Genomic DNA, 113,172 nt, shown 5'->3' on the forward strand with positions numbered 1-113,172 from the left:
TAAAATATTAGAAAATCCGTTTTTCTTTTCGGATCAATATTACTAAAACAACATCGTATTTATGTTTACCGCAAAATATCATGAATGAGAAAAAAAATGATACAAAAGGAATTAAAAAGAAAACCGGATGGGATATATGTAAAACAAAGTTTTCCAAAAAGCCGAGGATAGTTAATTTATTTTATCAAAGTGTAAAAAAACCAAACACATCATTAAAAAAAATAAAATCCGGAAAAACCAATTAACCCATCGGAAATTATATTCAAAAATATGAAAAGATTCTAAAAAATATATGAGATAAAGTTTTGAAATAACAAAAATGATATAATATTTCAAAAAAAACAAGGAAGTTATAAATTATGTTAAAAAAAACAAAATGTAATACAAAGAAAAAAAAAAGAAAACATAGATTACAAAGTTAAAAATCTAAAACTTTAATATATAAAAAAAACAAAATGTTAAATATTGAACATATATAACAAATGCTACAAAAATTATAAAAAACCAAAAAGTTACATAAGACACAAAACAAAACAAAAAACTTAAAAGAAACAAAAGATTACAAAAAGATAAATTATTTATAAAAGTCCAAGAATAACTTTTTTTTTTAAGACAAACAAAAAAATTTTAAAAACTATTTAAACACATACAATTAAATCCAAGTAATCATTTAAAATGAAACTATATCTAATTATAACTAAATACAAAATTTCAGGGTTATAAATGTAAAATTTGAAAGGGGCAAAGTGAATTTTGAAAATAAAGAACAAAACAAAATAAATTGGCTTAAGGGTTCAAGTGAGATTAAAACCTGGTACCTCATTTATAATAAACTAGGAATTTCATGCCGCCCAATGGGCGGCGTAAGTTTTTGAAAATGTTTGCATTTATGGGTGGGGTTACAAAAATCACAAATTTATGGGAGACAAAAAAATATTGAAACGCAATTTTAAAAAATTACAAAAGGAATATACTAAACCAAAATATAAAATAGAGAACAAAAAAAACCCAAAAGAAATATGAAAACTAAATGAATAAGTTATATAAAAAAAACAAATGTTACATGTGAAAAATGTATAAAAACGAAATGTTTAAAAGAGTATAAAAGAAATACAACGCAACAAAATTTTTTAAAAAAAAGAACAAAAAAACATAGTAAATAACAAAATATATAGCATTTTAAAAAGATAAAAAAAATGTTAAATGTGATAAAGGTATACAAAAAACAAAATGTTACAAAAGATTAAAAAAACACAAATTATATAAAGTTAGGTGGTTAAAGTAATAAAAGAGAAATAGGAAGGACTGAAAAGTAAAAAGCAAAAAAAAGAGGGGCTAAAATGTAAATAATTTACTTTAAAAAAAAAAATATATGGGGGGAAGGCTTGAACCCGTGACCTCCACCCCCTAAGCCATAAAGACCAACTACTCTACCAAATCCACTTTTGTTATTATAATTGCTAATTCTATCATTTATATTAAAACTGCATGTAAAGACAAAAAGAACATTGTTCACGTCGTACTAAAAAAAACACTGTTCACGTCGTACTCCTTTATTATAGTAGGTAATAAGGATTCTTCCACTCCAACAACTTTATAGTTTTGTTTATTTTTGTCAAAATCTTTTATTTATATTAGAAATGCATGTAAAAACAAAATAGGTACTTTTCACATATTATTGTCTTATTAAAGAAAGTAATAGGAAGATGATAAATCTTTTTAATAACATTTTAAAAAATTTTCTAATAAATTAAATTAAGAGAAAATAAATGGATTGTGGTTGTTATGTCTTTAAGATTTTATAAAAGATTATTAAACTATTTATTAAAAAGTTATAGATTATTTTCTTTAGTAATAACTTCGTTTTCTATACTATATAAAAAAGCAGTCATCAATATATAATACATTTTTATCATACACAAAAATATATGTATCATAAAACTATATAATATATTGAAATAATGCCTATATTGTGTGTATAACACGATTACCTCTTTATAAAAAACATTATTTTTGTCGAATTTAATTAATGTCCTGTCAATGTTTATTAGCTTTTGATTTTAAACTTTCTTGCTCTACTTTTAAAATCATAGATTCATAAGTTAAAGACATATATATCTATGTGGTTTTTGTCGTTAAAAGTCACAACAGTATATTTAATGTCTCATAAAAAAGTTAATATTAAATTCTTTAAAGGAAACATATACAAGTTGAGAACTTTATTTTTGATCCAAGTTTGGTTATAGTTAAAATTTATATATAAAAGAAAACACGTCACAATGATATAATTTAAGTTTTATATATTAATTATTATTATACTTAATAAATTATTAACTAAGAAAATGTTGTAACGACGTACATGTCGTTTCAATGGGTAAAGGTACCCACATATTGGCTCAATCCAGACGTACGAAGTCCCTAACACATGTTGGCAAAACTTGTACTATGATCATTTGTACCAAAAGCGTAACACCAACACCTTAATCATATAAAAGTAAGTAAGTAATTAACTAACTGTTCAGTGCTGTTTTTTGTGGGTTTTTGAGCCCCAATACCTTGACGGTGTATGGGGAGGTTAAGATGTAGGCAGACCTTACCTCTACCTAAGTAGAGAGACTGTTTTCAGTTTCTACCTAAATGGTAGTAAAGGCCTTCCAACCTTTGCATGGGATGGGGGATCGAACCCATGACCCTTGTCTCCAGATGATCGAACACCTTAATCATATCTCAACTAAATATATTGCTCTTGACTTAAAAAAAAAATTAAAAAATAAAAAATAATAGTATAAGAAAAAAAAATATTTAATAATACGAGTAACTCATGTCCTAAAATAATAAATTTAAGATTGATATTCCACCATAAATGAGTAGTGATTCCCTTCCTATAAATTGCCACTGCCTCTCCTTCTTTATTTGCATATATCTGAGACATACCTTTCTGTATCTATCTGAATTAATTTCTCTTACAAAAATGGGCATTAACACATTTTTAGTGAAGGTGATTGAAAATGCAGTGGTGCATGCAGAAGAACCATGGCATGACCATTGGGTACCATTTACAAACTTTGACCTAATTGTGCCACCTTGTGATACAGGTTCAATCTTCTTCTACAAGAAACCCTCTGACTACATGAATTTCACGACGATAATAGACTCCCTCAAAGCCTCACTATCTCGGGTTCTTTCGATCTTCCCGCCCCTTGCTGGCAGGATAGAATGGAATGCAGATGCAGGAGAGAATCAGTTTCACTGCAACAATCAAGGTGTCGATTTTGTTGTAGCTGTTGCTGACGTGCAACTCAAGGAACTCAACTTTTACAATCTAGATGAATGTGTTGAGGGAAAACTAATGCCCAGGAACAAACGTCATATAATTTCCATCCAGGTAATTAATTACTGTTTGTGATGTTGACACCCAATCTAATTTATTTTTTTTAAAGGCAGCAACGGATAAATGGCTAACATCCCCACACGGATGCGCCCACACCGGCTCAACTCGATCATGCATATATGGTCGCGTGAAACAAAGTACTGTTTGGGTGTTAGAGCTTAGTGAGCTCAATTAACGAAGATTAAAATAATATATATTGATTAATTTTAATCTAATACAGTAATGTCGGAAGTTCTTTTCTATCTTTAGATAGAACCTGGAAGCAGCTGCTCTACACCTACCGGTAAGGGTAAGGCTGTCTACATCTTAACCTCCCACATACCCGTCGAGGTATTAGGACCCAAAACCCGTGGAAGACGTCATTGGACGTTACTTACTTACAGTATTATTTGCATACATACATATAGAGAAGTTGGTTATCGTAAAACAAATATTACGAGTAATAAAGTAAAAAAATAGGATAACATCTGGAAACTGGATCATGACAAAACTCATGCACGAAATATATACATTGATTGTAAGAATTTTTTCATGATACACAATAATAGAGCCCCTGGATGAATACGTCACAGGTTCGAATTAATCTTGCAACTAGGGGGTTTTTCCCAATTTTTTGGGTTTCCTCCTGAAAGTTAGTAATTTGTCTTTCTTGTAATGTTGATTATAAGATGATTTCACATTATTACATATATCAATGTAAATTAAATGCAGGTTACAAGGCTAAGCTGTGGTGGAATAGTAATAAGTTTTTTAAACAATCATCGGTTAGTTGACGGGTACTCTGCAAACATGTTCATGTCAGCATGGGCGGACATAACTCGATACAATTTTACATTTATACGTCCTTCGTTTGAGAGGTCTTACCTAAAACCAAGGTCCCCAACCAATTATTCGCCTTTAATTAAGGATATGTTTACCGTGTTACAACCACCATCTAACCCGACTGAGGACATAAGTCATGATGATGACTATTTACTCGTTAATCGCATGTACTACATTAAAGGTGAACAACTTGCAAAGCTACAAATGTTGGCAAGTGAAAATGGGTGCAAGAGGTCAAAGGTAGTTTCATTTACTTCTTTCTTGTGGAAGCAAGTTGCATTGAGCATGGAAGATTCTGGAAAAGGTAGTGATGAAGTGTGTAACGTGGAAGTTCCTGTTGATGGAAGGAGAAGGTTAAGCAACAAAGGTGATGTTCAGAAAGGAAAACTAATGGATTCGCACTTTGGCAATTTAATATCGTTGCCGTTTGGGTCAAAAAAACCACAGGTAATTAATATGAGTGGTGATATTAGTATCAGTAGCATTTATAAAATTATCATAAAGTACCAGTTATATAGCACACCATACAAATGTGTGGTATATTTATCGGTTTTTGTGGTATGAATATTATCACGACCTAATTAATTAATATATATAATGTAAACCTTGATTGAACTTATTTATAAAGGATTATACTTCATTTATTATAAAGAATCCCATAATAAACAAAACTCTGTTTTTCTTTTCCATTTTCAAAATACAAAACCACAAAACTTAAATCTAAGGGAAATATTATAAGGATGATCATTGTGGATCTGAAAAACTCTATTTGATACATTAGGAGTTAAAGGGGATGTCATTGAGCAATGTAGCAACAGAGGTTCACAAGTTCTTGCAGATTGCTACTACAAAAGAGCATTTCTTGGATATAATAGATTTTGTGGAAGAACAACGGCCACAACCACTAATATCAAAAGCATTTGTCGGCCAAGGGATGGCATTCTCAGTGTCAGCAGGACAAAGGTTTGAGGCCATGAACGGGATAGATTTTGGGTGGGGTAAGGTGAAACTCGGGACATGCCATCTTCCGTCTAATAGGAGTGATAGTTTTGTGATGATAATGTGCAGTCCAATAAAGAACGAGGATTGGGTTGTCTTCATGCGTATGCCAAAGAAGCACTTGAACTACATTGAGACACAAGCTAGTCATATGCTTAAGCCCTTGAATGCCGAGTACCTCAATATCTAAATGTTTCATGGTTAGCATAAAGTTGTGAAAAACAACAATGTTTTTCTTAATTTCTTATATTGTACTTTTGTTTGAGTGGTTGTTCATCAATAAACATTTAGATATAGGATTTGAAAACTTTTTTTTTTTTTTCCTTTCTAGAAAGACCATAAGAACTTTTAATATCCAAGTGTTTCTAGAAAGACCATAAGAACTTTTAATATCCAAGTGTTTCATTGTTAGCAAGAAGTTGTGCAACTTTGTTTGGGTGGTTTTCCATTAATAAACTTTTATATTATATGGTTATCCTCTTTATACTGTAGTATTTTTGTAAGAATTGCGAAAATGTTTAAATCATGTATAAAATCACATGTGAATGCTTTCAGTCTCATCTAAAACATAATGACATTCATATGAGAACAACAAAATGTTAAAAAAACAAGTAATTTATATATATATAACTTGATATGTACATATATAGTGTGAATGATACATATAGTTTCTCTAAATATTCTCTAAAACAGTCAACCTTCCATAAGTTTTTTTTTTTTTCGAACGGCGGGTGGGAAGGTTGTTCCATCGAGCTGGGCAGTGACATTCAAACGGGCAGTATGCTCAGGATTCGAGGCGCCTTCCACCGCTAGTACACCCAAAGGGAGCCCATTTTATACTAAAGAGGTAAATGTCCGAGGTCAATGGGAAATACAAGATTTGATCTCATGACCTCCAAGCCAACATCCCCTCTCGCCAAGATACTCAAAAGGTACCCCAGTTGGCCAATGTGTCAGAAGCTAGGTGGTTAATTAGTCAACCTTCCATATAATTCTTATTTACCATTATTTACATTGATTTACGGACATTTATACTATTATATATATTTATATTTTGAGAACCCATTTTTTTAACAATTGTGAGAACTCCTAAATTTTATATTGGATCACATGTTTTTTTTGTTCATTCACATGTGAAACGTTATAAAAATATATGTTGCAGAAGAAAAAAAATTTCAAAACCTTATTTATAGCCATTTGTACGTCACATGTGAACGGAAAACGTGAACAAATTCATTCACAAGTTCACAAAAGGCTACTTTAAAGGTTTCTTCAAAAATTTTCTTCTACAACATACATTTTTTTATCATTTCACATGTGAATGAACAAAAGAAACATGTGAACAAACATATAAGTTAAGAGTTCTCATAGTTCTTACAAAAAATTTGGTTTTCAAAATAAGAAACTATATATATATATATATATATATATATATATATATATTGCCGGTAGAACTGGGATTAAAAAAAATAAAACGAACTTCTAATGCTGACCATCTAAAATAAAATGAATTTTTGATCTAAACCATCTAAAATAATAAAAGTCAAACCTTTCTAATTAATAGCACCATGGACTTTACATATATAAATAGTAACACTTCCTATAAATAAACAAAAGAAACGGCATTACAAACATGCTAACACTTTTATTAAAAACAAAGCACGACATCACCTAATTAAGTACATATATGTTAACACCTTTTAGTTTTTAAGCAAGAAAATAAAACAAGCACAAGAAAAAATCACGACACTACCCATTAACATGCATATATGCTAAAATGTTTTTATATAAAACTACACTTATGTCCGCGTAATGCGGCGGTGGTGGGGTAGTGATGACGGAGGTGATGTTGGTGACGGTGGTGGCGGTGGCAGTGGGGATGACAATGAGAGCGACGATGGTGGTGAATGTAAAGTAATTATATATATATATATATGGCTACCATAGAAATAAAGCTAACTTTTAATCCTAACCATTAAAATTCACAATCCTTTAAATCTTGGCCTTTAAAATTCAAAGTCAAATTTCTAAAATTATAAAAGTCAAAAGATATAAACAAGGTAACTTTTCAATTGTATTAAACATACTAACTAATTGCTTTAAAAAATTTAAGTACATAGTACACTAAAAAAAAAAATCATACGACAATGATAAGAGTGTTTATGTATAACAACATACTTTAATTAGTTATTCTTAAATTACAGTAGATAAATATTATTTTTTTTTTTGAAAGGTGAATTTCTCTTGAATATTTCGTGTCATGATTCGACAGCGAGAGGTCTAGCATACGTTGTCTTAACCATGTCCGCGCTAGAGAGCTCACTCGAAGTAGAAATGCCTATTTCAAATACCCAATGGGGGGAAAATTTAATTAGTTTTGAATTATATATGATGAATTATGTTTGATATTTTCACATTTTTGATCGATTAGTTTCAAATTAATGGAAGTTTTCTATTTTAGTTAATTTGGTAAATGGTAAACTTATAAACTCTCACACCAAATTTATAATTTCTAAGAAAAAAAAATACTATAAGAAAGAATATGATAGATTTTTTTTTGAACGGCGGATGGGAAGGTCATTTCATCAAGTTGAGCAGTGACATCCAAACGGACAGTATGTTTAGGGTTCGAAACGCCTTACACCGCTGGTACCCCTAAAGGGAGCCCATTACATGCAAAATTTTGTAATCATAGATTCAAAAATAATTAGATGTTAGAGTTTTTACATAGATTAGAAGTGTGTTCGTGTAATACATGGCATCCAAATATTTTTTAAATGTTATCGTAAGGACATGAAGTTAAAAAGTAAGTGACGGTTTCTGGCTGCTGGCATCCGTGAGGGTTGTGTAACATAGAGAGTTTAAGGTGTATCATACTACAAAGTTGAAAACCTTTGGGTAATATCCAGTAGCCACTAGCCACCACTTTACAGGGAGGTCAAATTTGAGATAATCAAGGATTATTAAGTGACTGAGAATCATCTGGACACTATCCTGACTGGAGGATTAGTGGATACCAAATGGTACATTAGATGATTTCCATCCAATTACCTTTTTTTACTACAAAGTTGAATTTTTATTTGTATTGTTTTTACATTACCATTTGTTGTTATATTGACTTTTTAATTACGATAATATATAATATATAAGCACAACCCAGTTATGTTGACATGTTGCACTCTCTGATCTAACTCTAAACATTAAAAGTTTCATGTTCAAAAGTTCAACTCGTGATTGACCCGGGTTTACAGAGTTGGCCAAGTTATAGGTTAGTCGGTTGATAAGTAAAATAAGTTAATTAAATTATAGGTTAGCGGGTTGATAAGTAAGATAAGTTGGTTAGTCAAGTATGCTTTTAAGTGGATTGGTTTTGATTAAGTATGTCAAATCAGTTGTTTTTAGGTCAATTTCATAACCCGGTCAACGATCGGGTATTGGTCTAGTTGATGTTAAAGGTGATATTATAATTATTTTAAGTGTTGGAGGATCTATACTGTAAATTATTTCATTTAGGATATTATATGTATATTAGATGGAGATATTTAAATTAATAAATAAAAGAGAAGATTTTTAGTTTTTCAAAGACAAAAAGTTTAAGGAAAAAAAATAGATGATTTGTTTTATTAGATAATATAGATTACAAACATTAAATGCAGATCTTAATCTTTATCTTTATATATTTATAAATGATTTAGCAAAAGTCATTATATCAACAAGTTTTCTTCGTTAATACACTTCTCATTTTACGCTCTCACCAATTACAAACAAATCAACTAAGATGGAAAGAGTATTATATTTTTACTTTCAATACAAAGACACTTACGAAATTATCAGTATTACATATTAATTTATTATGATTTAAAATTTAGTTTGTTATTTTTATTAATAAAAAATTGATTCATTAAAACTTTTAAATGGGTTAGCTCGTTGATTTCACGTTATACTAGATTTCAAGCCCGTGTTCAATACACTACAGCTTACGACATTATCAATATTAATTGTTACGAGTAATTTATTATAATTTAAAATTTAGTTTACTATTTTTATTAATAAAAAATTGATCCATATATTAACACTTTTTGATTTATCTTGAGATATCTTTTATAAAATACACTTATCGAAGCTGTTTATTATGACATAATTAGCCATATTTTAATATTACAAAATTATAATATGCATATCAAAGTTGTAAACTTGACGATATTTATGGTTTAAAATTTAGTACACTATATTTATTAATAAAAATTGATGCGTATATTAAAACTTTTAATTTTATATTGAATTATTTTTTTTAAATATGCACATCGAAATTGTTTACTATGACATGATTACCGATGTTTGAATACTACGAAATTATAATATGCTCATCGAAATTGTAGTATGTTTTATTATTACATATGATATATTACATTCTTATTTACATTATTCGAAATAATATCTTATTTTTAGACAAAACATATCCTAAATAATAATTCAAATATTTGTATTTTAATTTATATCTTTATAAATGGTTAAAAGATTCTTCTATATTATTACAGAAAAATACAATCGTTTTCTTCTCATTTCACGGCATCATAATTTTCAAGCAATAACATGACCAATGTAATATTCTAACATTCATTCTTCTCTATATGATATTATTGCTTTAAATAATTATTAATATATTGTTATTTATGTTTCTTTCAATTTTTTACATGAATATTTAACCTTATATAAAGCAATTAATAACTAATACAAATATAAATATAATTATATTAGGTGAATGGGTTGGTTGGTTGAAAATAACCAATTAAACCCAGCCTAATATCAACATCTAAATCAAAACTTTCAAATCCGTAACCCAAACTCAAACCCAAATTTTTATTGGTTGGCAGGTTAAATGAATTGGTGGATTGATTGCAACTTTTCAGGTTATATGACTTACGGGTTGGTGGATTGATTTCAACTAAAATGGGTTATGGGTTGGTGGATTGATTTCAAATAAAATGGGTTATGGGTTGTCGGATCAAATGAGTTAATGGGTTAACCTATTTTTAAAAAATACTATATCATTTTCGTCTTTGGTAAATTTACCAACGGCTATAGTCATCGTAATCCCCCTATTCAACTACTTCGCCCATTCCGAACACCTCATATTATTTTCAGGGCGTCCAAAGAGTCGATAAATTTAAAATATTTTGGGGTGATAGGTTGACCTGTTAATCCAAAAGGTTAAACAACCCCGACCCCACAAAAACAAGTTAGCGGGTTACCGGGTCGAGATTTCACAACCCTAACCCACATTTCCTGGGTCGGTTTTGAAGTCGAATTTTGGGTAAGATCCAAAATATACAATACTCATTATCTTAACATTATGCTTGATTTTATAATAAAATTCATTTTGATATTTTTTGCTATGCATGATACATGTACTATATAAGTTTACTTGGTTACCCGGTCACCGGGTATTAATCTAGTTACATTTGCTATTACAGAAAAACCACAACTATTGATAGATCCTAATGTAATATAATCGAGTAATTGATAATTTTTGAGCTTAATTTCGAGCGATTTGGTTCGGTTTTGGGATTCTTGTCTTTACTGAGAACTCTGAGTAGACCTTTTAATTAATTCTTAAGGAGAATTGTGAATATGAGGCCTTTCCCAACAGTGAACACTTCCTCATCGCCATATCACTTATTTCTTACATCTCAATTTCGTGACACACTCTTGCCAACAATACCTCTTCTTCACTTCTTCCTTACTTCTTCCTCATTATTTAATTATTTTCAATTAAATAAAACATACAAATACAAATTACACAATTTTTATAAAAAAAAAAAACCATTAACAAATAAACAACATTATATTTATTTAAAAAAATATTACATAAAAAACATTAACTAAAAAAATTTACACCAAAATAAACACTACATATAATTATAAAAAAAAACATATAATTAAAAAAATAACATTACTTTATTAAAAGAAATTACATTAACGTTGACGGTAGTTTGCCGGGAGGTTCCAAATGTGTTCGACTAGAGCCTTGCGAAGTCGATGGTGCATCTTTTATCGCGTAATTCTTTGTCCATACGTTGTTGTGTTGCAACTCTTTCATTCCATGAACGGTACGGGAGATTACTTGAATCAGCTAGATAATCTTCTTCAAGTTCACATAGTGCGTGATATATTTGTTGGAGACAAAATTGTTGAAACTGGGCATACTGTTCTGCAGTATATATTTGTGGCTGGATAGGCTGATATCCTGATGGATTATAAAAGGATTGTGATAGTGGATTACCGCCTGAGAAAGTCGCAAAACCGCTTGGCGAGGGGTTACTTGTTTGCGGTGCAGATGAAGAATTAGCAGGTGATGGAAACGAAGTTTCGAGTAGGTTTACCCACGTATCGTTAGCGGGTGATCGAATTTCTTTGCTTTTTTTATGGATTGTAGTAAATTTAGTATTGAAAATAAAATAAACGTACTATGGAAATATAGAGCTTGTTAAAAAAAAAACAAAGTGTGAATCTATATGGAAATATATGTATGAGAATCTATATATATATGCATATGAATAAAACATGGTGTACACGTATGAGAAATTTATGCTAAAAATACAAACTTCTAAAATTTTATCTTGAAATGTACTAAACTAAAACATTATCACACCAAATAAATAAATATGTAACAAAAATATGAATTATATTTACTGAAATATAAATAAAATATTACTAAAACATATAGTTAACTTTCATATATAATATAATGTTTAAAGACTTTGTGGACCGTTCCTCTCGTCCTCTCTTATTCTTCTAGGTGACGAAAAATAATGACACGCCATGAAGACAAGGCCCTGCCAATGGGTTCCCCGTGACAAGTTGGAGATGAGGTGGTGACACCACCTTTGGGAACGGTCTGAATGACTTTAAGGAGTATTGGTTTTGGTATCTTGTCACACTTGTGTTTTTCAATTTACCCACTTGCCAAAAAGCTCTCACCAAACATACTTCTCTGTTTGCTCATATTAGGTTCTTTTATCGAGAATTAATTTTCGGTAAATAGTCTTAACATCAAAATTCTTCCAACCTCACTTGTACAGGCCAAAACTCAAAATTTTAGCGTATTTTCGGTAAAGTTTATCCAACAAGTCAGCGTTAACCGAAAATTTTCCACTTTCCATTTCTTCCTTTTAGCGAGAAATAGTTCTTGGTAAATTGATTTCAATTGCATAATCATAGTTAATTAGTACTTTCATCCTTATGCCAAACACTGAGAAATGTTTCTCAATGTTTTGATATGTCTTGAAAAACTCAAACTTTGATCTCAAGTCAATTTCTATGCAAAAACATCTCGTTTGATGAGAATTATCTCTCAAGGAAACGACATATCTAAATAAGATGGCTTGGGTTAAATGGGAATTAGTCATGGCGCCTAAAGAAAAGAGAGGTCTCGGGGTGGGTACCCTTGATCAAGGAGGTATTACTCGTAAATCTTTCTTTGCTTTATAAATGAAGATGGAGCGCGCTTGTGAGTCCTTCGTCATTGTGAGTACAAGTACAAGTTATTACTTCAATTCATGGGTCAGTTTGCTTTCATTCGTTTAAAGCTAAAGGAAATGGGGTCTGGTCGACTATTTGTAAAGCGTTTGAGGTGGTTCATAGTCCGAAAAACCTTTTTAAGTAAGCAATAATTTGTAACATTGGTAAATACCTCCAACATGAGCTTCTGGAAAGAAATCTGGCCGGGTCGGGACTCAAAACCTGGCATCTAGTCTTCCTCGTGCCTTTGTTCTTAAAAACGACCCAGATTGTAAACTAGCAGAACCGTGGTTTAATGATATATGGAAATGGGATTGGAGATGCGTGTCTACCTAGAAACGGGCCTGAGCAATATTTCAAAATAACCATCAAATCATTACTAGTGTAATTTCTACAGAAAGATTACCATCAAATCATCAATCATCAATGTATATGTTTGTGATGAGAATACGTTCGATTTTATTTTTATTTTCTTTACTTTTGAACTACTCTGACCGCCTATATTGACTTTATTTTATGAGTATTACCATTTCACCTACAAGGTTTACTATAAGTCATTAAACTTTCATGAACATAAATAAGGTGTAGGCTTTTTCCTGAGAGTAAATTATCACACAGTCAATACTTAAACCATACTATACAAATCATATATTATACTAGCATTTTTTTCCCTAATTTTAACTAAATGCAAACTATTTTGTCCAATTTTAAGTACAGTACAAGACATATAACCAAAAGAAAAACTTCTTTTGCATCAAACGTATATGACATTGTAGACATTTGTAGCACCACTGATCCAAAAATGGACCCTGTTTCTAAAAGGTTAAACTGATACAAGTACCAAACAATATTTCTACACAAGACAAAAGTAACAAAAAATGAATAATTTCAGAAACAGAGTATAGAGTAGCATTGTACTAATTTTAACAAAATACAATGAACTAAAGTTTGAACCAAAATGACCAAAATTTTATTTCAAAACACAATCTAAACTCAATGAAGTACATACACTAATCAGTCAAGAATCTTCATACAGAATTACAACTTTTTTAACACCTTATTCCTGATATATCTTCTACAATATCTAAAAATGTGATTGAATAACATCATATACAACTACTACTGATATCAATAGACCTTACCAAAAATAGCAAGTCAATCTGATGAACTAATCTTCTATAGCAGTAGTTGCAATAACATCATGGCTAGTTGCATTGCAAAAAACACAATAATCTGACAAAATCTTCCTCACAATACTCCCCTCTTCAATATGAAACCATCTACTCTGCTTATTCCAAAGATGAACCGAATAACTTTGGTTCCGCATCTGCTCATACTTGGTCTTCAACAGTTTCGATTCTGTCTCGTTTTTAGCCCCACGAAACAGAACCCGAACCTTGTCCCAATTCACAGGATAAAACGCGGTAGGGGGTAAAACAGTAAAATTGAATCCTGGCCTTCCTTGTAACCTTGAAACCACCCTTGAAATCAAATAAGGACCATTGTGACCCCATTTGTTACCGTTAAAAGTTAATGCAAATTCTTCAATGAATTTATATACCAATGGATGCATCTTATCAAAAACCAGAACTGCATTGTTCAATCTACTCCAATTTTTCGTATTCGGATCAATTGTTATCGCTCCAATTGAGTTCTTTAACTTTGCAAAACTTTTCAAGATCATTATATCAAAATCTATATAAACTCCACCATATTTATACAACAAACTAAACCTCAATAAATTTGACAAGTTTTGGCCTATTGGAGTCACACCAGGATGAATATGACCTCTAACTAACTTCGAAAACCAACTTTCGGCCATTGTGTTCTTAAACAAGAACTCGAAATCTGGCGATATTGCTATCACTTTAAACCCTTTTTCTGTAAAGGGTTTCAAGATTTGTCTTCCTTTAATCGAATCAAGCGAATTCGATACGATTAAAACACACGCATTCGGATGTGTTTTGAATATCGATTCGATACAATGAAATGCTCGTTCATTAAAAGAATTCAATGAAGATATCCATGTCATAAAGAACTTCACCTTACATGAAGAAGTTACCGATGTTTCATTGCTTTTCTTGCTACTGTAAAATTCTTTCACCCTCGCCGGAAACTCTTCACCCCTGCGACGGCGCGTGGACCCAAACGCGGTCAACATTTTCAAGATTTGCTTGTTACGGCTTTCGGATAAATTCTCGGATACGATCTCAAAGCTGTGGGATTTACGTAAATGGGGCAAAAGGGTATTCGGATCAAGACCCGGATTTACATCCGGGTAAGTATTTCGTATGTTATGGGTTTCGCCGGAGATGAAGTTTCTTGGATTTCCGGCACCGGAAAGTGGTGATTCCGGCGAAAGGGTTTGAGATATGAAATGGGTGTTCAAGATTTGAGATGGGGTTTCATGATTTGGTAATGAGATCAAGTTTCTTGAAGGTCTGGCGGTGGAGGATGATGATGATGAGAATGAAGGAATCTTGACGGAAAAAATGGAAACGCCGTTAGAAGATAACAAGAAAAGGAAAATAAGTGAGATTAATGCGAATACAGATCGCTTGTTGTTGATGAATTCCATTGTTGATGATGATGATGAAGATGGTGTCATTTTGTGTGTGTGTTAATGGAGGTAATAAAATGGGTGAATTTTGAAGAATGGTTTATTTCAGTGGGATTTAGAGAGAGTTAAAAGGGGGTTTGAATGTTGAATAAGACTTGATGATGACTCGCAAGAATGGAGATTTGTATGTATAGTAAGGTGATCACAGTACGTTGCGAGTGATGGAGAAGGTGTAATAGATTGAAGTTAATTGGTCAATGCATGCATGCGTGGGATTATAATGGAGGACGTTTTTTCACTTTGTTACTGATGGTTTTATGACTTTCTCGGTTAATGGCAACTAGTATGTAGTTTGTATTGTTTACTTATTACTCCATTAATTATGATAAAACACATAGATTAAAGTTAGGTCCGTCTATTCAAACATTCACAAATTCGACAAAAACATCCCTTTTTTAGTAAGTATTTTATACTACGCTCGTATTAGACCTTTGACTGAAAAGTCAAAATACCAAAACGAAAGTATCAATGTATAGTAAAACACCTACAATACATGTCGAATTGGGGTATTCCTATAGCGAGACCCGGTAAAGATAAAAGATAAAGTGCAAGAAAGAAAAATAACCATTTTAATTTGGTGTATACTCGGGTTTTTCAAACTAAGTCTATTGGAAACGCAGTGACAAACACCTTCTTAATATCCATAAGAAACACGTAGCTTTGACTTCGTTCTAAGCGTAGTGGATGGATGACCTTTTTGTTTGAGGAAATAGAATCGTTGAATTTTCCATATGGTCTAAGGGGGTGTTTGGTATGAGTGAATTAAAGAGAATGGAAATGTAATAGAAAATGGATATAGTGGGAAAGGGAATGAATATTTGGAAAGAGAATCGATTCCGTCGTTTGGTACAAGCTGGGAATGAATATATAAAAAATACTAGATATTAAATAATAATCAAATTTAATACATATAACATCACTAAAACAAAAAAAAATTAAAAAATTTCTATTCCCATCAATTCTCTACATTTGTTAGAGAATTGAGGGAATGGAATCGATTCCCTATTCTCGATTCTCTTTCCCATTCTCTATTACAACCAAACATGAGAAGTGTTTCTCATTCCATTTCTACCATTTATATTCCATTGTACCAAACACCCCCAGTTGTGTTTTCGAAGATTAATTATCTTGTTAACATTTAAAATTCAAATTCTTTTTGGATAATAATGTTTAAAATTACATTTCTTTTACATGACGATTGATCACCACCGATTGATAGAGACGGACACCGTCACTTTTAGTTTTGTTGTGCAATAAAAATGTACAATTTTAATTGTGTGTCGAGTATATGTATAGACTAGGGGTGTAAACGAGCTGAGCTAAGTCCGGGCTTATTAGTACTTGAGCTTGAGCTCGTTCGAATATTAATATTTATACTCGTGCTCACGCGTTATGCATTAAAAGAGCTCGAGCTCAACTCAATATCGACTTTTTGTAAAAAAAAGGAAAAAGAATTAAACAAGTTTGGGCTTGCCTCAAGCTCAAGCTTGGTAAGTTATTAAAAGTAAGCTCGATTATCAAAACCTAATAAAAAAAACTTGCAAATCTATAATATATTAATTAATATGTATATGTATATATACTATTACATATAAAAACTTGTATAGGCTTGTGAGCTTAATTAGTGGCGGAACTAGGATTAGAAGTAACTCGTAAAACAAAATTCTTTATCACTAGACTTATATCTGGCAAAAAATAGCGATAATGAATATATTGTTATGATTTTTACCGATTTTTAAGTATCTTTAAACATTTTTGCACTTTGCTAGTTTACATTTATAATTTAGTTGCACAAGTACGTCTCTATGAGTTTTGTTGTTAAAATTAGTTACATTGACCGGTATCTCATATTTGTTTGATCCGTAACATTAATAAAGAATATATATTTTTAAAAAAAATTTGCATCACATAAATCTAGCAAACATGTAGCCCTGACTATGTGGTTCCACCCATGAGCTTAATAGAATTATATAGTGAATTTTGAGTTCAGCCTCGAGTAAACGAGTCAATAGTTAAGCTCGAATTCGACTCAAGTTCATTTAAGCTTGGCTTGAACTTTTTACGAGTTCAATTCCAATAGTTCGTTGCGCTCCTTGATAGTGGTCAAGGGTTTTCCACAATGTGATTTCCTCCTCGGATTCGAGGTTTAAATCATGTCACATACAAATGTGATGTTAGCCATTTATCTATTTTTTGCTTTAAAAAAATATTGTATTTTTATACTATAATTAAAGAATTAATAAGGAGTTAGCCTAGTGATAAGAAAAACACTTGGTAACCTTAAAATCTCAGGTTCGACCCCCACTAAGTACACATATAAATTTTAAATACGTGGATTCAATCGTTTTCATTTCCAAATGACGTGAGAATTAGAATGGAAGTATCTAATTGGTTTCCTCCGTTGCTTTTTTTTGTTTTTACTATATAAAATAATAAAAAGGTAAAAACCCAATAACTTTGTTTGTAAAAAACGCGATCTTGCTTGGATTCAAAATCTACATGATTACTACGCTTCTCATATTTTCCAGTTTGAATTTAATTATCATCAATTAAATCGTAATTTTCTTTCTCTCTCTCATCAAAATTCATCTATTTATATTTATATGACGATGATGATGCAATTGAACATATATATTGAAATTTTGCAGATTTGAAATGGCGGCAGCAGCAATATCAGTACATCAGTTTGCAGATTGCGTTACTTGTCACGCTTGGAGTCCTGATCATACTAGTACGATACATATATATATCTATTAAATCTCATTATTATTATTTTTTTATTATCATATATTTATATTTTTAGTATATATATATATTGTGTAAAATTAGGTATAGGTTGAAATTATACATCAAATGCTATGTTTTTGTTCCTTGATAATATCTAAAATTTGGAGGTGTTTTTTGTTTATAATACTTAATTGATGCGATAAATGTATACCGTAAATGTACGAAAAAATGGAAAATATGTTTATAGCTTGCAAATTTTTTGCAATTCTATGTATGTGACCTTTTACAATTTGTAAACCGCGGACATGACACCGGTTTTGATGATGTGTTGCTACGGCGTCAGTAAAGAAATTTGTTACGGTTTTGTGATAGCCAGGTACATACAATGACAATAAATTAAATGCATGATACATACGATAGAGGACTAGTTAGTATGTTCATCATACAATATAGCTTGTGCATTGGCAAAGTGGTGATTTTATGGTGGTTTTTGGCAATTTTTGGGGTTTCCAGAAGTGGATGACACCGGTATCAAGAGAGTGTGTTTAGTAACATGGATATGAAGAAGGATGGGGTTGAGGGTGTTTAGTAATGTAGATATAAGAAATGATGAGGTGGAACTACTTGATTGGCACTTTTCAATTATAAGTTGGGCTGAATGAATGCTTTCTATATTTTTTTTAGAAGAATAGATAGATAAATTCTAGCATGGTACCTGGCTAACTGCTTAACGAGGCAGGCTGCAGATAGTTTTCGGTGTTTTATCATTTACTTTTTGCGATTTCTGAGGCCTGCCACTGTAATTATTTAAGAGAGTGGGAGAGAGATGGTGATATTGAGTGGAGAAAGAGGATGATATTGCACTATATGATTGGCTGTTTCCAATCCTAAATTTGGGGTAGAAGAAAACGATACATAAATAGATACATATCATTTATAATAGTATTAATATAGATATTAACGACGTAAAATTAATGTGAACCGGTGTGTTGGTAGCTTCAGGACCAGAATAAAATTGATGGAAATGGTCGATGAAATTTTATATGAATTAAAAAGGAACTATATGGAATAGTGTTCAGCAATTTGTATGAAAATAGTCATCCGCGTATATACTTGTTTGAGGCCTGGTCTGGTGTATATTCCCTCATTTTTCTGTTTTAAATCCTTTTACTGAGTTTAAAGGCCTTCTATTTTCTGACAACCTGTTGTACTTCCATGCATATTATAGTTGGACTGGAAATGATAATGTAGCATGTGTGCAGTATGTCATTGTTGATTTGTTTCTCGCTTTACCTGTCGACACATTGTGATAATAGTCCGATTCATGCAGTGATTGCTCTTTGCCCAAATAATCATGAGGTTCACATATACAAATTAGTGGAGGAAAATTGGGAAAGAATTCATGTTCTCCAAAAGGTACTTGACATTAAGTTTACTATTTCACCATATCCTATCTCAATGCGTATGTTTATGCTCTACGACGAATTTCCTTAATACACGGCCTTTTGTTCTTTTTGTATGCTTTTTTATTCTGTTTTTCAAACTTTAGCTCCATTTACTGATCTTTTATAGATGATATGCCTTCATGTTTTTTCATTTCAGATCTTGTGCTTGTTTATGAACATTATTATTTTAAAATCTAAAAAACTCTTGTGATATCTGGCCTTACATTTACGTGGAAGTTATTGTATTAATTTTAAATTTAATGTGAAATTATCATAATGTCATTCACTCGGGAAAACAATGTATTGATGTAAGATAATGCTGGTGATTGGTAACAAGTACATGTAGCATTAATGTGTGGCACACTAGTTTAGCCTCTACTGTTTCGTTTGTTTACAGTCAATTTTCCTTTAATGTTTTTTAACAAGTATATCCTTTGCCTCATTACGCATCTAAAAACTGTTTTAACATCCTGAATGTTCTATGCTGGTTTAGCATGACCAAGTTATCGCAGGAATCGATTGGAGTAAATCATCAAACAGGATAGTGACCGTGTCTCATGACCGAAATTCGTAAGTGAATGTTTTAGGTTTGAAGTATGTATTCTTTTTAATTTAGGAAGTATATTTGCCTTGCTATCTCTCTCTCTCTTTTTCTCTGACACCCATCCACTCACACATGATGCTTTTTTACTGCTTCTGCCAATTTGTGGAAGTATGCATTTTAATTTTACATTAGCTTTTTGTTATTACTTTTTGTATCTTCATGAAAATCACTTATTAAGTTCTTATTTTGCAGGTATGTTTGGAACCAAGAAGGATCTCAATGGGTACCAACTCTTGTTATCCTTAGGCTCAACCGTGCTGCACTCTGTGTGCAGTGGAGTCCTAAAGGTATTGTAAGATGTAGCCCGTCACTTCTTCCTACTTTCTTTCTCACCTCCAGCTTTCTACTACCCAAATGACTTTTGATCCCCTTGGTCACTACTGTTACATAATGAATCTAATATAAAAGTTAAGGAACCCCTAACTTGCAGCTTACTGATTTAATCTATCAACATAATGTCATGATGTTGTTAGGAAGTCGACTCTTCTACTAGAATCAGTAAGTGTGTTTTAGGTCTTTTGATGCAGAATAAAGGAGTAGAAATGTAGAATATATTGATGCAAACATAAGGATGATGCACCTGTAGAATCTTTTAGGCTTTAAACTAATGAGTACCAAAGGCTTTATTGATATGTTTGTTATGTTTTGTTGACAATTAATCAATTATGGCATCCATCAATGGCAGTAGAAAAAATATACAATAGCTATGGTTAAGGCTATGCTGATCCAAATGAACATGCCTACACATGACTGTTCCATATTCTCAGTTTTCTTAACGCTTCTGCATGAGCTCTGGATTTTTTCTTTAGGGATTACAGGACATGTATCACCTCTTACTGTCTGAGCATATGTTTATGTAAATTTTCTTTACATCACCATATATGGTAATCATGATTTGCAGGGAACAAGTTTGCTGTGGGAAGTGGAGCTAAAACTGTTTGTATATGTTACTATGAGCAGGAGAACAACTGGTAACAACTTGCTCTTTAGTTTCCAGTTTCATTTGAGGGCTATATGTCCATCATTTTTCATGCTTCACTTGATAGCGGATAATGATCAAACTTATCTCATCTTGTCTTAAATCTACATCTATTTTTATAATATTCTTTGTTTTCTTGACATGTACTGTATGCTAGAAAACTGCCTCTCTTATACTCCGTAATATACAGACTAGGGCTTTGTCTAATATTATAAGCCAGTGAAGTTTGTTTCTTCTTACAAGTATCAGTTCTTACAAGTATCACTTCTTCAGGTGGGTTAGTAAGCTTATCAGGAAAAGACATGATTCGTCTGTGACCAGTGTTGCTTGGCATCCTAATAATGTTCGTATTTTTTTCCATTTAACTTTGCAATGTCATCCTTCCTTACAGTTTGTTTTGAACTGTCTTATTATGGATCCACAGAGCGAGTTCATTTTTCTACTTGCCAACATTTGCTTCTCATAAACTTATGTGACACGTTGCCTTATCACATATTCTCTTTTTACTAGAATAATTGTATATTTAAACAAGGAGTTTGAGATTTTTCTGAACATATCGCATGTCTTCAAAAAAAAAAAAAATAAAGTAATTTGGGATGGATGATATAAATCTGTTAATACAAGGTAACTATGTATTTATGTATGTGTGTATATATTAGATCATAGAGTGATATGCATGTTAGTTAGTTTTTTTTTTGTTATTATTACATGCACACACACACATGTGTGTGTGTGTGTTTAGCAATACACTATTATTTGGATTAAATTTATTTATTCTTGACAGGTTCTTATTGCTACAACATCTACTGATGGAAAATGTAGAGTATTCTCAACATTTATCAAAGGAGTTGATGCAGGGTATGTGTAAAAAGTTGAGAGACTTCATCCTCTTCCGCTGAAGCATTTTTAATAACATGTGTAATAATTGTTGGCAGGAAACCAAAGAAAGCAGGAAGTGGCTCCTCGTCAGATGCAAAATTTGGAGAGGTATGGTATTTGCATAAATTTCCAAATCAAACTTAGAATTGTGCTATAAAAGTGTGGACTTTGATGTGAAATAAGTCAAATAACTTTTTTCTTATTATATTGTACCAGCAAATTGTTCAGCTTGATCTCTCATTTTGTTGGGCGTTCGGTGTCAAATGGTCTCCAAGTGGCAATAGCTTGGCCTATGTAGGTGAGAGAATTTGTCAATCAATGTACAATTATTAAGATGTTCAAAACTGGAAAGACATCTATAATGGGATTCTAAAAGTTTCATATTTTTAGGACATAATTCAATGATCTACTTTGCTGATCAAATTGGACCTTCGCCTTCTGCTCAAAGTGTTGTACTACGTGATTTGCCTCTTCGTGATGTGGGTCAGCATCCTCTCTAGCATTTTGTCTTATTCACACGTCATTTTATTTAAGCGTCCATAAACAATATATTTTTCAGGTTATGTTTGTCTCGGAGAAACTCTTAATTGGTGTGGGCTTTGACTGCAATCCTATGGTTTTCGCAGCAGATGGGACAGGTTTATGGTATAGCTCTGAGTTTAATCTTTCCATACTGGTTATTGCTAGGGGTGCTAATTTCAACACAGTTACATATGATTGGATCGATTTGGGTATCATCTAATCTGAAATGTTGAAAATTTTCAACTAGAAAATATACTTATGAGGGGGATAACATAAGGTAGGCCGCTACCAGATGGAAGCCACACAAAGTGTATCTTTAATATACACAATCTCTTAATCATTTACTTTAAAATTGTAATAAAATATACTATTAAAAAAAGTTTAAAATTGACTAAAATTTGTTCTATAGATAACATAACCTGCCCCACTATAAAAACTTGACCACCTCTAGTTATTGTTTTCTGATGTCAACTCGTATCGACAAAATCAATTACAACTGATTAACCAATTGTCAAGAATGTTCATGGAAACATTTGGGCAAAAGGATCTGAATCGTGGAGCTGATATCATGTTAGGAGTTTAACTTTTGCCATGTATTGATGTGTTTACGAATATTAATTAATCGCTTTCTTATATTGTGTCAGTGAATCCAGTATAAATCTCAATGTTTGTACGAAAATCATTGAGCAAATATATTGTGATTGGAAATAAAAGACTGTTATGACTTATGAGTGTGATAGAAGTTTGTTATGTTACATACTTAATTGATTGCTTTCTTTGATCTATGTTTTAGGAGCTTCGTTAGGTTTCTTGATGAAAAGAAGGCAACATCTTCTAGTGCAAGATATGGTTCGCAGGTTTTTACACTCAACTTGACCTCTTCATTTTGATGTCTATATGATAATTTTCAATTACTTACTCACTTAGGCCAAAAAAGTATTTGCTATAGCTTTTTATAACATTAACCTTCAACCTATGAAGTGCAAGTGCTTGACTATTAGTCTATTATAATGTCCAAGTCCCCTTTGGTTAAAGATGGTGACTGTAAGCTTAAAAGTAAAATTCTCATAAACTAAAGTTATTACCCCCAATCCATCCTTTCTCTGTGGGCTCCATGATAAAGGCAAACTTTCTTTCTTGAGAATGCAAAGTGTTCATCCAGAATGACCTCTTTGGCCATAGAGATATCATCAAATTTAGTTTAGAAGTACTTCTTTTTTAATCAAAAACGGGGAGTTCAAATATTTGACCAATAGTTACCCAACCCGCTCTAAATTTAAACTATGCATCTAGTTGAGCATTTATCAAGAACATTATTAGAATTGGATTCTTATTAATAGAATTTTAGGGGCCTATGAGTCAAAGACTCACATCAAATGTAGAATTGTATATACAACAACCCAGAAGTATAAAGATGATTACTAACAGGAAGGAAAAGGTTCCCTGTCTGTTGAAGCATAACACTTTTAGGGGTTTTTCTACTTTCTAGTCGAGTACAAATATCAAAAATATGTATGTATTACTTCTTCATTAGCATAATTAATAGCTGTCTTCCATCCTTTCACATTTCCAGATCACAGAAGCATTTGGAAAGTTCTATGGAAGCTCAAAACAGGGAGCTAGCAATGATAAAGGCCGTGGTGGCCTTCATGACAATTGCATCAAGTACGTGCATTCCTTAGTAATGCAGGAATTTGACATTTTACTATTATGAAGGCATGTCATATGTCACGATATTATAGGTGGCAAAAATTCTAAAATGGACTGGTTGGGTAATGGGTCAAAAGTTGTACTGATCAAAACGTCCAGCAAACAAATAGTATTTTCCTAAGTTTACAAAAACAAATACTGTTTTAGATATGATCATAACCGTCTTTTGTACTATGATTTATGGTAATCTTGTTTATAAAGTACATGATTAGGAAGTTTTATAAATCGCTAAACCACTGCCTCATGTTCAATTGACTTGCCTGGGGTCAGCCCTTCCCCATCTTAGCTGTTACTTCAGATTTTACCATTTGACTTGTTATCGGTAAAGTCTAACCTAAATCAACCCACATGACCTATAAATGGATCGGTTGTGCCAGCTCTACTCAGTTCTTATAATCTTATGTTATTAACTTGCCCAATTTTGTGTCTAGTTGCATTGTGCCATTGCAGAATACAGAGAGTGCAAAACTAACCAGCTTTAGCACTTCAGGTATGTTGATTTTGAATTTTGGTTTGTATTTGCAGTTTTCTTACAACACAAGGAATTTTCCATTTTTGGAATGGAAGATTTTTAGAAAATTATAAGAGTTAATCAGTGTGTATAAGTTGGAAAATAGAGTTATCTGTTTTTTCAGTGAAAAATATTTTGGAAACATCTGAACATGTTTTTTGTTTCAATATTTTCTAAGGAAATTTTTTTAGAAAACATGTCAAGTTTTTTACTACTGAACACACCCCTCCATTTCATTTCTCATTTCCATTTTGTATATCTTATTTTCATTGTGTGAACTTGCATGGGCCTCAAAATGGTATCATAAGTACCATAGGTGTAATTCATCTAGTGGTGCCCCTATTATTAAAAAATTCTCATTTAGACGACAAAGTGGATAGTGATGTGAATTTGTAGAATAGGCTGTTGTCGGAGGAAATATCATCTCTTCGTAGAAAGTAAAATTTTTAATCTACTTCTGTTGTTTTTATGTTTTTCCTCTAAATTTATGGATAGTAGTTCAATTGTGTAACTCTAATCACACAATCTTTAAAGATGGACATACTGCATTACTAATAGCATTTCTGCCGTTGTCTAAAACAATGATGGTTTTCTATAATTATTAAATATACCTTTTCGGGAATAATCTCTAAAAACCATGTAAATTTAAGCAAATAACAAGTATGATGTAAGTTGCAAATATGCAATAGTTTTTTTCCTGGGATATATATCTATGCTAAATATCAATTTACCTAATATCAGATTAGAAATAACTATTACTATATTGTCTGGTCCACGTGAATCCTTCTTGGGTATTGTTTATTTTTTTTTGTTGGAGTCATTTGAATGCGTTTTTGTTTTGGGCTGAAAGTCATATTGCGGCTATTATTTGATCTGTTTCTGTTTCATGATATATTTTCATTTTTATGGACATTACAGGACTAGATGGTAAAATTGTTGTATGGGATTTGAGTAACCAGGAAGACTTGCTTGAATACATGTAAATCTGTGAGGGCTACCGTAATCATGTTACACTCCTTTCCTGGAAAATACCTTTTCCCTGTGCATGGCTGATTGTAGTTTAAAGCTTCACCCAACTTTTTACTACACCCCGATATTATTGTTTCTCATGGTGTTTATATACAAGAAACGTATATCAACAGTGCTATGACATAGTCTATATGTAGTATCGATCGAATATAAATCTGTATACCATCGCTATTATTTCTGTTGTTGGCAATAGGTTATTTACATGCATCCGTTGTTTTTTTGTGTATTCTGTGGTATCTGACTATTTGGCACAACTTGGGGGTGAAAATACAGCCGAGTCACTATTGTATGACACCACGCCTAGATACATTTAAATTGTTCAACGCGGCAGTTATGATTCTCTATCCCCTGGTCATGGTGTCGGTCTGACTGCCTTAAAGTGGGCAAAATGGTTGCATGTAAAGGTTTGAATAATGGGTAAATAAGGTGTATTTTGTTTCTTTTGTGCCAGGTGAAAAGAGTTGGGTTCTCCCAAACATATGGTTTACATGCATTATGCCATTAGGAACTCTAGACCCATACCAATCCAATTGACATGTTTCCATTTTGTGGTAAATGAGTTATATTATACCTTATACGTGTGACTCTTTAGAGACGTCACTCAACAGATATTGTTTAATACATATGGGTCAAAAATGCCGCCTGTAGTTGCATTTAAAATCTAGCTCAACAATTCTACATTTTCGTTATGCCATGTATAAATGTTCTTTGCAAAGTTGCACCCCGATGATATTAAGTCATAGTTGTAGTCATAGGCATGAACGGCACATAGGCAACTGGCTCTCGAAAGAAGATCGGCTAGGGTGTTAGGGAGTTGTAATGAAAATGCATTGTTTCCTTAAGTAGGGATAGAAATTATCGTGTGGGTTTCTTTCAAGGAACCTGGAGATCCTAATAAGTTTAGAAATTACCGATGAGATTCTTGTTACTTGAAACGTGGCCGCAAACCGAACCAAATAATCAACTTGAAATAGTTGAAGTCAAAAAGTTATCAACTCCTTCAAATTCAAAGTTTTAACAATTTATAGCTCAAAACAACCCCATGTCTCTAACTTTATCAAGCTAACATAAAGTTAGTAGAATATTCTCACCAAAATCCAAAATCCCTAACATAAGAGACAATATAAATTGTTCAGTTTTAAGAAGGCCAACATTTATAATCTAAAGAATATCTTCAGTCTTCCCGGGTGCTATTGATCATACGTTGCAAAAATGTGTACATGATGTTTGTAGTCAAACAATGTATAAAAGTACCTGATAATCTGATATGGACTAGGGGCCGTACGGCTTCATGTACACCATTGACCGACGATCATATGGGGTCATCCGGCGTACCTCCAGAAGAATGGAGATGTTTGGCCTTATTAGTTGTTATGTCGACCAGATTCGAGCGTTTTATCTTTTCCTCCTTACACACACATATATATTGTTAAGGGACTAAGGGTTGTCTTTAGTTGCGCTGCAACAATAACATGGAAAAAGAAGTAAAAGTGGTCAAGTTGGAAAAATGATGTGGCTTGTTCGAGGTTGTTATTTTTAACCCATGATTAACCAGGCTTTTTCTCTATATTTGCCAATTGTTTAGATAGACGATTATTCACAAATTTAAACAAAATTTCCATATACTACTAGACCTTGCCTTTGAATATTTAAGGTGAATTAATTTAGGGAGGTAATCTGTATTTTATATTTTTTAGACGTACACAAAATGTGTTTTAAAGTATGTTATAATATCTTAAAATATTATCATTATCTATAAGACCGTTTGTTTCATTAAATTGCATTGTCTCAAAAACACTTTCGAGATAATGGGACTACTAATTTCATCTAGCAACGTAGTCCTTGTATTCTTATAATCATAAGGTAGGGATTAACATTTTGCTTAAACCACTACACAATGATCTATCTAAACAATAACTAGCTACGATAAATGTCATAGTTTATTCTTTATTTAGTGTGACAGAGACAGATCGAGATTACCAACAACAGAATGCCATCAACAGCAATATGACAACAGAAATCTTACATATGAGACTACAATACATACATAATTTATAATAGAATCTTACAAGTGTAATTTTATTCTTTCGAAATTAAGTAAGTGAATTATATATAAAAAATAAAAAAATTCATGATTTTACAATTAATAACACTGAACGAATCAAAAAAGAATAAAGAGTGTTGAATTACTGTACTTTTATATCTGGCCGGCATCATTAATTTTATAAAAACTACAGTAAATAATATATTATTTTCTGAAAGAGATTGCACAACCACGAATCTACGACATCGATTTAAGTACAAAAATGTCTTTGTATGAGGGAGGGATATTACCAACAAAAAATTTATCGAGAGTAATATGGAAAAGGATCAATCTTTGGAGCATCGACTATTATTAATGCTATATGATATATTTGTCTTTTGAAAATGGATAACCGAACCGACCCATTATTGCTTTCTCACCCAATCGGTCGTATGACCAACAGGAAAATTACAACCTATAAACTCCAATTTTATGTTACATGTCCTCCACATTTTGAATACTACAGAGGAGACCCTCCTTTAACAATAAGGTTATACGAGTAGTTATATGGTACTAGCAATGTTTTCACTTTGTACGTAATGCGTACATATAAGTTGAGCTAAACGCGAATAATTATATATTCCATTTCATTTCAGCTTACATACATATTATAATAACCGAATTTTCTTTATTTTACGGTATCTGTTTAAACATAAGCAACAAATTTCGATTATCATCATTAACACAAAGATTCCCTAATTGATCACCTAAACATTCTGAAATTTATCACAATTTGCTAATACGTTGATAAAGAAACAATAAATTGTTTAAAACAGAAACTAAAAACAAACATATAAGTTGGTCGATATTTTATGCAACTAATATTTATTCAAGACATGGGAGTATTTCGCGTGCCTTATATAAACACGCACCATCTCAAGTTTAAGCTACCACAACATATCCAACATTCAATTCCCTCTATATCAAACAAATACAAAATAATGGATACAATAGTGCACAAGTACGTAGAAGTAAACGGGCTCAAGCTTCACGTGGCCGAGGTCGGAAACGAGTCATCACCGGCTGTTGTTTTCTTGCACGGCTTCCCCGAGATATGGTACACTTGGCGCCACCAGATGATTGGCGTAGCCAATGCCGGTTATAGGGCCATTGCACCCGACTTCAGAGGTTATGGGCTATCTGATCATGGCAGTGAACCCGAGAATACTTCCTTCGCTGACATGCTTAATGACACAATTGCAATTCTTGATTCTCTCAATATTTACAAGGTGAATAATAGAATTAGACAATTAGTAGTTTTGTCACATAGTATGCAAACTTACTAAATAAAAGAACATGACACAAAGTATATATTTCTTGTTTTCTTTAAAGGTAAACTATTATAGTTTTAGTCCTAAATTACACGAATCCCTTAAAACGAACACAGGACTTCAAAAAACACACAAATGCTTACATTTATCCTCACCCTCACAGACGTAAGAAGTGGGACTCGAATTTAGAAACCCCAAGATATAAAGACTTTACCAATTAACCATCAGGTCCTTAATCCCATGACCAAACTATATATTTCTTGTTACTTGTATTTTTGATCAGTCAACATTTTTCTATCCAAGGTGTTTGTAATTGGCAAAGATTTTGGGGCATTTGTAGCTTATGCATTTGCGCTTCTCCATAGCGAAAGGGTCTTAGGAGTCGTAACACTTGGGGTGCCATTTATTCCTCCTGGTCCGCTCGTAAGCCATGAAAGCCTTCCAGAGGGCTTCTACATCTCAAGATGGCGGGTACGTCGACCTCTAGCTAATAGATACACATGTATACACATTTTGTAATATAAATTCACAAACTAAGTTTGTGTGTTAGTTTTTGTATTTCTTAGTAGATCAAATGATCAATTGATTCAATTTGCTTCATTACTGACTTTTTTTCAAATTTTTGATGGTAATCAAAGGATATTGGAAGAGCTGAAGCTGATTTCAGCCGTTTTGATGCAAAAACAGTTGTGAAAAACGTCTACATTTTATTTTCCAAAAGTGAAATCCCGATTGCTGATGAAAACCAAGAGATAATGGATCTTGTGGAGTCAGATACGCCTCTGCCCCCGTGGTTCACTGAGGATGATCTAGTCGCATATGGTGATTCGTTTGAAAAATCTGGATTTCGCACTGCCCTTAAGGTTCCCTATAGGTAACTTACTTCATTTGGTTCAAAATAAAACAATATATATATATATACTTCCTTAAATAATTCTGTTTATATTTTCTTTAGGTCGTTACTAGACGACAGGTTTGAGTTTAACATAGAGGACCCGAAAGTTGAAACTCAAGCACTACTGATTATGGGTGAAAAGGACTATCTTTATAAATTTCCGGGGGTTGAAGATGTGATTAATGGAGATGAAATGAAGAAGTATGTACCTAATTTAGAGGTGACATATGTGCCTGAAGGATCACATTTTGTTCAAGAGCAATTCCCTGATAAAGTGAACAAGATAATCCTCACTTTCATTGACAGATAGTGAATTCCTACTACGCCAACTACACTATTGCTTGTCGGTTTTGCAACTCGTTTGTTATCTTTATGTTTTCCAATTGTATGATTACATTGTCTTCTATAGTAGCCTCTTTATTATTATTGGGTAAAAGTATGACTGTCTATATCATATCTCACCTTGTCTTTGACGGGGTTGGGTATTGTAGTAGTTGTTGTTTGCACTTTGCATTGTTTTCCATTGATATGAGTAACCATTCTCATCAATTTGTACTTCTTGTTAAAGTTATAGATACATTGTTTTCGTTGCGGATCTAAGAGGGTTATGAGAAAAGCTAGATCGACTAACGACTTCACATAGGATTAATATAGTTAATTAGTAGTTGGAACGTAGATACTTTGAATAGAAAATTTTTAGGATTATTAATTTGGTTGATTTTGCATATAACCAAAGACAGGGAAACGCGGGGCAGTTACAACTTACAAGCTATTGTAATCGGAGATAGAAATGACGGAGAACATGGTAGGTGGTCGAGATTATGAATACAAAAATGTAGGGCTGAGCATGGGTCGGTTTGGATCGGTTTTGACCCAAAACCGAAACCCAAACCGATTAATTCGGTTTTTCATTTTGTGAAACCAATGGTTCGATTTTTTATCGGTTTGGTTTTTCGGTTTTTATCTCGGTTTTGGGTCAGTTTCGGTTTTGATTCGGCTTTTTGTGAGTAAAACTACAGCTACGAAAAAGAGACATTAAAAATGGAAGCTCATATATGAAGAAATATTCAGTTACAGAGGAAGCAACAACGAAGAAGACGGCAAATATGGTCCAGATCTAAAGTTTTTCCATTTATACAACTTTAACCCTTAAATTTAATATTGTTATACATAATCAACCCTTTTTTTACACAAGTTTCATTTTAACCTTAACATATAAACAAGTTTCAATTTTGACCCTAATGTATAATGTATTATTCCTGGGAAAATAAGGATTCACTTATATTTTGGTTTTCAAAATAATCTAATATTTGTTTTATTTAATTTACCAACTATAAGCGTAAAAATATATATTAATATATGTAGTTTCGATTCGGTTCGGTTTTAACAATCGGTTTTTGTATATGAAACCGAAACCCGAACCGATTCGTTCGGTTTTTGGAAAACCAAAACCAAACCAATCGGTTTGATTCGGTTTTTGGTTTTTTCGGTTCGGTTTTCTCGGTTTTTTTCGGTTTTCGGTTTTACGGTTCGGTTTTTGCTCACCCCTACAAAAATGAAGAAAAAGGGAGGTGAGCCACTCAAACAACATTTTTTTACTATCATTTATTATATTAAAATACAGTTGCTCTAATAACTTATTGACTAATCACGACTCTCGATTTCTTAATGTTGACTTTTGTTTTCAATTTTGACTTTAATTTACACTTTTTTGTTTTCCATCACAAATTTATACTTTTTACCCCCTAATTTTAATATAATAAATAAATAATAATAGCTAATATATATCCGATAGAATAATAGTTAATATTTATCCAATGAAATAAATATATATCCGATAAAATAATAACTAATATTTATCCAATGAAATAATAACTAATATATATCCGATAATATGTTCTATCATATATAAATAAATAATTAATTATAAATAAATTAAATTTAATGTTAATATATAAAGATTTTAATAATAATTGTACTATTTCATTTTACTTTAATTTTAATATATAATAAAAGACAGTTGAACTAATAAATTATTAACTAATCATAACGCTCGATTTTATCAACTTGACTCTCGCTGATGTCATTATTTAGTTTTTATATAATTTTGTTTAATTAATAAAAAACAAATAACTAAAATAATTATTTTTACAATGTTAATAAAATTGGTTTCTATCTACAAAGCCCATTTTTCACACACGAACAATTGTACATTGCTGTTTCTCGAGTTAAGTCGAGAAAAGGGCTTTAAGGTGTTAATATAGGACACCTTAAACAAGTTTCGTCTATAAAGAAGTATTTCAAATGATGAAGGATGGTATATACTTCCAATGTTCTTTTATTACATTAGTTTTCTTTTTATTAGCTTAACATTCATGACATTTGAATTGAACACTTATTATCTACTTATATCTTCAACTTTGAACTTATAAACTTTTATGAGTTACATGTAATAATATCTAACATTAATAATGTTAATAATGTCGTAAGAGTTAAAATCTAGTATCTATATAATGCATATTGTTTTATATGGCTAAAAGAGTTAATTAATAATTTTGATACAGTATATATAAGTGTATAAACTTTTATTCAAACAACAGATCGAAGAGCTACCTTTATACATTAACAACTAAATATCTGTATAGTTAATGTGTATACTTAATACAGGCTTAAAAACCTAATTTTGTACTAAAAAAAGCAAAATTTGAAATATAAATATGCAGTAAAATGAATCAATATAAAACCCATCTGCCACGAAAAGAAGTCATATGCATGAAGCAAAAGGATTGACATGTCTTTATTCACAAGAAATTCCCTCTGAGCATCACCAACAAGCCAAAACATTTGGCCATTTTATTACTCGTATCAAAATCAACTAATACGTACTACGGAGGTTTTTTTTTTTTTTTTTTTTTTTTTCAAAGTTAAAAATGATCAACCAGATACTATCTTCTCTATATATTACTAATATATACTGTTATTATTATTGCGATTATAAAAAAATATATTTTTTGCTTACTAAGTATTTATCTAAACGAGCCTGAAATAATGAGTGTTTTACTTTTGTTTCTATAACTTCATGTAAAGATCGAGTATGTGGAGGGTTAATTGGTAAACACAAATAACTTTTTAACATAAGATCATTAGTTATTGTTTAAAACTTTCACGAAGATTGCCTAGCTATTTCCAAAATGATTTAGAAAATAATTTATGTTTTTTTTTTTTCAAATGAAACAATTTATATAGAAATTAAAGGCAAATCGACAACAAGCTGCGTTGTCACCCTTTTTTGTATAACAAAAATAACACGTTTAAAATTGCATTCATAGATCGTGGTTTGCATGACCCGTTAGACCCTTACAAGTACCTCAACTACCTCTGATGAAAGTAACCCAAAAGTATCAAATGCAAAGGGCATAAACACGTGTTGGTTGTTAAGACACGCTTTCTCATGTTTTGCCACTTTGTACGAAGCAGCTTTTAAAGCAGCATGGCTGGCAATGAAACTACACCCTAAACCTATAAGAGAAGAGACTTATGTTAAATCCACACATGCATGTTCCCACCAGTCTAACCAAAGACTAAAATATCAACGGATTTGAGTGTAAATCTTCCTTCCAACGGATCAGTCAAAAAACTCTTTGGCGTTTTTTATTTGGCAGAAATCTCAACCTGTCTAAAAATGTCAAAAAGAACATTCCTAACTCAATCGTATCTGTATTTGAACCCCAAGAGCTCTCTACAGTCGCATTGTCTCAAAAAGAATCTAAACAAGCTTTCCGACAAATAAATGGTCTTTTACACTATAATACTAACTACTTAAATATTATAATATAATTTTTAAAAATTAAATGAGGTTACAAACGTAAATTGAATGATAAACTATTTTTTATTAGACACAATATATTTATATTATCACTTTAGTAAAGTTTAGAGATAGTATTTAACCAAATATACTAATAAATCTAACAGAAGGTGATCTGTATACTATTCGATTTTGACATACACTATCAAACGTGTTTACAATGTTGTACAGTACAACAATATAAAACATATTTGCTAATGTATATCCAGAAATTGGTGGTATAAAAATCACTTAATTTCCAACTCTAATATATAATATCATAAAATAAAAATATATAGTACAATATTATAAAAATATTCTATTATTCTTTCTTGTTAGTACAAACATCAATCAAGGTATCTATATAATAATTCTATATATTGTATCCATCGTTGGTCTATATAACCCACGCACACAAACACACAAAACCCCTTTTTTACAATTACAATATAATAATAACTCCAAAATAAAAGATAAACAAAATAAAACGAAGACCATTTAGTCAATTACGATTATACCCTTGTCTGTTATCCAAATCAAACAATGAAGTCAAGGGTGATAACGGTATTGTGTTTTCTGTTAATTTGGGTGGTGGTATCTCCGTCGTCGGCTTCCGATGATCGTCGGGGAAAATGGTGGAAGTGGTCGTCTTCAGGGAATTCAATATGTTCATCTGTTGTACTTCCTTTATATGGCAACGTTTATCCTAAAGGGTATTTTTGTCTTTTTAACACTATTTTTTCATATTATATTATAAGTTTTACGTATTAGTTTTAAGTGTTTTGTTATAGGGTTTTTTTTTAAAATTTTGATGGTAGTGTTGATAGTATTACATTGGACATTTGGACACCTGTTTTGACTTTGAAATGGTAAATAGTTTTTGACATTGTGTTATTTTCGTCCAAGCCCACTTTGTTGACCTGACTCCTGACCTGACCTGGTTTCTTGGATTATTGTTACGAAGGTGGTGTGATTGTGATGTGTCGCTGATGTGGCAGACCATCTTCGTATAGTGAAATTGCCTCGTTTAATTTGCTTTTTTTTTTTTTGATTGGGTATTTTGGTGTGGTGGGGTCTAATTTTGTTACGAAAGTAATGTGGCTGTTTTGTAGTGATAATCACCCTAAATATTTGCATGTGTCTGCAAATGGGTCAAACCTGCAAAGCGGGTAAACCACATTATGGATTTTTAGGCTGCCAAGGAGCCGAAACTGACATACAAATTCATAAAAGGGATAATGGAATAAGAGTGTAATGGAGTTTCGGTGAAATTGCTGTTGTATGAAACGAACTCTTAACATGTTTATATTATCTTATGTCATGTAATAAAAGAACCTATAAATCCTTACATTTTAAACAGTAACTTTTAGATCAAGCGTTAACGGATTGTACGTATTTTACATGCAATGGATGTTTTAAATCTTCGATTTGCACATTCGTAATTTACTCAATGTGCATTACATTCCGATGCCATTAGCCCTTAACGAAATATATTCTGAAAGTATTGCTATCAGTTTTGAAAGTGTACTTTATATACAGGGTAATGAATGGGTGCTTATTGTTACTTATTGTTTGGGAAAGCACGAGATTTGTAACTATACTTGTTATCATGAGTTTGTTTTACTAGTACTTTGAAATTCTTATAGTCCATCTGACATAAAATCTGAAGTTGTGGACAACTTTTTTTTTCTTTCTTTTTTTGCAATTGCGTAGTTGTGTGTGTGTGCGTATACATATGTGGCTATAGATATATTTTTTCTTTTACCCAAAATTTTAAGATATTTTTTACCATAAAGTTATTATTGATGAATCTGATTTATGGTTAAAAACAGGTATTATTATGCTCAGATAAACGTAGGACATCCTCCGAGGCCTTATTTTCTTGATCCTGATACAGGCAGTGACTTGACTTGGCTTCAATGTGATGCTCCCTGCGTACATTGCACTCAGGTTGTTGTTCATGGTATAATCGGTTTAGCATTTGATCCTATATCAAACAAATTATGTTTAGGTGCTAGACTGCTAGTGATATTAGGGATTTTTGGTATATGCATCACCGTTATTATTATCATTTTTGGTATACCTTCTAAGCTTACAAGCTGCTTCTATTGCAATACATATTTACATAGATATGTTCTAGTATTTATCCAACATTGTTATTGTAATTATTATTATCGTTTCTCTTGTTTATTGTTTGTGTTTGTGTGTTATTATAGGCCCCTCATCCTTATTACAGACCAAATAACGATCTAGTACCTTGTAAAGATCCGCTTTGTGCATCACTGCACTCTGGAGATCATAGATGTGATGACCCGGATCAATGTGATTATGAGGTTGAGTATGCTGATGGTGGTTCATCTCTTGGTGTCTTGGTCAACGATATCGCCTTTCTCAATCTTACCACTGGAGTTCGAATCACTCCTCGTCTCGCCATTGGGTTTGTAACACTTCTTTCTAGAGGTGAAAAAAATGGATGGCTCGGATGGGTTGGGTAATGTGTCAAATGGGTCATTTCTAGTAAGAGACAAAACAGGTCAGGTAGCATTTGAGCTGACCCAAAACACTATTCTCACAATGTTTTGATAAAAAAATTTTTGTCAGATTGGTTTACAAGATAATGTAATTGTTTAAGTAAAGTTTTCCAGTATTTAAGGCATTAAAGATACACTTTTGGGCGACACTTGACCCGTTTCTTATCTAGCTATATATTTATGTTACCTGTTTGAACCGTTAGAGATAAAAATAGCCTGGATTAAGCAAACAAGTTGATAATGTCCACTCTACAGCTTCCCCGTTGTCATTAAACATCCTGCACTCTCTCCGGCACAGAGAGATTTATCAACTTTTCCTTTGTTGGCCACATTCAAACAAAAATATACATTTATTCCTTGTCATGGACAAAAAGTTGTATTATTATTTAGGCCCATATTGGTAATCAATTTAGAATATTACTGGTGAGTGGCTTCTCGCTAATGCATGTACTATAAAAGGTTGTTTTCTTGTTGACAGGTGTGGATATGATCAGATTCCTGGTCCATCTTATCAACCTCTTGATGGAGTTCTAGGTCTTGGGAAGGGCAAAACCGGCATTGTTTCACAGCTGCACAGTCAGGGTCTAATCCGAAATGTTGTTGGCCACTGTTTCAGCAGCCGTGGAGGCGGGTTTCTCTTCTTTGGAGACGACATCATTGATCCTGCACGTGTTGTATCTATCCCAATGTCACGTGACTACAGGTAAAAACCTTGAGAAGATAGGTTCTTGGTACTTCTATCTCAAGGTGACAAGATTGGTTAGTTTACAGGACACATCTTTTCTGGGGTTTAAATAAGTCAGATCAGATTAACAATGCAAGAAGATTTCTGTTCATTTCTAAAAAAAATTAATTGTTACAATAGTAAATACGGCTTCTGACTCGTTTCCTTTTCGGAATAGATACTTTGTATTGACAAATTCAACCGTTTGAGATGAATAATAACCCAACTTGTCCTTTGGATTCAGGAAGCATTACTCACCTGGGTATGGAGAAATCATTTACGGTGGAAAGGCAACTGGGCTGAAGAATCTGCTTGTAATATTTGACAGTGGAAGCTCATATACATACCTAAGTTCCCGAGCTTATGAAGGCTTACTTTATCTAGTAAGTTTTGCAACTTTGCCTCTTTGTTTGACTTTGGAATTCTAAAATACCCTCTGCATGTCTGATGTTTCAAGTAGTATGCTCAAACATATGTTGCTTAACTTAACAATCAGAATGTCAATCTAAAAGCCTCGTACTTAATGTTTGTTATTTCTATATATGAAGTTGTTTACATCCCGATTCATACTTTCCTTCAAACATAAACAGAATAATAAAGATAATAAACCATATGTCATAAATCATTCTTACAGTAATTGACTAGTCATTATTACTAATTATAGGTAACAAAGGAATTGAGAGGGACACCTATACAAGAGGCATTGGACGATAAAACTCTGCCCTTTTGCTGGAAAGGAAGAAAACCGTTCAGAAGTATGAGGGATGTAAAGAAGTACTTCAAGCCTTTGGCATTGAGCTTTTCTAGTGGTTGGAGGTCTAAAACGCAGTTTGAAATTCCTCTTGAAGGATACCTTCTGATCTCAGTAAGTGCTTTAATCCATTATTTACACGAGACGCTTAACACTTTTCAGTAAATAATAATCAATGAAAGTTGGATTTTGGACTAATGAGATGTGGGATCTTTTGTTGTCAGTCCAAAGGGAGTGTATGCTTGGGAGTTCTAAATGGCACCGAAGTTGGACTTCAGAATTTTAACATAATTGGAGGTATCATCTCTCGTACAACAGACCAACTCATTCCATGTTGTACATGAAAAAGAAGTTGTGATCTCTAAAATGGATCAAAATTGTGGCCTCTAACTTTCTGCTTTGCATTGTGTGCAGATATAACGATGCAAGATAAAATGGTGATATATGACAATGAAAAACAAACCATAGGATGGACTCCAGCAAACTGTGACCGTCCACCGAGGTCCAACACCATTAGCATTTGATGACATTCTATTAATAAATCATTAAATATACCAGATGTAAGGAAATACCCAGAAAGATACATAGTCTGTATAGGTCTACAAGACTAACAGGATCCAGTTCATGAGTGCAATTAAAACATGTAAATTTTTTAATACAAACTTCAGCCCACATGTATTTCAAATAAAACCAAGGTTACAACATGTCCATTGTGGCTGATTAGAGGCTCCAGTTCAACAATGAAAAGAAAAGGCAGCTTCTTGCTTGAAGATCAAATATCCAACCCCCGAAACTACTTCTAATTTGATGCTATGGTGCTATGCAAGCCAGACCAAATCTTCTCGCTACGTCCCAGAGCTGAAAAAAACAAACACTATATGTTGAAACTTTGTCACGACTCATGAAATATAAACGTTGGAAAGCAAAGTTTTTGCGACTATAAATAGGATTAGAAAAATATGCAACAGAACAGAAGAACAGAACTGCAACAAGCCATAATGAAATTTCAAAATTCAAGCACATCTCAGAGCAGTAGTTTTGCTGGTCCTTTTTTTATTTTATTTTTTAAGGAGAGAGATCAGGGTACAGGACCTGATGTGAAATTACAAATAAAAAAGATGTGGAAGACGATATTTGTTAAACAACGAAGATGAAGTGTACATGTGCGTGCAAACCAAGTTGCGTAAATTGACACACTTGTGTTTAGTCTTTTAATAGCACATATAAAGTACGTGTACTCCATACTTATTTGCATCTACAACAATTCCTCATGGTATCCACAAAACATTGAAGAACTATCTTTAATCTATAGATGATACAAGCCTTAAGAACTCTTTTGAATGCTACTTACCGCTGAGATGCAACAACGCTTACTAAGTTACTATTTCATATGGAATGATGTAATTTAAGTGACCTTCTTAACTAATATATACACTTATCCTAGAAAGCACGTGAATTCAGAATGTGTAATTAGAATCTTGAAAGTCTAAGATCCAACAAGATAAAGTCATACAGGAACAAGCATTGGCATGAATGCTAGGCTGGTAGTAGACCTTTAGTCATGAACAAGGATAGATAAAATCAATTTAAAACACATAAATATTAAATTTCAAGAAAAATCTTGATGCCGACAGTAACACAGGGTGACAAGTCCTAAAACACCTTTTACATGGGTTTGATCCTTTTGTTGTTCCTCCTGAAATACATAAATAAACCGCATATATTTCACCCTTGCAGCTCTAGTACGGTTGTTACACCTGGACCAAAATGTAGACTCAAGTTGCATGGACCTAAGAGCAACCGGATCATTATCATGTCCTATTATTGATATTTGTAGTGGTGAAGAAAAGGTCATCCTTAGTTGTCAATCTTTGGTACAATGAGGATGGTTCTAGAAAATTAGTCAAAACTATCATTCACTTACGATATCATCATATAGCCATGCTGTCAAGTATCATCAATATCAATAAATATGGATGTACACCCTAAAATCACAGTAATAAACCCATAGACTGTCTAATTTTTCTCCTCAACAAAATTATCATTTACTTACGATATCATCATATGACCATGTCATAAACTACCAATGTCGAAAATATATGGGCAGTACACATTATCACCACAGTAAAATACGGAAAAACTAATGAAGTATTCAGATCAAAATCAATGAACAGATGGGGTAGAGCAAAAATAAGCCGGTAAAAGACTAGATATTGCAAGAGTTGGACGGGTGTTTAGTTTAATAGGAGTGTTTCAGCTATAAATTCACCCAATGTGACAATTCGTGGAATCTTGTGAGTCAAAATCACTTGTAGTAACAATATTAATAATAAAAAAAAAAGTAGCTTCAACTTGATAAACCTTTGAATACTTTAAATAAATTGGGACACTCAAAGGATATTGTTGCCAATAGTATGGGAAAACCGTATCTTGTATACTGAACCCTAAATCCTTACACCTCAATACAAGTGTTAGGAGATGAATCACATGAACAAAAGCTCTAAAACAGAAGCCCTCCAATGAATACTACCCTGAAATATGTTCCTAACACAAGAGGGTGCTAGCCTGTACTACCCTTGCTCCAGTTTCCACACAACCTCAAAGTAATACAAAATTTTACGAACATGAATTAATTTGTTTGTCACATATGTGACCAAAGAATCACAAAGCCCCTTGAACATCCTACTGGATCAAAGTATATAAAAGGCAACCCTGTATAGCAAGGATCCTTAGATTGTGTAATCTAAGTATCTAACTTTCGATCCAGTTTTTCTTTAGCATTGCTTTAAGACTTGGAACGTAAACAACGGTAAAAAAGAATTAAGCTTTCTAGTTACTCAAAGATTCACTTATGAGATATCGAATTACTTTAGGCATGAGTGCATAAAACACGACTTGGATGAGCTATCCAATAACATGCTGACCTAAAATCCTTCCACTTTGGCTCTCCCTAGTCTAAACATTAATATATTCCATTTAGATACCTTAAACTTCAAAAGCAAGCAAAAAACCCAAATTTCGTTAACATGTCAATATAGGTATATAGAGCACCTAAAAAGTAATAATCTAAGCTACAGTACTATCAAAAAATAGATTTACTGATAATTTGTAACACATTCATTCGGACGAAACAAATTCTAACTTTAGCAAGGAAGTTAAGCATAATAACGTCGAATTATCTAACAATGTCAACATATAAACAATTAAACTCACAATTACGCACCGAATAACAAACGACATTATGAAACCCTAAGCATAAAAATTCTCACATCAATTCAACAACAAAAACTAATCAATATTTTCAATCATAACACTAACCCTCACTATTTGCAATATCGGTCCGCTTTCTTCGTAACTCGGTCATCAAGCGCATCCTCAACCGATTTCACTTTCGCTTTCGGATCATATCGAAACTTCTTAGCTTCGACTGGAAACAACTCTTCGTATTTCATCTTCTTCGCCGCATCGATTGTGTAAATAGCCTCATCTCCTGCTGCGCCTGCTTCGGAACTACCACCGCCTCCGCCGTCTTCCGTGGCGGCAGCAGCGTCGTCTCCGGTGAGGATTTCTTCGGTGGCGAATTTCGGTTTTTTATTCTTTTTCTTTTTCTTGTTTTTGTCGATTGATTTAGAAAGTGAAGCTACGTCTCCTCCTTTGAAGGTTAGCCTTCCCCCTTTTACTCTTTCGTATGCGTCTGACATTTTGATTGATCTAACAAACAAAACAATACAGCCCTAATTTTGTTGATTCTTTTTGCAAATATGGTTCAAATCTCATCTTACTAACCGGCTCGTCTGCCTATCATATGTGGAAACTTAAACCAGCCGAGCCCGGCCCGATTTTAACAATGTTTGAGCACGAACTCAAGTTCGAGTCGTAATTTGTTTAAAAAAATTCGGACATCACTGGGGATCAATGTGTAATAAAAATTAAGAAGTTAAATCCAACCATAAAGTTAACTACAACTTATAGGATAAGGCGAGGACAATATAAAAGGGAGGTGGTGGTGGAGATCGAGGGCGGTGGTGGAGAAGGAGGGCAGCGGCAAAGGGTGATAGAAGGTCGAAGAGATCGTGTAATAATTAGAAAGAAAGTAGGGGTGTAAGAGTATTATAGGAATACTGAAAAAATGCTTAATTTCCAAAAATAAAAAAAGCAATATGCTTTATAGAGGAGTATAGATAGAAAAGCCCGTGATAAATATTATGATTTAAAATTTAGTTTACAATTTTTAGTTAATTAGATCTTTTCTTAAATATTAATATAAATATGATATTTATTTTTATATGTATTAAAAGATAATTGACTTAACAGGCAATCATAACTCTCATTTATATCAAATTAGAAATTGATGATGTACCATTATTAATATAATAATAAATCAAAAGTTATAATAATCAGTATCTAATTTTTGATTTATTATTAAATTAATAATGAAATCATCAATTTCCAATTTGATAAAATTGAAAACTATGATTGCTTAATAAATTATTAAGTCAGTTGTTTTTAGTATGTATATATAAAGATTTAACAAATTTGTCATGCAAAATATAAATATTATGACATTATCATATTTTTAAAAATACTTATTTGACATCATTAAACCTTTTTTATTTAAATACTTTTTAAAAGTTGATTTATTACATTCTTTTAGTTAAAGTTTGATTTTTAATTCTTTTACTTGAAAGTTATTAAAAATTAGTTTAAACTTCATATAAATTTGCATGCAATACAAAACAAAAATTTTTTAACTTCCATTATATGTCAATTTTATATATATTAAAAAAATTATTACTATCATCTTCATTTTCTTTCTAATTTGATTTTTATCATTCTTTCATGTTGATATTTTCAACATATTTCGAGTGTCAATCGTTAATGATAAATAAAATCTATAGCTTAAATATTTATTTAATAAATGGACATTCTTTTTTCTCAAAAAAAAGCATCTAGATCTTATAAATTTATTTTTCGACTTTAAGCATTAATTTAAACATATTTATCTAATATAATTGTAATACTCTTAAGTTAATGATTTACAATATAAATTTTTCGGTCCTTCAAATAATTACATTTTTAAATCTATAACTTTCACAATTATTATAACCATAGCGCCACTCGCCTTCACCCCATCACCATTACTTCTTTCATTACCGGCGTAATACGCGGATATTTTTGGGTCTTTTAAAATCACCCAAATTATAAAAATGGGATGGAGGGGCATGTGGGAATTTATAAATACGTAGCATAGAAATGTGAATACGAAATTGCGAATAGTCTATAAACACAAAAACAAGAAGCAAACAGCAAATCAACATTCTATCAATCCTTCATACCCACCACCCCGATCGACTAATCAAATATCCATCCATCCATCTTTCATAATGTCCGGCCAATTCGACGAATCATACTTCACAACACCCACCGCCGGCGACCAACCCGTTTCAGATCCATTCGGATTCACTGATCCGGATCCTAACTTCTCTTCTATTCCCAACGGTAATGGTAATCACGTCGAACAAGATGTTGATGGGCTTTTCACATCGGATGGACCTCTCCTTCCTCCTCCTAATGAAATGCAGCGTGACGAGGGTTTCCCTCTTCGCGAATGGCGCCGGTATTCCCCCTCTTTCATCATTGTCATTTTATATTTATGTAGATCTTGTAGTAGTCGTAGTTTTTGTATCATATGTAGTGATCGTTTTGCCCGATTATAATATCGTTTTCGGTATGCGAAAGTGTTATGCTTTTTTTGGATTGGATTTGGGGGTGGGATGAGAATTGTAAGGAAGAAATGAATCCGTTGACTTTGACTAATGTGTAGCGACTTAGGAATAAGTGTACGTATTGATCCTGTCATTGAGCTCAGGAGAAAGCTGATTCAGTGATTTGTGTCGTTATATTAGTTGGCTGGATCGGTATTTTAGTGTAACAAGACATCGAGATTTTTGAGTCTTAAGCCATTGTTTGGCCGAGATTTAGTATCAACTCTTTAACAAAATAGGCTGGAAGCCGATAATTGTGATTCACAAATTAGATCTCGTTTCTCTCATGTCAACTATAGGAAAGGATCATTTTATATATGCTTTATCACGAGTCTATCAGTGGCTTTTATCTTTATTAGCCGACTGAGTCATTCAATTTAGCGAATCTAGCATTTTCCTTTGGTTTGAATTCAAGTTTTAAAAATAGAGATGTGAATTCAAATAATTCCGAATGAGGTATGTCAGTACAGTTAAGATGTTAATGATGATAGATACAAATCAAGATCCATTTTGTTCTTTAGGAAAAAAAGTTTGTATTGTATCTGGTCAAGTTACTGTGGTCATATTTTTGCAAATCTAGATTGTTTATTCGTCTTCGAACCAGACTGGTCGCTCATTTAATGAACTGATGAAGATTTATATCACAAGGAACCCGTTGCATGGAAGTTTTAACAGCCTTCGGATTTCAATATCATATATTTATGTGTTTCATCGTTCGACGTTATACAAATTTCATTTCTTTAAGTTTGAATTGACTTCTTCAAGAATTCTAGTTTATCAAGTTTGATTGTAACTAAAATGAGCATTAGGAAGGAGGCAAAGTGGAATAACACAGTATAGGAATAATGGTTGTGATAAGATCATGTTCAGATATAGAACTTTTATTTTGGACCCTTTGACCTAAACATGAAGTTTTCTTCTTAGTAGTGTAAGCAGGCCTGCTTGCCAGAGCTATAACTGGCTATTTGGTTTGATATTTCTGTTAACAACGTATCGTCTTAGTGGCTGTATATTATGTGATTGAAAAACATTACTTTATGGTTTCTATATCTAGCTCAGTTTGATAGTTTATCAACTGATCTTTGCCTTTTGAATCTATTTGAAGTTTGGCACTTTCAAGTCTTTTGATTTGATGTCAATCAGTTCATATTATGACCCGGGTTCAACAGGTTCAATCCTTCTATAACCGTTATTGTAAACATATAGTGCACCCAGGTCCCATAATACTCGATGACTTTGGGGCATGTGAAGAGGGCAATATATCGAGTTATGTCAAAAAAATGGAAGAGGGCTAGATGTTTTTGAAGTATTTTCTTGTATTGAGTTGTTGAATGTTGATAAAGACTTCGATACTCACAAGGGTATATTATATTTGGGAGTATAATGTTTGTGGCTGGTGACTGATGTTTTAATCTAGTCCCTTGCTATCCATCCCCGGAAATTTTGGGTTCGGGTTTCCGCAGAAAATATATATGTAAAATTGGGCCCGGTTTCAGGGGTTACCAATGGGAAATGGCAATCAATGGGTAACCCAATAAGATACCTGAACATGTACGTTTTAGTTTTTAAAATATGAAGATAGGGATGGGAGTGCCATGGGACTCCATGCCCTGAGCCTGTCCCATTGTTCCTAATTAGTAGACCGCTAGGGTAACTACCAAGCATTGCTATTCCTCGTGGTGGCCAGTGGGCCACCTTAATTTTACATGACTTTATAAAAGTCTTAAATAGGATCATACATTTCATTGTTTAAAGTTTTCATCATGTAAAGGCGAGTGATGTGGTTAAAAATCTCCAGATCAGTAGAACTTTGTTTAAAGCTGTTTCATATTATTTTATTTATGTAAGCGTAAGGGTAATCTGGTGATTTTTGCTGTCTTTATAATTGCACTGAAGTGCTGCTAGCTCCATATCTATACACTATATGAAGAAAAACTTCGTTTGAAAATATCATTGAATATATGTAAAACAAGTAAAGCAATATGTAAAGTAGTAATCAGGTGATTGTTGTGGTTTTTACAATTTCACTGCTTCACTGTTAGCTCCATATCTGTTAATTATATGACGAAATATTCTTATTGTGCATTTCTCCTTTTTGAATAGTGTGATATTTTGACTTTTTGCTCATATTTTTCATAGGGTTTGCGCACATGTATATCATCAATTTGCTTTGTTGTTGTGTTTTTAGGAAACAAAAGAAACAGTGTATTAACTATTAACTATGGTATTAACCATAGTATTAGGTCCTTGGTTGTTAAGATCCATTTTGATGATTCCAAAATTTTGTAGTTCTCACATAGTTACATTCTGTTTTTTTTTTCTTTTTTTTTCCTGCTTAATGTAATTGTAATCTATTAGATAGTAAAACTGTAGCTTTAACTCTTTACCTTGAGAAAAAAAAATATGTTTTAGCATTCAATTTTGTCTCTCATGTGCAGAATAAATGCAATTCGCTTGGAAGAAAAGGAAAACCAGGAGAAGGAATTAAGAAATCAGATTATCGAAGAAAGTGAAGTTTACAAACGAGCTTTCCATGAGAAAAGACTCCAGAATGTTGAAACAAATAAGCTCACTAATAGAGAAGGAGAAAAGGTATTGTGGGTTGGTTAACTTAAGAGCTGTCAGAGATGACAAAACGTTTAGGTTGTGTGGGTTGGTTAACTATGTGTTTGGGTTCAAACATATCGGGTTGGGGACGCCCCTTTAGCGTTTTATTAGCCTATTTCAATGGTAGAAGTTTAACACCAATTAATCAATGTTATATATAAAATTGTAAAATTTATTTCATAAGCAATCTAATTGTCTTATATTTTGAAGAGCACAATAATTATTTTAAAGCAACAAGATTTGTTTTTTTAAGCATTCGAAAACAATTTGTGCAATTGTCGACCCAATGACCTGTTTCTATTTTTGCAAAGGTAAACTAATATTCACATGTTGACCCGTTTCCGTTGAAACAGATGTACGTAGCGAAGCAAGAAAAGTTCCACAAAGAAGCAGATAAACAGTACTGGAAAGCAATAGCAGAGCTGGTTCCTCGTGAAGTCGCCAACATTGAGAAGCGAGGCAAGAAGGATAAGGACAAGAAACCATCTATTGAAGTCATTCAGGGACCCAAGCCCGGAAAACCAACTGATCTCTCTAGGTTGCGACAGATTCTGGTGAAGCTGAAGCAAACACCTCCAGTGCACATGGTTCCTCCACCACCTCCTGCCAAGGATGCGACGAAAGATGATAAGAAAGTTTCTAAAGATGGAAAGGATGCGACAACACCAATACCTGATGCAGCTGTATCTGCTAAAGATGATGCCGCCAGTGGAACTGTTGAAGTTTCCGCTGCGCCAGTTGACCAACCTGCCATGGTGGCTGAAGCAGTTGCAGTTGCGGCCACCTAATGTCTTATTGTTATAAGATCCCGGGTTTTTGGTGGTGTGAATGATTGTATAATTTTCTTGTGATGCTTGGTGAGTTTACATAAATGGTATTAGCTGTGCTGGCGGGACATTTTTCATTGTGTTGTCTAAGAGTTGTTTTCATTATTATGGTTTAAAAAGCTGATTCAATTATTGTTTCTGTGTATGACAAATTTGCTTCAAATATAGAAAGGAATTCTTTTCGCATTTTAGTTCAATGACAGTGTTAACCATTCTTTCAATACTCTTTCATTATTCCAGGAAGTCTATTTCCGGTTAAATCTTCACTCATTTGTCAAACTAACACTCGAAAAATAAATTTACAATCCTAAATGGCTATCAAGTTTTTCTTGTTGGGTTATCCGGAAATTATAAATTTTTAACTTAAACTTCATATTTCTTATTATATTTTTTGAATGGCTACTTACAAAAATTTTGGTTCTAATTGAGTGAAGACATTGTTAAGATGAATAGGTTTGATAGAGTTTCAAACTTCACGTAGAAGATTTTATGTTGTTTTGTGTTGTAAGGAGAGAGTAGAAATCAATAAAATTACATTGTTAAGATATGATGATAGATTGATCAAGATGAAAAAAAATTCAGTTCTCAATCGTCATATGAAAAATTAGCTAGGGTTTGAGAATTTTTTTTTTGATTTGGGGATAAATATGGATTTCACATTAATTCATATTTATAGTTTTTTTTTTAAGCCAAAACCTGATTCATCCATGAGTTTGGAAAGTGAGAAAATGATAGTTAAAATTTTCATTTCTTTCTTTTCCATGCCATTTTAGATGGAAAGAAAAAGGTGGAAAAAGAAGGCATTTTGCATTCTCTTATTTTATTCCTTTTACTTACCAAACAAGAGAAAAATCCCTTATTTTCATTCTCTCTTTTCCAATTCACTCCTACCAAACACCACCTAAAAATCTATTCATTTAGGTCACGTTATACTTACATACGTAAATGCATATATTCCCTATATCTTACTATACTAGAAGTCCACATGACATAAGGGTGTTGACATTGTGTAACACCCCAATATTTTAAGATAATAGAAAATTAACCTTTTGTATAGTTTTGACATTTAATTAACTTTCTAGTATTTTGTATTGAGATAAGAGATTAATTTAATTGGAACTTTAGTGACTAGCGGGTATTATACCCACAAAAATTAAAATGGAACGTGGCATTAGGGGAGAATGCACAACCATTTCAAACTTGATGATTCACAATTTCACTAACACTTATTCTTTCAATTCCCAATCCTTCCACTTCTTCTACTCTATCAAGATTTTCATGCAATTCAATCCCTCCCAAATCCAATTATCTAAATCTTTCTAATAATTAGGAAAGTGAGGGTTTGTATTGAATTAGGGGAGGCCGAATTTTAGCAAGGAGAAAAGGAAAAAAATCTGGAAATTTAATTGTGATTGTTCTTGAGGTAAGAATTCCTCCATTCTTCAATTTCTGAATTTAGGGTTTTGGATATTTAAATTAGGGTTCTTAGTTGGAATTAGGAAATTGGTATTTTGGGGAATTTGATGATGAACCCTAATGAAATTTTAAGAGGAGAAGCTTTGGGTAAATGCAATCGAGTTTTGTAATGAAACTCAAAGTAATAAACATTATGTCTTGGATGTTTGGCTAAATTGTGATATGATGTTGATTACAGAAAATTGTTAAAATATTTTGTAATTGCCAAACACCATGATAATAGAATGCATGATGAATTCAAGTAAAAATGTTTGTGAAAGAGTTGAGTTTATGGAACTCATAGATATATATATATTGTATTATGTATAGGTGGTGAAGAACTCTAGTTGAGCCTTTAGCCATAGTATCTAATAGCCAAATTTAAGGTGAGTGTATATGTATATAATCATGTTCTTGTTAATAGAGGTCATAAGTGGGTAAATTCCTATGACCCATTTGTTTGTTGATTGTAAGAGTTAGTAGGTGGGTAAATTCCTACTAGCCAATTTGGATGTAAGAGCTATTAGGTAGGTAAATTCCTACTAGCCAAATTGTTTGTAAGAGCTAGTAGGTGGGTAAATCCTACTAGCCAAATTGTCTATGGCCATGTTAAAAATAAATTGTGATGAATTCTATGTTTGTGATTGATATGAATGAAATGACTATCATTTGATAGGCTATATGTGGTGCTTCACGCACATTGCTAAGGTTACTTGATTATGATTATATGTATATGTATTCACTAAGCGTTGCTTATGTTTTAGTTGTTTAACCCTTTTATAGGAGTTGGTAGTTGCAAGAGCAAGGAATTGATCGAGTGAAGTTAGATTTGAAGGTTTTGGCCATCTTGAAGGTTGGCAATTTGGGTAATTTCGGTAGATAATCCCTTATGACCATTTTGGCTCTTGATACATGTGTCTTTTGATGGGAAATATTGTGTATGATCTATTTTGAGTCTTCTAGTCATGACTATTATAGTGGTTTGAAGTATAAATCATTTTGGAGTCAAATACCCATTTCGTCACCGTGAGTAAATGCAGGCAAGCGACCCATTTAGTTGTGTTTGTGGATATTGTTTCAAATGGATATTATAGGTAAGCTTGTAAATGTGTCAAATCCTTGTTTAGATTCAGAAATGATGTATATTTAAAGTATGGTTTGTGTTAGAGAAGTTGTAAGTTGCTTTTAAGTGTCAAAATGTGTTTTTGAGAAATCTGGGCTCCCACTGTGGCTCAATGGGGGATGAACACTCCCACTATGACTCAGTGGGAAATCTCTGGAATTTTTGGTTTCTGGTCTCGGCTGTGACTGTGGCGCAATGGGGTGTAAAGCCCCTCACTGCGGCGCAGTGAGAAAAAAAAATCTTATCATTCCTATGAACATTTGAAATTGTGGTTTGGTTGTTACACATTGTATGCGTGGTAAGTGAATGGTTAACACGGTGCCACACTGCAAATATTTACCCTATATACTAAAAACCAACCTGATTTTTACAACAATTTTTGCATAAGGTACACACAATATCTTTACTAACTACAATGCACATGATACAACTTCATTATGCATTAAACTTTCCATTTTAACTTTAACTAAAAGTTTAAAACATATCAAATCATTTCATCTAAATCCAATTCCTGTAAAAGATCTTCATACTTAATTGAAGCAATCAATACACCTTCATGAGCATCACATGTTTGTCGGACACCATCTCATCCAGGTATATAACACCTGAGAGCAAACACCACCGCCAACAACCTTTAGACCGCCGGTTAAAAACTAAACACCACCGTCACTCACCGCCTCATTTGGATGATTGGATCTATTACACCTCCGACCAAACGCCACCGACACGAACCTTTAAAACCGCATTTCTACACAAATCTAAGAACACAAGTAAAGAGTGGTGTGCATTCGAAGCGCCGGATTTATACCAGTTCCGTTCAAATAGCACCCACCACAAACAACACACTTAGACATAGATTTAAGAAGAGAAAAAAACGTGATGTCATTGTTGCCATCAAAACCGTTATCAGATGAATAACATCTTCCATACCTCCCTCTACTTTTACCTATGTGATTTTGTCTAAGTTTTAATTTTTCAGTTTTCTTTTTGACATTTTTGTTTCATTTGTTGTTTTCTGGGTGAAGTTAGATGATTTTCATGAATCTACTTTTTAATGATATGGTTGTGCATATATTTTGTGTCTGATTTTTTTGATGGAAGGGAAAGGGATAATTTATTTGGTTTTGAATTATACGTGTGGTACTACAAAAATTATACTCATTTGAGAGCAAAGCATTAAAATTTGAAAAAGAAAGATAAGGAGGGTGCTGCGAGATAGGCGGATAGCACACGGTTTTTGACTTTTTGTGAAGCGGTGGGGTGGGTTATGATTTCCTTTTATTTTCTCTATATGTATATAGAGTACAAATCTTTACAATTTACAAGTGTAATGTCAATGGCCACTTATATTATAAGAGTATCACTTATAAAACAAGACTACATTTTTGGTTTCATGATATAATAAGTTAAATGTTTTTTTTTTTTGATATATAATATGGTGAGGTACAATGACAGTCATAGATTTAGGTCATTCATTGACAAAAGTTTAAGTTTTTTCTGTTTCATTTTTGTTTAATGTGTATTATTGTACTATTTTTATTTATTTTGATTCTTATAGTTTTCCACATTTGAAACGTTCATATTATTGGGTTTTATTTAATATACATTATGGGTGCAACATTTAGTATCGTTTGAAAAATTAGAAATACTTACTTAGCATTATGTAACCTTTTAACCCGAATTCAGATTTGCAAAATAAACCACATAATGTATTGATTCCATGTAGATGTAGATGGAGTGGTATGAATTATGATTACTACGTAATTAATAGTTAAGATGTACTCTATCATACTACTTTTAATAGCTTCCGCTACTTGATTGAATTGTAGAATACCAAGCACAATACAATAATTGACATCCTATGAATAAATTGAGTCTCGCCGCAATGTGTGAAACATAACCTGCAGCAACGTGTGGAATATAAAACTACGTCTAAGCTTAACGAACACTTATACAGGATATTACGATAAAACCTCCGCGATAACGCGCGGGTGTATATTTCTAGTTATAAACTAATTTATATGTTGAGGCTTGAGGCTCGTATAAAACAAAGGAGTTTAAGGTCAATTCCAATAAAGCTACTGTGGCAGTATGCCAATTCATTATCACAGTATGTTGAACAATTTGCCCATTCAGTTTATTGGTGGGCATTTTAAAAACATACTAGGTATTATTATAGGCCAAACACTACTTTTGTAAATGAAATTGATTGATTCTTTTAAAAGTCATCTTAATAATCCTCATAAAATCATAAATACATGACTATTGATAAGTGTAATCCATTAATTTTTTTCATTTAATTCATTAATTATCTCTTTTAATCTTAATATCTGATTTAAACAAATGTCATGATTATGGCTTTAAGAAAATTATTAGGAAGTTATCTTTACTCCTTTATAAGAGAAATAACATCTTTTTATTTTAGGTAATTCTACCTTTGAATTATCAGAATTACTCTTGACTTTTTATGTTGTGACCTTAATGAATTACGAGTATAATTTACACTCTAAACCTTAATTTTAATAATTAACACTTTAAGCCTTTATCTTCTAAAAATTTCCATTATCACAATTACATCAACCTACATTACTTGACACCGCCACCATCACTAATAGTATCATCACCGACACCACTAGACCGCCTTCCCCACCACTGCCGTCGCATTGCAGAGGTACAATGCTTGTTGTAAGAAAAGATTTATAAATCTTTTTTGTAAGAGGGTTGGCAACCCACCACTTAAGCCATTTTTCACCACTCAGTTCTAACGAATCACCTTTTGCCACCTCAACTTCACCACTCACTCACCACTCATTCAAATTTTGTTGGCATCCGACCACTCACTTCACCACTCATTTTACAATTTTCATTTTATTTAAACATTAAATTTTCATTAAATTAAAAACATTACATAATAAATCAAAATAAAACATACATAATACTTAAAAAACATTACGAAAACGTTACATGACAAATAAAAACATAACTAACATAGTAAATTTAAAATACATAAATACTAAGCATCGGAATAGTCCAAGTCGACAGTACTATCACCGTCGTTACGATGAATGTAACGGTATGGTTCGGGTGACCCGACAACGTTGATAGGTGGAGGAGATACGTACTCCTCCCCCGTGTCAGAGAAGTAAGGTACATCCTCACCATTACCGACACTGCCTTGCCAGTACTCCCCGTGGCCTAGCGTGGTGGTCAAAGTCGAAGAGGCGGTGGTAAGCTGACAGATAACTTGATTCAGCCAATCCATCTTCTGCGAAGATACGCGAGATACTCACTTTCATTGCGATTAAGAACCCGATTAGGAGCCGTCAACTGGTCGATCTCGGCTTGGTAAGCTGCCTTGTTTTCAGACACCCCCTGAATGACGTTGTTTACTGCAGTGCGGTGTCTGAAGTCGTAATTTAGGTGGACTTGGATCGACATCTTAACATCACGAAGATTCATTGGAATGTTAGCCATGGATGAAGTTAGTTTGTGGTAAAATGAGATTTATATTTAGGAGAAAGTAGAGAGTTGTGTGTGTAAATATATAATAGTAGTATATATAGGAAAGTAGTAGTATATATAGGAAAAGTGAAAAGATAAAAAAAAAAAAAGTCAAACGGTACAAAATTTCGAATTATAACCGTTGACACGCATTCTATTGTTCTCGATTTGTGCAACTTGCGAGTGGTGGAACGAGTGGTGTGACCATTCAAACACACCCCACCACGCATGGTCGGGCGTTGGCGACGGTGTTCCGTCGTGACGCCGCGGTTATAATGCACCCACCATCCATCCATTGCCAACCCCTAAATGTCATTGAAGATTTGGAGATGACTTAATAATAGAGCACTACCATGACTATCTTGTAACCGGAAAGTAAACTATAGTATTGATTTGATCTGTCCCCATTTCATTTGTCACGACACATAAGTAAACCCTAAAATTCACCAGACAAACTTAACAGTCACCTGTCGCCCTCACTCGCGACTTTCTCCCCCACTTTTATTTATAATAATTTAATAATAAAAATTCCAGTATATAAATTAGGGTTTATTCCTTTTTTTGTTTCTCTTTTTTCTTCTCAAATGAGTAGTACTTCTCCTATTAATAATACTACTACTAATAATAATAAACAATCTTCTCACGAAGAAGAATCATCATCTTCCGGCGGTGCTGCACCTGATTCCGGCGCCGGTGACGGCGGAGATAGTAGTGATCCGATGGATAAAGGCGGTGGCAGTGATCCCATGGATGAAGATGATATATCTGTTGATCCTGCAACTGTTTTTTGTATTAGGCTTAAACAGCCTACCTCTAATTTACAGTTTAAAATGAGTGTTCCTGAGCTCTGTCGTAATTTTAGGTATCATTTCTATATATATATATATGATTATTTATATCACAGCTTTTTTTATGTTTTGTTTAATTGTGTTTTGTGTGATGGATAATTATGTTTATTTTATGAATTGTTTGGTTGATAGTTTGAAATCTAACATATTTAGAAGGCAAGTGTGGGAAATCGGTAACGTAATTACGTGAATTTCATAGTTAGGGGAACGTAAAATGATTTTTGAACGAAAGAAAGGATCTTTTAAGTTCAGTTTTAGTTAGAAAATTGGAAATGTAATGACTTAAGTTTTAAAAGACGCGAAAACATGACTTAAATATTCTTCCTTTACACTTGAAAACCAACTACTCCTTGGAAGAGTTGGTTTACACGCGGTCTTCAAATGCTCTGGTCGCAGGCTTGAATCTCGTTGCCACTTGAAAATCTTTTAATAGTCCAATGAATATTCTCCTTTTTATGTTCAAAATTGAACTTACACCCTCTTTTTTGTTCAACATAGTTATTATGTAATTAAGTTACCTTTCTATTGAATATTTGCCCTAAATAGAAAGAAAGTCGAATTCTTTTGAAGCTATGCTTATACCTTCTGCAGAATTTTAGTATCTCTATAGTTAAGTAATGACATGAGATAAAATCTTGAGAAAGGGGGGGGGGGATGTTACTAGGGTTGGAAAGTGGACTGTTTAATTCGATAGAATCTTATTGTAGGTTACACCTAATCATTGTCTAAATGATACATGGGAGATTAGGAGCTTGCTATGTAAGAACTGGTTAGTAACCTAGTATGTCTGCTCTTGCTGCCAACTTTACTTTAAGGTTCATATTCCATCTGAATTTAAAGTTACTAGGTCGAAATTAGGGAAGCATGAAACTATCTTTTGATCAGAGAACATCTAATACATTTATGATTGTTTTTTGGATCCTGTTTTATGTTTTTGAGACGTATTAGGCTCACACAGTTTGGTTGGACAATTGTGGATATTTGAAATGACTTCTCTTCAAGTCTGGTGACTCTCTCTATGCATCTTGCAATTTTGTTTGCCCCAGTACTGTATTATTATTTATGCAAATATATAAATGTCTGTGGCTAAAATGCTATATTGATAACTTTTACATCCTTTTGGATGGAATCTTGATGTCATTAATCGAAAGTGGAGGTATAGGGTATGCTTTACACACAGATGTGAAGCGCTTAAGCTTTTGTTTTTTTGAACAAATTAAGCTTCCACCGGAAAAATGCTTTATTTGGATGATGATGCTTTAGCTTTAACGTAATAATCATAAAATTAGAAGTTAAGCAATTAAGCTACTTAAATGCAAAGTAGTTTCCAAAAATAGACTTAGGACTTCCACTTGTGAAGTAGTACTTACTCAAATTGTAACTAGCTTCCAAAAATAACTCATGCTTTCGAAAAATACTTGACCCAAAATTTAAAGTAGCTTTTAGATTTAAGCTCGGGTTTTTGATAAAAACTTACGAATATATCCTTTCAATAGAACCACATACCTGATAATTGTTTTGCACAAAAATGAAATATCCTTTTATGTCAATTTACACAATTCTGCTAAAACTGCAGCTATGTTTGCCATGCATTTTTAAACAACTGATACCAACAATTCTCAGCTCCGATAAAAGCTATGGCGCTAGATTATATGACTCTTATTTTCTGAATCTGTTTCATTTCATTTGAATAGTAATTTATTTAATTGGATCTACCCATATGATGTAACAGTGCTGTTGCTTGGTGTGGAAAGCTAAATGCTATTGCATGTGCATCAGAGACCTGTGCACGTATACCAAGGTAATCAAGTAGTATATGTTTTTTCCACCACGTGACTGTTGCATACCACTTTATTTGATTATTACTATCCTATCTATTAACTACTTAGCTATAATATAAGTGTGTTCTCAAGCAGTCAACCTAATTTGCTGTAGCATTTTTTTTATTACTGTTATCTTAAGACTAGTGGCTTGGCATCATTTTAAATTGGTTGTAGTATCTTAATGAATCTATGTGTGGTAGTCCTTTATTTTGGGGACATTAATACTTTATTATAGAGGTACCTGGCCTCGTTCAAATTCTGAAACATATTATGTCGTTTTGAATTGTCACTTGTCAATATACAGATGCAATTGGTATAATGCATCAGGATTTAATGTCAAACTTCAGTGATTAGGCGATTACCTTTTTGGTTACTATTTATCATTCTAAGATTTCTTTTTCTTTCTTTCTTGTAGTTCCAATGCAAATCCACCATTTTGGATCCCGATTCATATAGTAATCCCTGAACGACCAACAGAGTCGACTGTATTTAATGTCATAGCAGGTAACGTTTATGAAATTCTTTTACATGATGTGTTATCAATTTCGTGTTGGTCCAGACATTCAGTAGCTATGGCTTTGTCATTTGAGAGCTATGGTGTTCTTTGTGCATTTTCTTTGCATAACGACTGCTCTGTTGCACTCTGCAACTTTTTTACTGAACGTTTTTCAGATATGAATTTGTTTGGCAATCTTTGTTAGTTGTCTTTGTATTGTTGTATAGAAGCTCTTTGTGCTGTCCCTTTTGGTATAAAGTTATTCTAGGTTATGACTTCGTTTGTTGAATAACTATGCCAGATTCTCCTCGTGATTCAGTTCAGTTTATTGAATGGTCTCCTTCGTCTTGTCCTCGTGCTTTGCTAATTGCTAATTTTCATGGACGGATAACTATCTGGTCTCAACCTTCCCAAGTAAGCTTTTGCCTGCCCGTTTATTCTATGTTTCCAGGTTTTAAATATTTAATCTGAGGCTATTGGTCTATGTAGCAATCTATTTGTATTTAAAAAAATATTATTTTTTGTCTTATTGATCATATGATTGGGAGTATTCTTGCCAAGTTCCCTTGGTTCTTTGATATTACACGTTGACCCTCACATGCTTTTTGATACTGCAGGGATCAACTAGTCTGGTTAAAGATGCTAGCTGTTGGCAGCGGGAGCATGAGTGGCGGCAGGATATTGCAGTTGTTACAAAGTGGTTGTCTGGGGCGTCTCCTGTACGAATTTGTTGCCATCCTAGTGCTATTTATATATGAAGCGTGATGACACCTTGACATTTCTTTGTTTTTTTTGGCAAAAATAGTATAGGTGGCTATCCTCAAGATCAAGTAATTCTACTAAGTCCACTTTTGAGGAAAAGTTCCTTTCACAACAACCTCAAGCTCCTGGTGGTTCTTTTGTCTTTTGAAGTTTTTTTTTTGTTCGTTTTGCTCAATGACATTGTAACCTAAATGGATTCTTTTTTGAAATCCAGCTGGATGGCCGAACTTTCTTTGTGTATGCTCCGTCTTCTCATCTGGATCTATACAGCTACACTGGTCCCAATGGTCATCGAATCAGAGTGGCGCTTCTAAATGGTTTTGTACAAGTAAAGGTCTACTGGGAGCTGGACCCAGTGGTATTATGGCCGCTGATGCAATTGTGACGGACACAGGAGCCTTGCACGTGGCAGGAGTTCCAATTGTGAATCCATCTACTGTTGTTGTCTGGGAGGTCACCCCTGGTCCTGGAAATGGATTTCAAGCTACTCCAAAAACTACCACTAGCAATGGGATTCCTCCTTCACTTAATCCACCTTCATGGGATGGCTTTGCTTCATTGGCTTCATATTTGTTTAGCTGGCAGGAATATCTATTTTTAGAAGCTAAACAAGGGAAGAAGCAGACAGAGCAAGATTATAGTGACATGGTTGCACTTCATTGTTCTCCCGTTTCAAATTTTTCTGCATATGTCAGTCCCGAGGCTTCAGCTCAATCAGCAGCAACAACTACATGGGGTTCGGGAGTCACTGCAGTCGCCTTTGACCCGACCTGTGGCGGATCTGTGGTTACTATAGTAATTGTTGAAGGTACTGACTTTAAATTTAGCTTTTGTCTACTCCATTGTTGTGGAACATGCATCTCTTGTTGGTGTTTTCGTTTTGGGCTATCAGATTCAGTACACGGAGTTGCATTATAGAACCCAGGGGTTCATGCTGTGTTGTCAGGCATACCTTGTTCTTTGTAATACTACACTAAGGTAGTATGGTTTACGGGGCCTGTAGTGCTCTCTGTTGTTTAAAAAAGATAAACAGCCTTAGACTCATATTAGTTAGAAAATTAACCAATCATAATCAGTTTACTGTTTGTGATGCTTGACTAGGCAAATATATATACATATGAATACACACCCACACACACATATTATATAATATATATATATATATACATACATATATTGAAGCTGGTGTATTTTGACCCATTTGTACATGAACTGTTGATCTGGGTATGTTATCCCAAACAAGTCAAATAAAAAAGTTAGCTAAACTCAAATGGGTCAAATGGTTCCGACTAGCCAAACTAGTTGAAATGTCAGTCAAAGTGTTTTTATAATTCCATACAACCTCCTAACAGGTTGAATACTACTATATCATATTGTCATTGTAACAATATAGTGTTAGTAGTCATATTTTTGAATGAATCAGCTATACTTATTTTTTAATAGTGGACAAATGAGTGTTTTCGATTTCTACATGAACCCCTTTGACATGTCACCCAACCCATCGATTCTCCCACCTCTAATTTGTATCCATGTAATGGAATTACTTGTTTTCCTTTTGAGGCATATGTTTCTTGTTCTGGCAAATCAACACATAGATTGAATCCATTGTGTTTCTAGGGCAATACATGTCTCCCTATGATCCAGATGAGGGTCCTTCAATTACTGGATGGAGAGTTCAACGTTGGGAATCCTCTTTAGAGCCGGTTGTCCTGCATCCAATATTTGGTAACCCCACATCCAGTTTTGGTGGGCAGCCTCCAATGCAGACGGTGTGGGTTACAAAAGTGAATAAAAGCATCCCAGCTACCGATAATATTAAAAATAACCAAGCAGGTGCACCAGGAACATCTGAGGGTCTAAATACATCCGAGTCTGACACTGAGAAGGCAAAAAGGGTTGTTTTTGATCCGTTTGATTTGCCAAGTGATGTTAGAACTCTTGCTCATATTGTCTATTCTGCCCATGGTGGTGAGGTCGCTGTTGCATTTTTACGAGGTGGGGTGCACATATTTTCTGGTTCAAGCTTCACACCTGTTGATAACTATCAGATCAATGTTGTTTCTGCAATTGCTTCTCCTGCATTTTCTTCTACCAGTTGCTGTTCTGCTACTGTATGGCATGACACAGCTAGGGACTGCACTATGTTGAAGATAATTCGTGTTCTCCCTCCTGCTGTTCCAAGCAACCAAGTAAAAACGAACTCCTCAACATGGGAACGTGCAATTGCAGAAAGGTTTTTTACATTACTGATCCTAGTAGTAGTGCTTAGACCAACCTATCACATGTGATTTGAAAGAAATGATGTTATAACATCTGTAATCTATAATACATTACGTTGCAGGGTGGGGCACAATGCATATTAAATACTATATGTAGTTTTGTTAAAATTTACCTCACAATATACATGCATAGTTTGATTAATAAATAGTTCATATAGGGTGGAAGCCAATACCTTCTAACAAGCTGAAGGGTATGCTACAATCTATGTTGTTAATGGTCGAATAACGGTTGTAACGGTCGACCACCGGTATTTGATATATCTGTTATAACGGTGGTATACCGGTTATCATAATATTATGCTATATATAATTATAATATATATATATGTAAAAATTCCAAAATAATTAATACTTTATACTACTACTAAACTTAAAAGTCAAGCTTAAAATGAATAAATTATTTGAAGGAAGCTGCTGTGTACCTGATGGAAGCTGCTGTAGATCGATCGATTGATTGAAGTTAGGGTTGGGATATGTTTTTCTTTTTTATCTTGTGTTAAAATAATAGATGGATCTGGGCTTTTATTTTGTTAGTAGTATGGACTATTAAAAAACAAGGTATTTATTAGTTTTGGGCCCAAAAAAAGGGGAAAAGAAAAAAAATCTGTTATAACACCGTTACAACCGAAATATCAAAAACTAAATATCGGTAAAATAACGGTAAATACCACCGTTAATAACGGGACCGTTATTTTGACCGTTATTTTGGGGAAGGATCGTTAACCGTTATACCACCGTTATAACACCGTTATACCACTGTTATTAACAACATAGGCTACAGTATATCTTCTGTTAATCATTGTGTGTTTCTGAAGTTGTGTTATGTGGTACCAGGTTTTGGTGGAGTCTTATGGTTGGAGTTGATTGGTGGGATGCAGTTGGCTGTACACAGAGTGCTGCTGAAGATGGCATTGGTAAAGAATATAAATATAGATACTGATAGTACATGAAAGTCCCTTTAAAAATGTACTCTGTATGATGTGCTGATTGCCTGATTGACTATAGAGCTTTATTCTGACAAGATCAATTGTCATATGGCCTCTCAAAATACCATCATATTAATGAAAAGAAATGTTAAAACTTACAATCAGGGTATATTATCTTGTATATGCTTTTAAGAAAAGTTTTCTCTTCTAATTTGGTATGATTAAGAGTTGGTATTCGACTATAGCATCTAATTGGGTGTCATGAAGTTAATATGTACCATTTTGATTTTGGTTATCTTTTGACAGCTGCTTCGGTTGGATTTTATTATACAATAATGTGTCTAATCCCCCTTGATTTCTCTGTTATGAATTGTTATATCTAACTTAAGGCACCATTGTTTTTAAAGAAATTCGTCAGTAGGTTTTCCAGAAAACATGTGTTGATCTCATGGTTATTATGTTTTTACCCAGTTTCGTTGAATAATGTGATCGCGGTTCTGGATGCGGATTTTCACTCTCTTCCTTCTGCCCAGCACAGACAACAATATGGCCCTGTGTGTTTCAAATCCTTACAACTTTTTGCTACATCCTCAATTCCTCATTCTGTGATTTGATGAATTATTAGATTGTTTAACAGCATAAATTTGCATGTATGTCGTGTGAAAAGTTGCAATAATTTTGTTGATTTATGTAGGGCTTGGACAGGATTAAATGCAGATTATTAGAAGGTACAAATGCTCAGGAAGTGAGAGCAATGGTTCTTGATATGCAGGCAAGATTGCTATTGGATATGCTAGGAAAAGGAATAGAATCGGCCCTAGTTAATCCTTCAGCTCTAGTAGTTGAACCATGGTTGGCATCTGGCGAGACATTAAACAACCTTGACCATGAATCAATGGCTGTTGACCCAGCACTTGTATTAAGCATCCAGGTTTGCACTTTCCTGAACTTTTTCATGATTATATTAGTTTCTTTTTTCCTAATTGATACTCGATGTGTAGGCATATGTTGATGCTGTTCTCGATCTAGCCTCACATTTCATTACACGCTTGCGTCGTTATGCCAGTTTCTGTCGTACACTGGCAAGTCATGCTGTAACTGCTGGTGCAGGTGGCAACCGTAACATGGTGATGAGTCCCACCCAAAGTACTGGCACCCCTGGAGCAACACAAGGTAAGTTTTTGCAACACATGTGTTGTGATGGTTTTATTTTATATGTGTATATGAAACAGAGGTGGCCCAATGGGAGAAGGTTTTTGGGTGTTTGGGTCTTTAACTGCCCGGGATGGATTTTTCAGATTGGGTCACAACAGTTTTGCAAGTGTTTTTCTTTTGTTAATAATCAGTATTATCAAATATATAACAGGAGTTACGCATCTATAAAGTTCTAGCTTTTTAATTATTTATCCTGGAAGCTTCATGCATTAAGAGTACCTTTTAGGTGAATTTCGACTCATTTAACCCGTTACCTTAAAATCTGGTTTCTGATTTTTCTGGTTTGACATGTCATTAATAAACATAACCCAAATCGACCTGTTGATAGGTTTACCTCTAATGTGAGTTTGTGTGAGAATGCTCAGATTTTCAAACACATGATTTAATTTTTTTTATTTTGCAGGTGCTCAAAATGGCGCTGCAAGCTCTGCAGCAAGCACTCCAATTCAAGCATGGGTACAAGGAGCTATTGCTAAGATCAGTAGCACCTCTGATGCAGTTCCGAATGCAGCTCCTAATCCGATAAGTGGCCCGTCTTCGTTTATGCCTATAAGTATAAACACTGGAACTTTCCCTGGAACCCCAGCTGTTAGGCTTATCGGGGACTGCCATTTCCTTCATAGGTTGTGCCAACTTTTGCTGTTTTGCTTCTTCTTCCGACGAATTCAACTGCCAAGATTTATAGGCGCTGCGCAAAGGAGCTCTGATTCAGCTGTGCATAAACCTCAGAATGGGGCTCTTGGTAAGGTGGAAGAGATCAGCTCTGTCCCTGCAAAAGTGACGCCAGCTATGGGTAGATCAGAAGAGTTAGCTGTTTCACGGGCTGGCCAGGTTGGCTCTGGAGCAAAAGGTCCCGAGGAAGTTCCAGGAAATAGGTCAAGATATGGTTCTGGAAACGCTGGTCAAGGATACACATTTGATGAGGCAAGATCATTACTTGATTTCTGTACTATAATAAATCTATAAGCCCTTTTAAATGCTGAAATAATGATAGTTTGGAGATTTTCATACTAATTTTCTTTATAAGAACTTACGCCAAATATCATTCAGCTGTGAAAAAGAGGGACTGATGTGTTAGAAAATAGTTGATATCCTGTCAAGCTTAAAATCAACTTGCTGAGCTGTTTTAAGATTAGGTTTCTGTCATTTCAGATCTAATAGGTTACAATGATGCAGGTAAAGGTCCTCTTCCTCATTCTAATGGATCTTTGCAAACGGACAGCAGGTTTGGCACACCCATTGCCTGTTTCTCAGGTAGGAAGTAGCAACATCCAGGTTCGTCTCCATTATATAGATGGAAACTATACCGTTTTGCCAGAGGTTGTTGAAGCATCTCTTGGCCCACATATGCAGGTAAGTTTCACATTTCATTTAAGCTTAACAATAGGAGAGAAATATACATATCGATCATTTAGTCTATCTCCAGAGTCCAGACATCGTGCTTGGGTCGTCTTAACTGATAAAATTGCTGTATGGATGTGCTGGCTTTAGCATTTAAGTGTAAATCTATTTCTTTGTTTTTTTTAAACGTGATTTTGTATTCATAAAAAGTTAGGCCTTTAATAATAGGTTCTTTAGCTTTTTAAGCCATGCATACACTTACGTATTTTGTTACTAGATCTTGAAATTATTTGTGGAGCACCTTTTTTGCTTTCTCCCTTTTTTCTCTTTATTCTTCAAGTTGATGGTTACTTTCAAGATCTTTAGGGTTTAACCACTCCATCCCCATTTAACTGTCCACATTTGAGATGATGAATAACCCAGTCCCGTCTTTAGGTGCTATAGTCAACATTGCCATTTCTAGTAATTAGCCAACTAATATAACAGTTGTGTTTGTTTTTCACTGCCACAATTATTGCTATGTGTATATGTGGGTCTCAATCCAAATACTCGGTTCCATGCTATAAAGTTTGACTCACATTAGTCTTAGATGTAATTATTTTGAGAACACTTCTTACCATGCAGAATATGCCTCGGCCTAGAGGTGCAGATGCTGCTGGTTTGTTACTTAGAGAGTTAGAACTCCATCCTCCTGCTGAAGAATGGCATAGACGAAATACATTTGGTGGGCCTTGGTCTGACCCAGATGATCTGGGTGTGGATGATCTGTCAAGGCCCAGCACCTCCACTGATTCTATGAGCTTCAGCTTGGTCGACAGCAATGATGGTCATCATGAAGCCCAACGATTGTGGCCACGGAAGCGCAGGATGTCTGAGAGAGATGCAGCTTTTGGGTTAAACACTTCAGTTGGTTTGGGTGCATATCTTGGGATAATGGGATCACGGCGAGACGTGGTAACTGCTGTCTGGAAAACGGGTCTTGAAGGGGTTTGGTACAAGGTATCATCCGTTCTCTTTTGTTTCTCATTGTCGTCCACACTTTCACATTTATCAAAGTTTATGCTTATCAAACTGCATTCTTTTAGGCTTTTATACTTCATGGAAACTTGTGGGTGTTTGGATTTGTGATATGAAACTGATTATCTGATTTTTTTGTTTTGAAGTAATCAGTTATTTACTGTTCGTATAAAGTGATTCTGACTAAGTAATAACTAATAACTTCAGTTTCAGCTGCAACAAAACGGACTATATTAGGAAAAGTAGTAGTACTTAGGTTATCCCTTTATTACCCTTTCTAAATTATATTCTTTTTCATTTGTATTTCTCATGGTCAATATTCAAAAATTATAATTGTTGATTTTTGGATGGTAGTTTATTAATATATCATAATCAACGTAGTTATTGACTTATAGTTGATAGAAATAAATCGTAACATAATCAAGTTTTTTTAGCATCTTCTTTTGTCACTTTATCTATTAGTTACCTCGAGAAAACAAATTGACGAACATTCAAATGAACTGCTGACTCTTACAGATTCAAACAGTAGAAGCACATTTAAATACTGTTCCTTGCAACCCATTTGTTAATGCATCTCAATATAAGATCATACTAGTTTTCAAATTGACAAACAGATTGGTCAGTTGGGTTTCCATTAATTTAAGAGTAGTTTATCATGTCCTTGGTCATTTACATGTATGACCTTTTCTCGGATTATAAACAAATGACACTGCTTTAGGTTTGACTCTAATTTATTTGAATATTATAAAAAATGAGGTAAAGTACACATGTAAACCAAGTTTAATTGTAATGTTTTGAATTTTCTTTGCTGAGGCATTCAAGTAAAAAGTTAGTGTGCGGTGTTTGCACATCTAATTTGCCTCTTTGATGGATTTATGTTTGGAATGTTATCTTTTTGGGGAATATATGCGCGTCTTTGATATGTGAACTTGTGGTCTTTAGTTCTGTAGGCAAGTTCTTAAGAGGCATTTTTTGATTATTATGCACTGGTATTACCTGGGTCAGTTTTTTATTCTAAATTGTGTATGTTATGTGCAGTGTATTAGATGCTTGCGTCAAACGTCAGCTTTTAGCTCACAAGGGGGCAACAACACATCTACACAGAATGAACGGGAGATATGGTGGATTAGCCGCTGGGTTCATGGGTGTCCTATGTGTGGAGGGACATGGGTTCGCGTTGTATAAAAGAGTACTTCAGTTAAGCTTTAGGTTAGCTCATTGCCCAATTTTATGCATAATTCAAAAAATCTCTTGATTAGTTGTCATAATGATTAATATATAGATTATAGCTCTTTTTTATCCAACTCTAGAAGCATTCCTTGTCATCTAAATAATTTTCTTCCCTAATATATTTCTAAAGGTCTGTAGTGCTGTGTTAGAATGTATGTAAGAGGTATGGATTTTATTGCATCCAAAATCCAAATGCACATAATTGTTTCAGATTCTAAACATTGGAATGAAGTATATATTAATTTGCATGTCATTTTTTAGGGTGATGTATAACATGCAACACTGTTTACTGTGTGTATACTTACAAAACCCTTCCACTGATATAAACTTCAACATTTACAAGATATATGCAACACTTTTGTATCTTAAAGTTTCCTTAAACATGTGCGATGTCATTCATTCAGTCTGAGCATATGTGTCTGTAGAGGTGGCAAAACCGGTATGGCAAGTTTGGTAGTATGTCATTTTGAGTTACGATCGAAGTAGTAATTTTTAAGTTTATCTTCAAGTGCATGTCAATAAAGTCCAGAATTGGCACAATTACAATCTTGTTCCCTTGTATTTCTAAGTTTATAATGTTTTGAATACAAGTATGATTTACCCTATTGCTAACTTAAGATATTTTTTTAAAAATTGATTGATTTTGTACATGGTAGTACTCGAATACAGTTGATGATTTTTGGCATGTTTGAACCATTTATCTGTTTACAGCCCAATTGACCTGGTTTTGTATATTATTTTGTAATTGTTTTAGGAGGTAATGTGTTCGGTTTAAGCACTTATTTGAATGTTTAGAACCACTCAACAATTCTAAACACAGCCGTTTCGACAACCAAATAATCTATCGGTTTCTTTGGGGTGGTTGGTTATATTAAATTTCTAACCTACGTATCAAACTAGTATATAAAGGATGGAAAAGCATATTATTAGTCAGATGGTAGTTCAAACTGCAAAAACCTCATTATTATGTACCAGCTTATTAAGAAAACAACATAAAATCAAGTATCCTATCCATGATGTAATCCAAATCTCCAAACAACGTGATTATCATATCATGATGACATCCAAATCGTCCTTATATCTCTTTACACATTTACAAGTAACCCTTCGATGTTTTCTTTCTTACTAGAGGAGTCGAGCATTATCACAAGAAGTGTTGGCTAGCATATTACATTTTTTGCTTGTCGATGTGTACGGCCAAAGAAGATTTGATTATGTCCTCCATTGGAACCACCTTATATGTCTTCTTTGGCATCATTGGACAAACATTCCACACCTACGGTTCTGGAGCCAGTTGGCAATCATGTAATACTCTTTTGGATTAGTTTCTCTGAGATTTTTGGCAGCCAGCTAGGTGACTAGGCCTTTACATTTCCAAAGAGGTTTTACATTGATTAATTTACCAAGATCCAATTGTAACCCTTGCTGTATTGGTGTTCTCCTTGAGAATGTGCAGCCAGGATCCAATTGTATGAGGCCATTAGTATCAGAAAACCTTGCTGTATTGGTGTTCTCCTTGAGAATGTGCAACCACATTCTTTAGGATTACATCAAATGGACATTCAAAGGAAGATTCGATCTGAATTGATTACTAGTCGATCTGTAGTTCAACGTAACTGGGCTGTGTGGTAATTGCTACTACACATATATACCCCTTATCCGTAACCCGTCTATGAGTCACACACACTAGAAGGTACTTGCGTAATTCGATGGTCCTGAATATGTTGTGGAAGAACCTTAAAATCCAGCTATCTTGGCTCGCTTTATAATAACGATTCCTATGGTTGATATAACATACTAGTGTTTTTGATGTCTTTTATATGTGGAGATCCCTTCAAGTTAGTTTCAACTTGAGGGGTCAAGTTAAATATTGACCATTGGATTATAATCAATGGTTAAGATTCAATGATCATCTTTGAGTCTTGGTCTTTGAATAAAATTTAATGGTCAAGATCTTCTTAACTTGACTAGTCAAGTTAGGGAACTTGAAGGAATCCCATCTCGTATTTTATTAGTTTAAATATTTAATTGGAAAACATATGTGAAAGATTCAAACAAAAGGGGGAAACCAAATTTGTATATGATAGAAAATAGTTTCCATTCCTACCTAATGTAAAAAGGTCAAAGAAGCCAACCTCTTAAATTATTTCGTAGGGGTTGGCAACGGATGGATGGTGGATGGATTATGGGCACGACACCACCACTCAACACCGCCGCCAACGCATGACCACGCGTCGTGGCATGAAACTGTGTGGTCACACCACGCACTCCACCATCCACTTTTTTCCAATCATTGACTTGTGATTTCACATTTTCTTTTGTTTTTAAGTTATTTTTTTAAATAGTAGTGAGTGGTGAAGTGAGTGGTTGGATGCCAACACAATTTGAATGAGTGGTGAGTGAGTGGTGAAGTTGAGGTGTCATAAGGTGATTGGTTAGAAGTGAGTGGTGAAAAAGAAAGTGGGAGGTGGGTTGCCAACCCTCGATAAAGAGCTACGTGGACTTTCAGATCACGTGTTACATATGATTGAGTTCATTTATATATGAAATAGAATAAAAGTTTATATAAAAAAATAATAATAATAATTTGTTACAAACTTGTAAAAATACATGTTTTGATATGGGAAATAATTAATCCCCCTAACTAAATAGCATAAAGATCCTCCTAATTATGAGATGAAGACATGTGAAAAAATCAGGGGCAAGATTAGGAAAGAGAATGAATGGATAACACATGTCACCTTCTAATACTTTTAAGAGGATTTTTAGGCTATTTTTTAGGAGGATTGGTCATTTTCCTTTGGATATATATTCACATTTGGATGGTACATCGTAGTGAAGGGATCAAGTGAGAACCAACATATATGGTGAGAACCACTGAAAAATCATCTCTAAGGGCTTTGCCCCTTAGCATGAATGGCTACGCCCGTACCGTAACTACCGTCACCATCTCTTGGATCGCCGATCATCAAATCCATACCATTCCCATATGCGTCCGGTGACAACCCCTTTAGAACGGATTTAGGGCAACTCCCGTACCGTATCTATAGGTTTTCTTAATTCGTAACACATATGGTTTTTTTTTTTTTAAATTTATTTTTTATTTTTTTGGAATGGGTTTTTGTTAAATGAAAATAAAAAACAAAAAAAAGTTTCAAAAAATGAAAAATAAAAGTTAAAAAAATAAAAAAACACACAAAAGGAGAAAAGATGTGGAAAACCAATGGTTCTCACGATATTCATATATATATTGGTTTTCACGTTAACCCTACTCGTACATCGTAAATGCTATGGTTTTTTCTAATTTTTTTTTTATACTTTTTTGTATTCGCATAAGGTTTTGATCTTTCATGGCCAGTGTTAGAAACTTGAAACCTTTTGGTTGATGAAAGTGTAACACCTAGCCACCTTCTTAGCACCCAGCATAACAATCAAAATAGTGTAGAGTACGTCAATGAATCCTCGCGCATATGATCATTTAGTGGCCGGCATATAGCAAGATTCGACCTCCATAAAAGAGTTGCTAATCTATACTACTTATTAAAGAAAATACCCCCCATGTTGAAAGTTACATGGGGGAAATGTCTAAAATGTCCTTCCATGTAATATTTTCATCTACCACCCTTAACATATGTAATATTTTTACTTAGCAAAAAAATATTTTTACTTACACTACCCCTTAACATTAATGATTACGTTATACTATCAATCCTTTATTTTTTAAAATATCCCCATTAATAATCTACACCAATCGACGTCTCATCTACCACAAATAGTCGCATCTACCACCACATCGTCGTCGCCACGACTACCGCCGCATTGCGCGGGTAACGTGCTAGTGTACCTTAATGCAAGACGTGCATTAAAAGCCTAACGCTCTGTATGAACGCATCCCTAGGCTGGGAGGCTTGGTAGCATACCACCTAGCTTCCTTCCTGACTACGTACATTCTGACGATCATTCCAAAAATGTCACAAAAGAGACAAACGTATCTGCACGTACCCCATGACGTGCATCTGAACATTTCCTAGAGTTGGCCCCCCAAGCGTCAAATACAGAGAAAGAGTCGTGTCAGGATAACGTACGTATCTCCTAACAAACTCCAGTAACAAAGAATGTCATAAGCTGAACTAGCCCCTCACAACACTCTATAGATACAACACGTCCCTCATCCTCAATTCCTCATCCCAAACACATACTTGCTGGCATACAACAAGTTCCGGACTACCTCCACGGTAGGCCATAGACTATTACCATAAGGGAGTCTTCACTCAACCTTTACACCAGTCTCCAATACAAGATTAACCTCCGTAACCTAAATGTAACGCTATGCTTGAAAAGTTGCATTATGAAAATATATAGATATAGTGGACCTAAAGACAGACCTTCAATTTGATTCATAGTTTGAAGCTAAAGATATACATGAAAGAATTTGTTTTCCATAATAACAAAAAACGTACAATAAAAAGAAGGCAGATAAGTTGACAAAATCTTGATAAATCATTTATGACTATTAAATATGGCATCTTAAAAATGTTGTTTTAAATCAGTAATTAAAAGAAATGGTTGTAACTTTTGACATAACAAAGATAAAATTTTATTCAAGCCTCTTGGCTCCAAGCCCAATTAGCATGACTTCCAACCCTTGGCATGCTTTTGGTCTTTGCAAAGAGATCAACTTTGAAGGTGGCTCCACACATTGCACCCTCACTATCAACCCTTGAGATTGCTTTCAATTTGTTCTTTGGATGCTCAAAACTCATCAACTCACCTCCTGTATGGTACAAGCAACCTGCATTCCATTCAATTTCATGGTTATCAGGCCCTTTCTTCCTTGCAACTTAGACCAACATTGAAGCCATGTTATTATTATGTCCCTTGAAAGATTAGGACATTTGGGTTATTACCTATCTTAATCAATAAATTGTAGATAAATCTATGCACATATGTTTCTTTTTTAAACATTTTGAGATTTTTGACAAATAGTTACTGTGTTGCTTGCATAAAAGTTAATTAGTCATTGTGATAGTATTTTTAGAGTGAAAGTCACTTTGAAAACAAGCTATTAATCTTGTATGTTAATGGTTTATTCTATGCCATATGGTTCAACTTAACCTTTCACAATGTAGACGTGTTAGTTCATTAAGTACGTATTACATGTGGATTCAACTAATTTTGTTCGTGAAATAGACTTGGTAAGTGTTTGTAATTAGGATGCAACCCACATACCAGTTGGGAAGGGGGCAAAAGACTTTGAGCAGCTAGATTTTATGACTTCCAAATTATCAGAAATTACAACAGACCCATCAGCAGCTATCCCCCAAAAAAGCATCACTCTTCCATCGTTACCCTGTTTACATGAATAAATAAATGTCAAAAACACTATTGACACTTCAACTTTTTATTTTAATTTCCAACAACTTACAAGTGAAATAAACACAGTTTTAGCCTTAAAGTCAAAGACCACAAAACCAAAACTGCCCTCAAGGTCCTTAAGGACTGAATGAGCCGGGTATGGGCCACGGTCTCTAAGGGTCTTGTAGGCTTGAATCACAAACATGGACTCATTTGTTCCCTTGGCTAGCCCGTATTGCTTGTTAAGTGCGTACAAATTGTTCAAATTTCCCAAGAATATGCAATAGATGTCATCCACGGTACTAAACAACCTACAAAATAAAAGTTACACGATTTCAAAACATCCAAAGGACCAATTTTACACAAGGCTAAGAGGTTTAAAAGTGAATGGAGAATTTACTTCTTAATTGAAGGCTAGAGATAAAAGGAAGACTTATTTGTTATTTTTATCTTACAAAAAGGGGGGAAATCTAATAAGCGAAAGAATAAAAACTTTATATTTTAAGTTCACAATGCCATTCCATGGAATAGAACTTGATTTGGCTCGATTATGAGAAAACTTTATAGTAACAGTAATGAACGATTGACAACGATGACATAAGAGAACCAAACAGATATCGATCAAAGTTAGGTTTCAAAGTTTTAGATATATTGAGAAGGGATCATCATATCTTCACTCTATAAGTATGCCCTATAGATCGTTTAAACGAATTATGATAAATCTTGCATGCATGCATGGATGCATATAATTGAGCAGAGAGATGTAATTACAGACCTTTGTGTGGACAAAATGGACTGGGAAGAATGTGTAAAGGCCAAAGAAGCATCATTTCCCAAAGAAATGGATGAAGCATTGTATTGATTAGAAGACAAGAAGGCTTCAATTGGAGATTGATTGTTTGATTGATTTGGGTTAGGGCTGTTTAGTTCCTTTGGTGGACTCACCAATCCATTCTTGAAAACAGCCAACATCTTTCTTTCTTTCTTTCTTGTTGTTAGTTATCAAACAACAACTCAAATTCAATCCAATGTGTGTTTTATAAGCAAACAACATACACAAAAATAGGAACATTGGATGGTCTCAAGATGTTGGTTATTTGTTTTGGGCTATTTATAGATATATAATTCAAGGAAAAGAGAAGTTGCCAAAGATAGAAACTTCTTTTTCAAGTCATTTCTTTGTACAATTTAATAGAATGCCCATAAGTTTAGGTACTTAGTGATGTGTTGGTTACTTTTTACAAGCTATAAGAGACTATGATTGCAGTGATTTATGATCCAAAAAACTGATAAAGATTACGTAGACCATATATATATGCTAATGATAACCAAAATTTGTACTTCCAAAATTCTCAAAATGAACATCAAAGCAAGGCAAAGAAGCATACAAAATAGAGAGGAGAGGTCACCTAGCAAACAAATGATCAAATGGGGGAGGAAAAAAAAGGCTAGATGCAAAGGAACGCTGACTTTCGTACGTGTTATATAGACAGTTGGGAGTCACGTAACTCATCAAGAAAGAACCATTAAAATATCTGTGGAGTGAAAAGAGGGAGGTAAGGCCGGTGTTTCTGGTTTGGTGCAATAAATTTACTATTTATGAACATAAAGTACACGACATACAAATTAACATGTATGCAATGAGGCAACGCAACACATCAATTTCATGGATATCAAAGTAGCAGCGATTGCCTTGGCAAAGATTTCTTCGTGCCTGTTGTGAGCTGGCAACCCGGCCATAATAGAATTGATATAGGCGAAGCAGCCAATAGCAGCCTGTTCTCCTCTATCAATAGAGATCAGGTTGTTTCCGAGCTCAAACCATTTGAAACGGAATTGAGAACAGTATATAGCTTTGAAGCAGTTATGATTTGGTGAGATGTGACATACGAAAATATTTTTTCCAATCAAGCATGATACAACTAACTTCTTCGCACATGCTATGATTTGCAAGAAATTCATCGTAAGATAAGTGCAATCTGTGTGCTTTATAGTTTGTGTTAAACATCAGTTTAATCTTGCTTTAGACTAAGAATTACAATACTGATAATTGATATGCGCGACTTGAATCGCTTTGGTGACTGGTATTATAAGGCTGTTCAAGAAGTGCAAGTATCGACAGCAGAGGAACTTTATTCATTCTCAGCTATCTACATCCAAATGTAGCAATGTTGTAACCTATTTTTCTTGTTACAAATACAATATTGTGTGGAAACGGGCTTGATTTGCATTTAAAAAACCTTGTGTTCCTCTTTTTCCGAATCTGAATGCCTTTCTTGTCTACTCGTAATTTTTTACTCGACTCGAAAACATGATTTTTTGACTCGTGAGTCGACTCGTAAGAGTCAGGACATTTTTAAGTACTACATAATATAGTGTAATTATATATATGTGACGTTTCTAGAAGCAAAATATAAGTTCGTTATCTTCATAAATATACCAAAATATTACATATTAGACATAAACAATTTATCTTTAAATTCTCAAATAAAATGATCAAAACTACATAGATAATATACAAAATAATATACAAGTCAAGTATAATACTCCATCCGTCCCACAAAATTTGTCCATTTTTGAATTTTAAAAGTTAAACTTTACAAACTTTGACCATAAATATTTTTGTTTGTGTTATATAATATTTGATGAAAGTTATATTAATTGATTGTATTTTAGATGAGTGTTTTATTGATATAAATTTCATCAACTATTTATATAACATAAATAATAATATTTATAGTCAAAGTTGGTAAAATTTGACTTTGAAATTTTAAAAGTGGACAACTTTAGTGTCATACTACAATAGTTATAAGTTTGCGACTTGTGACTTGTTCCAAGTTTACACAGCGACTCGTAAGAGTCTGGACAAAAACGAGTCACCTAACGAGTCGTGGTGTAAAACGAGTCGACTCTCGTAAGAGTTTAACAACTATGCTTTCAGCTTTCTGGTAAATCTTGATAATCCTAACAGCATGTCAAATTAATGCGAGACAAGTTACAAAATGCTACGCTTGGTGCCATCTGCAATTTCTCGGACTAATCTGGAGCTACATTCAAACATGGTGCCATCGGCAATTAGCCAAACCAAACAGCCTCAAGGAACTTTTCGAGTATCACACCACCAACCTTGTGAAACAAACCTTCTCGGACTCATCATACTCGCCTACGGTTGGAGTGTTGGTTAATATGGAAATCCAGGAATGACTAAACTTTTACAAACAAGACACCCCCGTCTTCCATTCGCATTCAAGGAGATAAAAGCTATAATCTTCTATTGCTAACAAATCACACCCCCAAACTTGACATGTACTTCAGGTCATGGGTTCGATTCCTAGAGTGACATGTCCTAGAGGTTTTTCCCTTGAACTACCTGTAACGGCTTATGGTCTACAGCTCATAGTCTAAAGTACGTGTTTGGCTTTATCATTATACGGTGAAGTATTTCCTGATGTCGAATACCAACTGAATGTTAAAAAAAAAAAAAAATGGCCTCAATGTAGTTTTAACCTATGATTCTTCCTGTAATGTTACATAGCTAGCGTTTCTTTATTTTCATCTGCAAACGACTAATATGTATTTCTAGCTAATTGTTAGATTTCATATCAATAAAATTACTTAATGTTCAAAAGAAAAAAAAAAAAAAATCCGTCCACATGTCATATCTCATCCAGTATATTAACCAAAAAGTAATGCTAGTTATGATATAGTGTACAAGCATGTGTAATATGGTATAAGAATTACATCTTAAAGTATGTAAAAACTATAAACATAATTCACTTGTTGAACATGCATATATTTTTTTTGCAACAGCTCATTCCTCTACAGTTGTCAGCAAAGTGCCATACATAGTCAAAACTACTAACAATCTCATATATAGAACGTAGCAAGATAAAAGAAAACACAAGCAGCCGACTCCAACACCTAAGCCCCGTAGTCATTTTCCACGTATTTATCCTCAGGGTAGTATACTGCCGTCACCACATTGCCACCAAACTTCCGACCACCCAGAGAATCCTTTGCTTTGGCACAAGCATTGGTATCAGCATACTCCAAAAACACCTGCACAGTAAAAATTGATGCACTTGCTAAGACCAGTTTCCAAAAACGTGTTAGCTTAATTTTAATGTTTCATGATTTACACAAGTATTTCAGTAATAATTTAAGCAATTGATCATTTGACTCTAATGAGGTTAAAACTTTAAACTGCTAAACCACAAGTCCCATCTTCCGCTATTGTATCTAACCAAACATGTTTAGTATTCATATTAAAAAATAACAAAATAAACCTCACATAAGAATAAGATGTTATCATGTGAAGCAACGTTGGGGAACTCATGACTTTACCCATATCGGGAGTTTTTTTATAATATTTTAAATTATATGTAATAGAGAATTACGAACACACTGGAAACTTCAAAGAGGTTTTTAACATTAACATGATACTTCACGGTTCATATTTGTTACCTTGAAGATAAACATAATACTTTAAAGTTCGAAAATTATCTTGATAGATTAACAGAAATATTAGTGAAAAACATAAACTATAAGTCAGTAGTAAAACAAGAGTTAAAAGATAAAGTGATCATCTCAATTAAAAGTTTATTTCATACAAAATCACTATGTATCAAAGAACAAAAAATCAGTTGCACAATAGGTAGACATAAGTTGTTAGGCAGTACTATACGTATAAAACACACCGACATGGTAGAATTTTAAAGAACGATGAAATAGTGAAACACCATAATCTAGTATAAATTCAAACGATTAAAACATCATTATATACCTTCCCAAGACCTTGAACTTCATCTCCATTTGAATTCGGACGTGGAATCACAACATTCAGTAAATCCCCTACAAATTAAATCCAAAACCATTATCTTACTTGGTTGCACTAACAAGTTATGTTTTATAACTGAAAAATGAAATAGCATCCGTTAAAACACAATATTTATAATAATGTGCGTACCAAATTTTTGTCCTTCTTCCCTCATGTCCTCCAATATGTCTTCATATTCTCCATCATCCATTAGGTCATCGGTAGTAACAACCTTCATTAAAGATCATCCCCATTTAAATGCAATTTACACAAATGCTTCAAAGGGAAAAGGAGAGGTATTGAAGTGGGGATCAGGAGTCATGGATTAAGTACCTCAGTTAAGCAAAGTATTTTTGTTGGAACCTCGTTAGGTGCTGTGGGCCCTATCCCTGCTCCAGGAATATTAAAACCACCAATCTGCAAGGCCATTTTCTACATTCCCAGCATACAATTAAGCAGCTTATATTGGAAGGAGTTTTTTAGGATCAACAATTTCCCAAAAGAAAGGATATCAAGGATAACCTGCATTGCTATATGTTGCTGCGCATGAGCTAGTATGGTATCTTGTTCTGATTTCATCTGTCCATTGCTGCATAATAAATGCAACACAGATTACAGCACATGTACACTAAAAAAATAGAATCTAAACAGCAGCCAGTCAAGCACAGCTCATCAACCTCGTGTTAAAGCAACTAAAAGATTTTCAAATGTTACGGAATGATAATATGATAAAGGATACCTTAACAACTAACATAGCAAAACCAAGTATATTCGATCAAATTATTGTTTCAACTGAGAATTAAGTTTCGTACTTGCAAATTTCAGCTTGTAATATATAAAACAAAAAAGAAATAGAGATAAAAAAGATAGTATTGTCCTAGTTTACGAATCCAGCGTCTTTGGCACCATGTGAACATAAAAACTCTTAGTTCAAGAAAACAACTAAAAAAGCCCCAAAAAGAATGGTTTCCTTTCATGTCAATTAACGAAACTTGACTTTTAACACCAACCTGATAGTAGCACGCCTGACCGTCAGTGTTTTATCACCCATTTTTAAGCCATTTAATGCAGCACAAGCAACGTCTGTTACAGCTTGATCCTGGGAAAATGCAAAGGTTTCTATTTGAGCGAATATAACGGAGCTACACAAATAATCGAAGACACAAAAACCAAACAAGGATGTATAAGATGTGAAGCCAGGCTATTTGGGCACAGGGTAACTAGTCCAACCAACAACTCGTTATCAACAAAATAGAGGAAGACATAACAATTAAATTCAAATATAAATAACTAGCAGCGCTTAGAGACCATTGTAGATAATAACAGAAGTATAAATAACTTTCTTTCATCTAAAATTGCCAAGATTAAGGAGGGTATGCAATTATGTATGGCTAGATGTGAATCAATAAGCAACCATTATAATCAGCATTTACCTCATAAACACAGAATCCATATCCTTTGGAGTTTCCTGTGTCTCTGTCCTTAACCAAGTCAAACCCACGAAGCGGTCTGAATTGTTAAATGACTTGTGTCAAACCATAGTACAAATAAGAAATGACCATGACATGACATGACAGCATAACAGATTAACAAAATCAGTGTCGGCAATAATTGCTAAAGATAAAAGATAGAGAGCATACCCAAATGATTCTAGCAACTCTCTTATCTGTACTTCAGTAAAGTAATACGGCAATCCTCCCACAAAGACACGGTCAGGTCCTTCAACTCCGCCCATGCCACTGAGAATAGGTTCAAAATAGCAAATTCATACAATAATCTTTAAAATGTGACAAGGTAGTCCTCACTCTTCAGATCTATAATATCCACCTTAAACTTAAACCACTTTTACTAAGCTCTGCCGACAAAGACTTATTTTAGACGGGTGATACGCCATCCACCAACATCAATTGATTTATGCATTGTACAAAAACCTACTTACCCTGGAGTAAGTCCAGCAGCAGCTAAATTAAGGTTTGGATTTGGTTGGCTGGGACCAAGAACTGCAGCTAATGAAGGATTGTAGTCCGTAGGTCTTCGTACTCTTACAGACACACCCTAGTAAAAGAAAGCAAATAGATTCAAAAATGAAAATACTGTTTAAACGCGCGCGCACACACACACAGATGACGCAAGCGATACTTATATATGGTATATGACAATGATACTTAATAAGCAAAAATATAACTGTAATCTGAAGGGGGGCTGTTAAAAATCCGTTTTGAATTGTTCATTCACTCGAACCAAGAGAACTACTGTAAAGGCATATTGTTCTAGATCTATAACTGCAGCGGAAGAATATACTACAGGTTGTCCTCAACCAACTCTATGGAAGATAAGCAAATGAGAAGAATAAGGTAGTTATTGCATACCTCAAAAATGATTCCATCCAGTGTCATTGCATTACTTGCTTCTTCAACTGTCCTCATCTCCACAAATGCAAACTTTTTTTCATGATTGATGTACACATTGACTACCGCATCACCTGCTAATCAAAAATAGGACAATGCTATAAGCTTTTGTACTAGGCAACTGAAAAGAGAGGATGGGCTGGACGTAACTATCTGCAGTATGCAAAAGTCAATGGGGTGAACCAACCTGGCCCAGCAGAAGTTCCACCTATTGCTGTCATAACTTGGCTAAAAAAAGTTGCTATTGTCTGCTCAAAACATAGATACTTGCTTTTAGCCACTACTAAAAACTTACAGCTTTAGTTGACAGATTTACAGCAAAGAATAAACACAAAGCATATCAAACTACATCCCCTATCCTGGTGTTATAAATATGGAATGCTATAATGAAGTTATGTAAAAGCATAATGCATAATGAGACTGGGGATGACGATAATGATACAAACAATCCCATCTTATAAAACTACACAAGCTACACACCACACCACAGAAAAACATATTGGCTACAAGAGCAAGTGTCCTTTAAAACATAGCAGAATGTATAGCCTATACGCTAAGACGGCTTGAAAAAATTCAATATATTTCTATACGCTAAGACGCCTTGCAATTTTTTTTTTTGTAATAAAAACTACCGGATCAACTAAAGTCATAAATTTCTATACTTCGTCCTAAACTAAAAGCAAACACCTTTTGAAATGGTAAAACACCTCGTGAATGTTGATCCTCTGCAAACATTAACAATAGAAATCCTTGAATAAGTTTCATGTTCACATATAACAACCTAAATTTTCTGGCCCAGCTATGCCTAATTGGCAGCACCCCTTATCCTTTTTTGTAAATGCTATTCTTAAATATAACCATCTAGTGGAAATGTGATATATCCTTAAATTAATAAATCTTATGGCAATCCAATATGCTAATCTGATCTTGGTCTGACTTCTACCAAGCACTGCTAACTTACTCTTGACTTGCACATTTACAATCTAGCACAATTTTTTTCTTAACATTCAGTTTGTACAGCAGGTCTAGTTTAAGAAGAAAAAGACTAAAAAAACATGTTTGAAGGCAACCAAATTAATAGAACTATTCATTTGTTGATCTCCATATAAAGAAATTGTATGAACAAATTTCTGTTTGATGCTAAATGGAAACAAGATAATGAGAAGTTGACACAAGCCTCCAATATAGTTCACATTTAAACCTGTTCGTTGGCCAATGGGGGCAAGCCACCAACATAAACTCTCCGTGCATGCCGTGTAGCCTATATGGAGGGGAAAAGAAGATTATTCAATAAATCAATGGTGGAGAACATGCCTAAATACATAAGACCCCAACTATAAACCATATAGATACCTGTTGTGTCATTGTGTGAGCTGGCATCATTGGAAAAGCTCCCAACTGATTAAAAATAATCAAAATATGCAGAAAGGATCAAATTTTGCCTAAATAATCAAACTTACAAATATCATACGATAGAAAGACAAAGAGAAACACGAAGCAAAATACCTGTGGTGTACCAAACGGAAACATGCTTTGCGACATTCCCGGCATTGATAGCGGAGTATCTGGCAATTGGCCTGCATGATTAACGAAAACAGAAGTGATCATGCATAAACAAAGTCACTATTAACAAAAGTGTTAACCCCAGATTCTCTTACGCAACACATCAAAAAGCTTGTAATTAATTGTAGTTGCACCAAAATTGTAAGGGCAAAAAATGGCCTATTTCGTACCTAGATTTACATATGATTGAGAACCAATATTTAATATAATTTCCTTACTGCAGATGCTGGGAACAATTGCAAGTCTAGATAACAACTGTTGCCTTCTGAAGGTGACATATTCCAGATTATTGGAGCACTGGTTCCTCGTTGTATATAAAATCTACTGTAGTGACGCCCGTGGGTAGCAAAGTGGGACATGTGGTCCAACATAGACACAATAACACATACAAAAACCACACACAACAGCCAACAACACAACAATTGTCCTCAGTGTTGGTTATAAACAAATTATAAAGAAAATTTCACAATGCATCAAAATGTCTACTGATATGCATGACAGCCATTTTAAGACGGTTATATGGATGGGAGAAGTACACAGATTGCTAGAATAAGGTAGCAGAGGATAAAAACACTAACCAACTGCACCAGGCACAGTTGCAGCAGTAGGTGGTCCCATGTCAAAACCACTTGTCCTCTTGCTGTAAAGAATATATAGAAATGTGTGACGGAAAAAATATTGATACGAGTCTAATTTCAACCCCCCCCCCCCCCCCCCCCCTCTAAAAATAAGGAAAGAAAACAAACTCATGCCCAAGGTATCCTATTAAACCTTTTTGAGCGAGATCTAGATGTATCTCTGGATCTATCAGGTGATGCAGACCGTGATCTGTGTCTTTGATGTCTCTCTCTATCTCGATCATAATCATGGTGCCTGAGGATAGAGCAAACATCACACTTATTCCACAGTTCTTTTCGTATTTTGTCATTTTTCTTTGTTTATATTAGGTTAGAAAAAGGAATATGTGCCTGGCTATATGACCACTAGCATAAATGAATCGACATAAAGGAACACAATAACTGAAGGATCACTACAACCGATCAACGTGCTAACATGTTCACGGATTCCACAGATTTTTCTACTTACTTTAGTTGAGAGTATGAAATGTCCATATACAAGAATCAAAAACTTTAACAGGAATGCATAATCTTTAATTGATCTGTTACATTTGCATGCACCGACTGAAATTTTGGATGACACTTCAGATATAAAACATATTAGGAGCATAAAATGTAGATCAACAGGGGTAACTTTGATAGTGCATGTGATTTTGTCCAAGTAGTCATAAAGTAGTAAACAAATTTATTTTTGGCACATGACAGAATGACACATTCTTATGCCAACAAAAGCTTCGGCTGATTTAGAATAGAGGATGGAAGCAATGTGTATATAAATATTCCCCCTCCTGACCTGCTATAATCACGGTTACGTGAACGCCCACCATCATCGTGTCTCTCTCTTCCTCTTTCATCCCTGCCACTTCTCTCCGAGTAGTCCCGGCGCCGATCTCTGTCCTTTCCCCTGGAATCTGAGACCCTTGACCTTTCATCGTCCCCACGACTGCTGCGCTGTAGCAAATAAACAAAAACAGTATTCAGCAATTTATTTTTTCAACTAAATAAAAAGTTGAAAAATAAAACTTTTAACGTTATAGCATGACTGATTCAAGGAGAGAACAGATGCAATAGATATACAGTTATTGCAAAATAAGTTACTCATCTATAAGACTACTAAAGTAGAGGTGAGCAAAAACAGCCAAATAACCAATAAAAACAAAAAAAGAAAAAACAATGATCTTGGTTTAGGTTTCCTATAAACCAAACTTCTCTGTTCGGTTTCATATTGAAGACCCATCCATAAAAACCGAACCAAACCAAAAATACAAGAAAGAAGGAAGGAATTCCATCAATAATTGCCAAATCCCCAAATTCCTAAATTCTTTGGAAAGAAGTCATCTTGGTATTGGATCTGTTCTTCTCTTAGCATGAACATGAATTCTATTCTATTCGTCATCTTTATTCAGCCCCCACCGAAACCATTCTTAAGACCACAGAGCCTTGCCGAATGAGTTCTGCTATAGAAGCTTAAAGTTTTCACATTGTTTAATGTGTTGTATATTCATATCATTTTATTATTATATCTATTACTTTTGGTTAGTAAATAATTTTAAGTGTACAGAAAAAAAATCAATTGTATGACTGAAAATACACAAGATCAACTAGATTTAGAAAACTGCGTATAACATATTTAACAGCTAAAAGACAAAATTACTCAAGTAACATAAATAGTATGCTTCATACTTAATAATCTAAATAATGTCTTGTTTCTAACTTAATAATCTAAATTTTTTCTACAGCTTAAATAAATTCAAAAATTATATCCGAAACCAAACAAAAAAAACAACCAAGACCAAATCACATACCCTAACTTAAAGACAGCATCTCTCATGATAAATCCAACATACTCGGAAATGCATTCTAGACGGTTCTGATAAAATGATATAGACGGTTCGGAAATAAATACACACACACATACACACACACACACACACACATATATATATATAACAAAAGAAACTAATTACTGATACAATGATGTAGACCAAACTATGTATCCATTCATATATATAGGAATAAAATAAAAAAATAAATGATGATTAGGAGCCAAAAAGAGGAAACCTTTTGATGATGTGATTCGTCGTCGCCACCACCACCACCACCACCACCGTCTGTATGTCGATCATCACGCCGTGAAGACATCTTTCCTTGTTTTACTCTCCTATTATTCTGCTAATAAACACACTGAGAACTATTTAAAGTCTTGTGCCCTAGAGTCACAGCCTACAAGAGATCAGCTATTTTTATTATTTTCTTTAGGGAAAATTACACTTTTGGTACCTGAACTTGGCACGTTTTTCACTTTTAGTCACTAAACTTTAAGAATTGCAAATTATACACTAAACTTGTCACTTTTTTTCACTTTTGGTCACTGCAATTTCGTTAGTTTTGCTCCGTTAAGTTGTCCAGATTCGTTAGTTTTTTTTTTCACTTCTCGTCCTTCCCATTATTCCATAACTAAAATCGATAATCGACAAACTTCAGTGATTAAAAGTGTAATTTACATACTTTTTTTATATATACCTTAGTCATCCAATTTTAAATGTTATATTTTGATTTTTTCTTATTATTTTTACTTTTAACTTTGACTCTAAACATTTTTATTTGTAATATATAGTAATTGGTGTAAATTAAATCAATGAAAAGTATATTTAAAAATTAGTTCATTATTATATGTTTTATAACAAATTTATATAACACAGACAAAAATATTTACGGTTAAATCATAAGGGGTTATAGATTATCAGAAAAACCTACAGCACGTTACTTTAGATAAACATTACAATATCTTATTTTTATTTTCATTTATTAATAATTAATAAAATGAATTAAAAAAAACTATATAAGAAGACTCAAAATTCAAACATAGTCACTAATTAAATATATCTTTATAAAGAGTAAATTACACTTTTTGTCCCTAAACTTGACAGTTTTTTCACTTTTCGTCCCTAAACTTTAGAAATTACAATTTTGACCTTAAATTAATCAAAAAATTACCATATAACATTTTGTGAGTAACAATATCGAAATCTGGTTGACATATATTGTGTGGATTATCTTTATCTCCCGCCATTTTTTTAGGATTGTGTGTGTTTGTGTGTGATAAAATTGTAAGAGTGTGTGTGTTTCTGTGTGTGTGTGTGTGTGAGATAATTTAGGGATTAAAAGTGAGAGATAAATCGATTAAAGGGAGGGATATTGGGGGTTGGGTTTTCTAGTGCGCGGAGAGAGGAAAAGACGGAAGTGCCCTCACGTGATTCGCACGAGGGCTAGTTAACGGCGAAATTATAGCACCGTAAGCCAATTGGACGTTTATTGCAAAAATTGGACAAGTTTAAGGTCAAAATTGTAATTTCTAAAGTTTAGGGATGAAAAGTGAAAAAACTGCCAAGTTTAGGGACGAAAAGTGTAATTTACTCCTTTATAAATAAACATTTCAATAACAATTATTTCATCGTCGTTAAAAATAAAAAACAATTATTTCACCTAATTAAACTACTGTATAACCAATAGATAGTAAACTGTAAACATAAAAAAATTGTTTCAAAACATAATAAATAAATATGTATTTTCACTAATCGGCCAAAACAATATATAAGATGTGAAGTTGGACCAATTATCGATTTTAGTTATGGAATAATGGGAAGGACGAAAAGTGAAAAAAAAGTTAACGAATCTGGGCAAGTTAACGGAGAAAAACTAACAAAGTTGACGCAGTGACCAAAAGTGAAAAAATATGTCAAGTTCAGTGTATAATTTGCAATTTTTGAAGTTTAGTGACTAAAAGTGAAAAATGTGTCAAGTTCAGGGACCAAAAGTGTAATTTTCTTTTTTTTTAATTGATAAATTGTACATCAGGAAAACAATAAAAGAAAAACAATAAAATATACCTATTTGTAATTGCGGATGTTTGGGTATAAACTTAGAGCATTAATATGTCGTGTTATTATTATTATTATTATTATTTTTCTTTTAACATAATTATTCGTCTTTGAATTAACTGGTTTAACTTGTCCCAAAATTAGTGTTATGATCTCGACGCATACATTATTTTGTTAGTTGTGTTAGTTTAGTTCACATTTTTGTCAAAAGTGACGGGTCACTTTGTCACTTTATTTTACACGCATACATACATATATATATATATTCACACACACACAAAAAAGCCGAAGAATAAAACAACTCTTCACTTAACCAAAGAGAACAAATAATGAGGGTTAGTTGAAGAACTGGTGTCAATGATGTCACAAAGTGATTAGTTATTCTGTATGAACCAAATAGGCCATTAAAATTGATATAACAAGTATACAAAATTCATATGTAACTTGCGATTTGTTAATTAAGAGCCTTGACACAACTCGTGAATTGAGGGAGGGTATTCGATTAAGGGTATGTTTGGCACAAAAGCTTGGAGCTGAGGCTGTAGTTAAGGGCTTGGGGCTGGAGCATGACGTTGGGGCTAGGGGTTGGGGCTTTTTTTTCAACTCTCTTCCTACGAGCTTTTATTTTAAAGACCTTTTGAGGCTTTTAGAAGTTTTTCGGGGCTGGGGCTTTTGATTTCTTATGTATTGCTGTAACACCCGTCATTTAAAAACATGAATTTCCAAAACTTTCGCCTAACAGCGTCAAAGAAAGCGGAATTAAACTTGAAAAGTCCAAACTAGCAAAATCTGTTTGGTTTATTAATTAAATGGTGTTACTAGCATTATCATCAAAACAAATCTAAATGGAAATCTATCGGTTGCCCAACATTAAACAACCGACATTTTAGTAAATACAAATCATAAATATCTAAACACAAATCAACGTCTAATGCAGGTAGCCACTATGGGTAAACTACAGCCAGCTTCAAGATCATCTACCCATGCCTCACATCTTCTCACATCAACCTGCTCACTATTGTTGGACCTGAGGGCACAACACATTTTAAAAGAGCAAGTGTTAGCTAACGAATTAGCTAAGTAAGATAACACATAGTTTATAAAACGTTTGTCCATTTAAAACATTATATAAAAGTCATATTAAATCGTTTGGGCACATATCATCAAACATATCATCTCACATACAAATCATAGCATCAACATCTTTCATATTAGGATGGGTCATCCTAAATGTGCCTAGTCATCTTTTGCATCTCCACATATCACATCTAAACATCTTTATAATTGTGACATAAGTCACACATCTCATATAACATATGCATCTTTGTAAGTGTGACATAAGTCACACCCGACTGGATGGACAAACCTTACGGCTGTATATCATTGTCGTTAAGGAATGGCAAGCCAATCCAGGAGTAATATGTATGTACATGACAAGTGGGGCGGGTCAGACCTCCCGTATTACTCTTCACATCTTTGACCATGTTGCAAGGAGCCACCCAAGCAACCACATCTACGCACCCGCCGGGCAAGGGCAAGTACGGGTTAAGCTTAACACTTCACATCTAAATTACGAGCTCGATTTCACATCTCATATGGTTTAGGTGTTTATACTTCCTAAACAATTATCACATATACATCTTTACGTTTGGGCCCTTAAACGTGCACGTGTCATGGCAACTTAATAAGTCTAGTGAACTAGATGAACAAGCCATGTAATCATGCACATTTCACATATCATCAACATATATCACATTTCAATTCATCTTAAGACATTACATATCATTTCATAGCATATCATTACATCTCATATATTGCACGATATTTCATAGCATATCATTACATATCATCTTTCATTACATAACATAGCTCATTACATAATGTATTTCATAACAACCCAAGCATTTCATATCATATCATAACGTGTCATATCTATGGAGTAGCATTTCAGGCTTCAATATGCATATACATAGCCCATATCACCTCCCGTATAATTCCGAATACCCATAAGCAAACAAGAACCATTTTGGGAAGTTATTATATGAAAACTATGTTTTTGTTGAACCCTCAGCGTGTCAAAGTAGTGTATCTTACCTTGGTACTGCTTAACAATGAGTTACATATGTCTTACAGTGCTTGCTAAGTATCCCCGACAACCTATTATACATTAAACATACATTACATAAGTTAAACGGAGCGAAAATGGTGAACTGCAGTTAGTGGGGCGCACTGAATATTTTCTGACCTAAAACTGACCCTCATCAGTGGGTCGCACCACATTCCAGTGGGCCTCACTGGCTTCAGATTTTCCAAAAACGGGATTTTCGTGTTTCTTTCGTTTCGAACCCATCTCAAATCCTTACGACCGAAAACTTTCTAGATCACTTCAAAGCATCTTTTAAGACTTAATTAACACCATTAAACCATCAATTGATCTTTGGCTTACTTACATATACTAATCACTCGAATGAACCGAAATCGATAAACGAATTGCAATTAAAGCATACCCAACCCTTAAACCAGAGATGGGTGGACAAAATCTAACAAAGACCATTACCCTATGATCTTAGAATAAAGAATTACCTGTACGAATGATTGAGGGATCAAAACCTAGAAAAATCACCGCCGAATAGATCCAAAATCGCAAAAAACTTGAAGAGAGGCTTTAGGGTTCTTGAGGGAGAATTATTTTTGAGATTACAATCTGATTATGGGGTTTATGGAACGTGATATGGCCATAAATCTGCTGGACCAATTTTCCGAAACTTAACATCTATACCCTTGTACTTTATATCTTTCACTTATTGCCCCTTAAACTCTTACGGGAACACTTTTCATCACTTTAACTCAATCGGGAATACGTATCATTATTATTAATCACTTTACTAGCATATTACTTTGTCATATGACATATTAAACTCTCCATTTGAACACATTTAATGAAATTAATCATTAACACGTAGACACATTAATCATATATAACGACCGTAGTCATTATCGCACAACATTTTAACTATTAAGACGTATAAATTCGACGGAAGACAAACGTTGACTAACGACATGGTCAATGGTCGACATAAAATGTTAGGGATGTTACAATTACCTCCCCCTTAAGAGGATTCTGTCCTCAGAATCATTTAACCACTCATATGTAATTGACTTATCCATATCCTTAACTTTATCATGGCCAAACTCATTTAGCTCCGCACATAATGTTTTCTACTTTTACTTTACATTTCGACCGTTCTGTCATTTATTTGGTTCAATCTTTAAATCAGACGAAGTAATCAACTCATATATTCAACCTTCATAAGTAGTACCCACATTACATATGGCAAAGGCTATTCATTTGGCGTTTAAGCCCCACACACACGTATCCTTAATAACTTGCTACCATAACTCACATGACTCATTTGAACAAAGGGTCGACTCGCCATAACTTCCGATGCATAACATATCCCTCCATAAGGTTTTATGGTTAAACCATTATACTCACTTGTTTAATATAAGCTTTCTTTGCTCACTACAAAACCTTCAATCAATTTTGAGCTAATCAAACACTCGTTCAACAATTCTAACTTATGAGCTGTTATTTCATGTCATATGGCTCTCCAACTTTCCTTTCAATAATAGGTCATATCGTGAAGTGACGTCCACGCCTACATCGTAGTTGCCATTATATGTTAACTCAACAATGGTATATGAAAATCTCAACGCACTATCGCACGATCATATGACTTTCTCAGGTTTCTAAATCGTTCATTATCTTTCCCATCAAACTAGGAGTCGTAAACACCATTTGGGTTCACCATTCACTTCATACTTCGCCAAAACATATCTGAAAATTGTTTACATAACGGTCGTCTCGATTTGAAGCATTCAACAATTAGCTTTCACACTTTAAAAGAACTTATTCCACACACATATTTTCTTTCATGTCCAATAAAATGGTTCAATAGTTCACCAGGAAACAAACATTCTTGGACAACTATTATAGCAATCGTTCGTATCATTATCTAAAGCTTTTGCTCAACTTGGTCTCTTAGTCCTTGAATGAAGCGACTTCTCAGTTCCGCTAAGGGATCATTAAATAGCTACTTTCGTAACAAAAATTTCTGTGTCTAGTCTAGGCTTCTAACCCTATCACACGTCAACATATAATATTTATAACACCTTGTATCATAATAGATCATATCACATTTCAGGAGGCATCCAAATAAGCATATCACCATGGTTCATAAGCATGCTCAAGTACAACTTTTGGGTCGTAAGATGACCGAATGAGTCAAAACTCAGTTCTTGACAAATATAGCAGACTCAAAGACTTTTTCAAAAATGTAAGGTTTGACACCTAAAGAGCTCTAATAAATAAGTTACGATGTTTGCAAGACAAGTCTGCAGAATTCGTTGGAAACCTGACCATTTCTGGAAATCAACATTTTTCGCATGTCTCTAGGCAAAATCACAGAAAACTTTGTTCATGTCAAATTTAGGGGACACATAGAGGTTTTCATAAATATAAGATTCATCTCCTAAGTCGTCCATAATAAGAAGATATGATTTTTGCAATACGATTGAATTTTCAGACTCAATAAACTCTTTATTTTGCAAACAATTTCCACCATCAAACATTCATGTCAAGACACCACAACCTCTACAGTTCATACACATCAAATTATAACTTAGTCATCATTATGAAATCATCAACTGATTCATGGATTCATTATACTCATTTTACAATCGATTTGACACCCGAATGACCTAAATCGACTCATAAACGCAATCGATTCCATATCAAACCTTAAGACCAGATGTGAACCTTATATTGGTTGTATTTGAACATTAGGATGTCTGTAGAAACAACTTCCTACCTGTAGGAAATCTCAAGATACATATTGATTGCAATAACAATCATCAAACGACCTGAAATCGCCAATCTAATAACAAAACGTTTCTCCTCAATCAATACTCAACAAGTCCAGGTACGGGCGAAGTATATATATGGATAGATATGACTTATTTTTGCAAATATTTTGTTCTATGCCTTGGAGGATGATAAACGGATCGATTACATGCACCCGATTGATCTTTAATCCACCCGAAAACGTAAGAAATCGCACGAGGATCACTCCAAAAAGAAAGGGCGGTTTAGGGTTCTTAGGAGGAAAGAATAATATGAATTATAGGATAAGAATCTGACCTAATTACTCCTAATCATGTTTTGAAGTTCGAGGAACGGCAAGAATGGTCCCAAGACTTCTATACATCACATAAATAGCTTAAATCCCCCACCGGAGATTCAATCGACATATTTAAAACATCTTGGCATCTTAAACACATAATGTACATATCTTTAAGGCATTAAAGCCTCTCACATATAGCATATTAAATCCACATAAGCATTAACTCGTTTAAAGTCTTAACGGTAGCAAAGTGTTAACTTAACGACTCAAGTCATCTGTTACACAAAAGTTTGTGATGTTACAATGTAACAATCGTGATTTTTGACTCTATTATCATATGCACAATTTAACTAATTATTAAGTTAACCAATGTAGCACAAAGTGCAATTTGAGGTTCAATTCTGTGCAATATGTACATATGGATCAAATTATTAATTAATTTGAGACATGTGCTAGTCGTGGTCATTAGTTAGTGCTAATCGATCTTTCATTTAGATGACATTTAAATTAACTAGAAACATTAAATGGATCCTCCATGGGTCTCACCCAATCCATGACCCACCTAATTTACCCAACCTTATCTCTCCATATTCTTCCACCCTCCTCCTCCACCCATATCATTTCTACCTTCTCTTTCTCTCTCTCTATTTCTCTCCCAAGAACAAACACACATAATCTCACTCTCTCTCTAGAAATTCACCACAATTATTGTCTTTTGAAGAAAGATTTGTACAAGAAACATTATCATATTCATTTTATCTATAACATGTCAAAATATTGAGTCTTCAAAGTGCAAGAATTCTTCCATTCGGGTCAATTTTCGGATTTGAGCATTGTGGAGGTTTTGGTAAGTGATTTCTAGCTCAAATTCATCATTTCAAGTTGCTAAGCATGCCTTTAAATCAAATCAAGGTGTTCATGGTGAAAATTCGGGTCAAAACCAATTTGGGTTCAAATTAGGGATTTCAAAGTTCTTAAATTAGGTCAAAATCATTTTGAGTCAAAGAATAATGTCATGAAACGAAATTCTTGAGTGGGTTATGCTCAAACATGTTAGTCATGATTAAAAACTAGTCATTGAACTTCTTAAACCGATTTCTAAGCCGAAAATTGGGTTTTGGGTCGATTTAGGGTTGCAAATGGGTCAAAAACGGGTTAAGCACGCAAAAGAGGTTAAGGGTCGAATTTGTGAGGTGGGTTATGTTTAATTATGTATGTATATGTTTAAAATAGAGTTTGAACCTTCCCAAATCGATTTTTGAGGTCAAGAATGGTTGTTTCTCACATCTGCACGTCGTGACTCCCGTTTGTCTTGTTAATGGCCGTTAGTATCTAAAGGGCGTGTAATAGCCGTTAGTCAATTGCCCCTGTAACGACCGTCAGTCTCGTTAATGGCCGTTAGTATCTGAAGGGCGTGTAATGGCCGTTAGTCTTGTTAATGGCCGTTAGTACCTGAAGGGTGTGATGGCCATTACTTTTGGTAACTCCCGTTAAGGACCGATTTTGATAACATTTTGAAACGTTTATAACTTTTGATCCGTAAGTCAAACTGAGCCATATGAACTATCATTGGAATCGTATGAGAGTCTAATTTCTTGTGATAACATCCATTTGGGGTGAATCTTACTCCATTTCTAAAAGTGTCGAGTCAAGTGTCTTGTTCATAGCCGGGAGAGTCATTGTAGCGTTTTTGGGGTTGTGACTTGACTTAAATTGACTAGACCAACTTGTTTAAGAGTTTAGAATTAACATTGATGACATTATGATATATCTCTCTTTGCAAATTATATATAACTCATCCAAAAACAAAATTATATATATATAACTCGTATTTTGCTACCTACTTTGAAATATCTAAGTACTTGTATTTGAAATATCTAAGTACTTGTATCTAAATAACTGTAAATGTAATGTCGGATATGAGAGAGGTTGAGATATAGACAGCTTTAACTTAACTTAGGTAAAAAAGTTTTTTCTAGATTCTATCTAAGTGATAAAAAAAGATCTCCGACCTTTTACATAAGGTAATGATTGAACCCTTGACCTCTTTCTCCAGAAACCAAGGTGTTAACCACTTAATCCAACCATGCTACTTTGTACTTGTATCTAAATGTTATGTACACGTTTACATTAGATTCAAAAATTAACTAATCAAAAGATTTATTCATGATTCTTGACATTTATTTTACACGGCTCGTGTGTTGTTACTAGTCTAAGGCTAGTACGTAATAATTATAATTAAAATTAATAATAAGACAAATAATTTTCAAAAACCACCCAAAACATAAGATCCGCGCGCTCATATAAAGAATTGAAGACATGGCAAGGCAGCTAGATCTTGAAATGCGAAAGAGCAGAACTTCCATCAAGGCCCTTCCTCATGTAGTAGCTATTATATTCCTTTGTGGTTGTGGCTCTATATTTGGCAGGATTATTTTCGGAAAGCAACTCTTTGATTGGTTCAAAAACTTTGGAAGCTGTAGTAGTTCGACCCGTTGAAAAGAAGGATGCCACGGAAACTCTTGGGCCAACACTATTTGCCAACACTTTGTGTTGAGAACTTATGAACTCGTCGTTTGAAATTAGCTGTAGTAGATCACCCGCATTAATTACTAGAGCTCCTTTGATGGGCGGAACATCTGTCCATTGGTTCTCATAAAACACTTTAAGGCCTCCAACATCGTCTTGCAAAAGAATGGTTATGAAACTGTTGTCAGCGTGGTCGGGGATGCCTATTGCTAACTCGGGTTGTGGACACGCTGGATAGTAATGGGCAATAAGCGCAACCCCTTCAAGACATCCCATGTTCGATAGGTGATCAGGTTTTAACCCAAGAGCCTCAGATAGTAACTCGAACAGACAACCTCCGACCTTCATCACTTGGGACGAGTACTCTGGCCATATATCTCTAAAAGTACAACCAAATTTATATAATTAGAATTATAATAAAATATTTTATAAAAATAGTAAAAGGGAAAAGTGAATATAAGGTTGTCCGGTACCTAAGCTAAGGTGTGGAACCCCTCATATACAAATTTTTTAATATTTTTTGACTAATGAATAAATGTTTGGGCCCCATGAATTTTATGGATTAACAAAACAAAATGTGAGTGTTCTGCACCTAATCTTAAGTACCAAACAGCATTATATTGCCATCCCTATAGTAAAATAATTAAAAAGGGAGTTGAAGTTAAACCTGCAACTAGGCGGCAACTCATCTGGTTGAGGAGTAATATGAGCCATGTCACAAAAGATGGTATCTCGCCAATTAGCTACTGGCGAACTAAACAAGTCGAAATTGCTATTGTAAACAACCCGTTGCTTCTCGTTCATATCTCGTGTGTACCATTTTTTTTTCACCTCATTATCTTCTTCAAAGAATCCAAACACTCCCTTTTTCATATCCTCCAAAATGCTAAATGGGATTCCATGATTCACTATCTGAAAGAACCCCCAGCTCCCCATGGCATCCTTCACTTCCGCGATCACTTGTTTTCGCCTAATTGGGTCTTGGTTGATTCCTTCTAGGTTGATGGTTGGTAGGGTTAGTTTGGAATGGTCAGACTTGAGATAATCTGGTGAAGGTACATGGAATATTCGAGGGATTTGTGTGACTCCCGCATCAACAAGTCCTTTGACACCAAGTTTTGTTTCATCGAATGTCTTGAGCTCAGCTTTTCGATCATAATTTGGTTCGGCCATTTTATGTTGTTATATGTATTTTCTTGCTGCTGATTTTGTATACCAACATGCAAGTAATGGTATGCTTTATATATATGCATTGATCTATACACGTGGTAATAACATATATATATAAATAAGTATGATAATTGATCAACTTGCTTAAGTATATCATAGTTGGTGATATTGATTTTATTGATAATTTATACTTAAATGATTTCAGATTAATTGATGCTATAATCAAGATGGTTTTTTATTATATTTTAAAGTGATTATTTAATTAATTGCGTTTGTAAAATACAAATAATGTAAAAAAGTGGATGAAAAAATGATTACGTTCTATGAAAACGCAATTTTGAAAACACATGTTTTTTTAAAACGTCATTTTGAAAATGCATATTTATTTGAAAACGCAAAATCTGTTTTGGAAAAACAACACCAAACACACACCCCGTCTAAAAAAGGATATATTTTTATATAAAGTTGACAAATAACCTTTTTACTTGCCATTTCTTCTTTATATTTTGTGTTTAGTTTATGTCATGTAAATTAATAAAATTTATTTTTCATTGAGTTAATCTATCTATAATATAACTAAAAGAGTAGGTTGGGGGTATACCTGACACCCCTTATAGCTTTTTTTAGGTCTAAAACTCTTTCCTAAATACTCTAGAGATCTATTCATTTTCTAGATTTTTTTAATTTTTATTTGCTTATTAAATAGATAATATATTTAAAACTTTATCATAAAACTTTTTCTATCAAACAAATATTTTTAAATTTTAAAGATATATATAATATCAATAAAACTCTCTCAATAATCAAATTATTATACATACAACCTAAATTTGTATTAATCATTTTCATTCATATTATTTATTTCCTTCCTAACTTTAATAAACAAATCAAGTTCACTAAATTTCTCAACAAAAAAGAACATATGTTTTTTTATATCACTTTAATTTTATTTTTTGAATTTGCTCGTGTTTGTTTATTAGTATTTGATATTCAATTGTTATGTTAATGTAATTTTTCATCTCTTTTAATTTAGTTTGTTGTCAATTGTAGTTTGATTATGGTTTCTTCTTCTACTACAAAATAATTTTTTCTTTTACATTTGTTTTGTTTGTTATTTTTTACCTGTTTTGCTATTTATTATTTTAATATTTATCTTTGATATACATATAGTTTGACACTAGTATATATATAGAGAGAGAGGATGAGTTTTTGTGGCTGTTAGACACCCAATTTTAGGTGTAGAATCTCTCACATCTGGTTTTTTTAATCCATAAAAACCATGGGTGACTAAGCATTTACAGATATATTAAAAAATTAGTATATGAGAGATTCTACACCTAAACTTTGGTCAAACATTTATATATATATATTATAATAAGGAATTTGCTATTGACTGCCCCTGGGGCATTGTCTAATTTTAATCAATTATCTCATAACTTCCATATATATATAGTGTTGTAGCATTAATTGAAATTAACATAATTTTGTGGATCGAATTTCTTTTTTAAAACGACATTCTGATCTATTTTTACTCTTAAATTATACGCATTGTGTATCGAATTTGCCTTTTCCTTTTATTAGTTCATTACATACATGTTAGTGGTTATTTTGTATTGTTTAATTTTCTCCAGTTAATTAACCAACAACAATTTCTTGTATTATGTTATGTAAATGGATTTTTACCTTTTCAACTTTTGTAAGTAGTACCTAAACATTAAAAAAAAACCGATTATATATTTTTAAAAGATAACTTGTATCAAATAAATTATATACAAACACACAATATCACTCACATTTTGCAAACAAATGAACAACACATAACCATAAATACTTTTACTTTTGAAGCTTCTATGATAAATGTATACACAATTTTTCATTATAGACGAACAAAAATAAGGATTCGGTAGAGAAAAAAAGAAGATATAATTAGTCTATAAAATCATCAAAGTTCAATAATAGATATTTCTTACATATATTATAAAAAATACTGATGCGTAGATCACGCGAAAACTAAGCACAACCGAATTTAATAACAACTTGAAATACTACTTTTGGTATTTTCTGATTTTTATGAAACAAAAACAAGATAATAAAATAAAAGGATAGATAAAAGAATCTACCACTAAGATTCGTAAAGGCTAGGCCACCGACATCAAGGATAAAGGAAACACTCCAACCCACCACTATGTTTGATAAAGGTCTAGCCACCACAAACACAGATAAAGGAATCGAAGATTTAAGATCTCACCACTATATTTTATAAAGGACGAACCACCACAAATATAGATAAAGGGATCACTCCAAACCACCAAGATCAAAGATCTATAAAGGTAAATGAAGATTTTTAAGAAATAGAGGCTGCTCTATTAATTTTATTCAATTCAACATAATCTGTTTTTACAAAGAGAAATACAACCCCTATTTATAGCCACATAAACTATTTCCTATGAGTTATCGAAATAATAATAAAATAATCTAAAAGCTGTCATGTGCAAAGGACTATCACTAATTTATTAGCCAATGGGAAATGGACAGACAAAGCTTCTAAAAAGATTCCTTTTGTAAGAGGACCCACAAACCGTTAGAAATAACGTGGCCACTCACTTTTCCTTGTCTTCTTCTTCGACAACTGTCATTCTTCCTTTATTTGGACCCCACAATCATGCGACAGACACAAACTTTATTAAGGCAACTGAAAAGTGACATCTGGACTTTCACTGGAGACTTTAAATCTGGAGCATTCATCAGTAGACTTGACTGGAGCTGGTCACTGGAGTGCTTCAGTGGAGAACGTTACTAGTGGACTTCTGGAAAGCTTCACTGGTGGACCACTACTGGTAACATCTGGAGCAACATGCCACTGGAGAAGGGTCACTACTGGCAACTGGACTGGTTCAAGAAATACTTGTTTAAAATGGGCGACAACTGGTAGAATCAACATTGCTTATTATGGTGATATTATCTGGCCAGTTCTCCCAATTCACTTAATTTCTTTAGTTCAGTTGGGTTTTCCAGTTCACTTGTTTTCTCCAGTTCAGTGAACTTGGACATTTCTGCATCAAATACTCAACCTAACGACATTAATTTTGAAGAGTAAACAAAATGTCTTTTGCTAGAAGATAATCACAAATCAATAAGATTGAATATCCTATCAAACCAAATAAAAAATAATATTCTATTTTAAGGTCTAAATTTTGTTCATTTTGTTTAATGTAATATTGAAATCAAGGGTAAATTTAAAGATCCATACATATAAGTGGACGGAAGTCATGGCTATAATATCTAATCACGGGCAATTTTGGTATACTAAATTTCATTAAATTCATTAATTAAATACTAAAGCTATAAAAATATGAAAATTATCAGTTTATTAATTGGAGTTAAACAATGCCCCAAGGACACCCAATAGCAAATCCCATTATAATAATGAGTTACATATTGAGTAAATGAATAATTAGTAAGATATTTTGCCATCTATTATGGAATTATTTTAAGAAATAAGGTTGTCATCTTTATATCGATACACTCTTTTTTTTTAACGGCATTCTAATTTACACATACACCTAAATTACAACAATGCTTGGGATGAAACTCAAGTTTCTCGAAAAATTTCTATTAATTCACCACCACAAACGTAACAAGTGGGACTCGAACCCAAATAAACCCCCTAAATCAAAGACCTTATTAATGAGTCATCAACCTAAATAGCTTAATTCAATCAACTTTAAATTTATTTTGTAACAAATAACCACTATTTACATTCCATTGCTATATTATAGAAGGTAATATCCCCGCCCTATGCAAGAATTGGTACGAACCTATGTAAATTTATTTTTTAAACGATGCTGTGTAGTTACTTAATCATATTTTTAGTTACAGATTAAACGGTTGAGAATTTCAATCTTTGCGTGTAACCTTTACATACTTTCCTTTTACTTATTAGATTTGATAACGTGGTTTTACATGTTCACCTAAAGGGTTTTAATTTTTGGCATAAGAATATATATAATTTTAATTACTAATTAATTAAATAGTTGTTTGTGTTCTTGTTTATCATTTCATATGTCATGGTGATGGTGAATATTTGTTTATTGTGTGATACCTATACAATATGTTAAGTTTGATTTTCTTATCATTCTATATCAACAACAAAAAATCGTTTTCGTATGAACTCGATCTACAATGTTGTTATATAACCGAAAACTAGCTATAATTTTATCAAATAATATCCTTATTTGATAAACTAGCTATAATTTTCTTATCATTAGTTTTTTCATTGCAAAATTATATTCTTATTCGTTCTAACTTTAATATCCTATTTTGGATAAACTAATAAAGTATAAAATATTTTTCTATAAACGTATTCCATATGGTTTTTCATTTTTACCTATATCATGCAATGCACGACTTTAATCTAGCTCTTTACATATTCATTGATTAATACAAGTGGTGATAAGTTAAAATTACCGACTTAATATTATACAATTTGAATTAATATTACCAGATTTTAAACCCCTAATATAGTGTTAAATTAAAATATATATATATATATATATATATGTATGTATGTATGTAGAAGAGTAATTTCTAATTTTGGCCACGGTTCTTTTTTTTTTCCCGCATAGTACTACATCATTAAGTTTACTAAGTTGTAGATATTCTCAAAATGAGTCAGGGGTTCAAGTTTTAAGTAACTTGTTATAGAGACTAGATGGGTGTCCGTGCATTGCAGTAGTACCATTTAAAAACGATAGTTAAGTGTGGTGATGATGGATACGAAAGACGATGGTCGGGGTGTCGGTGATGATAGATACTGTCACACTGGAAAATGATAGTATGAAAGAATGGGAGACAAAGAAGTGGTGTAAAGTGAACGTGTGTTACTTATTGTAGGGTTAAGGGTAATTTAGGGATATTGTAAAAGGTGCTTAAAGTTTTAAACCTTATTTTCTTTATAAGGGTTTATAGATTTGTTTAATTAAGAAAGACTATATTTTAAGTAGATTAAGCTTTAATTATTCAATTGGAAAATTAAACATTTAATTGTTCAATTGAGATTTAAAATAAGTAGCTTATACTAAAATTTAAGATTTTGGATTAGAGGTCATGTGTGCATGTATCACAATGAAGCCTTTCTATAATATTTAATAAAACAAACCATCCTTTTTTTCTCTAAATTTTTTGCTTTTTAAATACCAAAAATACCTTTCTCCTTTATTTACTAACTAGATTTTAGACCCGTATAAATATACAGATGTATATAAGAATTATACGCTAAACAAACGTAAAATATGTTCATGACAAAAAAAAAAGTAAAATATGTTCATGACAAAAAAAAAAGAAATCGTGAAATAAGTTATATGAACTAAATATATCTGGTTTGTAAAGTTCCATTTAAAAATATATTTATCAGACTTTGTTAGTTCATTTTATAGAGATTTATCTTTTGAAGAAGATTAAGGTTCAAACTTGACATAGGTTTTGGATTAATTTTAGAAGTAAAGCTAGATTTGGTATATTTAATACTATTATGTTAGTTTATGAACTTTTAATGCATCAAAATGAAATTTTTAAGTGTTTAGACCGTGTTATCATTTTAAGGCTCAATGTATTTGGGTTATTAACCTATATTGCCAAAGGCAAAGTTGAGATAATGTGGTTGAGTTTCACCTGGACACTAGCCTAGCTGGGGATTAGTGGGTACAAATGGTATATGAGATCAGAGGGTTCCCATCCAATTACCCCTATATATATATATATAAATGAGGTTTTCCTTGGTCTTCAAAAATTGTTTCAAGCACCGACAGAACCGGAATCGCCCCTTCTTTCAAACTAAAGACATTATTTAATAGCTATTTTGCTTCAATTTATTCGATACAAATCAAAAACAAAAATTCACTTGTGGCATACCAGATCTCGATCGATTGACGTAATTTTTCTACGGCGTTCCTCTCTCCATCGGAACAATAGGGCCGTTATGCTCATTACTAAACTTGTTGAAGAGATGAAATGGCCGATACTACTAGAAGAATTCCTCTTTGGATAATAGGTACATTTCTTATGTACCTATGGGTGCTATGTTGGATTTGAATCAGATTTCGGATCTTTTCTTCATCTTGAATTCAATTAGATTTGCTAAGGATGCGTCTAACGCTTGACAAAAGTTAACTTATAGTCAGATGAGGCGCGGGATAAAAGATTGAATATACTATCAACTTCACTATTTTAGTTTTTTTAATTTTAATTTTGAGTCATGGGTACAGGACCCTATACATGTAAGACCTATTGCTCATGCTCAAAATCGGACGTGAAAGTTTACTCTCATCCGGCTCAAGTAAGTCAAATAAAGAAAAAAAGAAAAAGAAGAATCTACTTCAACCGATATGCCCTTAGGCACGGCCATACATAACATAGAAATCACACCTTGAAAGGGTGGACAATTATATATATATATATATATGTGGGGTGACTATCAAATGAGAACCAAATTAAAATGAGAACCAAATTAAAATGTGAACAAATGAGAACACTTAAAAACTACATTTTGATTCATTAAAAGTCCATAAAACTAACATAGTGCATAACTAATTATCATTATTTAAGTGTTTAACAACCCATTGATCCGTCAAAATAAAAAAAATCATGTTTTTTGTTGGATGCACCATTTTGATGAATATACATCCAAGATGGATGCACAAAACAAAAAATGTGATTTTTTCGATTTTGACGGATCAATGTGTTGTTAAACACTTAAATAATGATAATTAGTTATGCACTATGTCAGTTTTATGGACTTTTAATGCATCAAAATGTAGTTTTTAAGTATTCTCACCGGAATGTTATATATATATAGGGTGATCATCAAATGAGAATTAAATTAATATAAGAACAAATAAGAACACTTAAAAACTACATTTTGATGCATTAAAAGTCCATAAAACTAACATAGTGTATAACTAATTATCATTATTTAAGTGTTTAACAACACATTGGCATGTCAAAATCAAGAAAATCATGTTTTTTTTGTGCATCCATCTTGGATGCATATTTTTCAAAATGATGCATCCAACAAAAAACTTGATTTTTTCGATTTTGACGGCTCAATGTGTTGTTAAATACTTAAATAATGATAATTATTTATGGACTATGTTAGTTTTATGGACTTTTAATGCATCAAAATGATGTTTTTAAGTGTTCTTATCGTTCTTATTTTAAAAGTGTACTCACCGGAGTGTTATCATATATATATATATATATAGGGTTGTGTTATATTAGGGACTCCTTATTTTAGGGACCATTAGGGACATGTAACTTACACATGTGTAAGTCGTGGTGGCGGTGGTCGCCGTCGTCGGAGAATCATGGTGGTGGTCGCAGATGATGGTGGTGGTGGTGATGATGGTGGTTGTATAACTTACACATGTGTAAGTGTACTTACACGTGTGTACGTCGTGGTGGCGGTGGTCGCCGTCGCCGGAGGATCATGGTGGTGGTCGGAGATGATGGAGTGGTGGTGATGATGGTAGTGGTGGTGGTCAGAGATGATGAAAAATGAATGATTAAGAAGTGTCCTTAATAGTTCTTAAAATAAGGAATCTTTAATTTAACTTTTCCATATATATATATATATATATATATTAAGATAAGATTAATATTAAAATTAAAACTAAAATATGATCAAGAATATTAAGTTAAGACTAAGATTAAGATAAGAAGATGAAGATTTAGAGAAGATTAAGTTTAAAATTACAATATAAAAAAAATAGAGATAAACAAAAAGATTAAAATATGATTGTTACACATTATAATTGAAAATAAAATTAAACATAGAAACGTAATTTTAAATGGATTAGATTTTTTTATTTTATTATATTAGTTAAAGACTAAATTGTGTTAAAATATAATTGTATTTTCCATATATCTTTATAAGTTACGATCCACCTATGTTAGATTTTTTTACTTTTATAATCAATTTTTTTATGACTTTTGATAGAAATGAGAATTATGATTGGTTAATAAGCTATTAGGTAACTTGTCTTTTAGTATATATAAAGATAAAGATAAAGATAAATATCTAGGATATCTATAAATTAAATATCCGTAAATTGTGAATTTTAATTTTTGTATTTATAATTATGACATCAGCAATTTTTAATTTGACAAAATTGAGAGCTATGATTGGTCAATAAGTCGTTGGGTCAGTTGTCTTTTAGTATATATAAAGATTTAAACATCTTCATCTAATATACCTATAGTACCCTTAATGTAATAATTTACAGTATAGATCCTCAACACTTAAAATAACTACAATAACACTTTTAACATCAGTTACTTTTACATTCACCACTATCATCGCTGTCATCACCGTCCTCAATGTTGTTTTCACCGCTGCTGCATTGTACGAACATAAATTTAGTATAATAAAAAGAAATTAAGTATTAATTAATATCACAATGAAGCGTTATAATGGCGAAAAAGGAAAAGATTGGTCGTTAAAAGGGTTCCGCTGTCCAATCATAATCCGGTTGGGCGGCCATTATATATTTTATATATATTTACTGGCTGCTATGTTTTTTGGCTGCTATGGTAATTCCAACATGCAAGAAGTAATAATCTTCATATATTGCATTGATCTAATGATCTGATTAACTTGCTTAAATATAGTAAACTACTTTTTGTATTGAGGCGTTGGGCGGCCATTATATTTCTTTATGTCTTTTTTGGCTGCTAGTATACCGACATGTAACAAATAATTTTCTTTTTATACGCATTATATTATATACACTATTAAAGCAAATGGACTCATAAATGACGAGTTCCATTCGTATATGTAACACCTCATTTTAAAGAATCTTATGCGGTCATCCGTCATCGCAACTCACACGTTGAGCTTAAAGTGACTCTTTTCTTTTGGTTGCACATTTAAAACATAATGTACAAGACTACAAGCTAAGTGGTATATGGAAATACTTATTGTTATTTTAGGTTTAGTTATATATTTAAGTTATATATTTTCTATTTTTGTTTGTGAAAGAATTTACTCGCGAGTATCAAAAGTACTAGCATATATTGTCTTAACAATTATATATTCATCTTACACGGGAGCATAAGAGTCATAGACCATCTTCTAATGTATATATATATATATATATATATATAAATAAAGAGAGAGAGAATTGATTTATTGTGAGAGCTAATTATATATTGTGTGGAAACCAATTATGTCCATTAGATTAAAAAGTCAAAGATTAATAAAAAAAACAATGACATTTCAGTAAAAAAATCTATTAGTTTAATGAATATAAGTACCGAAAGGGCATAAGGATACTCGTAAAACTAGAACGAGTATGGTACCCGCGCAATGCGGCGGCAAGTCGGCGATAACGGTGGTGGCGACATCTATTGGTGTAAGTAAAAGTATTTGATTTAAAAAGGTTAGTAGAGATATTTTCTAATATAATTAACCCGCGTAATGCGGCGGCAAGTCGGCGATAACGGTGGTGGCGACATCTATTGGTGTAAGTAAAAGTATTTGATTTAAAAAGGTTAGTAGAGATATTTTCTAATATAGTTGATTAATGGTGTGATTTAATATTAAGGGTTGATAATGATGATTTAATTTATTAAGGGTATTTTGGTCAATTCGAATGTCCTATTTATGTAAACTTTCAACATAGAGTTATAATTTTTATATAGTAGTATAGATAAGCCGAAATGTACGTTCATGTTTCATGGATTTTAATATTTGTAAGTATCACGCGCAGTTCAAAAAACGCAAGGTCATGGCATTTCTTATTTTCTTTTTAAATTTAATACGGAGTAGTACATTAATATATTTTACTAATATAAGTTTTTGTGATTAATATTTTTTAATTATAAGAATTTTAAAGCTATAAAATTTTTAACTTGTACACATATGAATAATCTTATTTATAAGTGTATAAAGTTTTAATTATGAACTTTTTATTTTGTACACATGTTTTAATTAATACATATGTATTATAATATTAGAGGTTATAAATTTTTAATCGGTACACATATGAATGATGTTATTCATAAGTGTACAATAACTTTAGCTATATATATATATATATATATATTTTAACTAGGTCTTTACCCGCACGTTGTACGGTTATTGAATTAATTTTTTTAAGTTTGTAATATTGATATTGATAACCAAAAAATTAGTTTAGTTAGCATAATTTTATTGTGTTGTTTATTTTACAATTGAAAACTATATAACGATGTCTACTATAATTATGTTGAACCAAAGGGTAACTGATGAAAATATTACAATTAGATGCAGACTCTAAGGCGTAAACCCATTAATCGAATCAAATTATAAGAAACTAAAATTCAGTTAGAAAAAAATAATTTTGAAAAATGTAAATGATTATATATATATATACTTTGAAAAGTGATTATACAGTATGTAAAACCAGATTACATGCCATGGCTAATCAATTAAGAAAAGTAAGAGAAAAAATGTAACGCATCATAAACAATACATTTCATATTGTAAGGGAATAAAAATAATATCGACAAAATTGAGAGAAAAACTACTTTAAACATTTTTTATGATGAATACGTATGAAATTAAACTATAATAATAATAAAAATAATAATAATAAAAATAATAATAGTAATAATAATAATAATAATAATAATAATAATAATAATTAGTAAAAGAATGAAAATTTTAATAACATACAATTGAGCCAGTGGATATGAAGAAGCAAAAGGACGTTTAACTTCAGAATAATATAATTACTACCAAACACATCATCTTGTAATCGTTCCATATCTCTACAAATAGATACATAATATAATTACTACCAAACACATTATCTCGTAATCGTTTCATATCTCTACAAATTATTAAGAAACATCAAAATTATTAAAAAACATAATTAAGAAAGATATTAAAAAGTAATTTACTTGTGAAGTTAGTATAAAGAACATATGTATGCACAAGAAACGAAATTTTGGTAGATGTTTTTATTTTTATATTTTTATAATATTATTTATCAACAATTCATTTGTAATTATGGATATAAAAATAAATAATTTTCTTCATGATTTTTTATGGCCACTACGTGATTTAATATAAGATTAGATAATTTCTTTAAATTATTCTAAATATATGTAGTTATAATTAATTGGGATTAGATCTCTATTGCCAAATTTCTTTATCTAATTTTATTTATTTATGTATTATAAGTGTTGTAAAAAAACATGGAAATGTCACGTAGGATAAAACTCTATGTGACAATGTTTTAAGATAGTTTAAAACTAAAGATGGCAAGATAGTTTAAAATTAAAGAAGGCTTAAAAAGAATAAGATTCCTACTATTTTAATATATATATATATAGATAGATATATGTGTTTTAACTGATACACATATATAAATATATGATAATTTAAATTAAAAAAATGATAAATCAACTTAATAATCAACATAACAACACATTTTGCTTTCAAAAATCCTGACTTTTTAATAAGTGAGGGTACATAGTTTCTCAAATAAGCAGTTGCCCCACATATCATAAAGAATAACTTTCTATGGGTAGGTTCTAATAGGCGGAATTTTTTTAACTGAAATTTGTGTCTCCATGCCTTGCGTTTGATGTATTTGGGTAGTGTTGGTGTCATATCTCACGAAATTAAGAAATTTTACATGAAAAAATAGTGTTACATACATACCCAAAATCCATAATAATACTTTTTACGTAAAGTTAGTTTTATCCAGACGTGCTATAGGCCATTTTAACTAACGATTTGCTGGACCTTCAATCAATCCTTTTTTTATGGAAAATACCTTGAGATTTAAAATACAAGATTCGAACTCTGAGACCTTGGGAAAAATTCACATCCGGAGCATCTATAGTGAATTTTGAAGATATCTCTGGCCAACCCACCTAAGTGGTGGAGCTGGTTCCATAATAATACTTATTAGTTCTTCAAATGATTACAAATCATATCTTACACTATTTGTGTATACAGTATACACACAATTGACTAGCAATAATAATAATTGATGACATATAATAATTCTCTTAAAAATGACACAAAACATAAGAACCACATATAAAAACACTAAAAATAAAATTAGAACAAAAATACCAAACATAAAGGCTTTATAATATGGATAAGTTAGCAAGCTATCTAGATTTTGAAATGCAAAAGAGCAGAAGTACCATCATGACCCTTTCTCAAATAGTGATCTATGTATTCCTTTGTTGTTGTGGTTCTATATTTGGCAGGATTATTTTCTGAAAGCAACTCTTTGATTGGTTCAAAAACCTTGGATAGTTCTGTACTTCGGCCTGTTGTAAAGAACGATGCCACGGAAACTCTTGGACCAACCTTGTTTGCCAACACTTTGTGTTGAGAACTTATGAACCGGTCGTTTGTAATTAATTGTAGTAGATCCCCTGCATTAACCACTAGAGCTCCTTTGATGGGCGGAACATCTACCCATTGGTTTTTATAAAACACTTTAAGGCCTCCAACATCGTCTTGTAAAAGAATGGTGATGAAACTGTTGTCAGCGTGGTCGGGTATGCCTATTGCTAACTCAGGTTGTGGACATGAAGGATAGTAATGGGCAATAAGTGCAATCCCGTCAAGACATCCCATGTTTGAGAGATGATCAGGTTTCAGCCCAAGAGCCTCGGATAATAACTCAAATACACCACTTCCAACCTTCATCACTTTGGACGAGTACTCTGGCCATATATTTCTAAGAGAAATATCCAAAGTTATATTATGATATGAAAATAGCCGTGAAATGCATAATAGTTGATAATTTCTCAAAGAACCTTTATACTCTTGCGTAAATCAGATTTAAATATAATAATTATGGTGGCGGCTGGCTTCTTGCTTTTTAACACACTGGCATATTTAAGTTGTGCTTCGGGTACCAAAATGGTACATGAGACCAGAGGGTTCCACTCATTTACCTTTTTTTTTTTTTTAAATAGAGTACTAACAATAAGTAAGTTGATAACTAAACCTGCAAGTAGGCGGCAACTCATCTGCTTGAGGAGTAATTTGTGCCATGTCACAAAAGATGGTATCGCGCCAATTAGCAACCGGTGAACTATACAAGTCAAAGTTACTGTTGTAAACCACCCGTCTCTCCTCGTTCATCTCCCTTGTGTACCATTTCTTCTTCACCTCATTATCTTCTTCAAAGAACCCCAACACTCCCTTTTTCATGTCCTCCAAAATGCTAAATGGGATTCCATGATTCACTATCTGAAAGAACCCCCAGCTCTCCATGGCATCCTTCACTTCCGCGATCACTTGCTTTCGTTTAATGGGGTCTTGGTCGATTCCTTCTAGGTCGATGGTTGGAAGAGTTAGTTGGGAATGGTCAGATTTGAGATAATTTGGTGAAGGTACATGGAATATTCGAGGAATTTGTGAGATTCCGGCATCAACAAGTCCTTTGACACCAAGTTTTGTTTCGTCGAATGCTGTGAGCTCGGCTTTCCGATCATAATTTGGTTGGGCCATTATGTATATTTTTCTATGTATTTCTTTAATTTCCTGATGCTATTATTGTATACCAATATGTAGAAAATGATACTCTTTATATATAGATAGATCTATATAAGTGGTTATATGTCCTTGTTAAATGATTTTGATTCCTGATTAGTTTGACGTACTTTTACTAATCTAGAATAATCAATAAGTGATTCAGCATTAGTTTGACTTTTACTACTAAGAAAAAAGCTCATTTTTCTTGACTTGGTATGTATTATAGTTTGAATTTGAATAAATATATCGTCTGAATTTAATTAGTTCAATGATTTACACGGTTAAATTAAAATTAAATATCCAAATAATCAAAAGACTTTTATATATGGTGAACAATGAGTTCATGATCGATAGTGATTGCAGCAACTTCCTCATTAGTTTAAAATTTCTAATTGTTGGAAACAATAGAACAGAAGTATTATTTCCATATATGATGAACGAACTTGTAACTATGATTTGTTTCAACGTCTAATAATATATCATATCAATCAACTATATTTAACTTTTTCATCGCAAATGTCGGAAATATTATCATATATTTTATTAATGTGTTGATGCTATAGTATAGCGGAATATGTCAAGCATGTTTGCAACTTGCAATTGGAAAATTATAGTTAAAGCAAGTTATATACACACGTGTTTATTAACGATATATGTCCGCACAATGTGACGATGATAATGGTGGCAACAAAGGGGGTCGGCGGCGGTGGTGACAGGTGGTGGCGGTGGTGTCGGCAATGATAACGGTGACAGGTGGTGGAAACGACAATGGTGGTGAATGTAAAAGTATTTGATGTTAAAGAAAATAATTTTCTAAGTAATGGGGAAGAGGACCGAAACATGCTACTGAAAGACTCTACTGAGACAAAGATGGGCTGTCACTACTAGAAAACTGGGCTTCACCAACGGACAAATCCGTCGGTAATCCGTCGCTAACGACAATCACCGACGGATTACCGACGGAAAAAATCCGTAGGTAAAAACCTCGTCGGTAATTTTTTCTGACGGACTGAGCGACGGAACTCAAAATTTACCTACGCAATTCTCAGTTGGCAATCCGACGAAACTTTCAATTTTGATTTTTTTATCTAATAAATAATCCTATATTTAGCTACAAATCAGCCGTCGGTACAAAAAAGCAAAAACGAAACAAAAATACAGAAATAATATTTAGGATTAAAATTATTTTTAAGATCAAATAAAATATTCACTAATTTATGTTGGTTCTCTACTAATATCCACATCTAATTAAAACAAATAACATCACCAACAAATAAAAATTCTTAAATATCATAAATACATAAAAATAAAATTGGAACAAAGAAACTAAAAACAGAACAAAGAAACGGAAAGCAAACAACGATTATATACATCTAAAGCTATACATCTAATTATCTAATTATAAATCACTATTATTTCTTCTTTTTCCATCGATTCCTCAACATTCATATTTTAAATCTGAAACAAAACAAAGAAAACGAAACCAAATATCTATTATATACACATGTTAAATATCAAAAATATAAATATATAAAAATAAAAATGGAACATGAAACATATTCTAGTCTATTATTACCTGGAATGCAATCTCTTTCTATTTCATCTTCAATGATGAAATCTTATGATTCCAACTTAATCTTCAGATCTAAGGAGACAAAAAAAAAACAAAATAAAATTTTCAAATATGAAAAGAAAAGTTAATAGAGATATTCATAACTTATTTTTGTGTAGTTCAACCGCATAACCTCATATCTTCACCCATGTTTTGCGAACGTTTTAGATCTACACAAAACAAACAAATATGGTTCTTTAGATCTATACAAAACAAACAAAAATAATGAGATTACAACCAAGAAGAACTTAAACCACGACGTTATAGATCGGTTTTCCGATGGATGTCATTCAGTGGTGGTTTTGAAGAATAATAGAAAGATAGTATAGATCTTATGATAGTTTTATAAGTAATTTTAAGGTTTTTTGTGTTTGGGATATTTTTGTTTTGAGGTGGAAGTGCTCTGCCGAAAAGTAAGAATAAAAAGTGAGGGTGGGGAATCAAGATAAGGTTCATTGACTATTGGAAATGTAAAAGTATATGGAGTAGATGTTTGGAGAGAAATAATAGAGGGAAACGAAAAAAAGTAAAATACTTCATGGCTTTTCACTTTCATCTTACCATAACTAAAAAATAATATCTATACTCTATATTAAAGAAAATACCCCTCATGTTGAAAGTTACATGGGGGGAAATGTCTAAAATGTCCTCCTATGTAATATTTTCACCTACAAGTCTACAACCCTTTAAAATATTTTCACATACACTATTCTCTTAACATTAATAATTAAATTACACTATCAATCCTTTATTTTTCTAAAATATCTCCATTAACCTTTTAAATCAATTACTTTTATATGAATTATCTACGGCACTCGACGTCGCATCCACCACCAACACTCGCCTCCACCACCACACCGTCGCCGTCACGACCACCGCCGCATCGCGCGGATACAATGCTATCTTATTATTAAAATGAAATCACTAATGGTTTAATGGTTTATGTAATTACATCACGCATAGTCTAATAATAACGTGTAAGATTTTATAATAACAAAAGAATAATAGCCACTTATAATATAGAAAAAGTTGGCACACTCTTTTTTATTTTCCATAAAAAATCATATAATGAAAAATGATTTTTAACAATGAAGATTAAATATAAGGACATTCTAGATTGCTTTAAACTCTGGCTATTACTTATAAATATTTTTATTTTAGTTAGTGGCTGCTCAATTTGGAGGCTTCAAACGAAATTAATTTTAGAGGCCTAGTTCATTACTACATAAATTAAGATAAAAAAAGAAAAAGTAACTCGACTTTTGTTATTCAACAACTAGTAATAAAAAAGATGCAGATATTGATGCAAAAACCAAAAAAATACTACTGCAATGTAAATTATATAATGATGCTTAGTCCAAATCCAAACATTAAGTCTAATATACAGAATATTGCCTTTTAATTTTTGATGTGTATTTTCTAGTCTTAAATTTATGAACACGAAATACCTAGTTACTGACTACTACACACTTGCGGGCAGTGAACTCGTTCGTATGCAATATAGTTGACTTGGTAAACCGAGGTCGAACACAAGGACTTAATAAACAATTTTTATAATAAAATGATTCAGATAAAAGGGGGGTTTTGTGACCGAATTGTCACGTTGCAAAGTTAGTGAAAAAGTCAGTAATCCCGTAGGATTAATCGCAAAGAGTATTTGATTGATTGAATCTTAACACAAATTTAGAAATGAACACCTACTTGGATCAGCTCACATGCCAATCATCGAGTCTAAATATTACTTGCATTTGTTGAACGACTCAAAAAGTAGACAAGATGAACTCCCGTTATACTTGAAACTTCAACTGCTCAAAACATAATCGAGTCTAAATATTACTTGCATTTGTTGAACGACTCAAAAAGTAGACAAGATGAACTCCCGTTATACTTGAAACTTCAACTGCTCAAAACATAATTATTGCTCCCGCACTTAATTTCTCCTCTAAACAGTTAAGCATTAAATTCCTGAGTTGATTTTATGATTTAATCTTTTGAAAGCTTTCTCCCGAACTGCTTATTCGCCTAATCAGATCCCTCTATCATAGACGTTTACACATTCAAAATGAATTTAATTGTTTTTAATCTTTATCGTTGATTTCTCCCGAACTCCAACGATTTCAGGTTAATTATAGACCGATTAACCATTTCATAAATCAATTGACAATGACATAGATTTCTCCCAAACTTCTAATTACAATTATCAATTAATTAATATAAAACTTGAAAACAATATTTAAATCCAAATAAATGTGGATCTTCGATTAAACATATAAACCTTGTTCAACATTCACAAGCAACATCAATTCGACCCTATGAAATGCTTACTACCCAAGCGGGTGCTAAGGATTTAGCTACTCATATTAAAAACACAAGAACAAACAAATAGAGAAGAAATCATATTATACCAAATGAATGAAGATAATCCGGTAGCAATGATGATTACAATCCAAAGCTGAAAATAGGTGAAACCCTAATTACTTGTTTGCTCCAAAGTATTCCAAACTATGAGAAAACTAAAGAAAAAATGCCAAGAATTCGTCCGTCAAAGCAGAACCCTAATCATTTATATATACAAAATTCGCGTGTAATGGCCGTTAGTGGAGTAATGGCCGTTACCTTTGAACTTCCCTTGTAACTGTCGTTACTCCAGTAACTGCCGTTACACTCCTTTGAAAAACTAACTGCCGTTAGTTTAGTAACTGCAAGTTACAGGAGTTTCATGATTTTCCTTTGTAATGGTCATTATTCCAGTAACGGGAGTTACAAACTCCAGGATTCGTTTTCTTTGTCTTTTACTTGGTTTCAACCGAATCTTCCTCCCGTTTCTTCCATATATCATCAAACTCAACCAATTCATTCGTCTAATCAATTTCCAACCTGAAAACACTTAACACACCTTCAAAGCTTCGAAAGTTGGATATAAAACTATAAAAATAACGAATAATTGGTTCTAAAATCACGTGAGAAATGGTATAAAATATGACACATCAATTTTAGGGGCCTAAAACGATGACCTAGTCTCGTAGTATAGAATAACTTATAATAGTATGTTTTCAATATACATCACTTAAGTGGAATTTATAATGCTAAATTATATGTTTTCAATAACAATCTATAAAGTATAGAATAACTTATAATAGTAAATTTTTCATATTAACTATAATGTGTATATCTATTTATAGATTTATATGCTAGTGTTTACAACGACAATATGTTTGTTGAATATACAGGTTGTTTCATGTAATGCAATATTTATATGTGTCTATTTATATATTTTTAAAATATGTATGAAGTTTATTAGCTAGATAGTTAGGTTCTAAAACTAAAGATAAAAACACGAGTTTCATGAGTATAGAAGAGCTATAATTACATTTTGTATATTTTTATTGATTATGTACCAAGTTTATAAGATAGAAAAATAGGTTTCAAAGCTAAAAAGGTAAAATAAAACATTGACCGTCGGTAATCCGTTGCTATCACCGACGGATTACCTACGGATTTTCTGAATCCGTCGGAACTAGAGACGGATTACCGACGGATGATTATATATTTTTAGTTTCAAATTTCAAATCTTGTGTTTTTCAACCTAAAAGACAGACATACACACAAAAGAAAAGATATAGAAATTGTTTATCTTTTATAATATGTTAATACAGTTTTAATTTGGTGTTATTTATGACTATGTATTATGATGCAAATGAAACTTTGGCCAATAAACGAACGAAAACAAACAAACATGAAAAGTAGTAGTATTATGTTATATACTATGTATAATGATGCAAAGTATCATAGAAGGGATGCTAAAATGGTTACGATTGTCAAGGATGAACATCATTTTTAAGTTAAGGATAACTATCAAACGTGTGACGGCGATAAAAACACGAGTTTCGTGAGTTTAAACAAGCTATAATCACATTTTGTATATTTTTATTGATTATGTACGAAGTTTATAAGATAGAAAAATAGGTTCCAAAGCTAAAAAAGGTAAAATAAAACATTGACCGTCGGTAATCCGTCGCTATCACCGACGGATTACCTATAGATTTTCTGGATCCGTAGGTAATCCGTCGGTAATAGCGACAGATTACCGACGGGTGATTATATATCTTTAGATTCAAATTTAAAATCTTGTGTTTTTCAACCTAAAAGACACACATACAAAAGAAAGATATAGAAATTGTTTATCTTTTATAATATGATAATAAAGTTTTAGTTTGGTGTTGTTTATGACTATGTATTATGATTTAAATGCTACTTTGGCCAATAAACGAACGAAAACAAACAAACAAACATGAAAAGTATGATAGGATATGATTGTCACGATTATCAATGATGAACATCATTTTTAAGTCGAACATAATTAAATAATGCATGACAAGGGAAAACATGAGTTTTGTGAGTATAATCCGGATATAATTACAAAGTCATAAGTTTTTTTTAATTATGTATGAAGTTATTAAGCTACATATTAGGTTCAAAGCTAAAAAACTAAAGATCTAGATTTATTTACCGACGGATCACCGACGGATCACCTACGGCTAAATCAAAATATATAAATTAATTCCAAATTTATTAATTCTGTCGGTAATCCGTTGGTAAATATACCAATTTAATTAAATGGAAAATTATTAAATAACATTTAAATAATCTGTCGCAAATCTGTCGGTAAATTTTGTATGTTTCCGACAGATTAACTACGGATTATATCCGTCGCTAAACCGCCGCAAATCCGTCGGTAAATCTGTCGTAAATTAACTCATAGTTATAAAACAACGTTACGACGGCATATCTGTCTGTAAATCCGTTGGAAATTGCGACGGATTTTTTCCGTCGGTAATTCGGTCGGTAAAGCCCAGTTTTCTAGTAGTGTGTCAAGAACGTCAAGAACGTAGAGGAGGTAGGATGGGCAGTTGGTCAGAACTCTCGAAGTCATGCGCGGTAGCAATACCAAACCAAATACGACGTGTAGTGGGGTCCTGAGCTAAGCCTTGGTTAAACCTTGTAAATATGTTTAAATCAATGAATAAAAGAGAAAAATATTTCAAAATGTATGCCCCCGTCATGTAGTAGCTATGGTGGTATCGACGACGGTGTGGTGACAACAGTAGTGGTGGCGATGGGTGGCGGTAGTGGCGGCAGTGGTGTTGGAAACCGTGGTGGTGACAGGTGATGGGGGCGTCAATGATAGTGTATGCTAAAGTAATTTATTTTAAAGGTGGTAGTGTAGTTATTTTAAGGGTTGAAGGGTTTATGTTGTAAATTATTTCATTAAAGATATTGTAAGTATATTAGTTTGAGATGTTTAAATTAATGAATAAAAAAAATGTATTTTAGATAATTTGAAGTTGTAATTTGTAAAAAAAAAATAAAATAAAAAATGTTAGTGCTTTATAGAAGTATATAAGTATACATATATATA

The 113,172-nt window shown here is 33.0% G+C and overlaps 12 protein-coding genes and 1 long non-coding RNA gene across 19 annotated transcripts; 6 read left to right on the plus strand and 7 right to left on the minus strand.

Moving 5' to 3' along the window:
- Positions 1–2,971: 2,971 nt before the first annotated feature.
- LOC122597106 (coniferyl alcohol acyltransferase-like) lies at positions 2,972–5,402 on the plus strand. The gene is made up of 3 exons (XM_043769738.1): positions 2,972–3,385; positions 4,103–4,660; positions 4,995–5,402. The coding sequence occupies exons 1-3, from the start codon at positions 2,972–2,974 to the stop codon at positions 5,400–5,402; spliced, it is 1,380 nt and encodes a 459-aa protein (XP_043625673.1).
- Positions 5,403–13,901: 8,499 nt separating this feature from the next.
- Positions 13,902–15,311, minus strand: LOC122597107 (lactosylceramide 4-alpha-galactosyltransferase-like). The gene has a single exon (XM_043769739.1). It carries the CDS (start codon positions 15,309–15,311, stop codon positions 13,902–13,904), a length of 1,410 nt encoding a protein of 469 aa, XP_043625674.1.
- A 2,487-nt stretch (positions 15,312–17,798) lies between these two features.
- LOC122595795 (actin-related protein 2/3 complex subunit 1A-like) lies at positions 17,799–25,966 on the plus strand. The gene is made up of 16 exons (XM_043768238.1): positions 17,799–17,909; positions 18,002–18,084; positions 19,411–19,496; positions 20,019–20,095; positions 20,322–20,416; positions 21,031–21,100; positions 21,382–21,451; positions 21,893–21,966; positions 22,044–22,095; positions 22,204–22,285; positions 22,378–22,466; positions 22,547–22,632; positions 23,303–23,366; positions 24,083–24,174; positions 24,651–24,709; positions 25,649–25,966. Exons 2-16 carry the CDS (start codon positions 18,009–18,011, stop codon positions 25,711–25,713), a joined length of 1,137 nt encoding a protein of 378 aa, XP_043624173.1. The 5' UTR covers positions 17,799–17,909; positions 18,002–18,008; the 3' UTR covers positions 25,714–25,966.
- A 2,817-nt stretch (positions 25,967–28,783) lies between these two features.
- Positions 28,784–30,364, plus strand: LOC122594849 (AB hydrolase superfamily protein YfhM-like). Its single transcript, XM_043767154.1, has 4 exons — positions 28,784–29,071; positions 29,417–29,584; positions 29,752–29,987; positions 30,069–30,364. The coding sequence occupies exons 1-4, from the start codon at positions 28,784–28,786 to the stop codon at positions 30,316–30,318; spliced, it is 942 nt and encodes a 313-aa protein (XP_043623089.1). The 3' UTR covers positions 30,319–30,364.
- A 3,967-nt stretch (positions 30,365–34,331) lies between these two features.
- On the plus strand, positions 34,332–38,520 carry LOC122598129 (aspartic proteinase Asp1). The gene is made up of 8 exons (XM_043770728.1): positions 34,332–34,565; positions 35,685–35,802; positions 36,069–36,289; positions 36,862–37,086; positions 37,352–37,490; positions 37,772–37,972; positions 38,083–38,155; positions 38,273–38,520. Exons 1-8 carry the CDS (start codon positions 34,396–34,398, stop codon positions 38,380–38,382), a joined length of 1,257 nt encoding a protein of 418 aa, XP_043626663.1. The 5' UTR covers positions 34,332–34,395; the 3' UTR covers positions 38,383–38,520.
- LOC122598130 lies at positions 38,378–41,706 on the minus strand. Of its 2 annotated transcripts, none has more exons than XM_043770731.1 (2): positions 41,177–41,706; positions 38,378–38,732 (listed from the first exon to the last, which is right to left on the minus strand). In XM_043770731.1, exon 1 carries the CDS (start codon positions 41,557–41,559, stop codon positions 41,182–41,184), a length of 378 nt encoding a protein of 125 aa, XP_043626666.1. In that variant the 5' UTR covers positions 41,560–41,706; the 3' UTR covers positions 38,378–38,732; positions 41,177–41,181. The 2 variants fall into 2 exon arrangements, with proteins under 2 accessions (XP_043626666.1, XP_043626665.1); XM_043770730.1 differs by having other exon boundaries at positions 38,378–38,716; positions 41,177–41,700.
- A 1,402-nt stretch (positions 41,707–43,108) lies between these two features.
- Positions 43,109–47,254, plus strand: LOC122595491 (clathrin light chain 1-like). Its single transcript, XM_043767858.1, has 3 exons — positions 43,109–43,475; positions 46,062–46,215; positions 46,584–47,254. The coding sequence occupies exons 1-3, from the start codon at positions 43,243–43,245 to the stop codon at positions 47,016–47,018; spliced, it is 822 nt and encodes a 273-aa protein (XP_043623793.1). The 5' UTR covers positions 43,109–43,242; the 3' UTR covers positions 47,019–47,254.
- A 6,340-nt stretch (positions 47,255–53,594) lies between these two features.
- LOC122595096 (mediator of RNA polymerase II transcription subunit 16) lies at positions 53,595–65,221 on the plus strand. Its single transcript, XM_043767401.1, has 16 exons — positions 53,595–53,998; positions 55,717–55,785; positions 56,223–56,311; positions 56,605–56,717; positions 56,921–57,022; positions 57,109–57,193; positions 57,280–57,873; positions 58,683–59,298; positions 60,179–60,258; positions 60,742–60,824; positions 60,965–61,201; positions 61,272–61,443; positions 61,889–62,409; positions 62,662–62,838; positions 63,451–63,825; positions 64,882–65,221. The coding sequence occupies exons 1-16, from the start codon at positions 53,721–53,723 to the stop codon at positions 65,026–65,028; spliced, it is 3,738 nt and encodes a 1,245-aa protein (XP_043623336.1). The 5' UTR covers positions 53,595–53,720; the 3' UTR covers positions 65,029–65,221.
- Positions 65,222–69,674: 4,453 nt separating this feature from the next.
- LOC122597108 (stem-specific protein TSJT1-like) lies at positions 69,675–71,400 on the minus strand. Its single transcript, XM_043769741.1, has 4 exons — positions 71,204–71,400; positions 70,499–70,739; positions 70,303–70,423; positions 69,675–69,865 (listed from the first exon to the last, which is right to left on the minus strand). Exons 1-4 carry the CDS (start codon positions 71,398–71,400, stop codon positions 69,675–69,677), a joined length of 750 nt encoding a protein of 249 aa, XP_043625676.1.
- A 2,703-nt stretch (positions 71,401–74,103) lies between these two features.
- LOC122595348 (splicing factor U2af large subunit A-like) lies at positions 74,104–82,032 on the minus strand. Of its 6 annotated transcripts, none has more exons than XM_043767696.1 (19): positions 81,894–82,032; positions 80,626–80,783; positions 79,987–80,088; positions 79,794–79,855; positions 79,434–79,536; positions 79,159–79,229; positions 79,006–79,050; positions 78,854–78,913; positions 77,840–77,900; positions 77,614–77,729; positions 77,184–77,299; positions 76,885–76,983; positions 76,678–76,753; positions 76,255–76,343; positions 75,767–75,833; positions 75,578–75,676; positions 75,395–75,476; positions 75,212–75,279; positions 74,104–74,487 (listed from the first exon to the last, which is right to left on the minus strand). In XM_043767696.1, exons 1-19 carry the CDS (start codon positions 81,956–81,958, stop codon positions 74,350–74,352), a joined length of 1,677 nt encoding a protein of 558 aa, XP_043623631.1. In that variant the 5' UTR covers positions 81,959–82,032; the 3' UTR covers positions 74,104–74,349. The 6 variants fall into 6 exon arrangements, with proteins under 6 accessions (XP_043623631.1, XP_043623630.1, XP_043623629.1 ...); XM_043767695.1 differs by having other exon boundaries at positions 77,614–77,726; positions 79,386–79,536; XM_043767694.1 differs by having other exon boundaries at positions 79,386–79,536.
- Positions 82,033–84,700: 2,668 nt separating this feature from the next.
- On the minus strand, positions 84,701–86,327 carry LOC122595040. Its single transcript, XR_006323183.1, has 3 exons — positions 86,297–86,327; positions 85,808–85,870; positions 84,701–84,740 (listed from the first exon to the last, which is right to left on the minus strand). It is a non-coding gene; the product is annotated as an uncharacterized LOC122595040 (long non-coding RNA).
- A 4,900-nt stretch (positions 86,328–91,227) lies between these two features.
- LOC122598610 (1-aminocyclopropane-1-carboxylate oxidase homolog 3-like) lies at positions 91,228–92,598 on the minus strand. Its single transcript, XM_043771196.1, has 2 exons — positions 92,093–92,598; positions 91,228–91,804 (listed from the first exon to the last, which is right to left on the minus strand). Exons 1-2 carry the CDS (start codon positions 92,596–92,598, stop codon positions 91,228–91,230), a joined length of 1,083 nt encoding a protein of 360 aa, XP_043627131.1.
- A 12,118-nt stretch (positions 92,599–104,716) lies between these two features.
- Positions 104,717–106,145, minus strand: LOC122598436 (1-aminocyclopropane-1-carboxylate oxidase homolog 3-like). Its single transcript, XM_043771029.1, has 2 exons — positions 105,612–106,145; positions 104,717–105,338 (listed from the first exon to the last, which is right to left on the minus strand). The coding sequence occupies exons 1-2, from the start codon at positions 106,115–106,117 to the stop codon at positions 104,762–104,764; spliced, it is 1,083 nt and encodes a 360-aa protein (XP_043626964.1). The 5' UTR covers positions 106,118–106,145; the 3' UTR covers positions 104,717–104,761.
- Between the last annotated feature and the right edge of the window lie 7,027 nt (positions 106,146–113,172).

This window comes from Erigeron canadensis, chromosome 4 (assembly GCF_010389155.1).
Source record: "Erigeron canadensis isolate Cc75 chromosome 4, C_canadensis_v1, whole genome shotgun sequence".
Lineage (NCBI taxonomy): Eukaryota > Viridiplantae > Streptophyta > Magnoliopsida > Asterales > Asteraceae > Erigeron > Erigeron canadensis.

Bases quoted from the DNA above. Each gene is read 5' to 3' on its own strand.
- LOC122598610 (XM_043771196.1), bottom strand. From the start codon at position 92,598: ATGGCCGAACCAAATTATGATCGAAAAGCTGAGCTCAAGACATTCGAT. The intron at 91,805-92,092 runs GTTTAACTTCAA...TTGTACTTTTAG, and splicing joins GAGTTGCCGCCTAGTTGCAG to AGATATATGGCCAGAGTACT.
- LOC122597108 (XM_043769741.1), bottom strand. From the start codon at position 71,400: ATGTTGGCTGTTTTCAAGAATGGATTGGTGAGTCCACCAAAGGAACTA. The intron at 70,740-71,203 runs GTCTGTAATTAC...TTTATTTTGTAG, and splicing joins TCCATTTTGTCCACACAAAG to GTTGTTTAGTACCGTGGATG. The intron at 69,866-70,302 runs GTATGTGGGTTG...AATGGAATGCAG, and splicing joins TTTTGCCCCCTTCCCAACTG to GTTGCTTGTACCATACAGGA.
- LOC122598129 (XM_043770728.1), top strand. From the start codon at position 34,396: ATGAAGTCAAGGGTGATAACGGTATTGTGTTTTCTGTTAATTTGGGTG. The intron at 36,290-36,861 runs GTTTGTAACACT...TCTTGTTGACAG, and splicing joins ACTCCTCGTCTCGCCATTGG to GTGTGGATATGATCAGATTC. The intron at 38,156-38,272 runs GTATCATCTCTC...CATTGTGTGCAG, and splicing joins GAATTTTAACATAATTGGAG to ATATAACGATGCAAGATAAA.
- LOC122594849 (XM_043767154.1), top strand. From the start codon at position 28,784: ATGGATACAATAGTGCACAAGTACGTAGAAGTAAACGGGCTCAAGCTT. The intron at 29,072-29,416 runs GTGAATAATAGA...TTTCTATCCAAG, and splicing joins ATTCTCTCAATATTTACAAG to GTGTTTGTAATTGGCAAAGA. The intron at 29,585-29,751 runs GTACGTCGACCT...TGGTAATCAAAG, and splicing joins TCTACATCTCAAGATGGCGG to GATATTGGAAGAGCTGAAGC.
- LOC122598130 (XM_043770731.1), bottom strand. From the start codon at position 41,559: ATGTCAGACGCATACGAAAGAGTAAAAGGGGGAAGGCTAACCTTCAAA.
- LOC122597106 (XM_043769738.1), top strand. From the start codon at position 2,972: ATGGGCATTAACACATTTTTAGTGAAGGTGATTGAAAATGCAGTGGTG. The intron at 3,386-4,102 runs GTAATTAATTAC...AATTAAATGCAG, and splicing joins GTCATATAATTTCCATCCAG to GTTACAAGGCTAAGCTGTGG. The intron at 4,661-4,994 runs GTAATTAATATG...TTGATACATTAG, and splicing joins TTGGGTCAAAAAAACCACAG to GAGTTAAAGGGGATGTCATT.
- LOC122595096 (XM_043767401.1), top strand. From the start codon at position 53,721: ATGAGTAGTACTTCTCCTATTAATAATACTACTACTAATAATAATAAA. The intron at 55,786-56,222 runs GTAATCAAGTAG...TCTTTCTTGTAG, and splicing joins ACCTGTGCACGTATACCAAG to TTCCAATGCAAATCCACCAT. The intron at 61,202-61,271 runs GTTTGCACTTTC...CTCGATGTGTAG, and splicing joins CACTTGTATTAAGCATCCAG to GCATATGTTGATGCTGTTCT.
- LOC122595795 (XM_043768238.1), top strand. From the start codon at position 18,009: ATGGCGGCAGCAGCAATATCAGTACATCAGTTTGCAGATTGCGTTACT. The intron at 18,085-19,410 runs GTACGATACATA...CGATTCATGCAG, and splicing joins TTGGAGTCCTGATCATACTA to TGATTGCTCTTTGCCCAAAT. The intron at 21,967-22,043 runs GTATGTGTAAAA...AATTGTTGGCAG, and splicing joins ATCAAAGGAGTTGATGCAGG to GAAACCAAAGAAAGCAGGAA.
- LOC122595348 (XM_043767694.1), bottom strand. From the start codon at position 81,958: ATGATCGACATACAGACGGTGGTGGTGGTGGTGGTGGTGGCGACGACG. The intron at 80,784-81,893 runs GTTTCCTCTTTT...TATTTGCTACAG, and splicing joins ACGAATCACATCATCAAAAG to CGCAGCAGTCGTGGGGACGA. The intron at 80,089-80,625 runs GTCAGGAGGGGG...CTCTATCCTCAG, and splicing joins CGTAACCGTGATTATAGCAG to GCACCATGATTATGATCGAG.
- LOC122595491 (XM_043767858.1), top strand. From the start codon at position 43,243: ATGTCCGGCCAATTCGACGAATCATACTTCACAACACCCACCGCCGGC. The intron at 43,476-46,061 runs GTATTCCCCCTC...TCTCATGTGCAG, and splicing joins CCTCTTCGCGAATGGCGCCG to AATAAATGCAATTCGCTTGG. The intron at 46,216-46,583 runs GTATTGTGGGTT...CCGTTGAAACAG, and splicing joins CTAATAGAGAAGGAGAAAAG to ATGTACGTAGCGAAGCAAGA.
- LOC122597107 (XM_043769739.1), bottom strand. From the start codon at position 15,311: ATGGAATTCATCAACAACAAGCGATCTGTATTCGCATTAATCTCACTT.
- LOC122598436 (XM_043771029.1), bottom strand. From the start codon at position 106,117: ATGGCCCAACCAAATTATGATCGGAAAGCCGAGCTCACAGCATTCGAC. The intron at 105,339-105,611 runs GTTTAGTTATCA...TATTTCTCTTAG, and splicing joins GAGTTGCCGCCTACTTGCAG to AAATATATGGCCAGAGTACT.